Genomic DNA, 144179 nt, shown 5'->3' with positions numbered 1-144179 from the left:
TTTGAGAGGCAAATTCCATACTTAGCTCTGCCTATGATAAAAGCCCCACAGAACTCTCAGGTCCCTAACGAGTTTTCATTTTTGAAGCTGTTTTAATGCACACTTTAATTATCTTGCATGCTATTTTAAGAAGACTACTGCCCTTATCCATCATCTTTCTCTTAAAAACGCGGGAAAAAAACAGCTAAAAATAAACAAATTCTGTGCGAGAAGTTTTAATAGTATTGATTATCCAAGAAAATTAAGACAAAGGAAGTGACAAGATCTAGCAGTCGAGAAACTTGGCAGAAATGGCAAAGCAGTTGCGTTACTTCCTGTTCAAAGCAGCCCATTTCTCAATAAAGACGTGGTCGGCCCGGCATGGCCAGGTGGTTATGGCACTCAACTAGTAATCTGAGGGTCATGGGTTCGAATCCCCGTTACATTAAGCATGCTCGCTCTTTCAGCTGTGGGGGCGTTATAATGTCACGGTCAATCCCATTATTCGTTGATAAAAGAATAGCCCAAGAGTTGGCGGTGTGTTGTGATGATTAGCTGCCTTCCCTCTATATTTACACTGCAAAATTAGGGACGGCTAGCGCAGATAGCCTTCGTGTAACTTTGCGCGAAATTCAAAACAAACCAAACCAACAGACGTGGTCAAGGTTTCTAGTGTCTGAATTGGATAGAGTTAATTCATATGTTAATGATAATATTTTATAAAACTCAAAATTTAATAATAATTTTGAGTTTTGCTTCTGCCGAAAACTATATTCTACATCAAAAAGTAAGAAATATTTAAATATAAAATTATCCTCTGCTTCAGGCTTGGGCGCTTATCCTAACCTTTAATATAACCCGAAAGTTAAATGGTGTAACCAGAAGAAAAAAACGGATTAATAACTTTAAAACACTATGTATTCTGCGCGAAGTAGTTTGGATTAAATCTTACCCTTTCCAAGTCTACAAAGACCTAAAGCCCAATGCTGACCAACCATTCTCCGCGTGAGGTCTTACGTAACCTTTGATCCTTTCATATCCCAATCAGGGTCAAGATGGCATCACAACAGAATATGTTATTGCTTTACATGTTGTTTATTGTGGGAAGTAAAACAAAATGCTGAACATTTTATTTATAAACCTTGACTCGTAGAAGTTTGTTGCGTTTCGAGTTTTATCCAAATTCAGCTACTTATAATGGCAGTGCCGACAAAGGGTTTATTCGATCAAATATTTTTTCAATAATAGGAAAGTTGAATATGAAGTCGACTTGCTTTTGGTCTACTAAGTTAGTTTGTCAAGTTTGGTCTGGATTTGTTGATTCAATCTGGAGGAGATTGCGTGGGCGTAGGGACTAATCATTTTTGTGGGCCCTATATCCCATCTAATTTTACATAGAATAAAATTATCAATGGGCCTCCATTAAGACCATGGTCTCTGGGGCTGATCCCCCTCTTGCCTTAACTTATATACGCCACTGGAGATGTATCCACATAGTTAGCACGTTTTTCCTGATATTGGGTAGTTAACACACTGATATGGCTTCAATATGTGAAGAACGCCTAGGAAACCAATAAGTCCTCTGAGTAATAACAATTATTTATTAACGGTAACAATAGTCACGTGTTATCCAAACACCTAACCTATTTTAGATTTGGAGAGGACTATACATACATCTAAATCAAATAAGATAGTTCACGTCAGTGTCTTATAGTTCTCTGTTCAACACCTGTTTTGATGAGTGAAGTGAATCTATTGACTTGATGATATCCAAAACCATCTTCAAAACGGAGCCTTAAGGATTTCACCATTTTATTTGCCACGAACTATTCCTCTAATATCAATTAAAATAAAGACTGTCAGATTTACAAAAAGAAAGCCTATAGCATATTTTTCTGTATAGCATTTAATATAAGCTCTGTTTTACTGTTTCCCTCCAACTGTAAAAAACACCAACGTTAATTTAAAACTGACTTCACTAATCTTGTTAGCCACTATTAATTGTTTTATCATATTACGTCACGTACCAAAGCTCGTTCCTGCATGCTAAAGTATTAAACGAAATTTTATAGTCCGCATCCGGGTATTTTTTTCCCGCAACTGAATTTTTTTTCTTATTCTGTGGAGTTTGCGCAGTTGTATATCCTTTAACTTTCCTATAGATAGGCTTAGGCGTGTAGTGGAACATTATTTTTCGATATTCTAAACCTAACGAAAATATTCTATTGTATAACATGCGAGGCGACATATTTAAGGAATCTAAACGTTTATTTGAGGTTTTTAATGGAATCGTACGAGACAAATAGTTCTTTCGATACAGATTGGCCTTTATTACTGGAGTTTACATAGCATTCAGGTCTCGTTTAGTTGAAATGTCCTTACGTTGCTTGCTTCAGTGTATGTTTGTGTATATTCTAAATCATTAGGTTGAAAACTTTGTAAGGCTTCCAGGAATGAGCTTGTTTGTTTTGAATTTCGCGCAAAGCTACTCTGCACTAGTCGTCCCTGATTTAGCAGTGTAAGAATAGAGGGAAGGAAGCTAGTCATCACCACCCACCACCAACTCTTGGGCTACTCTTTTACCAACGAATAGCGCGATTGACCGTCATAGTATAACGCCCCCCACGAATGAAAGGACGGGCATGTTTGGTGTGACGGGGATTCGAACCCGCGACCCTCAGATTTCGAGTCGACTGCCTTAACCACCTGGCCATGCCGAGCTTAAGAATAAATCCCTAACATTTCCCACTGGACAAACGTCACAACAACTTTTATATCCCAACAATTAAATTGTTCGAACTCTGAAACAGTTGATGCACATAACACAGAAAATAAACCATTTGTTTTGTATTCGATTCCCTATATGAAGAATGTTTTGTTCTTCTTTATATTATAAATGTGTTCACAATAATGGGCCCCGCAGTTTTACCGCCTATCTTGAGTTACATGCCTGCGAAGTAGTTTCTACCACAGTACACCAGGGGTTCAGGGAGAAGGAATCTATTGTGGAAGAACAGCCAATCTTACTTGAGTCTGCCGTAACCCTTTATATTACACTTGTTTTCGAATATTTGCATAAAGCTACTCAAAGGATATATCTTCTAAGTAAGATTACAGGGAAGAACTAGTCAACAGCATCCGCCACCAACCTTACTACGTACCCAAAAATGTGGTCGTTTTTGTGTTTTGGTTTAATAATTGGAAGCAAACTTTGGACCCTCACATCCATAGTCTTGCACGCTAACCACAGAACTATGCTCAGTTACGTTATACAAACTTTTTGTTACCTTCGATTTGTTTTTCATGCGTTGCACGTGATTTATCTGTTTACTTATGTGAATAGCACAATTTTTACCCCTATAATGAATGCTAATAAAATATCTATTACACGTTTTTTTATTGTAAAAAAACAAATAAGCCGTTAAAACTTAATAAATTAATGTTTGGGTCATAATTTGTTTTAAAAAGTTACCCCCACTTTCAGGTAGGTGATTTATTTTTCTTATTAAGGTAAAATATTGTCGTAATCATTGGACGTGGAAACGTTTCCAATAATAATCCTATCACCATCATTAACATTATTTTTACAACACATTTTTTTTCCACGGATACTTTTTCTGTTTTTCTTTAAGTTATTTTTACGATTTCTTTATGGCTGTTTTTATTTCTTCCGTTGATTTTTGTTGTTGTTGTTTTTAAACGTGAATACGTCATTTCTTGTGATGTGTCTGTAGAATATTAAATAAAGCTTGTGACCTATGTCGGGTAGAGGGCGTGTTGTCACTTTCGGAGAAGAACGAAGAACTAGCTTATGAGCCTGCGTGGCGCTCCCAACAATCTCACCATGGGGCAGTTCGTTTTGGTCACGTATTTTCACTGGTAGTTACCTCGTGAATATATTGAAAACTGTTCAGGGATTTTGTCTAAAACTGTGTAATATCTTATATTTAATTACAGCTGTTGTAAATGTAGATATTTTATCCAAGCATTCCTGATTTATCTTTACTACATATATTAACGTTAGTAACAACCACAACTTAACCCCAGTAACTAGTAGTGTTTAGAATGTCACTACTTTTCAAATAATTTTTAGACCGACTATATTCAGGATATTTTATTAATACATATTTCCAACACCACTGTTGTTTATTTTGATAATTTATTTATTATTCCTTTCAAACTTTTCGCTGAAAACTATTTATGTATAGCCCTCTCTAATTTGGAACTATTGGGCTAGAGAAAAGGCACCTAACCAACAGTACCCACCGCTAGCTCTTGGACTACTCGTATTCTATCGAATAGTAGGATATGTCTCTCTCTTATAGCGCTTTCACAGACCTAAACTGCAAAACATGCTTTTTAACCAGCAGGCCGCGAACTATGAACTCTGGGGTTAACAGTACGAACACGCCAACCACTGTGCTACGTCTGGCCGCGAAACTTAACGAGCTGTGCAATGAATATTTTGCGTATTTATGGTTACAAATTTTGAAGTCTCCAAGATAGCTCAGCGGTAACTGTGAAGGATTTTGTCTCCAGTTATCAGGTTTCGATACCAGTGATGCACAGCAAAGATAGCCCATTGTTTAGCTTTGTGCTTGTCAACAAATAAAGAACCAAAACAATAAGAAGTGTTAATGGTTTATCTGCACTCTGTTCACCAGAGGGAATTCAATCAGGATTCCAGCATTGTATGTTGTAATGTTACCGCTGACTCACCAGGAGGCCTAGATGTCGAAAGCAAACATTTTAAAAATATGTATTACAGAGTAATTAGGTATTTATAAGTATCGCTTAAAATAATCGTTTTTAAACGTTTATGATGTAAAACATATTTTTACTTTCAGCGAAAATGATTTCGTTTTGAGAACTTTTAATACACACTTGGAAGATTTGTGGCACAGTTTTTACTTGTTTCGGTCAAAATACACAAGAGACTATCTGTACTAACCGTTCTTAATTTTCAATTTATTAACTGGAGGGAAGCTGACTTGTCAATAACACATCCCGCCAACTCTCGGGCTACTCCGATCGAATAAGGATATCTGACCGTCATTTTTATAGCGCCCCAAAGTGTAAATAGCGATTTTAGAACAAAAAGACTGAAACCGCAGACTCTCGGATTTACAGTTTGGCATGCTAACCACAGGGTCACGCCCGCCTCAGGTTAAATGCTGGGCAAACTCGTGGTGTGTATGTGTGTTCTTTTTCTTATAGGAAGGCCACATCGAGCCACATTCAAAATTCAAAAGAATGTAAGTTAGTATGGATATTACGAACATAGTGTGGCTGAAATACTATTAATTTTAACTTTTCTAATTCTTGAAAATCATGAGAGACTAGTTTAAGAATATAATGTTAAAAATACAATAGGCCTAACACAATGTCATACCAATGTCACTTTTTATAAAAGTATAATTAATACTTTCTATTGTCATAGGTCAGTACAGGTTTGTTTTGTTTTGCACACACAAACTTATTAGAAAACAAAATTGAACACGTTGACAAAAGACAGAAGTGCATGCGTTGCCATTTATTCGGGGTATTACTGAAAGGCATTGTAAAGGATTATGAAATTATACATAATAAAAATATTTTCACCTTTATTCTATGGAATATTATCATTTATTTATGGCGGACACGCAATGCCCAGCTTCTCTGTGTTGAACACTTGAACACTAAGCCAAAGGCTAGAAATCGCCACTGATGTCAATAGCTACCTTTTAGTTATCTAGTTTTGTTTTGTTTTTATATCTAGTTACCTTTCCTCTAGTCTTACACTGCTAAATTTTAGACGGCTAGCGCAGATAGCCCTTGTGCAGCTTTGCGCTAAATTAAAAAACAAACAAACAAACAGAAAATCCAACAACGTAACTGTACTTTTCAAAAGGGAAGCGGCCCAGCAATGGCCAAGTGTGTTAAGGCATTCGACTCGTAATCCGAGGGACGCGGGTTCGAATCTTTCAGCCGTGGGGGCGTTATAATGTGTCGGTCAATCCCACTATTCGTTGGTAAAAGAGTAGCCCAAGAGTTGGCGGTGGGTGGTGATGACTAGTTGCCTTCCTTTTAGTCTTACACTGCTAAATTAGGGACGGCGAGCACAGATAGCCCTCGAGTAGGTTTGTGCGAAATTAAAAAACAAAACAAACAAACCGGAGACTTAACTGGTTCTGGATCTTGCCAGTTCGAAGAAATTTGATATTCCAATTGAAAGCCCATTAGTATTTCATTTCTTCATTCGTTATGTCAGGAGTAATATATCAAAATAAAATGATTTATAAATAACGTAGTTAAATTAGACATTAATGGTTACAAATATGTTAACATGTGGAATTGTTATTTTTCAGATGCAACTGCAAGATTTTAATATATTTCTAGCTTTTTACTCATCACCAGGCGGCGCTACTGTGTTCGCATATACATCTAGAACACGTCTTTTTCAAAGACTCTTTTGAACTTTAAATCTATTCTTAATCAACTAAACAATAAAGCCTTAATAGCCACTTTTGATGTGATTTCTCTTTCCACAAGAGTTCCAATCACAAAGCCTGCAAGATAGCTTTAGAACTTTATATCCAAGAACCCAACTCATTAATAGATATCCCCAGCAACCAATTAGCAGCCTTTGTATAATTCACTACCACCTAAACTGACTTTATGTTCAATGACCAAAACTACCTACAAATAAATGGCCTAAGTATGGGTAATCCCGTGTCACCAGTTCTAGCCAACATTTTTATGACACAGATTGATCACAAGCGATCAATTCAACCTTACACCCATCACTATACTGGTACATGTATGTTGATCATACAGTTGCTGGATTCACATCTACAGAACATACACTTAGTGTTTGTATCCACGTTACCTCTGTACACCCAACATTAAAGTTCACCTGTGAACTGGAAAAAACGAACTAAATAGCATTTCTTAATCTCAAAATCGCAAGAACCGATGCACAATTCAAAATAGAAATCCACAGAAAAATCACCCATACTGGATAATACATTCTCTGGAACTCAGCACATAAAACAAAACAAAAACTCAACATATTACGAAAGCAAATAAACACAGCCACAAAACTATGTTCACCTGATAAAATTAACAAAATAAAACAATACTTCATCAACATCAATAAGTTTCGTCCAAAAACCGTTCAAAAAAATTATACACACAGACACCTACACTAACAAACAACAATAATAATTCTCAAGATACAATAAAACTATCAAACCTTATACTGCTGCATACCATATTTTCTCAACTTTAGCGAAAAATAACGAACATTTAGAAAAAGCTTAACAAAACAGAACATTCCAGTAAACACTACATTTATTCAAATTCCAGGTACAAAACTAAAGTCCAAACTATGTAAAAACTACACTGACAAACACAACACCATACAATGTAACAACTGCACAACTTCTATATTGGAGAAACAAGCAGAAAAATGGAAACCATATTCAAAGAACACACAAAACACCTTTACACGTTTTCGAACATTGCAAATCAAATAAACACAACAAAACAATAGAAAACACACAGGTACTAAGTAGGGAAACAAATATAAACAAACGCAAAATCAAAGAAGTCCTGCTTATACAACAACTACAACCAAAATTAAACTAATATGTAGGAGCACGTTTATACCTATACTAATTAATAACCTAACATGTAAATACAACGCCCCCTACAATCCGTACCCGTTTACACTTTCGTCGCCAAGTCGTGCCCGGGAACAATCAGATGCAAACTCTCTCTGTTAACCTGAAGATGGCATGATAAGATGGAAACGTTGTTCTGTACTTTAGTTTAATTAAAGTACTAATACTCATACCAGCCGTATTGAGAACACACAATGTAATATGTCTTATTTAATTGTTAGAAAAACGGAATTTACTTTCAAATATTTGTAAACTCGGAGCTGTTTATATAAACAGGCTCAGCATGCCCAGGTGGGTTAAGGCGTTCGACTCGTAATCTGAGGATCGCGGGTTCAAATCTCCGTCGTACCAAACATGATCGTACCAAATGATCAATCACACTATTCGTTGGTAAAAGAGTAGCCCAAGAGTTTGCGGTGGGTGGTGATAACCAGCTGACTTCCCTCTAGTCTTACACTGTTAAATTAGGGACGGCTAGCGCAGATAGCCCTCGAGTAGCTTTGCGCGAAATTCAAAACAAACAAACAAAAGCTAATATAAATAGTTTTAGTATCTGCCCGAAGAGAAAGTAGTAGAAATTTTCTTTTCTTGAATTTCGCACAAAGACTAGAGGGAAATTAGATATGTAACAACCCACCACCAACTCTTGGGCTACTCTTATCGAATAGGAGGATTACCCATCACGTTTCTGACGCCCCCACGGCTGAAGGGACAAGCGTGTTAGTTGTCCGGTTTCGATCCCACAACCTGCACTATAACTGCTTTTCCTCTAAAGGCTCAGTAAAAATAAGTTATAACGCTAGAAATCTAGTTTAGATAGCATAATGAATACAGAACAGATAAGTCCACTGTGTAGCTTTGCGCTTAACAACAACCATGTCGTATCTCGTGGTATTTGCCATTTGATTAATTATTAAGCTAGATCTTTATCGTTCAAACCTTCTGATTATTTGGAAAGTTTTTACTATTGACTTCTAATCTTCAGTCTTTGAAACGAACATTGTTCTATGTTTAGGATGAATATCGTGCGAACTAAATATTTCCTACTAACATTAAATTCACTCGACCTTTTTGCGTATTGTTTAATACTTCAAGCCTTTATTTATAGACATTTGATAATAACAATACAATCTGAGAAAATATGAAAAATAAACTTATCTTAGTTGCGAACTTATGTTTTCTTGTAGAAAATGTATTTAATGTACAGATTCTATCGCTATAGAGCGCTTAGATACAATAAAAGCATACACTGCTCTTAAAAGAAATTGGCCCAGCATGGCCAAGCGCGTTAAGGCGTGCGACCTCGTAATCTGAGGGTCGCGGGTTCGCATCCCCGTCGCGCCAAACATGCTCGCCCTTTCAGCCGTGGGGGCGTTATAATGTGACGGTCAGTCCCATTATTCGTTGGTAAAAGAGTAGCCCAAGAGTTGGCGGTGGGTGGTGATGACTAGCTGCTTTCCCTCTAGTATTACACTGCAAAATTAGGGACGGCTAGCTCAGATAGCCCTCCAGTAGCTTTGTGCGAAATTCAAAAACAAACAAACTAAAAAGAAACTATCCCTCGTATGATAAGCTACACACACACACTAGGTAACTAACGTTCCATTTAACACACCGGGATGACGTAGGGCCCAGATGTTACAAAGAGACCGTCAGTCACATATTTTTGTTAATAACAGTAGTCCAAGAGTTAGCAGTGTTCATAAGTTGTCTTCCCTCTAGTCTATCACTTCGAAAATTACAGACAGCTGATGCTAGATACCTCTCGAGTAGGTTGCGCGGAATTTAATAAACAAACAAACCCTACGACATTTCCCAAGGGTGTTCGTATGGCATCGGTCACAAACTGTAGCCAGGTAAATAGGACGACACTTCTGACTTATATTTAAGGTACGTAATGAGGAAAAGTGTTTTAATTTGGCTGTAGTGTCATATTAGTTAACAGACGTTCAAGGTTTATATCTCAACTTTAAGAAAACTTGACATACCTTGTTCTTTCATGCCAAGCGGAGACAACCATGCACCTTTTAATAAATACAAATATCTATAGCTCTTGGGCATTTAAAGAAAAACGTAATACGTTTAACAGGTACCCTTTGAAATAACACAATGAACAAAAATGTTTCAAACAATTATATTGTTTTGTGATTTTTGTTTACATTTTTGCCATTTAGTTCACAACCTGAAAATGCACATTTTCCTAAATAGTAGTTAGAGAGTGAAAACAGGATTTGAGCTAACAAAAGGTCCTTGTGAGGAAGAAGGGCTTCCAAGTTTAATAAAGAATTTTAACAGATCTGCATTGATTTATGTTTGGCCGTGTCAGATTGGATCATAACAACTAAAACAGCGTAAGTTAGGTCCGAGGCCCCTGTCATGTATGATTTATCTTCATAGACGGGTGAAGTAAAAGTGTGACATGCCTGAAACACCGGTCACGCACGTTAGGAGGTTGGGAGAAATCCGTAACACAAAGGTTCCGGTTATGTGTATGTGCGTGAATTTATATTTAAAAAAAGAAAAGAAAACTCGTAATAAATTGTAAGGCCTAAAGAAGAGGACGAAGTTAACGTCTTAACCAAATAATGAACGAAAAACTCGAGTTTGACGTTTTTAGTGAATGTTTACAGACAACGACAACAAAAACTGTCATAAATTTGAAACTGCAAGATTTTGCCCGCTTAAAATACTTGCGGAGAACCATTAAGCCTTGCAAATTTGATTTATTGTCGGCTACATAAGTTTAAACCGCAAATATAAGTTATATTAACTTTAGTTGTACTCCGATTCAAAACTGCGTTAATACGAAATGTAATTTTACTCAGTTCACAAAAGATTTACAAATGAAATGGCTCGGCATGGCCAGGTGAGTTAAAGAAGCGTTCGACTCGTAATCTGAGGGTCGCAGGTTCGAATCCCCGTCGCATCAAGCACGCTCGCCCTTTCAGCCATGGGGACGTTATAAAGTGACGGTCAATCCTACTATTCGTTGGTAAAAGAGTAGCCCAAGAGTTGGCGGTGGGTGGTGATGACTAGCTGCTTTTTCTCTAGTTTTACACTGCTAAATTAGGGGCAGCTAGCGCAGATAACCCTCGTGTAGCTTTGCGCGAAATTCAAAAACAAACAAATGAAATATAAATATGCTACTAGACACAGTTTAAGAGTTTTGTATCTCCACTGAAGCACACAGAATTTAGAGGATTTAACAGTTTATATAAACCCTTCATAACAGTTTAACAGTCTGTATAAACATTTCATCCTCTGAGTAGAATAAAGATTATTTTAAATACAAATAGGATCCATACTTGTACTGGTTTGTTTTGTTTTTATTTCACTGAATGCGGTATTAATTGCCAAACTGCTATCCGAGTTTTGAGCTGGTTTATTCAGGGCGTTATGGATACAAGTAGAATCTCTCTGTTGAAAATACTGGCTTGGTAATTAATTGTCAGTAAACTTTGCAAGCACGAGTTGTAAATACAGCGATTAGGTATTTGTATGTTTAAACCCAACGACACTTAATTTGGCACCTGGGACAAACGATCAGGTCTCTAATTTAGAATACTGGACAAGTGAAGTGCGAATACCCACCGGTTATACAACTGCTGTTATCCAAATAACACCTCTAAACTGAAAATAATGAACATGTTCAGCAAAATATCGCAGCTTGAACCTTGGACCTTTTTATCCACATCTTGTTACTCTGGCTTAAACAGAGCCACACGAAACCCATATAATGATTCAGTATATTTTACTTTTCTTTCTTTAACCAGCTTTTTAACATTCCATAATCCACTGAAGCATAATTTTAAGCATGCAACATAATTATCCAGAAGAATTGGAAGCCATTCATTTGTCGTTTCAGGTTTAGGTCTGTCACTGCTGAATTACGTACGTGAAACTACGTCTCTCGGAGTGAAATCCTGTTTGTCTCTTCAGATGTTGTTGTATGTGACAATTCATAAATTCTATCAGCAGAGTTGATAATTCTGTCAAATATTAAGACCCCATTGTAACTATCAATTATGAGACTTCAGACCTTCCTACACTCACTTGTATTAAAGCCACAAACAAGAGCGAAACCCGTTTTGACGGTTGTAATTAGGCCTGTCAAGGTTTCTTCTCATTCGCTCGTAAACTGCAGATGAGACAGTAATATTACAGCGCGATGCCAACCAACCATCGAGTTTCGTACAGTTACTTTTAAAGGACCACAATCCGGTTTTAGTCCCTCTTGGTCTTTCCACTGCAACAAGAGAGGGTGGTGGGAAAGACTAGATAATGAGAGAGACATTTTACCCAGCTGAGGTTTATCCACGATTAAAATAAAATTATCCTACAAAAGAAATTGTAGGTAAGTTTTCCAAGAATCTTATGTCGTGATGCTACCCCCCTGACACTCCTCATTAGCTCAGCGGTAAATTTGAAGTCTTATAAAGGTGTGCACAACACTGCTAACCCATTGGATAGTTCGCCTTAATATCAAACAAACCAAGAAAGTGTCATCACATGTATCAATATATTGTTAGACCAAGATGTAGAAGTCAGTTTCCCCTACCTTTATCACTTTTTTTTCCGTCGTCATGGTAACACACTCGCAGTCTATGATTCGAAATGAAATCTCTCCTAGTTTTTGGCCTGGTGATACTCGACTTGTAATCTCTGGGTCTCAGATTCGAATCCTATCGCTGAATGCGCTAGCCAGTTCAGTCATAAGAACGTTATAACCTTACGTTCGATCCTACTGTTCATTGGTAAAAAGTAACCTAAGTGACGTCAACTTTCTGTCTTTCATCTAATATATCACTTCAAATTTAGGAATGTTTAGCCCACATGGCCCTCGATTAGCTATGCGTGAAATCCAACAAAAATATTTTTTTGAACAAATATTTTCTCACGAGATGACAACATATACCTATTCCACTATTCGAAATTAAATTTCCTGCACTTTGAATCACAAAATTTCTGTCGTGATGGCAACGTATTCTTAGCTCAAGTTCCGAAATGAAATTTTCTCTGATTAAGTCGCACAGATTTATATTTTTTCTTGTGGTTACAGCATTGTTCTGTCATGAAGGTACCATACTCTCCGTCCATGATTCGAAAAGATATTTTCCCCGATTAGTCAGAACACTTTTTTTGTTTCAAGAACTACGTTCTGTCGTGATGGCAACACGAAAATGGTGAAACTTGTTCCTGAATTTTTACCTCAACAGTAATCTTCTATCGTGACGAATGCATACTTTTAGTTCACGATCCGAAATGATATTTTCCCTAATTAAGCCACTTTTGATTATACTTGTTTTTTCGGAAGCAATCACCTGTCGTTGTGGTAAAATACTACAAATGAAAAGAGAAATTCATGCCCAAACTAGGACGAGGCCTGATGCAATAGGATTGTGACTTATCAAGGCATTTATGAGGTGTGATTCATCTGAGTTACATCCATCATTTCATCAGAGGACGAGTTATCAAAGGTCATTCTTTATACGAGAACAACCGCTATGTTAGGTGTAATAACTTTTATCTGATCAAATCTACGTCGTGACGTCTGTATCAGCCTTCCTCTGTGTGGTGAGCTTTCTTCTTATTGGGATTTTTGTAGGGTTTTAAATTCGTGATGTCACTCCTAGAAATATTCCATAAATAGCGAACACCTTGCAAGTCTGTTGCTTTGCACTAAACATTAATTTATATTCCAAACGAGAAAGCGTAATATAGCATTAATTCCAACACGTTTGTCCTTTTCACGTGACCCCGTTTAAAAGTTTCGAAAACCAGACGCTAATACTAAGTTTATGATAATAAGACTTTAGTTTATTTGATAGATATAACGTCTGCAATCCCTTTTAAAAGTACGTCGTAATAAAATATATCTATTTAATACTGATTAAACTACATTAAAGAAAATCAGTTTCTGTTTACTTTACGCTTACAATGTAATGTACTCTCAGGTTCATTGACAGGTATACCTTCAGAGTGGGTCTGCTCACTTCGCTAACAATATAATGTACTTACTTTCATATTCATTGACAGGTATATCTTCAGAGTGGGTCTGCTCACTTTACGCTAACAATATAATGTACTTACTTTCATATTCATTGACAGGTATACCTTCAGAGTGGGTCTGCTCACTTTACGCTAACAATATAATGTACTTACTTTCATATTCATTGACAGGTATACCTTCAGAGTGGGTCTGCTCACTTTACGCTAACAATATAATGTACTTACTTCCATGTTCATTGACAGGTATATCTTCAGACTGGGTCTTTTCACTTTACGTTAACAATATAATGTACTTCCGGGTTCATTTCGACAGGTACATATTCAAACTCGGTTTGTTTACTTTACGCTAATAACGTTATGTACTCCCGGGTTCATTGACAGGTATATCTTTAGCCTGGCTCTGTTTACTTTAGGCCAACAATATAACGCTACTACAATATTGCCAGGTTCATTGACAGACATATCTTTAGACTGGGTTTGATTACACTGACAATATAATTGTATTACTGTTCTAAATGACAGATATATCCACAGCCTCGGGTTGATTACTTTACTATTATTTTTATTTTGTAATGACAATTAAATTGATTCTACTAGATTTAAGAGATTAAAAAAATATTAACTATGAAGTTATCCTCTTTAACGTTTGGATTAAAAGCATTCTGAATGGTTTTCAAGTCTTATAACAGATACACTGACTGTAAGATTGAGTATATTTCCGTAAAAAGTTATTACAACACATAAATAAACGAACAAAATACAAAATAACTGGACTTGTTTCATTGATTTTCTATTACGTTCGCTACGGTGAAATTTTAACTTTATGTTTCTGAAGTTCGATAAAATTATCAAGCGCTTTATGGCCTGTCTTGAGCCATTCCTTCTACTTGATCTGGGTCAATCTATTTGCAGAAATCAAGAAAATGTGGCTATTAGAAAATAGCAACTTTATACCTGAAGGATAATAAGTTTATGAAGTCCTAGTTTGTGCCTTTTGTAAGGCTTAATGTGGAACTCTTGGGGCGCGATCGAACTGGGTTGAAAATATTCGAGAGCACCCACCTACCCCGTTAAACGTCTGGTAACACCCAACTCGCTTGACAGGTCTTTCGATGTCTCGGACACCTCGTGAATGTTGATCATTTTCATTCTGTCACTAGGGGGATGACGCCATCTATCTGTCAAGTTCTGTTAGCACTCGAAAAATAAAAGGTGGACATTTGATTAAGAATTAAGTCGTTAAATGAATAAGAAACAGCGGTTTTCTCTAATCACTTACCAAGATTTCTATGATGTCACGACACTGGTAATATTTTTGTTGTTTATTTATGGCCTAAAGTTATTTCAGAAGTCTTAGAACGACTGTGAATTTGACAACGAAAAACAAATAAGCGAAATATACTGCAGTTTTGTAGACACGCTGACAAAACAGATATTTTCTTCGGTAACAGCCAAAAACAGTTTTCTATCTCTGTGTATATCTGTTGATATAATGCTCAGGTTTTAAGGCACGCTATTTTGAATGTCTGAAACATAAGACTACGTCGTAAAAAAGTGGTTCTTCTCTACCTAAATACAAAACAAGTTTCAGGTAAGAGACTTTTGTGTAAATAACTTTTGAAATATTCTTGTTTTTCTTAAGACTCGTTATGTGTGAAACCTACATTTATTCAACTCTTGTTTTTATGTATATTATGAGATATCAAAGCAATGGATCATATGTATCACAAACACACCCACACAAATAAAAAATGTGTGAAAAGGTTTTTCATTTCATTAAACCCATAGATAGTCAAATTCTGATATCCTTCTACGGCATGAAAATGAACAGATAAATATAAATTCAGAAAGTTTGTTTTTGAACATCGCACAAAGCTACACGAGTGCTATCTGCGCTAGCCGTCCCTAATTTAGCAGTGTAAGACCAGAGTGGAAAAGCACCTAATCATCACCACCCACTGCCAACTCTTGGGCTACTCTTTTACCAACGAATAGTGGGATTGACCGTCACATTATAACGCCCCTACGGTGAAAGGGCGAGCGAGTTTGATGTGATGGGGATTCGAACTCGCGACCCTCAGATTGGGAGTTGAGCGCCCTAACCACTTGGCCATACCGGACCGAGCAAATTCATAAAATCGTATAATGCTAGTTCCGAACGACATGGACAGTATTTTTTAGACCTCCCTGAAAGTGGCAGTAAAAGAGGACTCAACACGTCGATTGCTAGTAATTAGGTTATTAATCATCAATTGAACAAACAAACAAAAAATCACCTTGCAGGTTACCAGCACGACACCGGTTGCGTTCCGATCACTATAACCTTGTCGTCGGAACCAGAACTTACGTTATCAATTGTATTAAACCATGATATTTTGACGTAAACACGATACTGGAAACATTAAAATCATGTTTCATGTTAAAGTACTCACTTCTCTCAGGTATGAAACATGAACAATGTACAGTTGTCACGTATTGCGCTCGAAGATGTGTTAGTTTATTTACATATAAACTAGAAAATGTTTTCTATTTATATAATCCACTGACCGAAGTCAACTTACTCTCAATATCAGAAATAAACTACAGCAACGTTTCGAGTCGCGTTTCGTTTTCTTATGTTGTTAGTTGGTTAGGGTTGCGAGTTCGAATCTTCGTCCCGCCAAAGGTGTGATGGCCTAATAAATCACTTACAACGATTTCTGATAATGCCTCGCAATGTTCAATTGTTTCGTTAAAGCAACCCATATTTACCCCCTAATCCTTTTGTTGGTAGAAACTGCAATCGCCAAAAGAAAACAAATATACAAGTCTAGTTTTAAGTGAAATACGTTTTCTTCTACAATTTGACGCATTTATTTTTTATGGTCTCTTCCTAGGCCTCTTTAATATTTCGAAATAAAGGCAGCTTTTCAGTTTTGATAAAGATTCCTTTCTTTTCTGTGTTCTCTTAATAAGTTTAAGAATATTTACACATTTTGTTTGTTTCTGACCTAATTGTCCTTTGTTGCTTTTTTTACGATCAGAACTAGAAGTCTTTGGTTATCCAGAAATAAATGTCGAAATTTTCAAGATCACATTTAGAAGCTGAATACTGAGTAACTTATCGTTGGTTGGTTAGTTTAATTCAACGTTTCTCGCTTGCAAGGAGTATTAATTGTCTGCTGTTTCAACTCTACTCGGAGTAAGTTTCGCAATCCCCAAGACAGCATGAACAAGAAAGAATTTTGTGCAGTGGTGAGTCTACGGATTTACAACGCTACGATCAGGGGTTCGATTCCCCTCGGTGGACTCAACAGATAGCCGATGCGGCTTTGCTATAAGAAAACACATACACACACACTTCAAAGTTGGACGAAAAGCTACCGAAACTACATGGAACATCAACCAGGAATTCGGCCATGGATCTGTTACTGAACATACGGTTCAGCGTTGGTTCCAAAGGTTTCGACGTGAAGATGAAAGTCTTGAAGACCACAAAGGACATGGAAGGAAGACATCCTTAGATGATGAAAACACATCAAGGGAAGGGGTTGAGACAGTACGTGAACTTGCAGAAAAGCTAGGCACAAGCAAATCAAGCAATGCCAACCACCTGAGTGCGACTGGAAAGATAGAAGAGTTAGATAAGTGGGTTCTGCATGAGCTGACTGAAGATCAACAAAATCAGCGTCATGAGACCTGTCAAGGATGACGCTCCAAAAATTGAACGAATTGTGAATCCAGGTTCTGCCTCGTCCACCTTATTCCCCAAACCTTTCCCCTAAATATTTTCATTTTTCAAGCAGCTTGACAACTTTTTGAACAATAAATGCTTTCCAAACCAGGCAACTGCAGAAGAATCTTTCAGGGAGTTCAATGACCGGAGAAACTCTTATTTCTACAGCAGGGGCATAAACAGCATCATTACACGTTGGCAAAAGTGTGTTGAGGCAAATGGTGCTTACTTTGATTAAAGCATGTTTTATAATACTGGTTTTTATTTTTCTAAACTTCGCAGTTCAAAAACGACATTTATTTCTGGACAACCTAATATTTGATTGTTTTTACAACTTAAAAGCAACCACAAAGTGATAATTACACTGTTAAAATCATGTGAAAAGTACTGCTATATGGCAAAAAACGAAACTACACGGTATTATTACTCAGTAGAGGTCAAAGTTGGAGGTTAAAGGGTCAAGAGGTGACTAATGTACTGATTTCACAATGAGTCTACTAGTGTACAAATTTCACCTAACATGGAGGTTAAAACGTACTTTATTTTAGTTGTTGTTTTTTGCGAAAAATCCATGTGCAAACTTTGTCACAAAGGAATTAGAATTTTCAGTCTGAGTAGCTCTTTGTGTACCCAAGGGACAAGGGACAATATTAGGAGTATTAGGATACTCCTAATATTCAAGTACAGCTAATGAACTATTGACCAGAAGGAAGGCAGCCAGCCAGCATCACTTACTTTTAAAAGGGCTTTTTTTTTTCCTTCTGGTTCTTTGAAACAAGTAACGGGATTGACTGTCATTTTACAACGCGTTCTCAGTTCGAAGTGCAGCACATATTCAGCGGTATCACGTCTCTAACCCTTGACTCTCGATCTACATCCGAACACGCTAACCATTAGGCAACGCCAGGACCCCGTCGTAAAGCATAGGCTAACTCACAACATCTCGATGAAATCAAAAACAGCAATACTAAACATTTTTCTAGCTTGCAAAAATATGTCGAGAAAGTTAAAATTTAATTTTACTGAAAATGTGTCATAAAGGCTCAACACCAAAAGAAAAGTAAGGTTTAAGACATAAACTGAGTAAAGGCTTCGAACAATGATTCTTAAGAACTGTCATATTAGTATGAAAAAGTTCATAGATAAAGGCCCGGCATGGCCAGATGGTTAAGGCACTCGACTCGTAATCCGAGGGTCGCGTGTTTGAATCCCCGTCACACCAAACATGCTCGCCCTTTCAGTCGTGGGGGCATTATAATGTGACGATAAATTCCACTATTCGCTGCTAAAAGAGTAGCCCAAGAGTTGGCAGTGGGTGGTGATGACTAGCTGCCTTCCCTCTAGTCTTACATAGCAAAATTAGGGACGGCTAGCGCAGATAGCCCTCGAGTAGCTTTACGGGAAATTCAAAACAAACCAAACCGTAGTGAAAACAATAATTATAAAGCCTTACCAATAGCGCTTAAAATTCCGACACGGAATGCTGTAATTCGAACGAAAACAAACAGAAACGTTTAGAGAGACAAGGAAAACACAAACAAAGTTGTTATAAAAGTATTTGAGGCTTAAGCATGTTTTGTAAGAATTAATCAGTTCTGTCTTATCACAAGTTAAAATAATGAGCACATAAATGCCATAGCAAACCGTAGCATATGGAAATAAGTAATAAACATCGCCAATAAAAATCAAAAACTAAACATAGGTATTTCCATAAATGCAATAGGGGTAAATTTAACAAATGGGCTAGCTAATAATTCATCCCAGTCAATTTCTACCCACTCGTGTACTTAACTGGACCAGTGTGAAAATTCTCGTTAATATTGTGAGTATTCATAAACGTAGTAGCAAAGAAGAATACATTGAAGCTTGCACGTGCAATCAAATGATTCGAAATTAGTAAAGATTTTGTATTGATCGAAATAATTATTTAATGAGTCAAAATTCAAAGACCCCTAGTGGCTCAGCAGTATGTCTGCGGACTTACAACGCTAAAAACCGGGTTTCGATACCCGTGGTGGGCAGAGCACAGATAGCCCATTGTGTAGCTTTGTGCTTAATTCAAAAACACCAACAACAACATCAAAACTCAAAAGATAAAATTGGTAAACACGATAGGTTTTGGGTTTGTTTGTTTCCAATTTCGCGCAAAGCTACACAAGGGCTATCTGCGTTAACCGTCCCTAATTTAGTAGTGTAAGACTAGAGGAAAGGCAGCTAGCTAGTCATTACCATCCACCGCCAATTCTTGGGCTACACTTTTACCAACGAATAGTAGGATTGATCGTCACGTTATAATGCCCCCTACGGCTGAAAGGGCGAGCGAGTTTTCTGTGACGGGAATTCGAACTCGAGACCTTCGGATTATGAGTCGAGTGCCTTAACCACTTGGCCATGACGGGCCAAACACGATAGAAACCCCTAGAACGCCAGCGAGCTTGTGGTCACTATGACCTCATACTATCTGGTACTAATGATTGAAAATTTAACGCTGGTGGTATTCTGTGTTTTGCAAGAATCGTGGATTTCGTTTGGCTTAACATGGAACTGTTAAAAAGGCCGGAATCGAATGTTTAACATTATTGAAACTGAAAAACTGAAAAATCTCTATACAAAACCGTTTAGTGAAATATTAAATGTTGATTTGATCCCATATTTATTCGGTTTGTAACTTTGTATGTATCTATATTAAGCAAACATCTCCCACCGATCTGAAACTAGCAAGACCAAATTCTGTGGTCGTTTGGCGCAGCTCTCTTACCGCGATATACCAGCAAGGGGGATTAAAACATGCTCGGAAGGTCATCCAGGCATAATGGTTGTCTGGCATCGGATTTTATGGTCCTGGTCCCTCAGGATTTTGAGGTCGTGGTATTTGAAACTGTACTCACGAGCTAGTGAAACCATAACAGGCACTCATCCTGAGGTACCACGGGCAGATCTATTAAGTGGACTAACTTATTACCCGTGGTGCCATTGCTCATTTGGGGTGCCAGCTGTTGGTAGGGTTGACACTGCATGGTGGCTATGAGCGATTTGCAGCCTTGTCTTGTAATCTTTATTGAATTCCTTTTTTTTTCTTGTACAAAGACAAAAACATGCCTATTACAAAAGACGTTTACTTAACTATTGGTGAGCAACGAGCGAATTAATGGTAATGACGCTGTTTATCGCTTCGTAACTTCGTGAAAATCAATTAGATCCGCGTATGATGTATTCATGACGTCATATCTGCACTTCTGCATGTTTGTAAACAAATAGCACCGCTTCGAGAAAAAATTTTCCACGTTTTTCTCGATTTGTGGCCACAAATGATAGTTTTTCGCTTGTTAATTACTCAGTAGATACTTGAAAAATTGATAAAACAGAACTGTTTCTGACGCTAATCATCGCTTTATAATTTCGTAAACGTCAAATTTTCGTGTGACCTTTGACCTTTGGTTTGTTCCACTACGTGCAGCATATTCAGCTGCCCAATTTTTTCTGTCCATACGAATGGAAAAAATAAGTTTCCTTGTAAAGAAAAACGGAGGCGAAACGGGAAAGTCATGACCCCTATTGCAAATTTCTATGCACATTGGATAAAAATTTCGCAAAGTTGAGAACTGGAAATCGTGTAATAAAAAAGTTTTTCCAGTATCATGTAAGCAATATTTTCATTAATGTATGATTTATACTGGGGTCCGGATCCCTTGTGGTACCTGAAAAAATTACTAGAGATAATGAAGAAACTTGAGTCTATGTGAATTGTTGGGGGGAGGCTTTGAACGTCGCAAAGAATTGGAGGTATTTGATGCTAGTTTAGTTAAAGATTCGCGAGGAGATTAAAACCTGCGGGTAGAGAAATTTGTCTAAGTGAAGAAATAATAACAAGACATCTGATGCTTGGCTAACACCATTCAGCTTCAAAGTGAGAATAATGTAATTCTAAGAAACTGAACGAAGAAGAACGGGGTTATATAAAATGTAAGTTGTTGTTTTTTTTATATTGATATGTCATGTTTTTAAATTAAAGGTTTCTCAAGTGTACATTACAGTGTCGCTTACTGGTCTAAGACAACGATGTAATAAAATGTATTTATTTATCTCCCGATAAAAACATAACTCAATTGATTCAGTTTTCTCAGTTCAACAGTATACTGTTAATCTTTTAGTTTCTCTCTCAAGCTGTACAGCTCCTACAAAACAAAACATCGTTGACCCATCCAAATTTGAGGGTATTTTTCAAGACGAGAATACACCAGATATTAACTGTTTCGAAATATTGATTTTGAGAACTCGGTGTAAGGGTTTCGTAGCAAAAGCTTAAGGAAAATACAAGGCCGTCTACAATATTAGTTAAAAACTTCTGTTACATTTAGTAACCCCATCCGTTAAGTTTTAGTATTTTTAACGCTAAAATCTGTGAATCGAGTCTCCACAGTGAACAGGTTGTAGTTTTGCACAAAAAATAAATTGACAACAACAACAGATACGTTTAGTTAATATTTGCTTCTATTCAATTAATTTAAATAATTGAAAGATTGTGTTTGAGAAGGTAATGTTAACTTCACCATGCTACTGGAAAAACGAGTATTTCACACATTTACAAGAGGTTTTATTTGTACTAAAAATAATAAAGAACGATATTCTGCAGCTAACTTGTATGAAAAAAGTAGATAAGACGATGCGGTAAGTTAGAAACCTTATCTTTAATTAATTCACAAAAGCCTATGTGAGGTTTGGATTTTTCTGATCTCATTAATTCCAATGTATGCTGAGAAATATGCTTTAAAACGCTGAATCCAGATGTGTCTTTAGCATTTGAATTTATTTTTGTTTAAATTAAATAGCGAAATGCATTTCATATTTACGCTACACTTCCAAAATGAAGTTTTAATGGATTACATTCCCTATCGATCCGGCCCGGCATGGCCAGGTGGAAAAAGAACTCGACTCGTAATCTGAGGGTCGCGGGTTCGAATCCCCGTCACACCAAACATGCCTGTCCTTTCAGCTGTGGGGTGTTATAATGTCACAATCAATCCCACTATGCGTTGGTAAAAGAGTATCCCAAGAGTTGGCGGTGGGTGGTGATGACTAGTTACCTTCCCTCTAGTCTTACACTGCAAAATGAGGAACAGCTAACGCAGATAGCCCTCGTATAGCTTTGCGCGAAATTCAAACAAAGAAACAAAACTTTTGTCCCCTGGCGGCTAAGCGGTAAATCTACAGATTTGCATCGATATTGTCAAGTTTCGATACTCGCGGTACGCACAGCACGGATAGCCATTATGTAGCTTTGTGTTTAACTAGAACGAAATAAAAGTGTGAAAATATTTTTACTACAACCAGTATACTGCTTGATGAATAACTTTACGCGAAGTTAATAACTCCAAGTTAACATCCTTCAAAAGGTTGTTTATGATAGAAAAGCAAGTCAAGTTCCAAGTCGCGCTCATTTATTATTTAGGTGTCGTAAGTATTTCGTTTATAAATTATCTTGATTCTTATTACATTCATGGCAATGTTGGCTTGTTTTTCTTTTGAATTTTCGCGCAAAGCTACACGAGGGCTATCTGCACTAGCCGTCCCTAATTTAGCTGTGGCAAGACTAGAGCAGAGGCAACTAATCATCATCACCCACCGCCAACTGTGGGGCTACTCTTTTACTAACGAATGGTGAGACTTATCAGTCACATTATAACGTCCTCACGGCCAAAAAGACCAGCAAGTTTGGTGTAACGTGGATTCGAACCCGCGACCATCAGATTACGAGTCGAGCGCCCTAACATCCTTAGCGGCAATGAAAGTAAACCGAGAAAAACAAATTTCATCATAATGTTCAAATTTATGTAATTTGATTTTGTCCTTTTTATAATCAGTGTTTCGTATGAAATTAGTTTGGCTGAGCATATGTTTAGTTACGTGATTTTCACTTGGGTCTCTTTTTAAAGTCTAATGAACATTTCTTATCTGTAAAGACACATAAAACATGTAACACCTGTATCCACTTAGGGGCATACTTTTAAACTCGCTAAAAAGATCTAATACTTTCCTCAGTATTTAGCCATCTATAAATACCAAGGCATGATGACTTCAAGGACTTCTGTTCCAAAGCTTCTAGACAGTAACTGAACTCTCCGCTAGTGTAATGTAGGCCACAAGGCCTTGAGCTGTAAAACTACGACACACTTTGCTCACTGCATCAGTAACTGGTTAGAAGTCACGTTCTTGAGAGTAATAGTAATTACCTAGTATCATATTTGGATATCTGTGGATAAGATCACATTTGTTTAGCGCCTTCTTTGTTTTGTTTTTTTTGCATTGAGGAAACATTTGTGTATTGTCCATATCAATCGTCTTTAGAATACATTTGTATAATGTATCTTTGTATTGAGGAAACATTTGTGTGTACCGTGTCTTTGGTATTTGCAATCTGTTTGGAATATTGATTTCTAGGAAACTTGTTTGTTTGTTTTTGAATTTCGCACAAAGCTACTCGAGGGATATCTGTGCTAGCCGTCCCTAATTTAGCAGTGTAAGACTAGAGGGAAGGCAGCTAGTCATCACCACCCACCGCCAACTCTTGGGCTACTCTTTTACCAACAAATAGTGGGACTGACCGTCACATTATAACGCCCCCACGGCTGAAAGGGCGAGCATGTTTGGCGCGACGGGGATGCGAACCCGCGACCCTCGGAATACGAGACGCACGCCTTAACACGCTTGGCCATGCCGGGCCTTCTAGGAGACTTTCAGATCTCCCTTAAAACTTCCAAAGAATTCAATTTCCTAACTTTTCACAAGCATGTATGCAAGTTTTTTCACTTCCTGAAAAGGGTTTTTCATAAGTGACAAGTGGTCTTGAACCTTTGGTTTACGTACACCAGTATATATTACAATATCTCCTGATTTACTAAGCACTACAACTCATAAAGTGGCTTTCCTGAACCATTTTCAATTTATCTAACTTAGCCGCAAAAATTTGCTAACTTTTTGTTTACTTTCTTTTCTTTCTCGGCCCGTTATGGCCAGGTGGTTAAGGCACTCGACTCATAGTCCGAAGGTCGCGGGTTTGAATCTCCGTCACAGCAAACATGCTCGCCCTTCCAGCCGTAGGGACGTTATAATGTTACAGTCCATCTCACTATTCGTTGGTAAAAGAGTAGCCCAAGAGTTGGCGGTGGGTGGTGATGACTAGCTGCCTTCCCTCTAGCCTTATACTGCTAAATAATGGAAGGCTAGCACAGATAGCCCTCGTGTAACTTTGCGCGAAATTCAAAACAAATCATTCTCTTTTTTTTCTTTCTTTTCTGGCAGGCAATGCAAACAACGATTTCCTTTAATCTGGGCCCGGTATGGCCAAGCGCGTTAAGGCGTGCGTCTCGTATTCCGAGGGTCGCGGGTTCGCATCCCCGTCGCGCCAAACATGCTCGCCCTTTCAGCCGTGGTGGCGTTATAATATGACGGTCAATCCCATTATTCGTTGGTAAAAGAGTAGCCCAAGAGTTGGCGGTGGGTGATGATGACTAGCTGCCTTCTCTCTGGTCTTACACTGCAAAATTAGGGACGGCTAGCACAGATAGCCCTCGAGTAGCTTTGTGCGAAATTCAAAAAAACAAACAAACAAACAAATCCTTTAATCTGGACTTTTCTCTCCAATTAAGTGAATCATGATTGGTCATACTAACCTTTGGATGATAATTTAACGTACATGAGTTGAATATATCCTCCATACCTCTTTGTTTTCAATATTTAACGAGCGTCACCTGAATAATCTCGGTCTGGATAAATAAAATTATGGAAGACAATTTTGTATGTTATTTTTAAAGTCAAATCAATGTGTTTTTTTCTTTCTTTTTTATCTAATTAACAAGATAACTTCAAAAAAATAATAACAAAGTTCTATAATGTCGATAAGTGTATCCTTCGGTCATAAATGATTCTTGCTATAATATTTATATTCTATCCACGTAGGAAGATAGGAACTTTTTTCATTATTTAAGGGGTTTATATGACCTGGTGCTTAAGGCGTCGACTCGTAATTTGCGGGTCTCGGATTTTAATCCCGTCACCGAACATGCTCTTCTGCTTCAGCCATGGGGGCGTTATTATGTGACGGCTAATTCTATTATTCATTGGCAAAAGAGTAGTCCAAGATTTCGCGGTAGATAGTGATTACTAGCTGTTACTTCAAAATTAGGGCTAACTAGCACAGGTTATTCTTTAGGTGAATTTCGCGAAACTTAACAACCAAATCATTCCTTCAGACTTAAAAAAAATGCCTCTTTTACTTCATATCATATCTGCATTCTTAGTTTAACATTTCTCGTAGCAAAGTAAATAAATAACGAATTTACAAAATTAGAACAATATGTCTTATTAAAAACGAATCCAGATTCCCAGTCAGTTTAGTGTACAGAATTAGAACAATATGTCTTATTAAAAACGAATCCAGATTCCCAGTCAGTTTAGTGTACAGAATTAGAACAATATTCCTTATTTAAAACGAATCCACATTCCCATCAGTTTAGTGCAGTAATTTGGAATTGATTTTCACATAAAAATACGTTAATTATTACGGTTCGTAGGATGAATAAACGTAACGTAACACCTGGCAAGTTTTGATTTTCATGTCCTCTATATCTAATGACCCGAGGCCAGCGTATTTGTTAGCGACCTGGACTGTGGAGCTGAGGTTTAGTTATTGCAGTCATTTACCCTCCCCCCCCCACTCTCCACCTAAAACAACAATAAGCAAAAATGTGTTTCAGAGCAGTGGGTGTGTTATAAGGATGACTGTCAAATCCCACTTCTCGAATACAGAACTCCAAAGAGTTGTTGGTGTTGGGTAGTAATAACTAGCTGATTTCCGTTTAGTACATCACATCAAAAGTTAAGACGGTTGGTACAGGTAGCTCTCAAGTAGACCTGCGCGAAATTCAAACAAAACTATCTTACAGTGGTATCAAAGTTATATGTTTTGTTTGTGTGTATTTCTCGACACTAATCTTTAACAAACGAAACTAAATTGCATGTTAACTCTGTAGTAAAACTGAGACTTGGATCAGTATAAACCTGACTTGTTCTACTGCTTACTGTATCATTGTTAGACGTCTTATCTGTCTTCGGTGCTGTGTTTCCTCCATTATTATTCTATCAACGTTCGGACTGCTGTTTTACCTGAAGGTGGATCCCGTGCCTGCTGGTCCACTCAGTTCTGAAGGTAGACCCCGTGCCTGTGGTTCCACTCAGTTCCTTTCACGTGTTGTCACGGAATTTTAGAAATTAGGGATTCAGCAACGCCAAAAATGTTTAGAAAAAAATAAAATTTTGTAAAAGAAGAAATACCGGATATTCTCAACAAGTTTTTAAATGTTTGAGTACAAAATAAGAAGTAATTGGTTTGACCATGCCGTAATACAATACAATTAAATTATGTTGTTCAGAAACATGTAACAATGACACACGAAACTAACGACGTTTATAAAGATTGATCCTAAATGACACCACTCGTGTATCTAAATAAGATATTTTGAAAAACACTTATCAAGCATACCTTCCTAAAGGTCCAACATATTTCTCTGCTAACAAGTACAGTGAAACAATAAACACTTTATGATAAAGGTGTTCACTTACAGATGAGCGGCAAGTTTGATGGCTTATAACACTAAAATTCGGGTTTCGCTACTAAAAGTAATGAGCAAAACGCAGATAGCCTTTCTTCAGTTTTACACTTATCAACAAACGAACAAACAGTGATAAAAGTGCACCTTCCAAAATGTACAACATCGTACTGTCCTTACAATTACAGTGAAACAATGAACAGGTAGTGTACACCTTCATACCTTAAACACAAAGTCTGTTAAAATTCAAGGGTAAACACACAATACTCAAAAAACAATCGACGCAGAAACAAAAGAACGATAGTACAGACAAACAATTACAATATGTGTTAAATTTCTTCATCTACAACTTCTATTCATACACGTAATGTTCAGTTAGTAGCGAGCCCTAAACGGCAGTGTTTACTTTACTCCAAACAGCAATTGAATAAACGAAATCCAAAAAGTAAGATCTAATCGCATACAGAACTATACATTTTTAGGGTAACCCATCACTCCAAGAGATCTCCAAATACTGTATAGGTTCTATAGAGTTTTAGTGCCCTTAACAACAGGATAACAAGGGGTAAGGAGTGTCACAGTAAATAACCCCCTTCTCATGGTGTTTGTAAACCCCTCGTCACCGCACCCTGTACGAGCTTTGTCTTTACGTTTAACTCTGTCTTTGTAAGCTCAGCCCCCACCCCACCTCCCTCTTCTGCCCAGCTACTCGAACTACTCCCTACTTATCAAAGATAAAAAGGTTTTACCTCTCATCAGGCTTAGTAACGGTAATAGGTGGCTGTCATCTTTAGCTTAAAAACCATCAGCTCTGTAAATTACGGCGACCACAAAGATCTCGACTAAAATGTGTCACGCATCCCGAACTTCGTCTTCAGAGATTTACGATGGCCCTTATTTTAAAGAAAACAAAACACAAAGAAATGTAAAAGTTAGCACTGGCCTGATCAAACGCCACAACGTAAGTGGCCATAAAACTAAATTCTTTACACGTCTTCCAGAATATTGTTTGAATCTTCCAGTTGCAAAGCAACTCGTTTAAAATGCGCTAAAACGTTAACATTCGAAATCCAGAAATATCATAACAACTTTCCTTTTTTTGCGTATATTTATTACAGGTCTCTCTAGATTAGGCTTAGCTGAGAAGTATCACATATGATAACTGTTTTCGAAAAATATGTTCGCCAGTATAAACCAAATTCTTCTTTGTTTCGTTCCTAGTATATTTATATTTCCTATAATTATTACCCTGGTGGTGATGTCATTCTTAAGCTTTCATATTTATCACAAAGTTGCAAGAAGTCGACTGGAGTAATATTACTGCATTCCAATGTTCTATATTATCTGTTTTTTGTCTGTTTTGTTGCTTTTTATATTATTACTATTTCGAGCAAAAAGAACCATTAATTTCAAGTTATTTTATCTTTAACTACTTTCGTCTTCTAAGATGTAAATTTTAAAACTTCAAACAATTTATTCATTTTAATGTACGTGACAAAAATACACTTGGTAACAGTGTAGCATGATTCAAACTGGACAACGCCATAGAGCATTACTAACTCATTATAATATGCAGTAACGATAGTAATAAACAACAAATTTTAAAAGTTAAACAGCGACATTGCATGGTTATTCTGTGTTATGCAAGTCCATACAAGCAACATTCAGTATACTTATTTGTTTGAAACTCTAAGTGCCCTCAATACAAAAGTTCTTCGTCTTGTTGCAAAGCAAAGATTTATACTTTATTTTTTGTCTGATATTGAGATAAAATGTTAATTGTAATCAATCAAATCTAACTGAAGGATTAAATATTTATTCCTCTGAATATCTCAAGCGTTTTTTACATGGTGATATCACAGTGTAGCACTAAATAGTGAGGGTACTTTTTACAACACTATGTAAATGCTTTACATGGGAGAATCGTTGAATACGGTTGTAGTTCCCGATACATGTAAGGTAATGAATTTATTGACAGAACGTTTCGATGTTCGTCGCTACTGCGATAATTTCCTTTTGACGAAAATATAAGGTAAGAAAGAAACCCACACGTGAGTTAAAGGAATGGTTTGTGGAACAAAACAACACAAAGAAAACTGTTCTGATAAATAACTCTTCAAACTGAATGTTAATCTGTTATTTCTTCTAAGTGATTATACAAAAGACAACCAACGGTGGCGAGCACCTAACACCTATGCCACCTAGAGGTGGGTGGGGAAAAAAAGGAGTTTCACTCGCCTCAAGACCTTTCAGCATTCCTGGTTGTTTGAAATTCAACCACCCTTATTAGGAGTTTGTCAGTTAAGAGATGTCTCGGGCCATTTTTATGGGTGATTTAGTGTCGGCACGTAAGTCCAGAAGCGATCTTCTCTATGACTGTGCGGGTTGTGTGACTCTCCTGAGATGAGAGATTCTCGAACCACGCGCCCGTCACGACCCGTCTTGCCTGCCTACCACTGAGAATGTAAACTTAACCGTTGGTAGCGCCCGAGCTTACCTTGTTCCGCGAGAACAAACCAGCCAATCATGACCGAGCTATAAGGCACAATGCGAACGGCCACTTGAAAGGCGGCCTCTTAATCTCCTGCCTCAAAGTGTCGTGCTCGGAATTCAGGCATTAGACGAAACGATACCCAGGTACCGATTGGACAATAAGTATAACCACTGGAGGAATGTTAATTATTGTAATGTATTGCGCCAAGCTTAGAACGGGGGTGTACGCCGAAAAAGCCTCTTGAAAGACCGTATATAAAATGTGCCGTGTCTTTATTACTCTCCGCTGTTACAGTTTCGCTTAACTTAATCAACCACGTGAGGGCGAGCATTAACTCAGAAACCGGTCAAGTTTCCCGAAGTCATTCTGTCGACCTAGCTGCCCCTGTTCTAAAGGGGAGGATGCCCCTGGATTTTTGAAGATGATAAGGCGGCGGAGCGCAGGATTTACGCTTCTTCTCGCTACATTCTGGCTTCTTCAGACACATGGAAGTTTTAGGTGAGTGATACACAGTTTCAGTCTGTTTACCAATGATACCAGAAGAATTTATAGAACAAAACACACTCAATCGAATCTTTCACAATCCCATTGTGGTATAAACATAACAACATAAACGTGCAACGTGTTGAGATTCACGTCTTTACCTGAATGTTTAATAGATCTTTCATATCACAAATAAAAACGAAATTTCTTGAGGTTTCACTTGCTAACCATTTCGACCTAACATACGGTAATAGTGAACCTAAAGAGAAACGAGTAATAGTAAACGCGATTGGTTAAAATGTAAATCAAAATATCCTACTTGGAGTTTGAACGAAGTACTCGCAACGCATGCTAACGTCAAATACAGTTATTCATAAAAACAATTATATTTAGGTACATATTAGTCAGTTATTAGTGAACCTAACTATTAATGTTAACTTCACCACAAATATGAATCGAAATGATGGTAGGTTAAACCAGCTCGGTTAACAATATATTATAGATTTAGAACTTGCAAAGATGTGGACAGAATTCGGATCGTCCACTGTGTAGTTTTACACTGAGAAAACAACAATAGCAAGACAAAATAAGTGTTAGTGCTATTCGATACTCAATGGTGGTGGTGGTGGTGGCATGGGGTATAAAAGAGCTAAACAACAAATATTGCTATTTCACGTTTCAATGAAGTAAAGACTGAAAAGAATGCACTTTTTAATTAGAGCGTCAAGATGAGCTTGGTTAGAACCGTACGCACTAAAAGACGCTCCCCCAACGGTCTGTTTCTAGAAACAGTTACACTTTAAGTGAAACTCCGAGATTTGAATCTTTTTTTTATCAATCTCTTCTAAAGATTTCAAGATTAAATATAATTAATAATATAATTATTTTCTCTGCTAATAACCTTAAATTTCTATTAATTTTCAAAGTGTTGGGGAATGTAATCATTTATTTGAAAACTGGATAAATCGAACATAGTCACCGAGTTGCTTCAGAATTTACATAATATAATGCATTAAATAATGGAAATGCAAGCTTCCAGTTGTTTTAAAAACACAAACAAGAAACGTGTTTTACTGAAGACGGTTTACTAGAATCAGTTCTAAAAATATTTTAGTAAAACAAAACACTCGAGAAATAATGGTGGTTTACTAGACAGATCATGAAAATATTTGAGTAAGACTTTAGTCAAAGTATTCAAAGCCGTTCTGTGACACATGTAAACAGCACAGTAACAGTAACGCATTCCCTAACCTTGCTAGATATGAGAGGTAACTCGAAATTATTGTTTAAAAAATAAAAATTCTCCGAATGATCTATCACGGAAGACATAAGAATTGTATTATTTTTATATACGTATTGTAAACGTTTTCATCACTTCGTATCAAGATTTCTTGCCACACCTGAATATAAACCTAAGCATTTAACCATATTTTAACCGTTTACCCTTAAAACCTACAGTAGTAAGGGGTCAGCGTATTTCTGACTTGTACCGATAAAATTCGTGTGTGTGTGTGTGTGTGTATATATATATATATATATATATATATATATAAAATAGAATAAAAGAAACAAATAACTATTAAATGACGAAAACGATCGTAAAATATTATTGAGAAAGTACTGGCCTACAAAATATATATTTTTTATATAGCTGATACAGTTTTATTACCGATATTTCACGATGATATATTGCTGATTTGATTTCCTGTATAGGCCTAATTTTGATTGAGCCAAGTTCTCTACATGAAACATTTTGAATGGAATATTTTGAACTAATTGAGACAGCACATTAACATATACGATTATTTTCCAACAACCTAAAATTTATTTTATTTATTGTTTGACGATAAATGCACTCTTATAACCTAACACACCCAACGGGAAAGTAGGGCTCAAATATGGCTGCGAACATACCGTTGACTTAATAACGAAGCGAGGATGTCTCAGTCAATATTCTAATATCCAGTATGAGTGACTTTGATATTCGTACTAAATGTTTTATGTTTACGCTGATGTTTAATGGTTTTCGTCATGATGTCTAAACTAGGCTAAGTACAATGTCCTGTTTACTAAATTTCGAGCTGCATAAGAACTCGCATCGGCTACAAATTTTAATCTATCGCTGATGTATATCTTCCATCTCAATAATCAGATTCGCAGGTTAGACGATTTAGCAATTTCCGTGTTCTCCAGTCTTCGCTCGATATTTCTGATTAAAGCTAAAAACCAAAATGACATCATATTAAACATAAGAACATTCTACTGCACGCTCTATTAAATGCAGAAAGTTGCTCGGCCTTTCCGATGCTCAATATTATTAATAACAATAATACTAAAAACTTTATTGCGAGAGTAATAAAGTGATCAACCGGAGGGCAAATGTTAATGTCAATCTTCTTGTCTGCTTGTCATGTTATTCTACGTGATGGTTTATAATTGTGTTGTTTTTTTTCATGACTATAAGATCTTACTTTATTATCCATTAACAATTAATCACCTTTAAGTTTTAGAGGAAAGTAAATGCATTTATGACAAGCGAAATTTATCTCTGGGGACTTGTTGTTTCGTTAGAATCTTCTTTCAAGATGCTTCATTATCGCATTTGAAATCGAAGCTGCCTAAAAGAACATTGGAACGTTGCTCTTATTACATTTTTTTGTTTCTATACTCGCTGGCTTATCGAATACGTAACGTCCTATTACAGACAAATACGAATAGGTAAAAACACGTATCATATTATTAAAATGGCGTATACAGGATTTATTAGAAGTTTAACTATACAGAAGGAAGAAACCTGAAGGGGTTTCACGTGGAACAAATCACGAGAAAAGTCTCCATTTCTTATAGAGCAAGATATTTTTGGGTCATCCTGTATATTATCATTACATTATTAATAACTCCAACGTCTTAATCCATAGTATGTCGGGGACAATTTCTTTTAAAAACAAGACGAAATGTAAAACTTTGTTTAAAACCCATGTTATTCACGCCTCATATATAAACTTAGTTACCCCCCCCCTTCTTCTTACACAATATGACAGTCCTGTTTACAACATAATTTATTGCAGGATAAGTTCTTAGGTACACATTTCAAATGAGTCAAAAGATGAGAAACGCCCAAGTATAACGTTGAAAGAGAATGTTGGTTTTTGTTCTTCCTTGTCTAATTTTGAAGTTTGATATAACACTTGCTCGGAGTTGTTCAGTATGTGTGGCTCACCTTCGAACCATTATTCCTTTTCAATCACGGGACAAAAAGTCTCATTCGATATTGAGTCTACCCGTGAAAGATATTAATCTATAAGTATTAGTTTCTATTTTAAATGATGAGTGCATAATAATTTTACAGTTCTATAAATTTATGCAACGAAAACTAAAACATATAGAACGTTTCACACAGACCATTGTTTTAACACAATTTTAATATGTATGTATAATGTTTGTTAAGTTTAATGCAGAGGCGTTTGGAACTCGTTGTTTTAATGTATGTGGCATTAAATTAACTTTATATTTTAAAATTTGCTCAAACATTTATTTAAATAAACAACAGTTTAACTGCCAGACCCTAAGGCTATCATAACTATGTATTTTGGTTGTATGACAACAAAGTATGTTTTATCATTTAATATCTTTATTTTTAATATTTTGTGTCTTTTGCTCAGAGAAGTTAAGTTTGCATCAACCATTCTACCTTGTTTTTCACACTAATTGATTATATTCCAGTTATCTAACTATTGTCGCAAAAACGCGTTTCGCACTTTGAGGCTGTCGATTCTCCCTAAACATGACGGTCAAATCCCACTATTCAATGAGACAAGAGTACCGCAAGAATTGGCGGTGGATGCTGTTGACTAACTTCCTTCCCTCTAGTCTATCAGTTGCTAATTAGGTTATGCGTCGATAGCTTCGAGGGGAATCAAGAAAGAAACATTAACACTCAGATTACCCGAAACCTTATAAGAACCATCACCTTACACAGCGAAGTGGCTCCGTGCAACGAATCGGTGTATTTCATAATGGACGAGCCGTTGGTGTCGTCAGGCTTGGAACCAGTATATATTAAACTAATAACACAGTTCCTGGCTAAGTTCTAATTACGACAGAAATACCGAAAAGAAAATCTAGGCGACTGTTTCAATTTCCGCCACAGATTTTACACAAAATGTATGTTAACTTGTGGTCACCATTATGGTTCTTGTGACTAGAGAACCTTGTTTTCGATATCCAATAACAGTTCTATGCTTTTATAGTGAGTTCTCTTTTCTTTAATTTCTTGTTTAATAAAACTTTCTTTTATTTTATCCGTTTATTTATTCGTCCGACGTCGTCTCGTTCTATACCATACATGCAGTTTATCTGTCTACACTGTCTGTCTGTCTGTCTGTCGTCGTCGTCTCTCTCGTTACATTTCCTTTATAGCGAAAGGCGTCAAAGTTTTATTACGGATGACTGTGTTGTGATTTTCTCAATTTCCCTTTCATTCATCCTATTATAATAAGCAACGCTTACAAATTATTCAATCTTGAGTATACTAGAAAGCAACAATAGAAAATAATAGGTGAAAATGTCTTTAAGCCATTGGTGACGAAGAGGTTAAAACTTTGTAATTTGTCAATGTGATAATTGTAATGAACGAAGTATTAAATACTCTTTTAACTGAAGTGAAATAATATTCGTTAAACCTGCTGTAATAACTTGAAAATAAAGTTCTTATTAAACTTCTGTAATGTAATAAAAATTATAACTTCACATTAAATGTATACGTTGTTTCAAAACGTTGCTAAAGTTTCACTTTTCACAAAGCTAGCTCTATTTTCTTGCTGTGGGAAAATCAAACTTATTAAAAAAAACACCAAAAAAACAGTACCATCCGGTAATTAGATTATTTAGCTTCGCTTTGCATAATCGCGAACGAAATTCGAATTCAATTAACCACCTTATTTAATGTATTTAAGCCTATTTCAGTATCAAAACAATAACCGAAAAACAATTATGGATCGATAGAATATCTTGCAACATTCGTAATTCGAAATTTCCTTGTCTACTTTCGAATTCCACCTTATTTAATGTATTTAAGCCTATTTCAATATCAAAACTTTATTATCAAAATATGTAAATTCTCCCAGAGTGTACTATAAACTTTGTAAGACAACAAAAAATGTTTAATCCATGTCTAGCCATACACTGTTTGATGACCATGAATTTGGACAATACTTTTGCAGTGTAATTTCCTTTGTATAACTTTGTTGTAAGGCTTTCAGAGTCGTAGTATCTTTGTTTTGCTTTCTGTAAGCAGCGTAGCACACAACTGATTCCTAGTGCCCATTTAAAAAATGTTAACAGAATATCTTGCAACATTCGTAATTTGAAATTTCCTTGTCTAGTTTCAGCGTTTTTAACTTGTAGAACAATCACAACTACTTATAGGATTTCTCTTACTTCCCTCGGGAAAAATAAAATAAAATAATCCTTAAGTTTACTTTAGAAAAAATGATAAAATTGGTCATGAGCTGCAACGTCGGGCGAAATATTCTATTGTAGTTCACTGGAAAAACCCCTATTTTTACATAATGAACCCACCCACAAACTGTTGTCATTTACGTGATATCTACATTAGGGCAAGCAGTTATTATATGTCGGAGGGGTGTACAGAAGCCGACGCCCAATACTTTATTTGCAGTGTTCTTGTTTAAAACGCGAAAGATACTTGCAACGTTTTTCTACAGGTGAAACTTTTATGTGATTCGTTTGAAATGTTGGAGCCTAAAGCAGTTACTAGAGATTTTAAATAAATATCTAGTACATTTTCATTTGAAACTAATTTACTATTAGTTGGCTGTAACTTAGACAAGGTGGTACAATAGATACGTATATAAACGTAACTGAAGGAACAAGTGTTTATTTTAGAAGTGATTGTGAATGTATCTCCACTTTAATTCTATCTCGTGGTTTTGTTGTTTTCGGGTTAATGTCTTTGTAAGAATACAACACAGTTTATCTATATTAAGAAAACAGTAACTGATCACGACATCAGATATTTAGTTACCTTTATTGAGCTTACTATAATCACCAATTGTCTCACTTGGCGTCTTTTTTAATGGTAATAATTCATTCTCCAACATCCAATAGAAACTTATAAGACTAACTTGTAAACCTGATTGGGTAGGTGTACGATGACGTTATTTTATTTTGCTCGAGTTCAAATTATGCATATTTTGAAAACTTGTATTAATTCTACAGTTTTGAGATAATTTCATTATGTTCAGGGCCAGTCCTAGTTGCTGTAATTCAGCATAGAGGTCTAAAAATATTTTTTTTAACCACTTCATAGCAACACATAGAACGGCTCTGCTGACTTTTTTTAGTTTTTTGTTTCAAATATAAACTTTTTAGCTCATAACTCCGTCATCTCTTGACCGGTTTGGGGTCAAACTCTTTCATTACATTTTGTATAAGATCATGTATCATTTTGAGTAAGACTGGAACAAGTAAGGGATTATTTCAAAGTTTTTTTGTTGCACATTATCCCAAATCTCTGCATTGTTTCCACATTTCCTCTAATTCAACAGTGTGGTCTGGGAAGCTCTAATTATTCGTACTGTGACGAAATACCTGACTTAAGACAGAATAATTGAAAATTTTCTAGACTCGTTCATTAGTGCAGTTATTGAAGTCATGAGAAATTCATTTCACTTACAGTCCACTGAGAGTAACTTGTATAAAGTTTATCCTCTCTCATGATAATACGAACGATGAAGTACGTCCTCCTTCCAATAAAGTAACATGGAATTCCTAGAGATACTTGGTCATTTATGCATTCTATTTTTAGGCATAGTTAAACTGTGTCGGACACCTGCTAACATGGTTTTTATTATTATTTTTGTACAGGTAATCATAATTTAGAACTATATCGTTCATTGCTGACTCGTAATTTCTAATACTCAACCATAAAATCTTCAGAATATAAGGATTAAGTTACATCTATCATTCGATTCATCACGTCACCTCATCACTAACCCTGAAGACAGGGAAGTCAAGAAAAGAAGCCGAAATTGGGCTATTGACAGTTGGAATGTCTATTGTAGATGTGCGAGTCTTATAGTTTAATATTAACTTCTGGACTCATTCTCTGTGGTGGTTAAATGACATTCAGAAATGCCATACATCTAAAATGTCATTAAGCTACAGAAATCTGACTTATTTCTTTAATATCACCAAATGCTGCATTGCTTGCTTCATTTTTAACGGTACTGAAATATTAGCCCTAAATTCGTGACTTAATTCGTCCTATACTGGTGGTAAACCTGGGATACGTAACATTAGGAAAATGACTTTCAATAAGGGAAGACGATATGTATGCCTTTCACTGGAGAGTTATTCAAGAGTTTTAAAGCTTAGAAAATTATTATAGAACACTAGAGAAACGAGATGACGACCCATGCTTTCAAGTACTTGCAAGTGAAAAGTGTAATAAATAAAGTTGATATATTCGTGAGTGCGTGTGATATCGATTGAAAGAAAGCCATGTGGTAAAATAAAGCTTCCATAACATAAAAATGGAAGCGAACAGAATCGTTTGTGGTCTTCCTGTAAAAACAAAAGCTCTTGTTGTCTTGGATAATGAAGATGATGAGTCTGAGTTTAAAGACGTGTATCCATTCTAATAGTTGTCTTATCTACATTTTTATTACTGTTATTCTAATAGTTGTCTTATCTACATTTTTATTACTGTTATTCTAATAGTTGTCTTATCTACATTTTTATTACTGTTATTCTAATAGTTGTCTTATCTACATTTTTATTACTGTTATTCTAATAGTTGTCTTATCTACATTTTTATTACTGTTATTCTAATAGTTGTCTTATCTACATTTTTATTACTGTTATTCTAATAGTTGTCTTATCTACATTTTTATTACTGTTATTCTAATAGTTGTCTTATCTACATTTTTATTACTGTTATTCTAATAGTTGTCTTATCTACATTTTTATTACTGTTATTCTAATAGTTGTCTTATCTACATTTTTATTACTGTTATTCTAATAGTTGTCTTATCTACATTTTTATTACTGTTATTCTAATAGTTGTCTTATCTACATTTTTTATTACTGTTATTCTAATAGTTGTCTTATCTACATTTTTATTACTGTTATTCTAATAGTTGTCTTATCTACATTTTTATTACTGTTATTCTAATAGTTGTCTTATCTACATTTTTATTACTGTTATTCTAATAGTTGTCTTATCTACATTTTTATTACTGTTATTCTAATAGTTGTCTTATCTACATTTTTATTACTGTTATTCTAATAGTTGTCTTATCTACATTTTTATTACTGTTATTCTAATAGTTGTCTTATCTACATTTTTATTACTGTTATTCTAATAGTTGTCTTACCTACATTTTTATTACTGTTATTCTAATAGTTGTCTTACCTACATTTTTATTACTGTTATTCTAATAGTTGTCTTACCTACATTTTTATTACTGTTATTCTAATAGTTGTCTTATCTACATTTTTATTACTGTTATTCTAATAGTTGTCTTATCTACATTTTTATTACTGTTATTCTAATAGTTGTCTTATCTACATTTTTTATTACTGTTATTCTAATAGTTGTCTTATCTACATTTTTATTACTGTTATTCTAATAGTTGTCTTATCTACATTTTTATTACTGTTATTCTAATAGTTGTCTTATCTACATTTTTTATTACTGTTATTCTAATAGTTGTCTTATCTACATTTTTATTACTGTTATTCTAATAGTTGTCTTATCTACATTTTTATTACTGTTATTCTAATAGTTGTCTTATCTACATTTTTATTACTGTTATTCTAATAGTTGTCTTATCTACATTTTTTATTACTGTTATTCTAATAGTTGTCTTATCTACATTTTTTATTACTGTTATTCTAATAGTTGTCTTATCTACATTTTTATTACTGTTATTCTAATAGTTGTCTTATCTACATTTTTATTACTGTTATTCTAATAGTTGTCTTATCTACATTTTTATTACTGTTATTCTAATAGTTGTCTTATCTACATTTTTATTACTGTTATTCTAATAGTTGTCTTATCTACATTTTTATTACTGTTATTCTAATAGTTGTCTTATCTACATTTTTATTACTGTTATTCTAATAGTTGTCTTATCTACATTTTTATTACTGTTATTCTAATAGTTGTCTTATCTACATTTTTATTACTGTTATTCTAATAGTTGTCTTATCTACATTTTTATTACTGTTATTCTAATAGTTGTCTTATCTACATTTTTATTACTGTTATTCTAATAGTTGTCTTATCTACATTTTTATTACTGTTATTCTAATAGTTGTCTTATCTACATTTTTATTACTGTTATTCTAATAGTTGTCTTATCTACATTTTTATTACTGTTATTCTAATAGTTGTCTTATCTACATTTTTATTACTGTTATTCTAATAGTTGTCTTATCTACATTTTTATTACTGTTATTCTAATAGTTGTCTTATCTACATTTTTATTACTGTTATTCTAATAGTTGTCTTATCTACATTTTATTACTGTTATTCTAATAGTTGTCTTATCTACATTTTTATTACTGTTATTCTAATAGTTGTCTTATCTACATTTTTATTACTGTTATTCTAATAGTTGTCTTATCTACATTTTTATTACTGTTATTCTAATAGTTGTCTTATCTACATTTTTTATTACTGTTATTCTAATAGTTGTCTTATCTACATTTTTATTACTGTTATTCTAATAGTTGTCTTATCTACATTTTTTATTACTGTTATTCTAATAGTTGTCTTATCTACATTTTTTATTACTGTTATTCTAATAGTTGTCTTATCTACATTTTTATTACTGTTATTCTAATAGTTGTCTTATCTACATTTTTATTACTGTTATTCTAATAGTTGTCTTATCTACATTTTTATTACTGTTATTCTAATAGTTGTCTTATCTACATTTTTATTACTGTTATTCTAATAGTTGTCTTATCTACATTTTTATTACTGTTATTCTAATAGTTGTCTTATCTACATTTTTATTACTGTTATTCTAATAGTTGTCTTATCTACATTTTTATTACTGTTATTCTAATAGTTGTCTTACCTACATTTTTATTACTGTTATTCTAATAGTTGTCTTACCTACATTTTTTATTACTGTTATTCTAATAGTTGTCTTACCTACATTTTTATTACTGTTATTCTAATAGTTGTCTTACCTACATTTTTATTACTGTTATTCTAATAGTTGTCTTACCTACATTTTTATTACTGTTATTCTAATAGTTGTCTTACCTACATTTTTATTACTGTTATTCTAATAGTTGTCTTACCTACATTTTTATTACTGTTATTCTAATAGTTGTCTTATCTACATTTTTATTACTGTTATTCTAATAGTTGTCTTATCTACATTTTTATTACTGTTATTCTAATAGTTGTCTTATCTACATTTTTATTACTGTTATTCTAATAGTTGTCTTATCTACATTTTTATTACTGTTATTCTAATAGTTGTCTTATCTACATTTTTATTACTGTTATTCTAATAGTTGTCTTACCTACATTTTTATTACTGTTATTCTAAAAGTTGTCTTATCTACATTTTTATTACTGTTATTCTAATAGTTGTCTTATCTACATTTTTATTACTGTTATTCTAACATTTCTCATTATTGTTAGCCCTGAAATATCTAAAATAGCACATGAGTCTTATCAAAATAGATCACCTGTGAGAAGCGTATTAGAAATTGATTCAAAATTATTATTATTTTTGTTACTTTTTATAGTTGGGATGGGGACTACACGATAGGACAACTATCTCGGACACAGTCTTAAGCCGTCTGTATGACAGCTGCCAAGTTAACGAAATCCTACAGACTTCCGATCACATATTTTTACTAACTCTTGTATTTCACAGTAAAAATATTTTCTTTTTGTATTGAAAAGTTATTTACGTTATTAAAATTAGTGTTATTTATGTTTCTCTATACTTTAAATTGTGCATGTAGTATTACAAAGTTCTTTGCCTAATGCCTTCTTGTTTCTAAGTTGGAAATAAATTTGTACGTTGTCTTTGAAAGCGAGTTTTAGTAATATATCTGCTTGAATTACTCATTCAAGCGTAATTTTTTTATCATTTCGCTAAGGATTTAGGCGTGGCACTAATGATTAGAGCACACGACTTGCAATCTACGAGCCGAAGATTCGAACCCCATCACCAAACACTCAGCCGTGATGTCGTTACAATGTAATGATCAATCCCACTATCTGCTGGTTAAAGCGTAGCCCAAGAGTTGGTGATGGGTTATTGGCTAGCTCTCCATCAAAATTACAAAATTAGGAGCAAACAAATTTTGCCACGTTTCTATCCACACACACACACACACACACACACGCGCACGCACGCACGCATTTTCAGTTTCCATATCCAACCACAGCTTCTGTCCACAAGTAATTGAGTGTAAGTCAGTAAGAGATAATTGGTGTTTTCTTCTTGTTCATTTTATTTTCAACAAATTTATCTGACGGCTGCGGTTTCGAATTTTCATTACCGAACATGATCGCCTTTTCCGCCGTAGTCAATCCGACTATGCTTTAATCAAAGAGTAGCCCTAGAATTGATGGTGACTGGTGTTGACCCACTGCCTTTCCTACAGGCTATCATTACTAAAGTAGGGACGGCTAGTGCACATAGCCCTCGTGTAGCTTTGCGTGAAATTCTAAAACAAATAAACGAATTGATCTAAATTCTTGCTTTTTACCTAAAAGCCTCGGCATGGCCAGATGGTTAAGACACTCGACTCGTAATCCGAGAGCCGTGGGTTTGAATCCCCGCCACACCAAACATACTCGCCCTTTCAGCTGTGGGGGCATTGTAAAGTTACAGTCGATCCCACTATTCGTTGGTACAAGAGTAGCCCAAGAGTTGGCGGTGGGTGGTGCTGACTAGCTGCCTTCCCTATTGTCTTACACTGCTAAATTAGAGACGGCTAGCTTAGACAGCTCTCGTGTAGCTGCTTTGCACGAAATTAAAAACAAATCGTCTCTTTAACGAGTATTCGAATAAATCAAGATTTAGATTCAAACGATTTCTATGTAATTAGTCACGAAACGTAGTAACAATCGACTGTCATATCTGATAACACTAAAAAACCTCACTTCAACTTAAGGAAAGAAACCAGCTTACTTAAACAGTGATTTGTTTTATTTTTTATATATATACTCAATAACTACAAATCAAATTTATAATTTTCATTTTATTGGTATTGATAACAATGGATATTCCGTCCAAGATAAATTTCTCTAGTTAGGCGTATTTTCAATGTTTTAAGATTCTATCCGCACCGGCCCGGCATGACCAGCTGGGTTAAAGCATCCGACTCGTAATCCGAGGGTTGCGGGTTCGAATCCACGTCATACCAAACATGCTCGACCTTTCAGCAGTAGGCGCCCTATTGTGTATGGTCAGTCCCACTATTCGTTTGTAAGAGAGTAGCCCAAACACTGGCGGTGGGTGGTGATGACTAGATGCCTTCCCTCTAGTTTTACACTGCTAAATTAGGGGCGGCTAGCACAGATAGCCTTCGTGTGGCTTTGCGCGAAATTCAAAGCAAACTGTACCCAAAGCAGAGCCCATTTTTATCAATCAAACCCTGTTCCTTTCAATACCTTGGCTTCACAGAATAAAACCAAAATTTGGTAACCTCTGTCCACCAAAGGATAATGTCCGTTAAATGTATTTTTTTTATTTACTTGGTTCCTTTTTTTTCAATGTTTTTTGTCCTGTTTAAAAATGATGTTTTTATAACACATAAATTCGAATATTTTTATCATTTTTCTGCGATTCAACTTCAGCTGCCAACAGAACATTGGATAAGGCGGTAGAATATCTAACAAATATCTTTAGTCATTAAGTAGAGACAGAACAATTGAAGATCGTCTTTGTGGGGCTGAGCTGTTTGTACTTAAATAGTTGTGTGTTTAAACTGGACAATTCATGTTGTGAAGGCAACTTCTCCGCAGCAAATATCAGGAACAATTCCACTGCAATCCGGACGCCAAGCAGTCTGGCACCGCATACACGTGGCTGGAGCTTGGAACACACAGCATGAGAGTTGAATTTGTTATTTAGGTTTTTCATTGTTGTTGTTGTTTTCTTTTTCTTTTTCACTATAGTACAACTCATATATTTAGGCAAAGTGGGCGGCTTAAATGTCCCCGTTCACCTTCTGAACTGGATGTGTATTCCCCACCACTATGCTGCTCTGTACTGGTCAACCTAATATGATAATCGCTAATAGTATCTGATGATTATGAGGCCAGAGCCACGCCCTTAGTTTCCTGATTTCCTCGTAATTCTCAGTCACGTTTAGTCTTCTATGAAGGTACAGACACACTCTAGGGGGCCACTGCAGGGGCAAGGTGTAGGCAAGAAATCTTAGTAAGCCTACACCAGAACATATTAATTTAGTAAAGGACTGAAAGAAACATGCCATGTTTACCGAAACAAATGTTTAGAAATGCTTAACTGTATGAAACTTTCTATTAAGAACAGGAAGTTTACCAGCACCCTGTAGTGCCTCCTGCCTACGTTTTGCTGCTGCACCCACGCCACCTTCTGGAGAGGAATTAATTTATCTAGTACTTTCAGTGTTATTTGGTGGTCCGGACTGCCTCTGGCTATTATAACTGATTTAATATTTTTCGTCATGTATAGTTTATTTTGATGACGTCACATTCTCAACGCGGTCTCTAGAACTGGTACTGGATTCGCCATGACTGTCTGTGATATTTAGTACAGCTTAATCATTCAACTGGCTTTTAATATTTGACATTTCGCATTATCTACAAAACCCCTTAAAATCTTGAATGATCCCTCTCTTTTGGACAGCAATTCACCAATAAGACTTATTCGATGATACATAAATAATAAAGATAGTGAGGATAACACTTAAAAAAAGAGGAAGAAAATTTTAAGGAACCTATAATACTAAGTTAACTATTTCCAACAGATCCATTGTGTGTCACAATTGTTTAGAGGTAACAGTTATTTAATCGATTAAATACACGTGTTTCTTATTAGTCCAGTTCAAATATGAAACACGTGTATTTAATCGATTTCCTACAACATTGCTCACGTCATTAGCACTAATGATATCAGCTTTAAATCTCACGTTTTGTGTTTAGTTTTACAGAGATTTTGTTGTGAAAACATTTAAGATTACATACTGACAATAACAGTTTATATCGGATGATATTCAACAATGGTCTGGTTGCCAGTTTATGGTAACTCGCATTACAGGCAATATTTATCAACAGTGTGGTTACCAGCTCATGGTATCTAATATTACAATTAATATTCATCAACGGTCTAGTTACTAGTTTATGGAAACAACTAATATTACTAAAGCTTAAATTCACCAGCTGATCTAGATATCTACACATGTTGTTTATCTTGACGACTTCCCAAAGCTCTGTTTTACACATGCTGTTTAACATGAGGACTTCCTATAGCTACTGTCTTAATGAAATCACTAGGTTTTCTTGTATTCTTCTATTGAGTTCAGACCTCGTAATAAAATCGGTCTAACGATAACATTAAAAAAAATCAAAGATGTGTATTTTAAGTCCTTCGTTAAATAGGTATTTGGTATTTATGTCAACCTAGATAGAGATCACCATTGGTACTCCGATGTATGTGTTAGTAAGTATACGGGGAGAGTGAAAAATGAACACTTCCATCTTGGATTTAAACCACCAAAACCAAGGATTAATAATCAGTTTGGGCCCGGCCTGGCCAGGTGGTTAAGGCACTCGACTCGTAATCTGAGGGTCGCGGGTTCGAATCCCCGTCACACTAAGCAACGTTCATTAGTTAAACAGATTTATTGTTACCTTAGGAAGAAAGATCAAGTCATTATGTTGGGGATTAGTAACCAGTTAATAGTTATATAAAAATCTATTAGATTGTTATAATTAAACACTAATAAAAGCATCAGTATTGCTGTTCTGCCTAAAGGACAAATGATGCTATCAAACGCAAACAAGAGGCAACATCTCTTGTAATTTTCTGCTTGAAATACGGATATGTCATTTTAAAGTTCAAACGAATTGTTGTAAGTGTATTTTTTGGTTCATGTAGGTTAAGAGTGCTAAGTGTATCAGGTGAGACAAAATTTAACACTGTTTTCTTGATGTGTTCGAATGTTTAAGTTGGTGAATGAATTCAAAACGTTAACAGCTCTCTTTTATTATCTTACTTCAAAAGATTTTCAGAAATAAAATTTAGATCAAATTGATATATATTCTTTTAGAACCAAACCCTTTATAATTTCTGCAAGATTGAATTATCAGCCCGTTTGTATGCGGTACGACCACATATCCTCTCTTGTTTACGTACACCTGGAAGTAATTGTACTTCAATAACATTTCTTTATCCAACCTGGATCTGGGTTTGTGACAACAGTTATAGCTGAAATGGTCCTGCATGGCCAGATGGTTAAGGCACTCGACTAGTAATTTGAGAGTCGCGAATTCGAATCCCCGACGCAGCAAACATGCTTACCCTTTCAGCCGTGGGGGCGTTATAATGTTACGGTCAATCCAACTATTCGTTGGTAAAAAGAGTAACCCAAGAGTTGATGGTTGGTAGTGGTGACTAGCTGCCTTCCCTCTAGACTTACACTGCTAAATTAGGGACGGCGAGCGCAGACAACCCTCGAGTAGCTTTGCGCGAAATTCAAAACAAGCCAAAGCGCGTTACACGTAGTAAACTAGAAATATTGACAGAATACACAAATCCAAATAATGAAAATAATTTAACAGATATAATCAATAAAATAATTATGAAAAACATCGAAAAATACCTACCACAAATGTTAACATACATCATGAACTCTGTTAAATATGGATAAATTCACAGTATTGCACATCAATATCTAGAGTGCTATTGCTTCCAACACCTTTCCCTGTTAAATTGATACATCCTGATTAAAATCAAATTTAAATAATAATAATTAATAAAATAGTGCTAAATTAAAACAGCCACCTGCGTAATAGACACAAAAAAAAAGAAAAATATAAATGGACATTGCCCTGAAAAGAACCAATCTAAAGTTTATTACTCCATACTAATCAATCTCAACAATGTAATGGAAGGATGAAGAGGTCTTGGTGTACCTGACCCTCCTGGGTATAAAAATTATATATACCCAAATACCAAAGACGGACAAACAGGCGTAGTGAGCCACTATTTTCCAAACACAGTAATCGAGAAGAACGTGGTAATATTTCTATGCACATTAAAAATTCAAAATTGTTGTTACTTTCTCGATTGAACTAAAATCTGAGAACATATGACGTTGACGTTTTACGTCGATGATTTGTGATAGTGGCGCACTGGAATAAAAATATATATATATTTTTTATTTTGCAGTGTATATTTCAAATACGTTTTAAATTAACAGGAACCATAGATCTGACATTTTTCTTCACTTGTACACAAAGGATCACAGGAATCTCCCTTTAGAAAACTGAAATAATTGTTTTTTGGTACGTGAGGAATAATTTGTTGTAACTTCGGATTACACTATGTAACAAAATGTTTACTACTTGTTCCTGGGCGGAAAGTGTTATTTCCCAATTGCTTATGCCTAAAGCAAATGGAAAAGACGTATTTTTCTCTTCAAACTTTGCTTTTGTGATCTGGGAGCGTACAACGAAAATATGATGGAAGACTATATTTCGGGGCTGATAGGTGAAAGTGACTTGCATTACAGTCACAAATCTCGAAAAACTACTCACTTCTAAACATTTTTGTTTATAACTTTATAACTTTATAAACTTATAAACTTTATAGAACTTTAGTATAAATACATGTAAATCTTGATTCATATGTTGTGTTATTCAGACCTTTATGTAAATGAATATGTGCAAATTTGCCCGCTTTTACATAGAAACTAGGTTAATTAAGAAATAACACATACTATCCAGGAACAAAATTTGTGTTGCATGGTGTTATTGATCTACGTAAGGGTACGGTGACCAATAATCAATCAGTACAACAAATGTTACCAAAATTGTTAGTTTAAAGTTAGTGGAATGACTAGCTACGTTCTACCGAAACTCTCGTCAATGTTTTGATTTTCAATTCAGAGAGATGATTTTTTTCGTATTTATCTGGAACTGTTTGGTTAAGTACTTTCTAAACTAATATTAATGCATCGATTCTTAGATTTTTCAACTTTAAAACCAAATTGTAAACTTAAATATTATGTTTTAAACAAATATATTTTCTCGTATTTTTAACGTATAAAGGTACATTTCAAAGATATAGCGCCAAACATGCATTCAGGCTGTAGACGTCAGTTATATTTCTATTCTGGAAACTGGGAGTTTGAACATTTCCCTCTGTACTATATATATTCTAATAATAAACTGTGACAGTGCCTGTTATTTGCGCTAACGTTTTACCACCTTATTCTTTACTACGGGTTAATGTTAAAGAAGAAACTATGTGTAAAACCTTTACTGAGAAGTAACAAGCTACTGTTACATGAAACTGATCTTATCACATTTGTATGTTAGTCAGAAACGTTGACAATATCTTCGAGCCCCCACTTGTAAAAGCCCACATACAGTTTCGTGCCTGCGGCTAGGACCACGCTATCGATCGGGGGAAGGATAAACACTCCGACTTAGTTTCTCGTGACAAAGTCCATCTGAATCTCAAGTAGGTGCCACTAAGGTTGGTAATCTGGGAACTTATACGTGAAAGAAGTTCAAAGGATTCCAATCAACAGGAACAAGACGTTTTTACCTATTTAAATATTGGTTTTAGTAGCGGATAAACATGGCTCTTTCACAATAGGTGAAACGGCTGATGTAGTAAGTACTATATTCGCAATAAAATATTTTCGTCGCGACAATGTTGAACTTAGGATACGGACCTGCTACATGAAGTTGAAGCACTTCCTTAATTAATTGATTTGAAGTATTGGAAGACAGGGGTTCTTTGATGACAGTAATAGCTTTTATTGTATTTATCCGCACTGTTGTTAATATCAGTTTAATACTATCATTCAGTCATTAACCAACTGTTGTTTGTTTGACGTTAAGTACAAAGCTACACAATGGGCTATTTGTGCTCTGCCTACTAAAGGTACAAGTCCGCAGACATACCGCTATACCAGTGCTAAATGATTTAATCGCTGAACAGTACAAGTCTGAGGTTGGTCCTCTTTCTTATTAGAACCGTCTACTTGGTGATGACGCGAAACCCACTTGAAGTGAAAATGTATTCTCTAGACAGCTGGTATGGGTATTAAAACTTTAATTAAAATAAAGTACAGAACAACGTTTCGATCTTCTTAGGTCATCTTCAGGTTAACCTCAACTTTATTTTAATTGTCGGTTATTCTAAAGACGGCTGGTATGAGTATTACATTAGAACCGACTACTGTTGTTCACTTGATCTACAAAAAATGTTGGGGGTAGGTAATTAAAGCTTTTGTACGATTTACAACAAAAAATCGTAAAAATAACATTTTTTTTTTAAACTGCTACGATGAATGAACTTTGGTGAGCTAGAGTGAAATTTAGGGCTGTACAGCCCTCCCCCTGTAGTGCCCATCTCTTTAGAAGCGCATGTTTTCTTTGATTTCTCAGGAATATAAAACGTGTCATATACAAGTGATTTTATGGGTTAGGGATATAAAAACAAATCGAAAACATAACTGGTGTATCTGTAATCGGATATCAGCAAGAAAGTTAGCTACATTAGAAGTATTAAAACTGAATTTAAAACGAGTCATGACACGTTTTCCACATTAACCTTTGTGTGTGTGTGTGTAAGTAAAGAGGCTCATAATAACAAGTGTAAATAAACACGTTGTTACAGGTCACTCTGCTATACATAAAGCTGTGTTTATTTATGTAATGTCATTATGTTCGTGCTTAAGGTGAGATTATCGCAGGAAAATTCGTAATGTTAAAGTTCATTTTGAAAATGCTAAAGTTAGGCCTATTAATAAATGTAACAAAAATATTACGTTCTCCTCATGAGCTAAGATTATAAAGATTTTGTTCATGCTGTTTAAAAGTGAAAGAAACAACATCAACGATAATAAAAAAAAAAAAAAAAAACGAATTTTCAGCGTTGCCTAACAACGTATCTTGGCCAGTCTTGGCAGGAAAGATTATAGTTTTAAATATCCAAACCGACAGTGCAACTGCCTAATACATTAAGGGAGCAGCGTCAACGATGTTACGGAAGGACTGTACTAAATACTACTGAGCAAGAAAAAAAGTGTGATCTCATAGATGTGGAAGATACGAAAGTCGAGAATTAGAAAAATGTAGGGAGGTGACAGTCTAGAATTGCGAAAATATGGAAATGTGGCAGTTTAGTGCTAAGAAAATATGGAAATGCAGTCTGAAAGTAGCAACAAATAGAAACTGAGTGATATCGGTCTTTGTGTAGTTACTTTTCGTATATATCATAGTGTGTGCATTAACGTTTCCCTTCATTCTTTGCATGCTGCACGCGCCGGGCTGATGTGACGAAGTCTGTTTCACCTCGTTTGTCCTACCGTACTATTTTCTCATTAACTCATTTCTCGAAGAATGATTTTGTTAAATGAAACTATACCAATTTTATTACAAATTGTTTTCCAATAATTTAAAAAAAAAATTGATACTTCGATAACAAAACTTAAACGCAAAGAACGACAGTACTTATTATAAGGGGCTATTTTACCATTTACGTAATTTTGAGATGTGAAAGATAACACGTCAAATTTTACCAGCATAAAAGTACTTCGTTAATAAACAAGTAAAAAATCCTCACTATAAAACGAAGACATTTTGTTTCTTTCACACTAAAGGCAACTCGATCGATATTTCTTTGACTAATTCTTGCTTTCAGTCTGCCTTGTAAATTACAAAAATAAAAAGAAAGAGGGAAAAACGCGTTGCTGAAAGCAATACTTTAACTTTTGAGAAAAGTGCGTTTTGGCCTCGGGAAAGGCAGAGGAAGTTAATTAGCCTTGTTGTTCACTGTGGTATCAACTTTTCATGTCGACTGCACACTTGTTCATCGTATTCATTCTTAAAGAACAAGACGGATAATCGGTAAGCCTACTTAAAGAAACCGTGCCAGTTGTCCGGGTTTACAGAAACGAGTAATTCTTAGCAGAATAAGATCTAATATTTAGAAACACTTGCAAGGTAATCGATGCTTTATTACCTGGTACATGTGTACATGTACAATAACGAGCACGTGAACACGTTAAAGGTGTGTTACAAAAGGCATATTACCAAACTCATCTCAATACACTTGATGAAACGGTTAAATAATAGTTAAAGTTTGTAAGATTTCGACGTACGATAAGAAAAAAAACTCCTATAAAACAACCTAAACCATTACCTTAAGTGTTTTTTTTTTATACAAATTAGACACCTGTAGCTCCAGACAGCTTGTAGGGGTATTAAAACAAAGAACAACGTTTCGACCTGAAGATGAGCTAAGAAGATTATAACGTTTTTCTGTACTTTATTTTAATAAAAAAAATATTCATACTAGATGTCTTGAGATACATTTTTACTTTGAAGTGGGTATCTCGTCATCACGAAATTAGATATCTGGTGTCTATTGTCGCTGTGAAATGTAAATAAATGATTAGTGATGCATTGTGTTATGTCTTTGATCACTCCTCAGGCCCTATCAGCCGTGAGGGCGTTATAAAATTACGATCAATCTTACTATTCGTTGTGCGAAATTCAAAACAAAGAAGCAATCACTCCTCAGAAAAGGCTGTTTTCTTAATGTTTTTAGTGTTCGGACATACTTTGTCGAGTCTTCCACACACGCATGCGCTTCACGATGAGAGTGCATGTAGGACATTCTACTCGGCCAATCCTCCCTCCTGGAGTCAAACGTTATTGCCCATTAGGGAAGAAGTAAGGGACAGTTGCACCGATGTATGGTAGTACACAGTATCTGGGAACATAATGCCCAACGTATGATACCATTCAGCATTATATAGAGGTCGCTAATTCCACCAGTGTTGATTCTTGTTAAAGCTAAATACTTCCACGACCGCTAAATACACCATATAATTGAAAGAAACAAAAATAGTTTTAATCGATTTTCACAAACTTTAGATTTTTCCCTAAGAATTATACTCCTATCATCTCATGGTAAAGCAATTTATCTTTACAGAATGCTGATGAATTCGATAAGACCCTTCCTATCGAGTTGTTTTGTGAGTGGAACACACATGCCGAACTTTCGAAGTATGTTTCTAACGGTCCGTATGCAGACATAGTTTCTAGTTGCGGCTGCAAAAGTTAGATTTAGCCTCAAAGTAGGTACCCTACTATTACAGTGAACTAGAATCAATACATAGCGTCAACTGGTCATGATGTAAAGGGATGCTCTGCCTTACTCGCATGTCCAAACAACCATAATATTGTTTTGAAAGAGTTCTAAATTATCCTAATAACAGTTTGAAACAATTATATCCAGTTCTTAACCATTGACGTAATTGTTTGATTTCCATTCATCCGATGGTTCTACAGATGAATGAAAGATATAGAATACAGACATCTTGTGTAAAGTGCTTCAAAATTACAACTCTGACAGGACTGAATGAGAATGCTATAAAATACATACATTAGTCTCATACATGTCAGATCATATGACGAATTATTAGGTATAATAATTATGATTTGTATTATAATAAACGGTGTATTAACGAACAAAATTAGAATGGACAGTAACTTGGAGAACAACAGTAACTCAGATTAAAGATAATGATATGGATACATACACAGAAATTTACAAATCGAATAAATATGGGATCAAATCAACATTTAATATTTCACTAAACTGTTTTGTATACAGATTTTTCTGTTTTTCAGTTTCAATAATGTTAAACATTCGATTCCGGTCTTTTTAACAATTCCATGTTAAGCCAAACTTAATCCACAATTCTTGCAAAAACACAGAATACCACCAGCGTTAAATTTTCAATCATTAGCACCAGGTAGTATGGGGTCATAGTGACCACAAGCTCGCTGGCGTTCTAGGGTTTCTATTGTGTTTAGCCCGGCATGGCCAAATAGTTAAGGCACTCGACTCGTAATCCGAAGGTCGTGGGTTCGAATCCCCGTCATACCAAACATGTTCGCCCTTTCAGCCGTGGTGGCATTATATGTGACGGTCAATCCCACTATTCGTTGGTTAAAGAGTAGCCCAAGAATTGACGGTAAGTGGTAATGACTGGCTGCCTTCCCATTAGTCTTACGTTGTTAAATTAGGGCGGCTAGTGTAGATAGCCCTCGTGTAGCTTTGCACGAAATTCAAACCAAACCTTTATTTATTGGTTTAACACCAAAACAACCCGCAGGACACACGTGAGTTAATAACAGGATCGTTTAACAATATTCCACATTCTGTTGCCCTGACTGGTAATCCAAGCTATCACGTATTTTCAGTGGATGTGCTCTACTGAAATTTTACTTCATATAACAAAGTTCAAAGTAATCCATTGAGAAATACGATTTTTGGATTGATTCTCTCTTACTTTTTCTTTATAACCTACAAATAGGCATAAGATTTGGTCTAAAAATAATCCACGAGTGCAAAATTATCCAACAAAAACCGCTCAAATATAACCAAACCTTTTGTGCATGCCTAAACAAAATGTGACGTAAACTATCGGTCTGAAGTTTTAGTACATCTTCACGTAAGAGTAAAACTGGACCTTTTTTAATGTTTTTTTTTTTTTTTTTTACTCGGGATTCTGATTCAGAACAGCAAAACTATAGGGTGAAAGCACGTGTAGATACAAAAGTATTGGTTAGGTCAAACAAGCTAAATTAGCAGTTTGTAGCTCAGGTTTTCAAAAGAATCGTACGAGAGGGCGGTTATTATTCATTACCAACGTTTAAGCATAATTTTCTTAAATGATATAAAATTATTCTAATTAAAGTGAATTTAGCATCACGTAATATCAGTTTAAGCAAATTATTTTTCGTACAACTATCCAGAGTGCAAAGGGTGATAACAAGAATCTGTTTATCTAGATTCCATGTCGTTACGATAAAGGAATTTATTAATTAACACTGTTATAGAGAGTAAAAACCATCGCCATATATTTTAAATAATCTGGATGGTTATCTAAAGGTCTTTCAAATAACAGTGTTGAGATCTTAAAGCTAATGTGAGTTACTATCGAGTGTCACTTTCTTACTTGTTGTGGCTTGTTGGTGTTTATTAACAAAAAGTCACGATATCTAATCAGAAACACCTTTGGTATGAAAAATGGTGCCTCTGAAAAACGATTGAACGTGCATGTTAATTGAATGAAATCAAAATTTATGGCCAAACAGTTTTTAATGGATAAATGGTTAACTATGTTACGTATTTTGTTTTACTCACCACACTGTTCTAAGCTGAACAAAAAGCGCGGCGTGGCTGACTAATCAATGAATATTTGCAGTATAATTCTTATCAATATGTAGTTACCAGTTTAACCAACAGTGTTGATTTTATCTTTAAGTCGTACCCTCAACCCTTTTTAGCTCTCAATAAACTAAAGAAAAACGTATACATGTTGCAGCGTTGATTTATCTCTTCATCGAATATAGGCCGTATTGAATAAAAGCTTAAATAATGTTACGCCTTTTCTTGATGAGAAGAAACCCTCTTGAAATAAAAAATGCATTTCAAAACGGCTTTGCAAACTTTCTTTGTTAACCTGAAAATGACCTAGAAAGGTCGAAACTTTGTTCTCTGTTTATCAACAAGAGTTTATACCCATACCAGCCGTTCTGAGATACAATGTTAGGCCTAAAACATGTGGGTTTATATATTTCTGTATCTGCGATTAAAATTATTTTGTATTTGTATAACAATCCTGGATTTAAAGAAGTCCTGTTGTAACAAAGATACTAGTTTGATCACAAATGTTTTTCGAGTCTCTGCTAGTAAGAATAATTGAAAATTATTGTAAGACATATCAGTAGAAGAGTAAGAAATCGTGCAACGTAATTAAGAACTTGTAATTTAGGAATGGGAATAAGGATTGTGAAAACGGAACAAAAAGAAGTTGAATCAAAATGCAGATATTATATTTTCAAGCCTACAACTAGGGACTCTTTAAAAAAATAAATAAATAAATAAATAAAACAAATTAGGCTGGAAATAATGTCTATATTATTTAAAATAATAAAATATTAAAGCTATAATTCACTATTATGACTCCATGTCTATATTATTCATAAATCTTAATGGAGTTCAATAAGAAATAATCCACTTTTGAAATAGGTCAATTTTTTAGCGTTTCATATAGTATATATGTTTAGGTTCTGGCGCGAAATGAGCAGCCGATTTTGCTTTAGGCTTTTGAAACAAAAATATGAATAATAATAGTCAAACAATACCAAAATATGCACTAAAAATTTCATCGAAGTATTAATATCAGTAGATATAAAGTGGCATATTTAGGTAGGGGCTAGAGGTCAGTCAGCTCTAGGGCCTATGGTATTAATAGGGGTTCATTGATAATTTAATTTATGTAAAATTACATAGGATGTAGGGCCCACAAAAATTAGCCTCTGGTTCCACACAACCTTAAATCCGCCACTGAATGAAGGCACTTGAATTAATTTTAAAATTACTCTATGACTTACTCGGTACTTCATTCATTACTATTATCTAGGTTTTAAAGAAATATTCGTATATATTTCTTTCTTCTTTTGCAACTTCTAAGACTATAATAATAAAGATGGAAACACTATTGTATAAATATACATATTGGTTACTCTGGTATCATGCTGCTTAAATGGATTTCAAACTTCTGCAAGGCTTAAATGAATTGGAAGAACTGATGTTGGGAGCGAAGAAAAACTCACTTACACAATTTTAAATGGTGAAAATCTCGAGTTTCAAGACGTAAATAAAAATATAGCCCTAGAACCTTTGCAGGAGATTGTTTACTAGCTGTACATAGATGTTTGTGCAGTATATCTAGCCGTTTTTACTGTAGTCTTCAGTACTCGAAAGGCTCCGAAAATAAATTTGACCAGTATCGATAAAAAAAAAAAAACTAATAAAATACCTCATTTTCTTTCAGTAATGAACATAAAAATAATTTTATGACTTGCACAGGGAATTTTTGGTATATTTGTTTAGGTTTGAATACAATATTCATAGTCGTTGTTTTTTTTTTTCTGTATATTTGTAAATCAACATTAATATGAAAAACAAAGATGAATTTTGTCTAATCTAACAAAAACAATCAAAAATCAGCTTTTTTGCTATCGTCAATATTTTAACAGCTTTAATCATTAAGGTAGGTCTTAAGTGCTATTTCAAGATCAGTTTTGTTTCTTAAGATGTCTTATGCTCATTTGTAGCATAATAATTTATGTGAAATTCTTGGACGATCCCTATCATGAACCATTATTGTGGTTCGTGATCGGAGTATTAGTGAATGATTAAGTTATGCTGCAAGACTCGTCACAATATCTTCATTTCATTTGTTTAGATTATTACTTAATATTAAGCATTTTAAAGTTATTAGGTTGTTTTAAGTGGAGACCTGTTTAATGGGCTTTCTTGCTGTGCCCACCACAGGGATCGAACCCCGAATTTGAGCGTTACAAGTCCTGTGACTTGTCGAGCCATAAGAAGACAGTTATTTCAAAACTGAGTCTATTGGAAAGGTATTTATATCCAATGATAGATGTTGTTATACCCAATTATATCTGTTCATCAGTGTTATCACTAATAATTAGAAGATAAAAACATTTTGTTATATTAACCATAGTTTCCTTTTACACAGAAAATTACCTACTTTTCTTATGGAACCCCATGCCTTTTACATATGATCATTGAATCATTTTTGTATACAGTTGTGACATTTGTTTATAGGAGACAATGAGACAATTTGCGGACATGTAAAGTGATACGTGCAGTATGAGATGAAATGTTTGTGCGTATTTTTTATTTAAAAACCTTCAAATAATTTTGAGATTTTTTGTGAAAGTAACTTGGTTGGATTAGTCACTTATTTTGTTTTGCAGTCTAGAATTCCCAAGGTGGCGTGTCGATCTTATAGTAGTATCAGCTAAACATTTCAGAATTCTTAAAATAACAAACCAAATTTATAGTCTCTTCAAATTGACGCTTTGACTTTAGTTTAAACACCTTACATATTTCACTACTTGGTTTGTTTTGAATTTCGCGCAAAGCTACGCGAGGGCTATCTGCGCTAGCTGTCCCCCAATTTAGCAGTGTAAGACTAGAAAGAAGAAAGCTAGTCACCACCGCCAACTTCTGGGCTACTATTTTACCGACGAATAATGGGATTGACCGTCACATTATAACGCACCCACGACTGAAAGTGCGAGCATGTTTGGTTTGATGGGGATTCGAAACCATGACCCTCGGGTTACGAGTCGAATGTCTTAACCACCTGGCCATGCCGCGCCTTCATTACTTGTAATATACCATTTAATAAGAGATTACACGTTGTTGTGTTCTTAGCTAATTGATATTAAATAGGTTCGTGTCACAACGGAAAGAGAGAGCACGAACTTTTAAACTATTCTGAACGTGAAAAGTCGACTGAGTTTTGTGCGTAAAATGAGCAGATTGATCACATTAAACGGATAGTTAAGACTTTTATTTCAAAAAGCAGTAAACAAGTGGACGACAACCTTACCTGATCGGTGACTAAATATTCAGTTTTTCTCGTCTCTTCAGATGAATTTCTATCTTGTGACCGATTTCTCGTTCTCTCACGACATTTATCGATTTAGTATTACATCTTTCAATGAGCGAAATGACACTGAAAAATTTCTGCGGGCAGAGTGAAGGACATTTCATATGGGAGAGAGAGAGGCAAAAACACACTATATATGCAAAAACGGCTTGTTTGGGTTGAGAAAATATTTTACATAGAAGAGCGAACAACGTTTCGACCTTCTTCGGTCATCGTCAGGTTCACAAAGAAAGAAAGAGGTAACTGACCGGAAGCTGACCACATGTTTGGAAGGGGTTGTGTAACTGAGTGTCGGAATGTAGAGGTCGGTGTTAGATGTTTGAATATATAATTTTATTTTATTATATTTAATATAGGAAAAGGCGTTCCTTTATATTGGTTTATTTTGGGTTTAAGTTGTTGTATAAGTAAGGCTTCTTTAATTTTGCGTTTATTTATGTTTGTTTCTTTATTTAGTATTTGAGTGTTTACTTTGGTTATGTTGTGTTTATTTGACTTGCAGTGTTCGAAAACGTGTGAAGGTGACTTTTTATGTTCTTTGAATCTGATTTCCATTTTTCTACTTGTTTCTCCAATATAGAAGTCGAGGCAGTTATCACATTGTTTTTTATAAATAATGTTGGTGTGGTGTTTGTCAGTATAGTTTTTACATAGTATAGACCTCAGTTTTGTGCCTGGTTTTTGAATAAATTTGGTATTAACTGGAATGTCATATTTTGTTACTAGTTTTTGCCAAATGTTTGTTATTTGTCTGCTGATGTCAGGAATATATGGTATACAGCAGTATATGGTTTCGTGATTTTTTGATTCGTGAGATGTATTTACTTTTGTTGGTTGATTTTGCTTTCTGTCTAGGTGTGTGCGTATAATGTTTTCTACGGTTTGTGGATGAATCTTATTGATATTGATGAAGTATTGTTTTATTTTGTTTAATTCATCGTTAATTTTATCTGGTGAGCATAGTTTTATGGCTGTGTTTATTTGGTTTCTTAGTATGTTGAATTTTTGTTTTGTTTCATGTGCTGAGTCCCAAGGAATGTATAGTCCAGTATGGATGAAGTTTCGGTGGATTTCTGTTTTAAATTGTGTGTCGGTTCTTGTAATTTTGAGGATAAGAAATGATATTTGATTGCTTTCTTTCTGTTCACATGTGAAGTTAATGTTGAGATGTATAGCGTTAATGTGATTGAAAAAATTAAGTGTGTGTTCTGTGTATGTGAATCCCGCTATCGTGTCGTCTACATATCTGTACCAGTATAGTGGTGGATGTAATGCTGTGTTAATTGCTTGTATTTCAACTTGTGTCATAAAAATATTGGCTAGAACTGGTGATACTGGGTTGCCCATGCTTAGGCTATTTGTTTGTATATAGTTGTGGTTGTTGAACATAAAGTTTGTCTTTATCGTGGTGAATTCTATGAGGGTTGCTAATTGATTGCTGGGAATGTCTATAGTTAGGTTAGGGTCTCGGATATAGAGTTCTAAGGCTATCTTGCAGGCTTCAGTGGTTGGAACTTCTGTAAAGAGGGATATAACATCGGAACTGGCCATTAAGGCTTTATGATTAGGTTGATTTAGATTAGACTTGAAATTGAAAGAGTCTTTGATGAATGAGCTGGCTGATGTTACATATTTGGAGAATGCCCATGCTATGTATTTACCAAGGTTGTAATTAAACGATTCATATGTGGACATTATTGGTCGTAAAGGACAATCTGGTTTATGAGGTTTGGGGATGCCGTATATTTGTTGTGTGCGTGAGTCGGTTTTACGTAGGTAGGAATAAAGTGTTTGTGAAATTGTGTTGGCTTTTTTTAATTTTTAGTAGTAATTTGTTTAGTTGCGTCACACTATAATTAGGAATCTTACGCAGCTTTATTTTCTGGACAAACAAAGTGGACGAAGAATTCAATAGTTTTTATACAATCAAAAATGGTGGAAAAAATACATGAAATGCAAAACATATGCTACACTCGTACATCATGACGTCACTATGCACAGATATTCTAATACAGCGAAATCATTTTCGAGATAAGAATGGATTCAAATTTTTGATTAATTTCTCCTCCAGTTCTTGTCTGAGCTTTTCGAATCTAGCTCTCACTCTTTCTATATAGTTTGCAACAAAAACATCTCTTGAACATCCAGTAAATAAAATTCACAGATGTCTATTTCTGCAACAGAAAAGGCACCAGGAACGTTGTTTTACACAGTGGTTTTCATTTCTGTAAACTGTACTGATTTTTTACCTCCTTCAACAGAAGAGGGACCAGGATCTTTCGTAAATGGAATTGCTGTGATTCCTGTGAGCTACAATAGCCTGTATGCACTTCAACAGAAGTAGCACCAGGATCATTCGTGAGTGGAATGGCTGCGGTTCCTGTGAGGTGCACTGACTTGTACTTGCTTTTGAGTCAAAAGAAGAGGCAACAGGAATACTCATCAGGATGTCTTTCTAGTTCATTTCCATTTGAAACTGAACTGACCAATTGAATATATGTTTCATAACTTATTTTCTTACACATCTAGATTGATTAATACGATATCCCAGCTTTCTAACTCATTTGCTTTTATCTGTGGATTAAACACGTATGTAATTTATTTTCATTATCATTTCTGTTTACTTTATGACAGAGTAATTCAGTTTCTGATATTTCTAACTTTTGTATTTTCACAGACAGACTGATTAGTTACACTTGTTTTTGTCAAAGTTGTGCACGAGTTTTATCAATTATCATAAAATTCTGTCAACTAAGAAAATTTGTGGATGCATGAGTATCAGTACTGATGTATAGAATAGTAAAAATGCTCAATTACAAACACCAGTGGCCTGGCATGGCCTAGCGCGTTAAGGCGTGCGCTTCGTAATCTGAGGGTCGCGGGTTCGCGCCTGAGTCGCGTCAAACATGCTCGCCCTCCCAGCCGTGGGGGCGTTATAATGTGACGGTCAATCCCACTGTTCGTTGGTAAAAGAGTAGCCCAAGAGTTGGCGGTGGATGGTGATGACTAGCTGCCTTCCCTCTAGTCTTACACTGGTAAATTAGGGACGGCTAGCACAGATAGCCCTCGAGTTGCTTTGTGCGAAATTCCAAAAAACAAACAAACACCAGAATTCTATTGTGAGAATGCTCTACTGATAAACTCCTATCCAAATAGGTTGAACATTCTGAAGATTTACAAACGAAAGACAAGAAAATATAGCAGAAGAAAGAATGAAGACAAGAAGACAGACAATAATGAACGTCGTTCCTTTCCGTGTATAACGAAGACAATTAGAAAAGATACTGGCAAAACAAAACAAAAACAAGATTGTAGTACGGAGCTTACAAAAACATACGTACAAAACTAAAATAAAAATATCTCGGAACGGCTGGTATGGGTATTAACACTTTTACTGATACGGAGAGAACAACGTTTTGACCTTCTTAGGTCATCTTTAGGTTAACAAAGAGAGTTTGCAACTGACTGTTGCCGGGCACATGTCTCAGGAACGAGAGTATAAACGGGTATGGGATTGTAGGGGGCGTTGTAGTTGGATGTTATGTTATTAATTAGTACAGGTATAAAGGTGTTCTTTATATTGGTTTAATTTTGGTTTTAGTTGCTGTATAAATACGGCTTCTTTGATTTCGCGTTTGTTTATATTTGTTTCCCTACTTAGTATCTGGGTGTTTTTCTATGGTTCTGTTATATTTATTTGACTTGCAGTGTTCAAACACGTGTGAAGGTATTTTTTTGTTCTTTGAATCTACTTTCCATTTTTCTGCCTGTTTTTGCACTGTAAAAGTCGTGATAGTTGTTGCATTGTATTTTATAAATAATGTTGGTGTTGTGTTTGTCAGTATAGTTTTTACACAGTGTAGACTTTAGTTTTGTATCTGGTTTGTGAATACATTTGGTGTTTACTGGAATGTTGTGTTTTGTTAAGTTTTTTTTGAAATTGTTGGTTATTTTTTCACTGATATCAGGAACATATGGTATGCAGCATTATAAGGTTTTGTAGTTTGTTGTATCTTGGGATTTGTTGTTTGTTTGTTGTTGGTCTAGGGGTGTTTGTATGTAGTTTTTTCAACGGTTTCTGGACGACATTTGTTGTTGTTGATGAAGTGTTGTTTTATATTGTTGATTTTATCATTAATTTTATCAGGTGAACATAGTTTTGTGTCTGTGTTTATTTGGTTTCTTAATATGTTGTTTTCGTTTTGTTTCATGTACTGAAACACAGGGAATAATATAATCCAGTATGGGTGATTTTTCTGTGGATTTCTGTTTTGAATTGCGTATCAGTTCTTGCGATTTTTAGGGTAAGAAATACTATTTGGTTAGTTTTATTTCCTGTTCACAGGTGAACTTAATGTTGAGGTGTATCGAGTTAACGTGATTTGAAGAAACTGTGTGTTCTGTAGATGTGAATCCAGCATTTGTAACATCAACATACCTGTACCAGTATAGTGGTGGGTGTAAGGTTAAATCTGTCAATACTCATACCATCCGTTCTGAGATACATTTTGATTTGAAGTGGGTTTCTCGTCATCAAGAAAATAAATTCATAAAGCTGTATAACCTGATCATAATCTATGGATTAATTAACAGTAACAGCATGAGAAATCATGAGGATTCCATGAACGCATTTTAATTATCATCTAACGGTTTGTTGAAAACTTTCAGGGGCCGTCAGAGTAAACAGACTTTGGATTCTTTGTTTATTTTTGCAAGATAAAGCCTCATTGAACTATCTGCTGTATTCACTGTGGGGAATCGAATCCTGAATTTTATCGTTGAGTTCGTAACCTTATCGATGTCCTACCAGCAGACAATATCATTATTAGGAAAGTGGGAGGGGACAGAACAATGAATTACTGTTTGAAAAGGGGACTAATTAGAAGTATGCATGTATTCTACCTATGAACGTGAATATTCGCAAAATTATATTTGGCAGGTAAAATGTCAAAACCAGAAGTAATTTTGGATTGAGTGAACAACCAGCATTTCTTTAACCACCAGTTCCAAAGTTAAAAGGGACAATATTCGGATGTTCAGTGGATAGTGTACTTCTGCTTCCCTTTTGATCTTTCTCTCTGATGGCCAAGAAGTTGCTGAGCCCAGAACATCACCGATACTCTCGGCAGACGCTTTTCTCGTGCAACTAACACTTCTGCTTCATCTCCCATCTTTTTAGCCATCAAGACTTGGGAAGAGTGATCGTCTCTTTCCTCAGTTTGGCAGTACATCAGTCAGAACTGATGCTATTCACTAAGAGATGCTGCGCCATCTATCTCCTGTCTCTCTTGCTATTCATCTGTTTGTTTTTAACCGGATCTGGCAGGAGAATGCTTTTCCTGATGCTCGGCGGGTGTTTTTTCCCTTTTTCCAAGCCTGAGAAGTGTCCAAAGATTCCTTTTAAACTACCGTCCAATAGCTTTGACAAACTGTTTCTGTAAGAGTGGTTCCTCTACCCAAATAACTTCAATTTGTCCACTCAATATGGGATTTAAACTACCTGATTCGACTTGAAACGTCAACCAAGAAAGTCTTTCTCAAGCGACAATATCTTTTGATTCTTTTTATGGACCTTGAGAAAGCTTAGGATATTACTTGGAGGTATGACATTTTGCAAGACTTCCATTCATGTGGGTTGTGAGGCCATTTGCCAATTTTTATTAAAATACTTTAATGGATTGGTGATTCTTGTTCTTTCCTACAGAAATCTGTAGTCTCTCAAGCTGTGTCTTAAGTGTCACACGCTTTTTATTATAAAGATTAATGCCATTACTGGAGAACTACCCCCCTACAGTTGCAAACAGTCTTTGTTTGACGATTTCCACTTCTCACTTAGGTTGTCAAACATGAAGTTTATTGAGCAGCAGCTGCAGACTTCCCTCAATCGTTTACTGAAGTGGAACTACACCAAACGGCTTTATCATTTTTTTTTTCTAAAATCGTTTGCATGCTCTTTTGTCATCGATGAGGTATTCATCCATATCCCAAGCTCTGTTTCAGTGAACTTTTGCTTCTTGTGATCACTGAGGCAAAGTTTTTGGGACTATATATTTGGCCACAAGCTGACTTTCATTCCACACATCAAACAGCTACACGCCAAATATGCATGGACACTAAACATCATTGATGCCCTCTCTTCCACCTTATGGGAGCAGATCGATGTGCTATGCTAAAGATATATCGTGTCCTCATTCATTCGAAACTAGACTATGGGTCTCTGGTCTATGGCTCTGCCAGAACCTCGGCCTTGAAGATCTTGGATCCCGTTCACAATCTGAGGCTTTGGTTCTGAACGGGGGGTTTTCTGCACTTCTCCAGACCAGCATTTGTACACAGACTCGTAAACCTCCTTTACGCCTGTGTCATTTGCAATTGTCTTTACTGTATGCTTCAATACTTCGATCCTTATCACAGCATTCCACCTTGGGTTGTGTTTTCGTTCCTCAGTGGGCTACGCTTTTTCAGAATAAATGGTCTGTCATTGTTCCTTATGGCTTTCATATATAGGTGCAGCTGGCTGAATTGGATCTGTCCTAGGATGATATTGTTGTATCCACTAGTCAGCCGATCCCACCATGGTTTATTACCATCTTCAGGTGTAACGTTTCTTTGATTCATCTGAAGAAGGCGTATACTCCCGAATGAAAGTACCGTCTTTGATTTGCCAAACTTTTTTCGAACCATCCTTCCATTTCCATTTATTCAGATGGTTCGAAATCAGATGACTGTGTGTGATTTGCTATGGTTTGTTGTGGTTTGGTGGTTGCACACAGGATCCCTTCTACCGTTTCTGTGTTCACTATTGAATTTTACGCCATTTCTCTTGCCCTGGATCATGTAGAAACTATGTAATACACGAACTGTACTATTTATACCGACTTAGCTCCCTATTGGCCCTGGAATCGTTTCACGTTAGTTTTCACCCTATTCTCGCCGATATTCAAACCCGACTGGCTCATTTATTTTTAATATCTACTCTTATCCAGTTCTTCTGGATACCAGACCACGTTTGTATTCGCGCGAACGAGCTCGCTGATACCAAAACTAAGTCTGTCTGCTCTGGCGCTATCATTACTGTGTCTGTTTCATACATGGACTTTTGTTCTGTATTCAAGCCTCGGCTCAGCGCCAGTTGGCAGAGGATTTCAAGTGAGCATCGTGATAACAAGGTTTTCCAGATAAAAACCTTATATTGGACTTTGGCCATCTTGTTTTCGTAAGGATAGGAAGGAGGAAGTTGTTCTAACTAGACTACACATTGGTTGCAGTTTTAACTCATCTTTTTTCTTTTATCTGGGACTGATGCACGAATGTGTGGTCTGTGTGACATTGAAGTCACAATAGCCAACATTTTATTGTCGTGCCGTCGTTACGACTGTGAGTGATGGCAGCATTTTAAACACGTTTTAACACTGTTGACCTTTTAAAATGTTTTTTTAAATTTTAAGGGCTACTGACCTTTCTAATTCTATTTAAGTTGCTATCGAACATTGGACTTCTGTTTTTGTTTAAACTTCTTGTTACTCTTTGTAGGCCTGGCATGGCCAGCTGGGTTAAGGCATTCGATTCGTAATGTGAGGGTAACGGGTTCGAATCCCCGTCACACCAAACATGCTCGCCCTTTCAGCCATGGGGGTGTTATAATGTGACGTTCAATCTCACTATTCATTGGTAAAAGAGTAGCCCAAGAGGTGGCGGTGGGTGATGATGACTAGCTGCCTTCCCTCTAGTCTTACACTGATAAATTAGGGACGGCTAGCGCAGATAGCCCTCGAGTAGCTTTGCGCGAAATTCAAAACAAAACAAATACTATTTGTAATAATTTTAGTGTTATTACAATTTTTCCTCGGTTGTTTGCCACAGATAGCCTAATTGCTTTGCGCCATAAAATGCCAAACAAAAACAAGACGAACGTTTTCGTACTTGAGGTTTTCAAAGATTTGTGGATTTTCACCACCAAAATCCAGTATTAGACTCCTTACAGTAAAGATAACATTTTAAACCATTGTGAACTTGCTTTAAAATGCACACACATATATATTTAACACTTTTTAAAGGGAATTTATGAAAATTAACCCAGAGGGTAATAGTTTATTTCGCTCCTGGATAGCTCTTACTTATTCATAAAGGAATGCAAGTGACGAAGAAAACGCCAAACAAATACCAGGTTCAAGCGACCTACTATTATAAAACTGGTCACAATGTTAGTGATTAATGCTGTATTACTTTGAACCGTCAGGGAAGTGTTGAAGAGAAAGTTATTTATGTACGTATTTAGGCTGGGTATGGCTCGATGGTTAGTGTGTACGGATTCTAGATTCTATGGTTCGCGTCCCATACTTTGAAGTTCCCCGTGCGTTATGAAAGTATGATAAAATCCCCGTAAATGATTAGATCTGAGTAACACAACAAGGACGGCTAGCTCGAATATCCGAAAGATACCAAAGTATTTATTATGTTATGAGAGTTTCGAAGTTTCGATAAGTGGCAGGAATTTGGGTTGAAGTAAAAGATGGTTCTGTTTTCGTCAGTACCTGCCTGGTGAAGGTCGCTGCATAAAGACGTAAAACTAGGCATCTTCTCTACAAAACCGCTTATCAGGTTTCGGGATATTCAGACGATTGAAACCGAACAAATTATTAAAAACAAGTACTCTAAGCGGCTGCGCATCATACGAAGTTTTGTGTATATAGTCCATTTCTTTTCTCTAGACCGATATAATCCATATCAACCGAAACTCGGGACTATGTATATAAAACTTGTGTGTCATATTCTAGATAAGACTGTCAATTGTTTAATTCCTAACTTAATACTTTCTGCTCATCTGGGCCCGACATATCCAGGTGGTTAAGGCACTCGACTCGTAATCCGAGGGTCGAAAGTTCAAATCCCCGTTACACTAAACCTGCTCGCCCTCTTAGCCATGGAGTGTTATAATTTACGGTCAATCCCACTATTCGTTAGTAAAATACTGGTCCAAGAGTTGGCAATGGGTGGTGATGCCTAGCTGCCTTCCCTCTAGTCTTACACTACTTAACTAGGGACGGCTAGCGCAGACTGCCCTCAAGTAGCTTTGCGTGAAATTCAAATCGGACCAAACCAAACCCTTCTTCAAAATGTCTCCCTAGGATCTACATGGCTATATTTCTCCACACATTTTTCATTTCCTCTTTATCCTTCCATCTATAAATTTACCCTTGCTCGTGTTACACGGTCCCAGAAATTATCTCTGAACCAAATACAGAATTGTTAAACACGCAGTCCTTTCGTGGCGCGACCCTCCCACGTGAAAATCGCTCTTTTCAAATTCGCCCAATCCTCGACAAGGTTCTAGAAACCTGATCATATGTAGTATTTTAGAAGATAAAGTGGAGGATTTTGACTCGTTTACCAGCTAACATTTCTTATTATATTTCGTGATGTTTCAAGATCTTGTCGCTTGATACAATCCCTGCCGTAAAATCGTTTATTTCCCCTCCTTTTTTCATCAAATACTGTTTAAACTAAGATTTAGTATTAAGTAGCAGACGTTAAGTTTTGTTTCTGTTTGTTTGACACGAATATTTCACGGGTAGAAGCCGCTCGCTTAGTGTACAAGACTTGACCAGGTTGGCTTTTGATGCTGATTTCATATGAAAGGCACCGACAAAATTATCAATTCGTTATGAACTTTTAGCCCTAAAGAGGCAAAAGATGGTAATTTTACTGTCTCGTCATGTGCTCGAGGCTGCCTGTCCAATAAAAATACCAACCTTGCCGGTTTGTATGCGACTCTCGCGAGAGAATGAGACGGGTCGAAACCAGATAAACATACAGGAATGATATATCCGGTTAACAATCACTCTTTGATGTCTGGTGGGTTGCGATAAGTGTAAATACCGATGAATTAGATAAAACTTTAAATGATTCTGTTCGTTTCAGGGGATCAACAAGACGCAACTGGAGTGTGAAGGCCACATTTTAACGCTTTCTCAGTAGAAGTTGAATACGAACGACCACCAGGGATTAATTAGTTAGCTGGATGGGGACCCAGTTAAGAAAGACGAGGGCAGAAAGCCTGATGGGTTGGGTTCTTCCTCTCTTCATATTTATAGCCTTCTCCTAATACAACGTTCTTTTGTGTAATAACGATAGCAAACCTATAATTTAGTCTCTGTTAGAAATTTACTTTTGCATTTGATTAAAATTGTCGGAACAGTACGAGGTGTTACCTGAAATCATGAATATTTTGAGCGACGCTAACTTTCAGGGAACGTGGGACAAGTCTATACTTCTAAAAGTCTCGGTGGGTTAGAATGAACATTATGGGACACTAGTAGTTCATGAAGAAATACCAAGAGGCTTCCCCACCATTCCACTGGCGAATTGAAATGACTTGTATATTTATTATTTTCATAGTTTCCTGATTTCTCCTCACAAATGAATCATGACAACATATAACACATACAAGGCCCGGCATGGCCAGGTGGTTAAGGGCTTCGAATGGTAATCTTAGAGTCGCGGGTTCGACTCCCCGTCGCACCAAACATGCTCGCCCTTTCAGCCGTTGGGGCGGTATAATGTGACGGTCTATCCCACTATTCGTTAGTAAAAGAGTAGCCCATGATTTGGCGGTGGGTGGTGATGACTAGCTGCCTTCCCTCTAGTCTTACACTGCTAAATTAGAGACGGTTAGCACAGATAGCCCTCGTGTAGCTTTGCGCGAAATTCAACAACAAACAAACAAACAAACAAAATACATAATTTCAACTTCACTTAAAGCACGCAACGGTTTTTAATTAAAAAATAAAATAAATAGATGCATTAAAACAAGAGGATGACAAGGGGTCCTACGTAATGGAATCTAATTCTAGTCTTCACCAAGTAACCTTTGTGCAGGCACGTGCCCTAGTTGCCCTGTTTAAATGGAACGATGCCACGTGAACGAATAAAAGGAGTGTATTTTAAAATAATGTAGTGTTGTCACTACCGGCAACAGAATTACTTTGACAAAAATTTAGACAATCTCCGAAAACAACAATAATTATATTTTTTGATCGTTGTTTTTAGTAATCAAATAATTATCAGGGAAAAAATACATCAACAATGAAATGAAGTTGTAGTGAAATTCTAAGCAGACACGACAGGTTTGAGAACTTTAATAGACTGCAACAGCCTGTTGAATGAAAGGAGGCTTGAAGAAGGCCTCGGTATAGAAGCCGAAACGTTGTACCCTTTTTCAGTAAACAGTTCATTAAAGAAATCGACAAAACAATTGTACAAAGTGACGTGTCTGATCTGTTCAGTTATTGTTCTTTTTATGCTGATTCCAGGTAAGAATCCTCGTCGCACCAAACATACTCGTCCTTTCAGCCGTTAGGGTATTATAAAATTACGGTCAATCCCACTATTCGTTAGTAAAATACTAGCCCAAGAGTTGGCGGTAGGTAGTGATAACTAGCTGCCCTCCCTCTAGTCTTACACTGCTTAATTAGGGAGGACTAGCGCAGATAGTTCTGGTATAGCTCTGCGCGAAATTCAAATCAAACCACACCAACCTGTTCTTTGTCCACCATGGGAAATCTACCCCGCTTTCTAACTTTGCGAGTCCAAGAAATTAAGTTACACGTGTTTGTTCCATACACTCAAAAATAACATTGGAACTTTCTCAAAATTTTACCACGGCGTACGAGTTAAAAGGAACAAAACAACAATCGGTTTCCTCCAGTATCTAATGGCGTTCATGGCCACGCTCTTTGTGAAAAACTTTTCTTCAGTATATAAAAGCATTTTGCCCTTGAATTAATCGTGATTAGCATTTTCGACCCTAACGGCGTCTTATGAGCCCAGGTAAGGGGACCCACGATTCAATAGCCTCCAACGCTCACGCAACTATTTTTAATCCCATAGCGGACTTGTCTGTTACTTTTTTTTTTTCACGCCCACAACCAGAACTGGAGAGCGACTTCACTGGCATATCGCGGACTTGAAATTTGGACATCTAACTCGTAGGAGGATACATACCTGGACTACCTTGTATTTATTCCGGATTTAACCTGCTCTTATGTACTGCTGCAGCCAACAACGACATAATATTATTCACTTTGGTATTATCAAAGAAATTATGCATAATTAGATGGTTATCTAAATACCTTATCTATCAAGCCTTTAATATAAGAAAATTGTTTGTTGGGCTCGGAATGACTTAATGATTAGTATAGCGGGCAAAGTATTAGAAGGTTTAAGGTTCGAACAGCGAGTTCTCAGGAGTGTTTGTGCTTTAAATTTGTGCGACAGACGAGGAAATATCGGAGACCAAAGCGATAGTTGTTCCTTTTACTTTATTAATATTTTAAGTACACCTTCATTTTGGAAGCTAGAGAAAAATAATTCAACAGTAAGCAGATAGAAACAATTATTGGGAAAATAACTTCATTAATGGTTTTTATTTAAGGGTTATTTATATGTTAACTTTGATACCCACTGTAACAAGTATACACACACGTGTTAAAAATTATTCATATATCTAAATTAGAGAAACACTTAGCGGAGCTCATACCTCAGCCACGCGACATTCATTATATCCGGATATCAAAAAATAAGAAAATATGTCCGTCTTTCTCAACAAAAACAAATCATTTTGGCAGAACAACGATAAAAGATAGTCTATACACGTCCACCATGTTTCATCAAAATTCGATCGTTTTAGACCTAGTTATAAGATAAAAAAAATTAAAAGTTTTAATGATCGGTTCCTATGGTGACATATAGGTATTTTTGGTTTTTCGTGATCATGCTGTGACTTTGATCTCCAAAAACTAATCCCACCTAAGTTGGGTCATAGTCCAAATGTATACAAACTTTCGTCCAAGTCCATCCAGTCAATGTGATATAAACCAAACTTCAGTCAACAGAGGTGACTTACCACGTATTTGTATCCTAAGGGTTCCAAAAAATGTCTGTTTTACTGAAATCAAAGACACAAATATAAGAATCTGAAGGCATATGTTCTGATACTCAACATTTTAATCCATTTAGCTTTGCCTGGCATGGCCAGGTGATTAAGGCACGCGACTTGTAATCTGAGGGTCGCGGGTTCGAATACCACTCCCACCAAACATGTTCGTCTTTTCAGCCGTGGAGGCGTTATAATGTTACTATCAATCCCACTATTCGTTGGTAAAAGAGTAGCCCATAAGATGGCGGTGAGTGGTGATTACTAGCTGCCTTCCGTCTAGTCTCACACTGCTAAATTAGGGACGGCTAGTGCAGATAGTCCTTGTGTAGCTTTGCGCGAAATTCAAAACAAACCAAACCAAATTCATTTAGCTTTAAGGTTGTTTTTACTCTCGGTCACAGATTACTGGGAATTTACAGCATGTTTGTAATATATGCATCTTTATCGCTGTCCCACTTTCTTTAAGTATTATTAAATCATCTTTCCCTCTTGGCAATTACTACTTACCACCTCAGTTCGCTTTAGGCCTGATTCTAAAGTTTGTACTTTATACTTCATACTACCGGTTGTCATTGAGGCAGTGTATTTATGTGGTCAAACTTGAAACTTCTTAGACAGTCCCTGCACTGGTTGACGTCACATGTACATTGAGTACAGCTTCGACTTTGATGCAAAACAAACTTCACTACCCAGACTATTCCGATAATAAGGTGAAAATTGTGAACTGACTAAAGGTTAGGGAGAGTGAAATACAAGCAGGTGTGAAAAACTCATTTATTTCAGTTGGTCAGATGCATTTCCAAAGCAGTGCAAAAGTAAATCGGACAACAGTGATTGTTACTACGTTTCGTGACTAATTACATTCAAATCGTTTGAATCTGAATCTTTGATTTATTCTAATACTCGTTAAAGAGACCATTTGATTTTAGTTTGTTTTGAATTTCATGCAAAGCAGCTACACAAGAGCTATCTAAGCTAGCCGTCTCTACTTTAGCAGTGTAAAACTTGAGGGAAGGTAGCTAGTCAGCATCACCCACCGCCAACTCTTGGGCTACTCTTTTACCAACGAATAGTGGGATTCACTGTCACATTACAACGCCTCCACAGCTGAAAGGGCGAGCTAGTTTGGTGTGACGGGGTTTCGAACCTGCAACCCTCGGAGTACGAGTAGAGTGACTTATCCACCTGGCCATGCCGTGCCTTAAAAAGACTAAGATCACAGCATAACTGTTACTTGATAATAGAATTAGAAGGTTTTTAAATATTTTGATAAGCTAAGCTTATTTTAGTGTAAGTCGTTCAGTCACATGACCGGTATGGCCAGGTGGTTAGAGGGCGCATGACACGCAATCTAAGGGTCGCAGGATCGAATCCCTGTCGCACCAAACATGCTCGCTCTTTAGCCTTAGAGGCGTTATATTGTCATAGTCAGTCCCACTATTTGTTATAAATTGGCGGTGGGTGGTGATGACCAGTTGTCTTTCCTCTAGTCTTACACTGGGGACGGTCAGTGCAGATAGCCTTCGTGTGGCTTTGCGCAAAATTCAAAACAAACAGAAAAACATTCGGTCACATCCGATGATCCTCCGCTAGAACAGTGGTGCGTCTACGAATTTACAACTCTAAAATCAGGGTTTCGATTCCCCTCGGTGGACTCAGCAGTGGCTTTGCTTTTAGAAAACACGTACACACATCCGATGCAGACAAAGTGACCCTTTCTGGCTGACTTAGAAATAAATAAATTATCCCCTTCTGCGTCTTTACGAGAATTTCCGAAACAAACAAAACAGATACCGAGAAATCGTACAATTTGCATATTGATAGCAAAGAGAGAACCATTTTGCAACAGTGAATTTCTTCCTCTGTTTATCCAAACGGCTGTGAAAACGAAATCTCATCTACTTGCCTTTGAAAACATGTCAGTAATACTACAGTCGACCTTTCGATGAAGTCTTTCCAAAAAAACCTTCAGGTTTGTATATGTTTTATTGTAACAGATGAAACCAAATTAGTTCTGTACTTTAGAATTTGTTAATTTGCTTTAAACAAAGATATGTCCGTGGTTTTAGAGATATTTACTATTTACCATTCATTTAAAACGAAGACTATAAGAGCAATAATTTACTTTAACTGAAATTGATTTAAACACTGCACATCGAAATTGTTTAGTTCGTATGAACTACGAAGAGAAATGTTAAGAATATAAAGGCGCTTTCACACTTATTTCTATTGATGTATTAGTTCATCTAGGGCTTATTTTCAAAATGTTTGTTCTTCTGTTTAGTCATAATCTCTTAGACTAAGGTGCAACTGAAGAAAAAATGTTTTTTGTTTTTTTTGTAGTGTTGTTTGTCGTTGAATTCTTGATTTAATACGGTCTACCATTCTCTTATCTGGTTTATGTGTGTGCACATCTTAATAGAATAAATATTTTGTTCTTAAATATTTCACATCAAGTTATTATGAAGATAAAGATCCTCTCTTGGTTAGAGATTAAAAAACACCTGCTGTGTTATTCAAACGAGAACATAAGTACGTGTGGATTACAGTTTCTGAGATTGTAGATATTGTCTGAATAAGCCAGTTTCTTTACTTGTTTTTTGTTTTAATTTCGCGCAAAGCTAGTCGCTAGCTGTCCCTGGTTTTGAAGTGACAAAATATAAGGAATGTAGCTAGTCAACAACACCCACTGCCAACTCTTGAACTACTTTATCAACGAAAAGTGGGATTGACCACACATTATAATGCCTTCACGTCTGATAAGGCGAGACTGTTGGTAACGGGATTGCAACTCGTACATTTTGAGTTGAGCGTCCCAACCACTAAGCCTTTGACAAAACTATTTCGACTGTTTCAAAACAAAAAAATCCTAAAATTATATCAAACCTATACATCTTGTATAACACTATAGCCATATCAAACCTATACATCTTGTATAACACTATAGCCATATCAAACCTATACATCTTGTATAACACTATAGCCTTCTTTATCACGCGGGACAGATTTTTTACATGGTTGAATTTACATGTTACATATTGTTTTATATTCAGTTTATTCAATCAAATATTTCTGGGAAATATAGCAAAAGTATTAGGTTCAAAGTTAAAGTGAGTCTCAAAATTTAGGTTTCACAAGAACAGTACTTTCAAGTTTCTCAGTATAACTTATTTGTAGTTACGATGGAATTATTCGCAAGCTTAAAATGGTCATTTATGTAGATTTTCTGCTTCTTTCGGTCATATCAACCATTTGTTGCTTTACTACCTATCAAGGCTGACACACACATACTACCCCGTCACATACATTGTATTTGTTTTAATTCATTGTTGTGATAATTTTGCTATGACGGTCATCAAAATACAATTTATTTTTCCCACGTACGAAACATTGATTTTAAATACGAACTATCAGTAACAGGCATCATAGTCTTAGCGATAAATGATAAACATAAAGCTAGGTTTCAGCCTATACGAAATTTAGACTGCACTTGTAAATCACCCACAACCAGAGTCCACATGAATAACTTTTATTATTTAATGAAATCAAACGAAATAAACTATTTGTTTGTAATTCAGTACTCAAGAAAAAAAAACGTATATTTTAAATTTAGTGTTTTCTCTGAGAATGTTATTCACACTGGATTCCTTCATTAGTTCAGCAGTAAGTCTGTAGGATTACAACTCTAAAAATTGTGTTTCAATACTCATGATGATAGGTCATACATAGTATAACTTTGTGCTAAAAAAATATCAACCACTCACCTCTCACTGGAAGTAGAGAAACAGAACTTACTAATTTCATGACTCTCCGCCTGTGGAAATAATTAGAAACTATTTAAATCCACAACGGTTTTAATATCTTCAAAAACCAGGTTTGCTCAGCAAGTGGCTCGAGAATAGTCAACTTATCAAATCAATAACCGTAAGGTTGATTACGTGTTTATTAATTTTTCAGTCTCTCATTTTGGTGATAACAAGACATCTTTTGATTGAAGATTAGATCGCGGACGGACAAATGTGTCGTGTCATGAGGTATAAGTTCTGTATGCACACAATTAGAGAACATTTTAATATCTTAGTAAGACATCCTTTTTCAAATAATGTTTATATGAACATGTTTTAGTTGACAACTGAATCTTTTCTTTGAACTTCTGAAAAAAACGAAACAGAAATACATCCGAACAAGCTATAAACGTAACAGGTGACTGAAAACTAAGGGATATGTTGTAAAAGAGTTCAAACATTTTTAGTTTTACCTTTTATATATTAGATATTACATTAATTTTACTGAATTATATATAGGATAAATTTATTTTATGTATTGTTCCTAATTGTATAACTTCAAATATCCTACAAAGATTACTGTAATATTTCTAGATACTGAGCTACAGGAGTCGCTGAAAGTAAAACGCACCATCAATCAACACAAACGTTATTTATAACTCAATCACTTCTATCATATGATCGATTAAAAGGAAGGTTGAAATTTATATCAATTGTGCTAACGTTTTCTGGACGAACGTAACAAGTACAAATATACCTGTCATCACTATCGGAAAGTTTCGTATCCGCCTCGTTTTTGATTAACGTAATACGACCACATGAAAATATTAATAATAAATTTCAACAAGACAACGTACGTTTGCACCTTCCATCGTTCCCATGGCCACGTAACCTGTAGCTAATCTAAAGTTATTAGCTGCTAATATTAACACTGTTAAAAGGTCTACTATGATGCTAAATGTATTTTTTAAAATAATTTCTAATGTTATTAGCTGCTGGCACCAATACTGTTGAAAGGCCTACTACGATGATAAACGTAATTTATTTTAAAAAAAAAAAAAAAACGAAATATGTGAAAGCATTTAGCCGAATATTGCGTAGCCGATCTAGTTATCAAAACGTCACTCTCCGAACGATTTTCAAATGATTAATTAACTTCTTAAGAGCACTGACTAAAAGTAGATGTAACTTAATTCTGGTCACTTCAGAGATAAGATTCACAAAAGTGTCTTTTTAACGGAACAGTTGGCTAACTTTAATTACTTTCACAAAGTACAAGAAGTTTATATAGTATTTTTATTGTTAATTATCGATGTAACTGGCCAAACACAAGACGTTTCGGATGTCTAATAGTTTCAGATGAAGAAACGAGTAAAACTGTAAAGTACGCAATTTACATAAAACAATGGGAGCTTAAAGAAACCAATATTATTAGTTAGGCTGGACTTTCTGCGACCCGGCATGGTCAGGTTGTTAAGGAACTCGTAATCTGAGGGTCGAGGGTTCGAATCCCCGTCGCACCAAACATGCTCGCTCTTTCAGCCGTGGGTCGTTATAATGTGACAGTCAATCCCACTATTCGTTGGTAAAAGAGTAGTTCAAAAGTTTACGGTGGGTGGTGATGATTACCTGCTTTCCCTCTAGTCTTACACTGCTAAATTAGGGAGGGCTAGCGCAGATAGCCCTCGAGTAGCTTTGCGCGAAATTCAAAACAAACCAAACCGAAGTGTCCGAAGATTAATATGTTTTATAGAGTAAATTCCATTTTTAATAACACTACCTTCACTTCTATATAATACATTGGTGCATACGTTCATTATGTATTTTTCAAAAGTTTGTACTTACAATGATGCAGATTATTTTCGTATGTTAATAAAAAAAAAAAACCGCAACGAAATATTAAGCATCAAATTATATGTCGTAAACAGTTTGTCTTACAAGGAATGTTCTCTTCTTAAACACGCACTATAAATGATAAAGGAGTTTCAGCCCTTAACTGACTAATAAATCAACTGATTAGTTTGTCACATCTGATATTTTCACTAATATTGAACTAAGAAATTACTGGTGCCACGGATTAATACTATAAATAAATTCGCCATCTTAAAACATGCAATACTTTAATCGCAACGCTTTGTTTTCCTACAGAATTTGTTTTAACTTGTACTATTGAAGGCACGAGTTCATTATTCCCTAGGCATTTATGAAGAGCTTGACAGAAATAATAGGCTAAACCATTCTCCACTAGCCTACGTGAAAACAAGTTTCTTACAACGGTCCATTGAATATAATATATATATTAATAACAACATAAGATTCTGATAGCATTCAAAAGAATGTGTTCATGTCTGTTTTACTCGTGAGATTTTTATTTATCGCTTCTCTACTAATCGTCTTTGTCTCGCTGAGGTTGTTGGCGCGACTAGACCAGAAACGGATCACTATTCCTCCCAATATGGAGTTGGATTAGAATCCTATAAAAGCTGTTCACAAAAGGACAAGTCCTGCCTCGTTAGAAGACAGCTTTCCTTTATTAGCACTTTGGCAACTTCCCAATTAATCACCTATTCAAACTAGTAGGGCGTGTCCAGAGCGACTTTCTATCTGGATCTCTAGAGGCAAAATTCAATAGAAACTAGAGACCAAGAAAATATCTCCTGCCACCGATGAGTTCATGACAGGCACTTCCACGAAGGGAGAGAAAGAGAAAAAAAAACAACTAATTAAATGTTAAAGTCCGTATGAATGTAACTCTACTGGGAATAGTTGTAAAGGGGCTTTGGTGCCACCTTTTGGAGACACATTTGGGGGGGGGGGCGGTATTTGGAAAAATTCAAATTTTGTTCTCGTATGAAATTTTAATTACATAACTGAATATGAACACCTTTTCCCAGAAGTCGACTTGTATTTAAAAAAATTACCTTAACAAGAGAAAAACTGAGTATTGTAGTTCTGAAAATCATAAATCATTATTAGACTTACCGATCTTATGGATAACATTTTTTAAAACAAAAGCTAAAACTTTGCATCAGACCACCAGTTATCGCGAACTGTTCGTTAACAACCATTATAGGAACTATGTTGCAGAATAGTGTTTGTAAGGTGGCTATTAAATACACACGTGAACTTTTGAATACTTACAAATACACACTGTATATTAGTAATGTGTTTTGTTGGCTGTGTGTAAACAGACATCACGAACATATTTTTCCACTGCCATGATTGTTTGCACACAAGAAACATTTTTTGCGTAAAGTCAAATTCACCAAATTATACAAAACTAACGAGCTCGGCATAGCTCGGTGGTTAAGGCACTCGACTCGTAATCTGAGAGTCGGGGGTTCGAATCTCCTTCGCACCAAATATGTTCGCCCTTTCAACCGTGAAGGCAATATAATGTTACGGTCGATCCTACTATTCGTTGGTAAAAGAGTAGCCCAAGAGTTGGCGGTGAGTGGTGATAACGAGCTGCCTTTCCTCTAGTCTTATACTGCTAAATTAGGGAGGGCTAGCACAAATAGCCCTCTTGTAGCTTTGCCCGAAATTAAAAAACAAACGATTGTTTTGAGCTGCTAACTCTCTGTACCTTGAAGTATTTGTTCGTCCTTTTGATTAACGTGCCAGCCCGTGAATCAGAAATAAACAAATATATTAACTAAATATTCCAGTAAAAAGGGACATTCTATGGTTTGTTTATTTCTTATCTTGGTGAGAGAAAACGTAGACCGATTTCGAGATAAGTTGGTTAACTATGCACATGTGCAAGGTAAGGTAATAGTTTCAGTAGATATTTCTCCTCATAAGATCGCACTACTTTACGTTAATTTGATTTAAAGTTTTGTTGCTCAAGTTGGGCCTCATCGCGACACCGAATGTGACGGTCTTAGGCCTATTTATAATCGTGGTAGTTCCTCTAGCACGAAGCCGTCACACGGACAGAAAGACCACCAGCCACCCAAATGTTACGATTTAAACCCAGATGACGTGCGTCCTCGTGAAGAACGATCAGAAACGAGACTGTAGTCACTCAACCTTTTAAAATTAATGGTTTCCAGCAATAGCTTGCTAAAGTCATGTACAGAATCTGTCTCACTGATGAACCTACCACATGTGAGGTCCTTAGGGCACAAAGTTGAGACTGACAGCCAGACGTTTAAATCAATAACAAGCCACAGGGATAGCAAAACGTCAACACCAGACTACTACGCAACTACAATGAGCTAAATAGTTTCATGTTATTAACACTTATGTCTTTTTATGTGGGTTGTCCGCAGCGTCATTTATGTTTTTAAATTTAAATTATGACGTCCGTTAGTAAGTTTGTTTGCAAAATATTTTATAACGTTTCAGGTTAGCATAAAAACGTTTTGAATTATTTCGAATTAGCTGGTGGTTCAATCAGCGTGAGTAAATTAAACTGTTCCTTTCCTGATGGTTCAATCATAGGTTGAAGCTCAGCTATTGGCTCGTTTGATATGGCAGCCGTTGTGGGAACTTTAAAAATTACTTAGCTGGTAGTTCATCCATCGTGAGAGGCTACACAAGTGACTTACCCGTCACTCAGCTTTAAGGTGACTTACCTGATAATCAACCATTGTGAAAACCTTAAATAGTGACTTGCTGCATAGTCCCGCAACTGTTGGAGTCCTAATTACGTGACTTTTCTCATAATACCTTCACGCTGATAGCCCTAGTCTGTGACTTACATGTTGGTTCCGACGTGGTAAGAGTTCTAGTCCGTAACTTGTTTGATATCTTAAGCACGGCAAAAATATTGGCCCGATTTTTCTTGTAGTTCCGGCACGGATGAAGTCCTACTCCGTGGCACATATAGTTCCAGCATAATGAAAGTTCTAGTCAGTGAGTTGTCTAACAATTCCGGTACGATCAGAATATTAATCCGAGACATATTTTAGTTCCGGCAACGCTATAAGTCTAGCCTTTGACTTATGTCACGAGAGTTTTAGTGTATGATTTGCTTTATGAGGTTTAGTAATGGACTGCTCGAGAGATTCACATTCCATGATTAAAACATAAAAATCCAACGATATTCACAGACACATTGAAAAGTTGAACAATTAATAGGTGGATTTGATGTGGATTAATGTCTGATAAACCATCGGAAAACAAATCACCTTATAAACAGTTGATGAAGGCCTAGTATATACATAAATAAGTTAGATGTTCGTTTATTATATTCATTTTCTTTACACGATTTTTAATATAGGGGCATTTCTTCTTCGTATCTTCTCTACAGAGCTATGTCATCAGTGGTAGCCTTTAGTGCACATATCATCTGTAACAAGATTCCTGGTTTGACCACTATACAAAGGAGGATTTGTCACGTGCGTCCAGATGCTATAGTGGCCATCGGAGACGGCGCTAAGCTCGGTATTAAGGAATGTCAACGTCAGTTTCAGTCACACAGATGGAACTGTACAGCTATCGGTAGTGACAGTGTCTTCGGTCACGTGGTAGTTGTTGGTAAGTGTAGAAAAACTATATTTACTATTTGATGACATTAGATTTAACAAAGGTAAATCGACAACCTTTTCAACAGCGCCGCCAAATAGAAGACCTGATCATTATCGATTTTGTTTAAAAATAAAAAAAACCGTCATTTTGCTGATATTTGAGATTATTCCACTGTAACTTGAATAACGTTTAGGCTTAATTAAATGTAATTAAAGCTAAGACCTTGTTCACTGCTCATAAAATAAGTCGATTAATTAGAGAAGGAATTTCCATATGCTTCTTACGCAATTTACACCAGCTCTTAAGTTAAAATAATCGATTTAATCGAATAGTTTAGCCAGACGTTAGGTTGACAATGGCTGAAAATAATTTCAAAAGTTACAAACTGCGAAATTGTATCTTTGCTGTTGAAAAACGAATACTGTTGTTGACTGTTTTTCAGTTGCATGTTCATTTTAAATTTTAAACGTTGATGTCTATGTGTAATAAATAAATAAATAAATAATTTTATATTGTTATAAAAGTGAGTGATAAACCAAAGTACATCGATTAGACCCAATAAGGAACCCTAGGATGAAGAATCGAAATAATGAAATGTGTTTACATGAGCTTTATAATCATAGTTAATTCGTCTGTAAAAAAACAAAAAAGGAAAATCATAGATAATAAGGCTTAATAAATCAGTAATAAATTTTTTGTTGCATTAATTTTTGGAAAGATACTTTCAGTGCCTTATTTTGTTTTTTTTTTTTGGGGGATTTTTTTCGGTGTTTAGTTTTTTTGTTTTATTATTTTGATGGGGGGGTGCTTTCAGTATTCAGGTTTTGTTGGGTTGTTTTACGACTTAAATAATTAATTTTAAATGTTTAAATCATGGACGTGTTTTGGTAGGAATTTCAGCAATTCTATTAGACTCAGTTTAGTGTCCATGTACAATATTATAACGAAACCAAAACGTTTAGTTAATCAACGTGAACTAAGAAACTTAGTTTACTGTAAATGTTGGACTAAACTCGTCTTTTAGGATTGGAGATGTGGAAATAATATTGTAAATCACGAAGTCCGTATTTGACTTACTAACAGTATGAATGAAAGGTTTGATACGTTTTTATACAATAAATAAAACTAGAAGAAATACTAGTCATCACCACCCACCGCCAACTCTTGGGCTACTCTTTTATTAATGAATACTGGGATTGACCGCCACATTATAATGCTCCTACGGCTGAGAGAGCGAGCGTGTTTGGTGTGACGGGGATTCGAATTCGCGACCCTCAGATTGAGAGTCGAGCGCCCTAACACGACCCCGTACTGGTAGAAGGAAGCCAGCTATTCAATAGCACCTACCGCCAACCCTTGGGCTACTCTTGTCTGACTTTAACTGGATTTTATCGTTATTTTTACAACAGTAATGTATACGAGTGCGGGTAATGTTTTTGTAGTAATAGGGCGTGAAGCGTGAACTATCAGGCAAGCTAACATCCATGCCTTGTCTGGCCCTACTACAATCAAGTAACTTCTATATTCACTTAGCAGTATAATTAAGCAATGTAAATATACTGAATATTTATGTATAGTAAGAATGAAATTATTTCCGGTATTCCGTGCAATTCAATAATACACTAGTGATAGACTAGAAGAAAGGCTACTAGTCAACAGCACCGACCACCAGCTCTTAGGGTACTTTAACAGAATATTTGCATTTGACTGTCACCCTTATAACGCAGCCGCAAATTTACAACAGCAAGATGGACATCATGAATCCATAATTTGGCACGTTAATCACGAGTCTAAACGATCCCATATCGTCTCCAGGTTCTCCGAAACTACACCTGACTGCTGAACGTTGTTCGTTATGATTGTAAAGTAAGTAATTAGCTTAAGTTAATCTATATCAGTGGGTCTCAACTTTTGTGTGAAGTGCAAACGCAGGCCTAGCAGGAAAAAAAGATCAACCAATATGATTAGTAGCAAAAAATAATATTTTGAACACTTGCACATTAATGGCGAGGTTGCTATTGTTTGTCCTGGAATAATCAAATAATGTGTTAATTTTTTGTCAGTTTGTAGGGAACAAAACACTGGTGAGTCTATATAGACGGTTTGTTTTTGAATTTCGCGCAAAGCTATACGACGACTATCTGTGCTAGTTGTCCCTCATTCAGCGATGTAAGACCAGAGAGAAGGCAGCTAGTCATCGCCACCCACCACCAACCTTTGAGTTACTCGTTTTACCAATGAATAGTTAGTTGGATTGACCATCACATAATAATGTCCCTACGGCTGAAAGGGCGAACTTGTTTGGTGTGACGGGGATTCGAACCCGTGACCCTCAGGTTACTAGTCGAGCACCCTAACCACATGGCCATGCCGGGCCCAATGTAGACGGAGGAAGACTTTAGAAATAAGAAGAGTAGTGGTTATACGTAAGAAACTCGGTCTAGGGTTATTATAGATTGTATAATTTTTTACATTATTTTTTCTCGTGCCGCTGTTCTTGTTTTGGTGGTACAACAGACAAGCGTTTGTCGTTATACGTAAGCAAATTTAGGTGATTGGTGGTAGTAGACGATTGAAATTTTAATATTATTGTATTTTTGGGGAGAAGGAGAGATTTAAGGTTAAAATTCCGACACAAGGAGAAGTCTTGTATTTGTAAAGCACACATATAAACAAATTGGTCTTTTACGGCAACCATAGATATAATATTCATGTTCATATTGCAATGGAGATTAATAATAATGGACTTTGGTGACGACAGAGGTATAAAGTTGGCCTTCAGACAGTAGCAGACGTATAACATTGTTTCTCAGGTGTAACGCAGACTTCGACTTAATATCCAGGCGGTAGCAAAGGTGTACAGTTATTATTTAGGCGATGGTAGAGTTCGTGTTGAAGCAGAAAAGACGAATAATACTGGTCTCTAAACAGCGCGTTCTCGGACATAATAAATATTCTCTGTACAGTAGTCCCAAGTATTCTATGAGTGATAATGATAAAGGTAAGCCAGAGAGAAATTGATTTATCATCGGAAGCTCAGAAATATGTTGGAATAAAGGACAAAATACGACTCCTACATTTAGTCGAAAAGGATTGCCCCTGTTTTTTAACGCTTACAAGAAAATAACGTTTGCTGATTGATGTCCGACCCCGTGTTTGTGGGGCATGACGTCGAATGTTCTTACACAGGGGCAGGAAACGGGCTCCACTGGTAAGAGAAATACGTACTGAAAACAAAAACCAAAATATAATTGAGAAACTTAATTAAGCGATAACAGACGATCTACGACACCTGACATCATAATTTAGTTACGAAATAAATCGTGAGCTATAACAGCCATTAGAGGACCTTAGGGTCGTGAGTGTAGTCACGATAAACGAACCCATGCCGTCTCTTGGTTCTCCGAAACTACACCTGACTGCTGAACGTTGTGAACGTGTTCTTTACATCGAACCCGAGCTCGGTCAACAATTCTACTGCCTGACATAGGATTGTGCTTGTGTTGGTGCACGCATCTCATGATTCTAATAACAGTAGTATTTTCACTAGTTCTGATACTCTCTTATGAACTGATACATCAGATCACAAGAATTAATAGATTTGTATTGAAAAAAATACCTCGGTTTTAATAAACTTTGGTTTCTTCAGAATTTCGCGCAAAACTGCACAAGGGCAATCTGCGCTGGTTTGTTTTGAATTCCGTGCAAAGCTACACGAGGGCTATCTGCACTAGCTGTTCCTAATTTAGCAGTGTAAGACAAGAGGGAAAGCAGCTAGTCATCACTATCTACCGCCAACTCTTAGGCTACTCTTTAACCAATGAAAAATGGGATTTATCGTCACTTTATAACGCTCCCACGGCTGAAAGGACGAGCATGTCTGACGGGGATTCCGGTTTTAATAAAAACATTAACATTTATTTTTAATGATGAATATTTTCTTTACACTTGATCGTCGTAACGTACTAAACAAAAGAACGTGTTTAACAAATGGGAAATTAACTCTTACTTATAATTCAACTTTTTCATTCTTCTAGAGACTGCGTTTAGAACGGGGTTGGAGGAATTTAGAATTGATGTGAAACGAAACATTTCAGCCTGATATTTTTTTAAGATATAGCCCTATAATGGTGGGTAAATGACTTTAAAAAATCTATAAAAGGAAAACTTTAAACAAAATGTCTTCATAGCAGTTCAAGTTATTTTAAATAGTTGACAAAGTAGAAAAACCTTTTTAATCAATTGAAAATCCTTGAAAAACATTCCCGTCACCAGATGTCGTCATGATAGGTAGTTATCGAAGTGTCATCTTGCGACGTGCACCGTTTGAAATATTTAGAAGAAAGAGTAAAAAATAATCTTAAATAATAAAACAAACATACAGTTATTACCATTTAATCATGTAATTTTTTTTCAAATATTTTTCTAGCACCGAGTTCTAAAATATTTGCAAAATTCAAAGTGCTTTGTGTTTCAAGGCTTACGTATGTTTCAAACAATTACTTAATTTGTAGTAATTTCAATAATAATAAATATATTAGAACTGTAATTTTATGAAGCCCCGTCAGTACCTATTAACAACTTTTTAACGACATTTGTGACCCGTTCCTAATTTGTACAGTAAACAGTGGTTGTTGTGGTGTCTACAGTATTCTGTAACATAGCAACTCAGTTGTTTTTTTACAGCACGTCTTGGTAGAGTAAACACCAAAGTTCTGTCTACAGCAAGATTTCTTATACTTGGCTTGACAACAGCCGACATTTAATTTAAACTCTTTAAGAACTTGAAACTAATGCTGGTCAAGAGTTGTGTTGACCCTCTCTGGCTTGCAAACGCTTAGACGTCACAGGCTTCATAACTGTTGGACAACGCCCCGATACAGCCAGGTGATTGAGGCTCTCGACTGGTAGCCTGAGAGTCGCGGGCTCGAATCTCCGTCACACCAAACATGCTCACCCTTTCAGCTGTGTAGGCGTTATTAATTTACGGTCAATCCCACTATTTGTTGTTAAAAAAAAAAGTAGTCCAAGAGTTGCCGGTGGGCTTTGATGACTAGCTGCCTTCCCTCTAGTCTTACACTGCTAAATTAGGGACGGCTAGCGCAGATAGCCCTCGTGTAGCTTTGCGCAAAATTCAAAACGAACAAACTGTTTTGCGAGGAAATGCAAAAATAACCTTTAACAAGATATCCGTATATGAACACAAATTGCTTATACTCGATGTAAAATGTGTATTGAACCATTTATCTCGACTTAACAACATACACCATGACAAAAACCATATCACATTTTAACTCAGAATTCCAGTACACATGCACCCGAAAACCACTCGGTAACAACGAAAACATACTCATTAATGAAAATTCACTCACAGGACGAAAGAAAATGTAACAAAATCACCAGATGTCGTCATGATAGGTAGTTATCGAAGTGTCATCTTGCGACGTGCTCCGTTTGAAATATTTAGAAGAAAGAGTAGAAAATAATCTTAAATAATGAAACAAACATACAGTTACTACCATTTAATCACCCACCTCCTGTAAGTAGGAGTGAGTTGTTTAACAGGACATGTATATAAGAAAGGGAACCATTTCACAACGAAAATTAGAACAATACGTATTAAACCCTAAAATGTAAAATATTTACAGGGTACACAGAGATACAAAATTATACAGAATATACATATGTCAAGAATGGTGACTGTAATCTATCCATGGCAGAAATCCTAAGTGAGTACCGGTTGTAGGTGAACCTCGTATATACATATGTCAAGAATGGTGACTGTAGTCTATCCATGGCAGAAATCCTAAGTGAGTACCGGTTGTAGGTGAACCTCGTATATACATATGTCAAGAATGGTGACTGTAGTCTATCCATGGCAGAAATCCTAAGTGAGTACCGGTTGTAGGTGAACCTCGTATATACATATGTCAAGAATGGTGACTGTAGTCTATCCATGGCAGAAATCCTAAGTGAGTACCGGTTGTAGGTGAACCTCGTATATACATATGTCAAGAATGGTGACTGTAGTCTATCCATGGCAGAAATCCTAAGTGAGTACCGGTTGTAGGTGAACCTCGTATATACATATGTCAAGAATGGTGACTGTAGTCTATCCATGGCAGAAATCCTAGTACCGGTTGTAGTATATACATATGTCAAGAATGGTGACTGTAGTCTATCCATGGCAGAAATCCTAAGTGAGTACCGGTTGTAGGTGAACCTCGTATATACATATGTCAAGAATGGTGACTGTAGTCTATCCATGGCAGAAATCCTAAGTGAGTACCGGTTGTAGGTGAACCTCGTATATACATATGTCAAGAATGGTGACTGTAGTCTATCCATGGCAGAAATCCTAAGTGAGTACCGGTTGTAGGTGAACCTCGTATTTGATGTCTGACTTCTTTTTCATTGGTCGGGTTGTAGAGAAATTGACTATTAGCTGGCGCACTGGCTCTGTTTGTTTGACTGGTTGACGTTAAAGTACCAGAATCAAATCACACTTCATATGATAGCTTGTAAATCAAGGACTGCCACTTCCTTAGATTCATCAGAAGCTCGAATTACAACTTATCAAGTGTATTTATCAAAATGTCGCACATATTGAGCATTGTACTGCCCGTTTACAAATCTGATCTTTCCAGAACTGTGACCTATCTAAATAAGGAAGTGGTTCACACCTTATTTGTCTCTAAACATTGGAGGATCAATATGTTTAGCCTCACCCGTAAAGTTCTCGAAGTTGTTGGTTTCGCATATTAAAGGAATTTAGGTGCTCAACAATCGGACATGCTCCTAAATTAGAGTGGGGTGAATGCATATCTCACTTTCATTTGGAGGACACAATCCTTGTTCCTTGTGAAACCAAAGAACTGTATTTCTACTTTGACCGCAACTTAGCTGGGAGGCCTATACAGAATTATTGATTTCACAGTGACTCTCACCTTTTGTTTTTATTTCGCCAAGATCGATACCCAGGGAACAACTAAATCTATGGATCTCAGTGCTGTAGATGTCAACAGCTGTTTTCGGATCGTTGACTTCATTGAAATCGCAAACATGGGCTTCTACAACAGCAATACAAGTCCTGCAGGCAGAAGAGGACATTGCCTAAATATGACTGCTCTCCTAGAAGGCCATTTCTCCTGGCATCTGATTCTCCCTCTAGATTGTATGTTGTTTTTGTTATTAAAAATGCAATTTTGAAACAAAGAAGTCGTTTTAAGTGGTACAACTAAAAACCCTCAAGATTAAGATACCATTCAGTAATCTCTCACTAGAGTCTACAATAAACCAACATTCTGGAATGACAACACCAACATTTCTGTTCTTCATTCACTCTGCGGTATTTTTACAGGACTTGATAACACTTTGAGAACCTCCCAGTAGTACAGCGGTTTGTCTGCGGATTTATAACGTTAGAATCCAGGTTTCGATACCCGTGGTGGACAGAGAACAGATAAACCATTGTGTAGCTTTATGCTTAAATATAAACTACAACACTTCTGAGCTATATCGGATAGTTCCATAAAACAGGAGACTCGAACAAGATTTGGGTAAGATAGAAATTTGCTGAATCTATACCGGCTGAATTTAAGCCAGGGAATAACAAACTGATTGGACCCGATGTATACAACGCATTAAAAATATCTTTAATAAAACCTAAACCAAAGTTTGCCCCACTTGGTACTTTCGCTTTCATTCTGGAGTTTATCAGTTAAATGTTCGATTAAAGTCAGATCAAGAATAACTGGAGGAAAGCCAAACTTAAACATCTAGATATTACCTGTACAAACAGGATGAAACGTTGCCTCAACCTTACATAAAATTCGATTCAAGCAATGTACTCGGTGGGCGGTACCAGGTACCACCTAACTTTCAGAAAGACAAAGGTAATTTGAAACAACACTAACTTAACGACTCTTCTTGACAACTCGTTTTATGAAAACTTATATATGGAATGGAAAGTCAATATTATAACATCAAAGACAGAAAACTTATTATATGTTCGTATATCGTAGTGTTAAAAACCCTTCATTTTTTTATCTGAATTTTGTCCTGCCATGAAACAGCGGTAATTCTACAAATTCACAATGCTCAACTCAGTGGTTTGATTCTACTTGGTGGACACAGCAGATAGGTCAATGTGGCTTTGCTATAAGAAAACACTTATTGCAGGAGAAGAATTGTCAACTAAAGAAACAACTTAAAGTATGAAACTTCCGTTAATAAGCCTTGATGTTCAAAATTATATTTTCATAACATTATTAATATCTGTACTCCTTTCTATTTATTGTCATTGAGTATTGTGATTTCTTAAATAAATAAATACGTCACATTTAAATATAAAACTGATACTCCACCTCTTAAAGTAAAATTATTACACTTATTAAAACCTCCTCCGAAACAACATCAGATTCGCTTACTTTACATAAGTATCTAAATCTATTTTAATCTTATGTTACTTCCACATTCACTTCTATTTATTTCAGTATTGAATTCTTCACTAACCATCCAGTCTGATACGTCACCTTAACGGCTCTACTAACGTGTGACTGGTCCAAAATGTATCTACATTCCTTATAAGGAATAATTGAAATATAGAAGTCCCATTGATACAGACCTTCGTTAATAGAAAAGTACCAAATAAAGTTAAACAGGTCCTCCTCAATAGTCTTTACAAAATCAACAATTTCTCGTGCAAACACATTTTTATTTCAAAGAAATTGATTTTTTTATTGGCAGAGAAGAGATTTATTATTGTTTGTTTGTTTGTTTGTTTTAATTTCGCGCAAAGCTACACAAAGGCTATCTACTCTATAGTTGCCCCTAATTTTGCAATGTAATACTAGAGGGAAGGCAGCTAGTCATCGCCACCAACCGCAAACTCTTTGCTACTCTTTTACCAACGATTAGTAGGATTGACCGTCACATTATAACACCCTCAAGGCTGAAATGGCAAGCATGTTTGATGCGAATGGGATTCAAACCCGCGACCCTCATATTACGAGTCGAGTGCCTTAACCATCTAGCCAGAGATTTATAAAAATTCTAAACTGTTTATCGAAAACTCATAAATTTAGAGAAAAAACTTCTTTCAATGAGTAAAATAATTAAATGTACGTAGAAAAACACGTTAAGATTTGAAGTTAATTATTATAGTGATTTCCAGTTTATTATGCACGAGTCAATCACGGATTATGACAAATAAGACCTGGTACTCTACTCAGAATCTGAGAGCCGAAAGTTCGAACCCCGTTTTCGATCATGCTCGTACTTTCAGCCGAGGGACGTTTTTATGTGATAGTCAATTCTATTACTCGTTGGTAAAGAGCAGCCCAAGAAGTGGGATGGATTGTGTTAACTATCTGTCTTTCCATCCCTTCAAAACCTGGGACGTCTAGTACAGATAGCTTTCTAACAACTTTGCGTGAAATCCGAAATATTCAAAAATGCCCAAATCAATATTCTATAGGCGGGAGAGGTCAAATGTGACTTTCCCAGGTCTATAAAACGTAAACTCCGATAAAGATCACAGACATTATATTCTATTGAAATGTAGGCCAATATAAATTAGTCTGTTAAAATTATTTACTCAAGAGAATTTCCCAACACTGATATTATGGCAAATCGGAGTATGCATAAATTATTAACTTTTCAAACCTGCAAATTTATCTTTCTTCCCTGTTTCTTCAATTCTCTTTTACTATCATTTTTGTTTTATTCGTCCAACTCGATAAACCTAATAAACGCCATGTCGTTTAGATTTACTGCGATACGTTATGATTGATTGCTTGACACCACGTAGGAGTTGGAGTTGAAAACTGCATTGATTTATGGCCTATACCTATTCAACTACTTTATATTTCAGGTACGACTACTTTCTCTCTGTTTATCAGATACGACAGTTAATAAAGCATGAATAAATTCGTGTCATTCATATACTTAAAACAAGAACAAACTGTATCGTACAACGCTCCCTCTGTCCGCCATTTTTGTTATAATTAAACATAATAACCATTCAGTTGAAGTGAACGAAAATTTTTATGAAATGTTTGATTGTCGTAAGGAAATTAGAGAGAAAAAAGCCTAAACATCTGGTATGTTATTTACGTATCTGTCTAATTGTAATACACTATACATAAATAATAATATATTATACTTCTCTCATAGTTACAAAAAGTTATCACTACTTCCCCAAGTTGAGCGAGACCGGTGAGTCTCATATATTGCATCATAGTGAAGTGTTATGTTCGTTTTTTTAACTATCTGTATAAATATTTGGCTACAGCCAATCTATATAAATTTCATAGGGAACCCTACCAGCTATTAAGACGTTTTGATTGCGTTAGTAATGTTTTTTTGTGTGTCTTACTAGGTAATTTCTAACCACAAAAGTCATGACGAGCGAACCAACACTGGTCTGTTTGATAAGATTATCACTTTTTATCCGTATATGCTCGCCCCCCGCTAGTACAGCGATCAGTCTATGGATCTACAACGCTAAAATCAGGGGCTCGATTTCCCTCGGTGGGCTCAACAGATAGCCCGATGTGGTTTTACTAAAAGAAAACGCCCACAAACACATACACCTGTTTCTGCTATCTTTGCCAGCTTTATTCAAGAATATATTCACCGTCCAATAATCTCTGTTTTAACTCGGACATTTCTAGAAATTAGTATTATTGTTTAGCCAGGATGAAGTTTGACGTAACGTGATGGGCGTGGCCACAGTGAGAAGCTTTCTCAAAAGTTTAGAAATCAATTTCAAGCGTATAAAATATTAGTTATACGAGACTATATTGATTAAAAATTACTGTGTTAGACAGTGAACTTAGTGGATCATTGAGAGACTATCTGTTAGCCGGTGAATAAGTCGGTTACTTGTTTAAGTATTTGTGAGACAGTTTATTTAATTCAGTTTTGTAAATTTAAAGTTTGTGACATAGTAATAAAAATAAGGCAAGTGCTGTAGTACAAGAAAATTAAAAATAATTAAGTAGATCTTATCTCTTCGTGAATGTTCAATTAGTTACGAAAAATCGTGAAACTTATAAATCCTATGTATATACAGTCAAAGAAATAAAATGTTTTCGTAATCTTTAAATGGACTATTTTTCATTATTATTTTACCACATAATCCAAATTAGTGCGGTCAATAATAAAAAACATCACTGGTATCAAAAGTATGATTATTTTGGTAAAATAAAATCCCATTCAACTTTAAAATGGTGACGTGCTATAAGAAATACTGAAAATTTTACTGAAATACTAAAATAAAGGAAAGAAATCAGGGGGGGGGAAATACAAAAAAAAAGAACTAAATAGATAAACAGCCAGAAAGTTTTAAAAAAATCAAAAGAAAGAGAGAGAAAATTAGAATAAACACACAATAATGTAAGAGAGGAGTGCTCTGAATAAGACATAAATGTACAGAATTACGAAGAAAAAATCAGTTTGATTGAAGACAATATTAAAGATTGGTTATTTGTTGTGAAGTCTAGCACGAAGCTACACAATGGTCTATCTGTGCTCTGTCCACCACGGGTATTGAAATTCGGTTTGTAGCGCTGTACGTCCGCGGACATTCCGCTGTGCCACTAGAGGGAGGGCGAGCTTGAAGAAGGTATATGATATGCAAAGGCGTAGATTTTTTACACACAATGGGGATGATTGTTCAATTTGCAAATTGGTAATCTCTGATTACGTGAACCTGAAAGCTGTAAACATGCAGTCACAGAGTAATCTTGTTGCCACGATACTTGCATGTATACTTAAGCCTACTGACTGATACTTACGAACTATTGCTTAGATCGAAAAGCTTAGAAGCACGCCTATATTAAAGATGTACATTTCGGCTACTGAAAAATCCTACATCTAGGCCTAATTATGTAATTCGATTGGTAAAACCCGAGAATCACAAGAACAAACACACAATTTGTAGGCCTGTGATGCAATAAAATAATTCAACAGACCAAACTGTAGGGGGGGAGATGATTGTATGCACCATACCCCCCACCTAGAACAAAGGGGAGACGTATCCCCCATCCATCCAGGATCTACGCCCCTGATATTATGTACAAAAGGACATCAGCGAAGTATGGAGAATTATAAGACGATCGAAGAAGCCATATGACATTTACAAAAGGGCAATCAATGCCCATGATAAAATAATTAGAAACTGAAATTGCATATGCAAAAATAAATTTAACCACAACACCTTTCTGTGTCTGCTAAATAACCTCAATCATAAATACCAGTGGTAACACCGGTGTTACCACAAGTACAAAATGGAAAATAGTATATGATCCTCTACTATAACAATGAATACTGTAGATAGGCGCTTTTTGTATAAATAAAAAAAAACTATTAAGTGTTCTTTGAGGCTCGAGTAGCTTCGATCGTCATGCATTTAAACAAAAGTTTATATTCTGGGGAGATCATGCAGCACTTGGGTAGATGATGAAGTTCTGCTATCCAGAAGCCAGATGGCACTAAGAACTTCAAGAATACGACTTCAACTTCTCGTATTGCTCAGGATGAAACTATAGAAATGCTAACACATTATTAACACCTTGTGTTACCAGAAATTGTGAACACCATGAAAGGAGTGAAGCAAAAGACGTTAACAACGAGCAGCCTGAAGTTATTCAGAGAAAAAAAATCCAAGACTGGTTCTGGATTGTCAGACGTCTTGTAGAACCTACGAAGAGTCTGTAAGAAAAGTCACTTTTAAGACTATTTGTAAACCCATAGATAACAAAAAAGTATTTTTAATGATTAATCGTGTCGGTAAAAAGTGGTATTAGTAAAAAAAAAAAGTCACTGTTTATTTGTATGGCATGAAAAACTAAATGATACGGTTGACAACCCTGTGGAAACTGATGTGGTCTATCATGTTACTGAAAGATGCTTATTTATAAGACAAGAAGGTTAAACTGCTTATTCGGTGAACTCGGAACAGCGCAACCTCTTTTCTGGCAGATAGTGCCTGACTGCAGTCCAAGTATAAAAATATACATGACAAAGTGGTATTAATTATGTCTGTGCGAATACTTTTATCTCAAAAAATAGGGAGATACAATTGAACAAAAAATAATCTTATTACTGCTACAGTCTTCCGATAGCTGGATATTTGGGTGTTAAGAGGACATTGGAGAGGATAAGAAACACTCTTTTAGTAGTCTGTATGATGGAACTTTGTAGAGAAGAGTGGATATCACGAAAGATCAACGAAAGACAATGTAAGTAAATCAGTCAGTTGAAGAACTTACTGTTAGTGTCTTCAGTCCTTTTCAACAGAGTAACAACAAGAATAACTGCATCATAGTTGTGATGGAATATTTCGCTAGATGGCCAGAAGATCATGTTGTTCCTAACCAGGAATCAGAACGTCTAGCAAGGAAAGTTGTCAATGAAATTTATTTGAAGATTTGAGGTACTTGTGAAACTTTACTTGGACCAGGAATGGAACTTTGAACCAGACTTGTTTACAGTGTTGTGTGAAATTCATAGAATAAAAAAAAAGCACTGGGAAATAGTCCTGCATCCCTATTCTAACGGGACAGTGAATAGATAGACCAGCATGCTTTTAATAGTCCTGCATCCCTATTCTAACGGGACAGTGAATAGATAGACCAGCATGCTTTTAATAGTCCTGCATCCCTATTCTAACGGGACAGTGAATAGATAGACCAGCATGCTTTTAATAGTCCTGCATCCCTATTCTAACGGGACAGTGAATAGATAGACCAGCATGCTTTTAATAGTCCTGCATCCCTATTCTAACGGGACAGTGAATAGATAGACCAGCATGCTTTTAATAGTCCTGCATCCCTATTCTAACGGGACAGTGAATAGATAGACCAGCATGCTTTTAATAGTCCTGCATCCCTATTCTAACGGGACAGTGAATAGATAGACCAGCATGCTTTTAATAGTCCTGCATCCCTATTCTAACGGGACAGTGAATAGATAGACCAGCATGCTTTTAATAGTCCTGCATCCCTATTCTAACGGGACAGTGAATAGATAGACCAGCATGCTTTTAATAGTCCTGCATCCCTATTCTAACGGGACAGTGAATAGATAGACCAGCATGCTTTTAAAGCTGTTTATATGGATGAACGTGAGAGAATGTAGAATCGAAATGTCGAACCATACTTCCAAATTATCGAACAATAATACATCGATTACAAATATTAGACTAGGCTGATATCCTTTGTTTCCGTAAGTAAAACGCTTAAAAGCAAGCCATGTCTCTCCAGGATAACTTTCGCTGTGTTGTTATGATGAACAAAATAAAGTGTTCTGCTTCTACACGTTTCCGTAGGTGTCGCATTCACCTTGAGGAAGATTGACAGACAGATAATCCGACATCTTTATTGTATTTATTAATAAGAACTTTTGAGTGAAAGATTAGTTTATGATAATATGCTAATCACTCTGTATCTGCTACATCCAGTTCGCATGAGGCATTTAGCCTATCACTAGGGCTTTCTAGGTGAGTTGAGAAACAATGTTATAGTCAATAATAATTAGAACGCTATTTATGTTATCAGACTTTACTTGAATAATAGCTTTTTCGGTGTGAAGTCGATTACGTTGATGAAGTGTAACTACTATCAACACTATTTGAGTCACTACGAATTACAATTAGGATAATAATTTATTTTCCGTTTTATTGTTTATTTATTTCAATGTCATATATTATTAATTTTAATTTCTTTGAATTAACCTGTTCATTATCGGAACTGGCTATATTTATCGCACAACTGATGTCATGATAACTAGTCGAAGCAGCTGGTATTGGTATATTTGCACATCTGTCGTAAAGCGTATACTAGTATCTAAATTGCAATGTGAATATGTAAGCTCACATTAACGTTACAGTGGTTAACATAAAACATGAAGGAAACTAAAAAAAGGCACAGTTGTAGCATAGTAAGTGATACACACACTATACGGAAAGAAACACTTGTTTCTACTATGTTAACATCTCATAAAGTCAAAAGTAACTTTAAAGACTAGCAGAAACGAAAATACTGTCAGTTTCTTACTTCAAATGTTAAATGTTATCATTTTCTCAGCGCAAGGCTACAAAATGGACTATGAGCCCTTAAACTTAGCGCTACCACAATAGAGGTCGTGTTTAATGAAAAAAAACTGTTTTAGTTACACAAAAAATGTTTGGTTAACTCTTGTTCTATTTATTACTATTGTTAATTATAAAACTAGTCCAAGTATAAGTGCTATATTTGATAGGAATTTAGCCAGTTTTTTTTAATGCCATAATTACATAAGTAAAAGTGTCCGCCCCCAGTGACTGGAAAAGATAAAGTTAATGTATTAGTTTAAATTATTTTAATGGACTTCAAAAAGGTTAATGGTGTTGCACTCTTAGTTTCACTCAGAACCAAATCTCTGAACTACTTATACTGCCTACTGCAAAAGTAATCAATGAGTATTTCAGTCATGATAAGAAACATTCAACAATAACATAGGTAAATCAACAATTGTATTATTTAAGTTACGTCACATTTTGAAACGTGAATGATAGTGTAATTAAATCCGAACAGTTTACTGTAGAATATCCTGCTTGAAAAATAACGTTTGGCGTCAACATTATTCAGGCCCGTCCTCTCGTAACTTTAAAAGTGAATGTTGAGCTTTGTCTGCGTGCACAGCTTTTCAAAATTATCTCATCATGTCCAATGAAGGATTGCTTCCATCAACAGATCCATTTTTAACCATTCAGGCGTTTGTTGATAATTTAAAATTAGTATATATTTAACAATTTTTTGTTGTTATAGATTTCAACTCAACTGACCCGGCACAACTTAATGGTTAGCATTCCCGAACTACGAAGTATGCTCAGTGTGCTTTGGGCCGTGATAGCACTAAAGGAATGATGATCAAATTTTAAGGTTGTTTGTTTGCTCAATGTCAGATAATGCTAGCTACACGACTGTTATCTGTCCCTAATTTTGAAGTGATAGACTAGAGGAAAGGCGCATCGACAACACCATCCACTCTTGGGATATTCTAATCGAATATTTCGATTGGACCATAATTTCTTCAACGCATTCACGCTCCCAAAGTCGTTCAAAAGTATGGTCCAAAACTTGGCGTCTAGTCAGCTGTTGGCCAGCTGCTTATCCTCCATTTGGTTAGTTCGAAAACGAGTAGAATGAAACGCACCACAAAATGTGAGAACCCTGGTCACGAAAAAACGACAACTCTCGGCGTTGCATCGGATTTTGAAATACTGTGTCCCAGAAAGCGCTGATTCGTAGAAATAAACTATTTGACTCTACTATTCAGAATTTTCTTTTTTCAGATTTAAAATCCATAAAGTATGAAAAAAGATACAGCTGTATATAGAAGTTATGGATTTAGCGGTTTCAGCGTTTCCATATTCACCAGAATCAATATCATACAACTTGCTTTCTAATTTTATTATGACCTCTCAGGTCACTTCTTCTTACTCTTCTTTCTCCACTTTCACTACCTTTTCTTCGCTTCCAATTAATACGGCCCGGCATGGCCAGGTGAGTTAAGGCGTTCGACTCGTAATCTAAGGGTCGCAGGTTCGAATCCCCATCGCACCCAACATGCTCGCCCTAAACTAAACTAACGTGGCAGGGGTTCAGTTTAGAGAGAGAGAAATCAGAAGAGGTCTCTCCCCAACCGGGGTGTTCAGGAACGTTGTGGTTCCTCTTCGTCCCCTTTCGTGGATTGTTATTAAGATTAAGTGGTGTTTTTTTTGTTTTTTTATTTATTTAAAAATTAATTATTGTTATTATTCTTGACTTTTTGGGTGGAGGATGTCTCTCTAAATGTTGTCTTGGGTGGAGGCAAAGGCAGCAGCGGAAAGAAAGGCCGGGACCTGTCCCGAAAGGAAGAAGTTGAGCAGATGTGAACATGAATATGATTGAAATCCAGATCAAATCAAACGGCACGATTCAGGGTCTGGCAAAAGAGTTGCCTAGGCTGGGATCTAGAAATCCAATGCCTAAAGATCTTGATGTGGGGGGAAACGGGAGCGCCCCGAGAAAACTCACTTTCACAGGACAGGCGCCGAAAGTTCTGCCTGTCGTTTGCTCTGTATCTGAAAAAAAAAAAAAAAAAAGATTCACGTTAATGACATGGATTTTATTTATTTAGATTCTTTGTTGAGTAATTTGTGATTCTTGAAATATGTTGTAAGGTGATATGTATTTTGTTGGTGCGCTTGATAATTTGTGTAGTGATGCCGTTAGTTTGTTTCTATTTTCTGCTTTTAGATAATATTTGAGAGAAAGTTCTGTTATTCTATCTTATAGTTGGTAAATTGCTAATTTGGTGTAGATAATTTGTTGGCGTAAATGATGGTAGGCTGAATGCAGATTTTAATATTCTGTTTTGTTGCATTTGGATTTTTTGGAGTGTGTTGTTTGACATATTGTATGTTACTTGACATCCGTACTCTATTAGTGGACGGATGTAAGCCTTGTATATTTGTATAATGATGTTCGGTGCGCATTTCGATTGTTTACCAGTTATAGTCTTTAGATATGAAATCCTTTTTCTGATTGATGAGTGTATATTGTTTACGTGTTTTTTCCATGTTAGTTTTGTGTCGAAAGTGACGCCAAGGAATGTGATGTTTTTGCTCATGTCAATGGCTGTGTTTCCAAGTGATAGTTTTATTTTTTCTAGATTTTTTCTTTGCTTCTTTAGTTTTCTATAGAAGGTGATTGCTTGTGTTTTTGTTGGATTTAACACGACTCTCCACTTGTTGCTCCATGTTGAGACGTTGTTTAGTGATTCTTGTACGCGAGACATGGCCATTACTGGGTTTCTGGAGGTGCTCCAGATTGCGATGTCGTCTGCGTATTGTGAATTGTGTGTGTATGTTAGATTTGGAAAAGGTATGTCACTGACGAAAATTATGTATAGAAGTGGAGAGAGGACTGATCCTTGGGGCACTCCTGCCGTTATATTAAATAATTTGGATATAGTTTTATTGACTTTTACTTGTGCTGTTCTATTGGTTAAGAAATTTGAAATCCATTTAACTATCGTGGGATTTATTTGTAGGTGATTTAGTTTGTATATGATGGCGTTGTGCCATACGCTGTCGAATGCTTTTTTTGACATCTAGGAATACCCCGATGGTTACTTGATTGTTGTTGTAAGCTTTGTAGATTGATTCGGTGAGTCGTGTGAGGTGATCTGTTGTTTGTCTATTTTTTCTGGAGGCATTTTGAGTTTCTGGAAGGATGTTGTTCGATTCACAAAAATGGAGGAGACGGTTGGAGATAATTCTCTCCATCAGTTTGCCAAGGCAGCTTAATAGACTGATGGGGCGGAAATTATCTGGATTTGTTCTATTAGTTTGTTTCTTGGGGATCGTTGTTATGATGGCTTTTTTCCACATGTCAGGGTAGTACCCGGTCGCTAGTGAAATGTTCATGATGTTGTGAGGTGTTGTAGTAGGAGAGTGGAGCTTTTTTTCAGAATAATATTTGGTATTTGGTCATGTCCGGGGGAAGTGTTCTTCAAGTTTTTGATATTAATTTTTAGTTCGGTTATGGTTATTTTTCTATTGATTGAACTTGAGTATGCTTCTAGTGTCTCGCCAGGGAATCGTGGTGAGAATGAAGCTTGGTTTGTATTTATGAAGTGCTCGCCCTCTCAGCCGTGGGGGCTTTATAATGTGATGGTCAATCCCACTATTCGTTGGTAAAAGAGTAGCCCAAGAGTTGGCGGTGGGCGGTGATGACTAGTTGCTTTCCCTCTAGCCTTACGCTGCTAAATTAGGGATGAATAGTGCAGACAGTCCTCGTTTAGCTTTGCGTGAAATTCAAAAAACAAACAAACAAGCAAAACAATCCAATTAATATGATTTACTTTATTCGAACATGAATACAAAGGTAAGCAGCATCTACAAACACTACAGGCTACTGATAAGACATTTCACAGATTTTACTTATGAGTTGTTGATTTCAATCAGGAAAAGCTTTTTTAGTTTGTCTTATTAGATTACAGTTACGTAGTCTGGCTCCTCCAATCCGTTTTTCAACTCTGACGATTTCTTTCCTATATATGAGTCGGTTTTTTGCGACTTTAAGAATGTGAACGTAATTTATTTTGTAAAAATGTATTCGTCAAGACATATAAATATTTTAGGCAAGACATTAAGTGAATATTTCGTTATCTGACGAAAGCTTTGCATGCAAATCTATTGAGTTACGACACGTCAGTGTGATAGAAACATCTCGTGGAATGTCGTCTTTCAAGTATGAACGAAGTAAACTTTGAATATCAGTGACAAAATCAGTTTCAAATCGTTGTCGCGATACTTAGGAAAGCGAAAGTTATTAAGTCTTTTGAAATGTATATACTAGACAACGTTGCGTTGTCTCGTATCACTGTAGCAAAACGATATTCGTCAAACTAGATGTTTATAAAGATTAAACAATGCTGTTAATTGTAAATAGATTTAAATGCATTTAAGGAAATATCAACGTTCTTGTAATTTGTAGCCTTCCTTATTTTCATTCTTAAGTATTTAGAAGCTACAAATTCCCCGAAAATAACCAGTTACTACTTTTGGAAAAAGAGATTAGATTATAAAAGCTTGTAGACTAGTAATATTCTACAATGAGTGTATCTGTAGCGTAAAACAACCACTAGTAACATTCTACAATGAGTGTATCTGTAGCGTAAAACAACGACCAGTAACATTCTACAATGAGTGTATCTGTAGCGTAAAACAACGATAACAAAAGTCACTCGCGATGTTTAACGTGGTCTCGGTAATTTCCAATAACAGTTCTGTGATCTTCACTGCTTGTATTGCAAATAAACACACGTGCTCCGGCCCGGCATGACCGGGTTGTTAGGGCGCTCGACTCGTCATCTGAGTGTCGCAGTTTCGAATTCCCATCACACCAAACATGCTCGCCCTTTCAACCGTGGTGACGTTATTATGTGACGGTCAATGCTACTACTCGTTAGGAAAAGAGCAGTCCAAGAGTTGGCGGTTGGTGGTGATGACTAGCTGCCTTCCGTCTAGTCTTACACTGTTAAATTAGGAACGGCTAGCGTAGATAGCCCTCGTGTAGCTTTGCGGGAAATTCAAAAACAAAAATACAAATAAGCATCCTTTCTTCCCATTCGCTTATGATGTGGCAGTCTGGAAAAGTGCTAGAACACCAACAATAGCAGCCACAAATATACAACCACAATTAAACAGAATAAGGGAATACTGTCAAAAATACAGAATAAAAATAAATACAGCAAAAACACAACTTGTCGTCTTTACTAAGCTGGCAAAACACAGGTGGCAAAAAATACAGCCTGAAATATATATGAATGGAACATTTCTAGGTCTAGCCTATGACTCAGAATTAACATGGATTAACCATTTAAATGAAATTAAAAGTCTGGCGAAGAACCAACTATGCTAGGAGTCCAACTGGCAAGAATTGTGGAACATCAACAGACAACATACTAAAAATTTGCAAAACATATATCAGACCAGTGATTGACTATCCAGCTCTGGCTGGGATTACTGTAATTGGCAAAATAATCAATACCAAGCTACAAACAATACAAAACACACTCCTCACAACAGCATACAGAGTTCCCAGAACCACATCATCTAAATTCATACACAAATATTCAAACATACCAGCTATACCAGATAGACTCCTACATGGTACAATAACGTATTTCGATAAAAATGCATGGAAAAATGAATTATTATGCGAACTAGATAGGTACCTCATACATGATGAAAATAGTCCTAAACATCTCTCCCCGAACAACATATAAACAAATAAATAACTAGAATACATATATATAAGAGAGAGATAAAAAGGCCACCATCAAACTAGACTTCCTACTGATAGGGCAAATAACATCTATAAATGTATGAAACCAGTACATGGACATTGCCCTGAAAAGGGTCGGAGCAATTCAAACCACTCTGACCCTAAAGCAGCAACCACACCAACCATGATCATATTAAGTAAAGGAAGGAGGAAGAGATCAAAGCACACCTGATCCCCTAGGGTATATATGATTAGAGAGAGAGATCCTTTCCTCAGGCTACCCAACGACTTCTTATGAATGGAACACACAAAGAGTTGATTGTGGCTAATAGGTTTGAAACGCTTTGTTCCGGTAATGTGCTCACCTGTACAGAATGTACGTTACTTTTGATGCGTGACTTATAAATTACATTAAAGTGATAAATCCAGATTTTATTTTCATTCTTATCTTGACCCCAACATAAAATGGTTTATTACAGCATTCTGTATGATGATATCAGTTAAAACGACCCGAAATATTTCGGTTATCCAACTAGCAAGCAGCTGGTGTGACGTTTCCATGGTTATTAAGAAACCATAGGTTTTGACCACCTTTTATCGGGGATGGAACGTTGAGCACGTGCTGATGTAGTGAGTTTCTCGTGTTCCGAGTGTAACTGTCCTATCGGAAGACTCGTTACACCTTCTTTTCTGAGGCACGTCATTAAAGAATGAGTATGATTTGTTAATTGGATAGCTAGATGGTAGTAATGAAAGAGAAAAGAAATAAATTTTGAGTATTAACTTCCAGGGAACCAATAGAGTTTTGACTACACTCGATATAACTATTTTTCTTATTTATTTGGAAATAGACAACTGAGTTAAACTTTATATAAATATGCTCAGCAGAAGTAAAGGGGTAAGATGCGTTATTTAACCCAAATAAAAACATGACCCGTGTTAATTAACTGGAAGTAAAAGAATAAAATGCGTTCATTAAGATGTATTTTGGATAGAGAAATGGTTTTGTAAATTTAACCTGAGGTGGACTTCCGGTAGAGAAATGGTTTTATAAATTTGTTAATTAAGAACTGTAAAGAAAACAAGGGAAACAATAATAATAATAAAGACATAACCATTAATGGTTAAACATATTATATTAACTGGATTACGTAAAAATCATTCATCATTATAAACAGCTGTTACACCTCGCATGTTATTACATCTGTTACAAAATGGTTATTCCCCGCTGGTACAGCAGTAAGTCTATGGATTTACAACGCTAAAATCAGGGGTTCGATTCCCCTCGGTGGACTTAGCAGATAGCCTGATGTGGCTTTGCTATAAGAAAATGCGTACACACACACACAAAAAAAAAAAAAGTTACGCAAATACCTGATATGGCCAGGTGGTTAGGTCGGTCGACTCGTTATCTGAGGTTCGCAGGTTTAATTTTCCATCACATATGCTCGCTCTTTCAACCGTAGGGGCATTATCATTTATCGGTCAATACCACCATTCGTTAATAAAAGAGTATCCCGAAAGTTGGCGATGATGACTACCTGCCTTCCCCTTGGATTTTTACTGCGAAATTACGCACGGCTAGCGCAGATAGCCTTCATTTAGCTATGCACGAAATCCACAACACACACAAAACTGTTTTGATTTTATGTGCATACAATATTCGGCACTGTTATTACCTTGGATTTCCTTTCACTGAACTTAGCATCATCTTTAAGAAAAGTCATAACTTTCATAAAACATTAATTCGTACCTGATACCAGTAATCTGTTAATTTCGATCGTTTTATTTTATGTTTAAAAACTATCCGATGGCAAAAAACAGAAGTGCATTTTATATTGTCATTAACTCGTACTGTACAAATCTGTTTGGAAATGATTAATTTTGAAAAAATTACAGTTACTTATGTACCATGTTTGTATAAAGTAAGGTACCATTACCAGTTGCTTAGGTATATTGTACGTATAATGCAACGTACCAACACCAATTTTTTATGTACGATATTTATATAAAGAGACGTACTAGCATCAGTTATTTCTGTACGTTGTGTGTACATTTATGTACGATATTTGTGTATATATATATATAAACGTACCAAAAACGGTTACTAAAGTACCTGATGTGTAGAAAGTTAAGGTACCAACACCAACTACTAACGTACGATGTACGTATCATATAACGTACCAACATAAGTTACTATGGTTGATATTTATATAAAAACATACAATCACCAGGTACTTATATAAGATGACTGTGTTAAGTAACGTATTAATACGTGTTACTTATGTACGATATCCATATAAAAAGACGTATACCAACACGAGTTACTTATGTTCGATTTTATTTATAAAGTTACGTATCCATAACAGTTACTTATGTACGTTGTTTGTATAAAATAAAGTAATAATAACAGTTATTTATGTACTTTGTTTGTATAAAATAAAGTAATAATAACAGTTATTTATGTACTTTGTTTGTATAAAATAAAGTAATAATAACAGTTACTTATGTACGTTGTTTGTATAAAATAAGGTAATACTAACAGTTACTTATGTACGTTGTTTGTATAAAATAAGGTAATACTAACAGTTACTTATGTACGTTGTTTGTATAAAATAAGGTAATACTAACAGTTACTTGTTTGTATAAAACCTTCACACACCTGTCAAGATTATATGTATCAAGGTACTAGAACCATTAACTTGTATACAATGAGGGTATTAAGTAATGTACCAACACCAGTTACTTATATGTAGTAGTTGTATAATGTAATGTACCAACACCAGTTACTTATATGTAGTAGTTGTATAATGTAATGTACCAACACCAGTTACTTATATGTAGTAGTTGTATAATGTAAAGTACCAACACCAGATACATAACTATGAGGTGTCTAAACTACTGTATGAACACAAGTTACTTACGCAGGTTGTTTGTAAAAAGTAACATTTTAACACCAGTTATTTATGTATCATGCGTGAATAAAGTAACGTAAAAATACCAATCACTTATGTACAATGTGGGTATCAAGCAACGAACTAACAGCAGTTACTTATGTATGTAATGGTATAAAGTAATATACCAATATCAGTTACTTATGTATGTAATGGTATAAAGTAACATACCGATATCAGTTACTTATGTATGTAATGGTATAAAGTAATATACCGATATCAGTTACTTATGTATGTAATGGTATAAAGTAACATACCGATATCAGTTACTTATGTATGTAATGGTATAAAGTAACATACCAATATCAGTTACTTATGTATGTAATGGTATAAAGTAATATACCAATATCAGTTACTTGTGTATGTAATGGTATAAAGTAATATACCAATATCAGTTACTTGTGTATGTAATGGTATAAAGTAATATACCAATATCAGTTACTTATGTATGTAATGGTATAAAGTAATATACCAATATCAGTTACTTATGTATGTAATGGTATAAATTAATATACCAACATCAGTTACTTATGTATGTAATGGTATAAAGTAACATACCAATATCAGTTACTTATGTATGTAATGGTATAAAGTAATATACCAATATCAGTTACTTATGTATGTAATGGTATAAAGTAATATACCAATATCAGTTACTTATGTATGTAATGGTATAAAGTAACATACCAATACCAGTTACTTATGTTTTGTTTCTGTATAAAATAACATACCAATACCAGTTACTTATGTTTTGTTTCTGTATAAAATAACGTACATTCACCAGTTACTTATGTATGTTGTGTCTATACAGTAACGTACCCAATACAGGTATTTATGTACGATATATATAAACACTACTGGCCAAAATCTTAAGGCTAATGAACATAAAGAAAAAATATGCATTTTGTGTTGTTAGACTCAACCACTTATTTGAGTAGAGCTTGGAAAGATGAAAATAAGAAAAGGGGAAAAAATTAACATTTAATAGGGAAAATGTGAACACTATGAAATTAGCCTAAATACTAGCTGGTCAAAAGTTTAAGACCATACCAAAAAGAAGTCCTAAACAGGGTAGGAAATACCCAACAAGAGGTTTCAGTAGTGAGTTGCACGGCCGTCATTGCGAATAACTTCAAACATTCGCTTTGGCATGGTCGATATAAGTGTCTGCAGAAGACTGGCTGGAATGTTATTCCAATTGTTGAAGATGGCTTCACGAAGATCATGCACTGTTTGGAATTGACGTCCGTTTTTATAGATTTCCCTTGCCATCCACCCCCAACATTTTCAATAGGGTTCAGTTCGGATAAACACGCTGAATGGTCCAAAAGAATCACGTTATTCGCCATGAAAAAGACCTTTGTCCTGCGGGCATTGTGGATTGTAGTGTTGTCCTGCTGAAAGATCCAGTCATTTCCACCCAAGCGAGGGCCTTCAGACGATAAGGATGCTCTCTCCAACATGCCAATGTAGCCAGCTGCTGTTTGACGCCTCTGTATCATCTGAAGCTCCATTGTTCCATGGAAGGAGAAAGCACCCCAGATCATGATGGAAGTTCCTCCAATTTGTCGTGTAGAAAATATCTCCGGTGAGATATCCTTATTGTGCCAGTAACGTTGTAAGCCATTTGGACCATCCAGATTAAAATTTTTCTCATCAGAGAACAAAACTTTCTTCCACTTTTCTACGTCCCATGTTTGGTGCTTCTCAGCAAAATTTAACCGAGCTGTTTCGTGGTGTGGAAGGAGGCGTGGCCTTTGAAGACGTTTACGGTTTTTAAAGCCTTTTTCTCGTAAATGCCGTCTTATTGTTCTTGAGCTGCATTCTGCGTCCGTCAGGGCCTTAATCTGGTTCAACGATCGGCTGATGTCTTGCCGGACAACCCATCGAATCCTTCTGCTCAACGCCGGCGAAATTTTCTTGGGCCGACCACTTGAAATTCTCGTTCCGTATCCCTCGGGGTCTTTTAAGAAATTTGCAACAGCAGTTTTACTACGTCCAATCTCACCAGCGATGGCACGTTGAGAAAGACCTTGCTTTTGCAGCTCGACAATTCTGCCACGTTTAAACTCCGTCAACTTTTTAGCCTTTGGCATGTTTTTACCCAATGTAACACAGGAGATGTTGACAACGCTAATGCTTGAACACAAATAAATTTCGTTACGTGTGTTTCCCGATTAACGCTTCGTTTCAGTATGGTCTCAAAATTTTGACCAGCTGGTATTTAGGCAAATTTAGGCTAATAGTGTTCACATTTTCCCTATTAAATGCTAAAAACGTTCTTTTATTTCTATTATCCCTTTTCTTATTTTCATCTTTCGAAGCTCTACTCAAATAAGAGGTTGAGTCTAACAACGCAAAATGCATGTTTTGTCTTTATGTTCATTGGCCTCGAGATTTTGGCCAGCAGTGTATATAAAATAACGTACCAACACCAGCTAATTATGTACTATGTTTGTTTAAAATAACGTACCTATGCAATTAACTTATGCAGAATTTATGTATACAGTAATATGCCAACACAATATACTTACGTACAATATTTGTATAAAGTAATGAACCTATTACAGTTACTTATGTACGATAGGTCAATAACGTAACAAAACACATGTCGCTTATGTATATTGTATGTATAAATTAACGTACCAACACCAATTAATTATGTATTATGCGTGTATAAAGTAACGTACGAAGATCACTTACTCAGGTACACTGCGTGTTTAAAGTGACGTACCCATAACAGCTTGTTATGTACATTGTATGTATAAAGTAACGTATCAACACCAGCTACTTGTATATGTTGTGTCTATATAGTGATGTACCAATAACAGTTACTCATGTACGATGTGTATATAAAGTAAATTAGCAACACCAGTTATGCTCATAACTGTTTGGATGTAAGGTTTAGTACTGTAATAACAGTTATATAGTGATTATACTTTGATATATTATCTTATGCCTACAGGTTTTTAGATCAGGCGTGTTCTAGTGTTTAATGTCCATCGTTGTGAAAGAACATGACGTCAGAAATGCTCTCCTCACTATTCGATCAGATAAATGTTTGTTTGTTTTGAAATTTCGCGCAAAGCTACACGAGGACTATCTGAGCTAACCGCCCCTAATTTCGCAGTGTAAGATTAGAGGGAAGGCAGCTAGTCATCACCACCCACCGGCAACTCTTGGGCTACCCTTTTACCAACCAATAGTGGGATTGACCGAAACATGGTAACGCCCCCACGGCTGAAAGGGCGAGCATGTTTTGTGTGATGGGGATTCGAACTTGCGACCTTCGAATTACGGGTCGACCACACTAAACACCTGGCCATGCCTGGTCCAGATAAGTATAGTTCACGAGTTGGCGAGTGGTGTTTTCATATAGCTGCCTTTTCACTAGCCTGTCAGTATTAAAAAAGGAAGGGCTATGTGCACGTAGCCCTTTTGTAGCTATGTGTGGTAAAAAACAAGTAGCAAACTAATTGCATTATACTTGAAAAGCCGTCAAATCTACAAGATGTTTAATGTTAATGAAAAAAAAATCTTGCATACAGTACAGACGACGTGTGCTGATGTATGTGACTTAATAGTTCTGTACACCTTTCTAGTTTTCTAACTTACCAGAAGAATGTAGGCAGATGAAACTGTTCGTGACTTCGTGCACCGACGTTACTGGCTTACACATTCTTATCGGTGGTGACAGTGACAATGTAATCTGATAACATAAGTCAGTAAACCTTGCAACATGGCGACCCTGAGATCAGGGCCACCAAGAGTGTCGCTCTAATTGGCTTTTTTTTTTCTGTTTTTTATTGTGTAGAGTCTGAAATAAGTTCATTCTATTGAGCGTGTGAGTGCAGTTCTGGGCATATACGAGTAACATATTTAGGTTCTGTGTTTTATTACGTTATGTTTTGCAAGTCATAATATATTTTTTTAGTGAATGAATACATGTAAACGTATAGAATCACTCGACGTATTATTCACAATGCCAATGAGACGGATATAACAGCGATAAGTTTACGGATTTAAAACTCTAAAATCCGGGGTTCGATTCTCTGCGGCGGACACAGCGGACAGCCCAATGTAGCTTTACTCAGTAAAATAACCAACTAACCAACAAACGGACATTGCTTAATAGTTTACACGGCCGTATAGTAAATTCTATAATTCATGTCTTCTGTCCCGTTTCAAGTGAACCTCGTTTCGCACTTTGAGACTGCCAGTGCACTGTAAGAGTTATAATAAAATCCTACTTCCCGATCAGACAAAAGTAGTCAAACAATTAGCGGTGAGTACCGATGACTAGTTGCCTTTCCTCTGGTCTACTACCTCAATATTAAGAACGACTACACGTACAAAACAAGTACAATACCAACGCAATTCCCACCCATTCACTTATTACCGTTTATTTTACCAGTGAAAATCACAATTGTTTTAAAGACCAGTTCATAAGTGTTTTTGTGGGTAAATTAAACACAACACTGACAAATGACTGAACAATTTTATAAAGGTATGTAAAACAATATAATTACAACAATTAGTTAAATAATGTTACATATTGTTAAGTACGACAATTTGTATCTGAATAAAACCAGTCTGATAAGATGTTTGTTTGTTCATTTGTTTTGGAATAGGAGGATCAGGCTTTCTTTTTCTGCAATACAGGGGGGATCAGCACCCCTTCGACTTCTTCATCAATTTCGCGAGATTTATTATTTATCCCATTTGAATTGACTCCTGATCTGAAGCAATGATTCGAGTTAAACGGGTGAAAATTTCAAAACAGACTTAGGAGTTGAAAATAAAAGAGTCAAAATGATAAGAGAGAGGAAAAAAACAAACAAACAATGTCAATAGATACGGTCGTGAAATTGATTATTTTACACATTAAACACACTCGTATTTTTCCCAGCTTTGACCGCCAGTGCATCACAATAGGCCCAAATTGCTGCTGTAATTATGAAACCTTCCGAGAAGATAAGAATTGTACTTTACTTTCTTTACACCTTTCACACTAGTTTGATCCAGTTTTCACACTGACTTCAACACTTATGTTATTTCTCTTCATGCATAATTAATATGCATTTAGGCTGAATTTTAGCTTGTTATCTTTAAAGCCCCCCCCCCAGACCCAGTGGCACAGCGGAGTGTCTGCAATCTTACAACGTTAGAGATCGGGATTCGATACCGATGGTGGGCAGAGCATTGCGTAGCTTTGTGTTTGGTTTCGAACAAATAAAAACAAACGCCTCCTTGAGACTTAGTGTGAGTTCCTGACTGCTTATAGTATTGTTTCCACTATTAGTCGCTTGGGTGAAGCTGTGAAAGTCAACCCTCATCTGTGAGAACATAGCCATCTAGCTTTTATAGGGGATTTAAGAATATATATACATGTTATATGCTTAACACAGTAACGACACAGGGTACATATACTTTAAGTGATGGCGGTTATTGTTTAATCTTTTAGAAGCCCAACATATGAAAATCCTTTATAAAGTTTTCAGCTACGACTGAGATGCTTCAAAATATTCCATGTGACACTTAAAACACGTTACGCATAATATTAACTAACGAAATGGAATACGCAAAATTAGTGTAAAAAATGCAAGCTGCAGAAAACCATGGTAGTCAAGTCTGTCTGTCTGAAACTAGGGTAGAAACCAAACTATATGAAACTGGTAAAAGAGATGGAATACTTGAAAGGACACGACGCAAACGAAAAGTTGCTGACAAAAATACAATGAAAAACAACAAATATGTGACTGAATGTAATTACTTTAGTAATGTTACGGACCACAGTTCAATAACAACTGGAAGAGATGGAATACAATAAGCTAGTGAAGGGCATGATGTGTGAAATTGGTAGAGAAGGTAAAAAGTGTGAAATTATTGAAGGAAATAAAAATGTGAAATTAATGGAGATAAAAATGTGTGAAATTAGTAGAGAAAACAGACTCTATGACAAATATATATGTAAATTCATCAAAGATTCTTTTAATTTCAAGTCTAATCTTAATCAACTTAATCATAAAACCTTAATGGCGAGTTTCGATGTTATACCCCTCGTTACAGAAGTCCGAACCGCTAAAGCCTGCAAGATAGCCTTGGAACTCCATGAAATAACAACTGATATCTCTTATTCACACCTAAGATCCTAAGTATACATTTGTAGTGAACGAAAGTTGAAACCAGATCACACTTTTCTCTGGTTCTGACTTTCTCCTCCATAAAAGCCCTTGTTTCGAGATATTAGTAGAATTATCCAAAACCAGCTTGTTACCTAGAGCAGGCACTCGTCACTATTAGCAACGGATACTCTTCCTGGTGATTATTGTTGTTCAAAGTGGTTAATCGTCTATAGTACCTTAAGCTGTAACTGAATAGTACCTGTTAATCATGAGTAATACCTTAAACTGTTATCGAGACTGGATAGTACCTGTTAATCCTGAGTAGTGTCTTAAACTATAAATGAATAGTACTTGCTAATATACAACTATGAAATCGTTGAGCGCAGTATATCTAGAACAATAAATCAGCAAAGGAAAATATAATACTATCAAAACTAACCAATCATACTGATATAAATAAACACATGAACGTTCTGCACCTATTGTCCATCTCGAAAAAAGAAGTGAACTTTCTACTTACTAAACATTAACTTTATAAATATGTAACAACAGGATAAGAATACTGATGTTTTTCTGAAAATAAAAATGTATTACCGCATCCCGATCCTCTTCAACCGAAATCTGAGGTCCAGTGAATCACAGTGTCGAGCTATGGAGTGAGGTCCATGATTCGTGTCCCGTTATCGCAAAAGAATCGTTCTACACACTCTGTAGCTATGAGTGTTTTAGAAGTGTGAAGGTCAAATTCCACTATTCGATCTTTCAAAGGTAATCAAATAATTAAAGATGAAGTTCTACTATATTCGTGTAGTTTTGATCGAAATCCAAAAAACAAAAACTAACTAGAGAAGAAAATAAATGTATATCTAGCGCCATTTTTCAATTCGTACTTCCCGCTGGTCGGAAGGTATTATAATAATAAATTCACTCTCCCATGTTTAATATTATTTAAATAAATTTCACATAAAAATCATAAAAATAGTACGGGTACTTACTAGTTAAAGCAAGTTTAATAACAATTTTCTGAGCGAAGAAACGCATTTACGAATTTCATACTTCCACAAATTTTTAACGAATTATGTCGTTGTACTTAAATGGAATTTATCTGTTACTTACTCAAACTGAAGCCTAATATTAGCGAAATATTTTCACTTAACGTGAAGCAATTTAGTATGAAATGTTTTACACAAAGAACCAATACGTGGCTTATTCGTACCAAGTTATTGTAAGCTAGTGATTTTTGGACACGTTCGTTATCATGAATTATTTAACGTCGAAAATTTCTTCTATAAATCAAGTATGTAACATGAAAGGTAAATAGTTGCACTCTATTACGTGGCCTGGTGGTTAGGGCGCTCGCGGGTTCGAATTCTGTCATCGAACGTACTCACCTTTTCAGCCTTGAGGCGTTATAATTCACGGTCGATCCCATTTTTCTTTAGTAAAAAGTAGTTCAAGAGCTGGTGGTGGGTGTTGTTAACTAGCATCCTTCCCTCTCTGCTACATTAGGGACGTTTAGCGCGGGCATACGTAGAGTAGCTTTGCATGAAACTCAACAAAACAAACAAATGGATCACTGTTTTCAGACGTAAATGGAATTTTTACCTACATCCGTGGAAAGAATAACTAAGTAGTTTTTTTTTTTTTTAAGAAATACGAAGAGCTTTTTGTTCTATGTAGGTAATTATTAATGGGTTGTAGCCAGCGATGGTAAACTGTTAAAGGAGTCGTAAGTCTTAATAACTGGAACATTACAACCATAAATTTCTCAGTTTAGCTTATTATGGGAACCCTATGTTATTAATACCATTACTTTTTCAACGCTAAAGTGAATCGTGTAAATAGTTGAAAATGTATTTGACTACCAACCACTATAAAACATAATTCCCTAAATTCAGGCTACAATTTATTATTTCCCCGAAAAGAGGCCTAAGAGCTCCTGGAGGAGTCACTTGCATTATCCTTTCGCGCCACTGTACAGTAAGTAATACGTTTTATGTCTGTCAGTCAGTCATTTGACACTAAAATGACGTCACTTAAGGGACGCTTAACATTGCAACTGGTACTGTCGCGAGGCCGGTAAAACGTGCACATGCAATGAATCACGAAAAGAATTATGCATTCTGTATGCTACAACACAGCAGGATACATGAATTTCAAAAACAAGTTATAAAAATATTTGTTACTCTTAAATTTGCTTTTATTTACTCTTGAAACAAAACACTTTCGTGGACCTTGCGGAAATGCATCTGGGTTATATACTTATATAACTTATTTTTTCATCGCTTGTATATTCAACTTGCGGATGTTAAACTAAAGTCAAGTTTTAATACTCAGAAACTGTGGAAAATTAAATAAGAAAGTACATTATTTTCACTGGGAGTTATAAGAGAAACACTTTTTATCAGTCAAAGATTTAGTGAATTATATGTCGTACATAAGTTTCTTCTCGGAATATAATGATCTATAGATAAGATTAGAATATAATAATTCTTTATCTAAAAATTCAAATATAAATGTATCACAGTAATCCAGTAGTAAATCTGAGGGCTTGTAACGCAAAAAAACATGGTTTTGATCCCTGTGATTGGCGAAACTCAGATATCCTATTGTGCAGCCGTGAGCTTAACAACAAGCAAGCAAAACCAAATTCAAATTAAACGAGTCCTAACTAGCAGTAAACTGTAGTATGTCTTAGATTTTTGTGATTTTTATGCAAGTAATTACAATTCTATCTGCTTTTTTTTAAATACTCAAAGTGAATTCTGAGAACAAATCACTTTTTGTACGTTTCAATTAATTTTTTGTTGTTATATTGTGTCTAACTATTTACAAATGTAGAATCTGAGCTCTTTGTAGATACATGTACGAAACTGAGGAACAACTGTTTAATAAATATGGAAAAGGTAAAAGTCACGTTTTTCTTATCCATTTACTTATCACTTCGACTACCTGGACGACTGGTTCAGAGTATTAGGGTCGCGAGTTCGAATTCCCGTCCCACCAAAAATATTCGCTCTGTCAGCAGTGTGAGCCTTATGAAGTTACGGTCAATTCCACTCTTCGCTGGTGAAAGAGTAGCCCAAGAGTTGGCGGTGGGTGGTGATGACTAACTGCCTTCCCTCTAGTACTTCACTAATAAGTTAGGGACAGCAAGCGCAGGTAGCCCTCGTGTAGCTTTGCTTGAAATTCAAAAGACACCAAACCAATTGGGGTAACTTACACACACACACACACACACACACACACATATTAACCTAATAAAACCAAAGTAAATATTGGTAATTACCCTCATATAAGCAGCTACTATTATTTAAAAGTAGAATTTAATCTTCATCTACAAGTCAAAATTTAAGTCGCCATCAGTTTGTCATCAGATATCGCTTTAAAATGTCAGGTATTGACATTAGTTACCTATGTCAGCCCGGCATGGCCAGGTGGTTAAGGTACTCAACTCGTAATTTGAGGGTCGTGAGTACAAATCCCCGTTATACCAAACACCCTCGCCCTTTCAGCCGTGAGAGCGTTATAATGTAATGGCTAATCCTACTATTCGTTGGTATAGAGCTGGCCGTGAGTGGTGATTACTAGCTGTCTTCCCTCTAGTCTTACACTTCAAAATTAGGGACGGCTAGCCCAGATAACCCTCGTGTAGCTTTGCGCGAAATTCAAAACAAACCAAACTATTAGTTACCATTTTTTAACATATAACATTATTATCATCTTAATATCATATACCTTTTTTGTTCTTATTTGTATAATAAAAACTAATTGTAAGATTTTAGAATATGAAGCCTATAAAATATTGATGCTTAGAGTAAACATGTGCTTAATATTATTTATTCTCTTTTTTTCTGTGAGAAATAGCTAGGCTTAACTGAGAAAAGTATTGTTAATTTGATAAATGTTAAACTAAGAAAGTTATTTTTAATTTTATAAACGTAAAGCCGAGAAAAATATTGTTAATATGATAAACGTAAGGCCGACAAAAGTAGAGTTAATTTGATAAACTTTAGGCTGAGAACAGTATTAAGTTAACAAACGTAAGGTTGAGAGAAGTATTGTTAACGAGGATAAAGCCGAGAAAAGTACTGTTAATACTTTAGGCATAAGGAACAAAAAAATATTGTTAATATAAAGTATTATGAGAAACGCACTTTACAGTTTTTATGTTATTATTGGGTCACTGACAGAAGTATTGATTAGGTCTAGCGCTGGCAAGTGTGATGCCAAGTTGAAAAGTTCTTAATAGTTCATCCGTTAAATACCCGGCATGGCCAGGTGGGTTAATGCGTTCAACTCGTATATTATTTAAAGCTTTGGTACATATAAAGTCTTACTTTACTTCGATTTTAAAGTCATTTTTATGGCTAACTGAAGCACTGAGTCGTGTCAAACTTTTCCCATTACTAGACTTCTTTCCATCAAACTGTAATTACAATTTATTCCTATTACACTATAATTAGAGTCATCTAGCGACTAAAATATTGTAAAGCCCCAGAGATTCACGGATCGCAGTTGGAAAAACTAAGGCGTTATGTGCTTAAAAACTGGTAAAGCATACATTTAAAATAATTTGATTGGTTTATTAAAATTTGTGGTTTAAATAATATTAGGTCACATAAAAATTGATCAAACGACTTAGTAACTATAGATTTTAGACAAAATATACGTCACTACAGTTTTTCTGAGATTAAAATTATATATTCATACATTGATTTTACTTTATAATACGATACGTTTATTACTATCGAAATGTTTTGAGTCTTGCACTCGTGCAAGTATGACTCGAAACTTAAACTAAAGTAAATTGAAGAACAAAACGTTATAGTTAATAATCGCTCAGCTTTAAGTTGATTGAATTTATTAATTAAGAAATTAAAACATTTCATATAGAAGTATTGTTTTAACTTCTTTAATATCTAGAAAGATGTATTTTGAATCTTATGTTGTAGGTCACTTAGTTAAACAAGTCCTATAGGCTATAGTTGTCTCAGCGTAGATAATAACATTACCACTATATTCCCAAACCTCTGGGACAACATACAACGAGAGAGGGGTAATTATGTGTCATCATTTCAACAATGAGAAGGGAAACTTTTGGTGTTATCACAAGATGTACTCTTTTACTTATTTTTGCCACAGATCGTTGCTCCAAATTTGATGACTTAGACCCTCCACTTTCTTACAAACCAGTTCCCAGTGTAGTGAAATTTTGAGGCCTGCCCTTTCGGACTTCTTTTTCTGTCTATTTTTACTTGAAATTACTGGTTGTGACATTTGTTGAACTATACCCATCGACTAACCCCAACATTGGCATGTAAATTGAGAGGGTGTGTGGATCCATTATTATTTGTCCCAGTAGTTTGATTGCATAACGTACACGACATCACCTTGCTGGTTCGTCAGTTCTTCTGAATGACATTAGATTTAATACAAGTAAAATAGTAACAACAAATAAGCATATAATTTATGTAAAAAATAATAAAGTTATGTCATTAATTTTACTCTAATTCTGATTTCTAAGTGGCTCAAATAAAATTTTATAATAACTAGACTTCACTCACGTAATCTAGTGCACACCACAACAGTCGTTGATTTTGAAAGTGATTTTATAAGTAGCATCTTATGTATAATACGATTAAAGTCTCGTCGGTACGTGTTGTTGGTGAGAAAGTTCACGTACCAAAAACATAATACTGATTTATGTATATTTTGTGGCAAAGAAACTGAAACAATAAAACATTTATATTGCCTGTGTTCAATAGTTCAACCCTTACGGATATTAGTTTTCGACAATATTTTCTTTATCATTCAAAAATCAGTTCCAGAAATCAGAAACGACGAATTCTTGTACAAGGCTTCCTAGAAAGATTAAGAAAAGACGACAGCCTACAGTGTATGTTTTTGATTAAATTAGCTAAATATTGTATTATGACTGTTAGGAAAATTTGTTTAGCCAAAAATATCTATTTAAATCTGTTGTCATTTTATGAGGGTCAGTTAATAAAGAAAATTAGTTTTGATTATTCCAGGTATGTTATTCGTAATAATGTCAATTCTTTCTTCAAATTTTATTGTAAACTTGTTCATTCTTGTTCACAACGTTACATTATTGTGTGTCCTTTAATATGAGCAATTACAGATAGTATTCGGTGCATTCAATTGTGTATAACTGTGTATTTGATTGTTGTACTTGTCTTGTGAGTAATATATGTGATTATGAGGCCTCTTAAAGAGGTTTCTAAATAAAAAAAAAGAAAATACCTACATTTTCAATAGTTAATAAAACGTTTTTAGAGCTGAGTACATAAGGTCAATCTCGGATTAAGGTATGGATTTACCTGGACCGAGAACTCCAAACTATAATTATAAATGTATTGTATAAAGAGGTTCTGTCTCGATGGGAACTTTATAACTTGAAAATCATAAAGCCAATAAAACCATTAATCCAGTAACGTTTGTGTTGATAATAATTAAAACATAGGTTTGTTCGTTCAAGATATTAAAACGTGCAGGTGCTTTAGTGCACAAAATCTGTAGTGTTATTTATATTGATAAATATTTTAAGGTATTGTAAATAACATGCTTTCTAAGTATTTTTATATTCCATTAGTTGCTTCCCATAGAATTAGTGTATAGGCCTTCTTCTGTGTTTAACTACACATTTTAGCTTGCTTATTTCCTGGTTTGTACGAACTGTTTATTTCATGAGATTTAGATGGATTGAACAGTTTGCATCAAACTATTATCCAGTACCGATTGCAGAAAACTGATATTGTATATTATATACATATTATATCAGTTGTTTAACTTCTCATGGGAGAAAAAACTATTGGGTTTTGCACGGGAAATTAATATCCCTGATTGGAACAATTTGTGGTTGACGAATCTCTATCCATTTTTTTTAGCACATTTCAAATATTATCGTCAGTCCATTTCTGTCATTGCGGATACGTTTTCGTTGTCAATGGAAACTCGCCTACTATCCATTTTCTAACAAGTAATTAAAACACGCCTGTCATGCCTAACCCACGTTCGCCTCAACTTCATTCATTGTGTTGTTTTCCCCCCACTAGTCGGCGCTAACATCAGTAATTAGTGAAGATATGCAGGGCAGATAAGCCGCCTCTCAATCACGTTCTTCAAAATCCAACACCAGTGAAGGCGGAGACCTGCTTACACACGTTTTACGAGCTTCGGGAACCACGCCTTGCTATAGTATTTGAACAAGGTAAAAAAGCGGCCTAAAACATAATGTTCGTTTACAAGTACTACTAGAGCTACTGAGAATGCTAGGGTGTGAGTTGATTACAACAAAAATTAATTTACATTCATCTTCAAGAAACGCTAAATTTGCATAGATTTGCATAGATTTAATACGAATTTTGTAGGTTATCATTTCCGCCTTTTTCCTCTATAATTTTATATGTCTGATTTTTGTAAATGAGTAAAATACTATATTTTCTTGATTTCTATCTCTTTGAAACACCTCAATTTTTAAGTGAACACCATGATTTCATAAATGACGTCGATTTATATATTGTCTTATCAATATATAAATAAAAATATATATTTTTATCTCAACTAAAAGTAGGATTAATTCTATGCCGATTTTAAACTTCTGTTTTTAGATGTGGATCTCTGTTATTCAGTCCCTCCACCCCACCCTCAGTGACAGCGGAAAGTCTCGAGACTTGTGGCGCCAAGAATCGAGTTTCTATACCTGTTGTGAGAACAGCACAGATAGTATTATGTGTTGTTTTATACTTAAGAACAAACAAACAGTTTTATTCGGTCTATAGATAAAAGTGGAACTTTTCTTTCTGTCGGCTCACAGTATAACGAAATTCTTTCTAAAGTGCTTCTAAACACCGAAGTTTCCCCACATGAGAGAAAATGTATATATAGAGAGCTAACGACTTTCAAGAGCAATTGTGACCTGGCATGGTCAGGTGGTTAAGGTTCTCGACTCGTAATCTGAGGGTCGCAGGTTGGAATCCCCGTCGCACCGAACATGCTTGCCTTTTCAGCCGTTGAGATGGTCAATCCCACTGTCGTTGATAAAAGAGTAGCCCAAGATTTGGCGGTGGGTGGTGATGACTAGCTGCTTTCTCATTAGTCTTACTCTGTTAAATTAGGGACGACTAGTGTAGATAGCCCTCGTGTAGCTTTGCGCGAAATTCAAAAAAAAACAAAAAAGAACAGTTGTACAAAGAGGAGAGGAACATTCTTTTTCCTTCACTTGTCTGTAATTAGACGACTTAAAATATTAGAATTTTAAAGTTTTGAAGTTTAGTCTTATTTCTGGTATAAAATTGTAAGACGCGTTGTCGACAATATAAAGTTGTATGTGTTGTTATAACTGACATTTGTGAATGATATATATGCCATTCTGGGAATAATAATTCTCCGACTAATACAGTCTCAATTTCGACTATAACCCCATCTATTGAGCATTAGAGGTAATCAATATAAATGTGAAAAGAATAATATCCTCGGTCAAGTAAATGAGCATTTGAACTGAATGTTGGGCTACTTGGACTGACTAGAGTTATTTCAAATTTTATACAGCGCTCCCTTTCTAGAGTCTGTGCTGCTCGACGTCCCCCACCTATACGCTCGTTCATGCAAATATTATACAAGAAAAATAATGTAAAAAAAAATGTAAAATGATGAAAACACTATAATCCGAGCACTTTCGAAAGATGGACTTTTCTTCTGAAGAAGAAAGGTTCACCTTTTCGAAAGTGCTCGGGCAATAAGGTTCTCATCATTTTGTATCAAGACTTCTTTAACCTACATGTTCTTCTGATATTATCAAATAATCACTGAATATTAAAAACTATGATGTGTCACATGTTCAAAGAGACATACGTACACAGTCGCATGAATTATATGTCAGACCTAATTATCTATTAGTGAGCAAGGAGCCCTATTTCGTAGAGCAGAGCTGTTTGTTCTGGGGCTTCATAAACGACTTGCAGTACCAGGTTGATGAAGACATAGTTTGATAATATGCACGCTAAAAAACAAAACAAAAGTCACCGGTCGGATAGTCATAGCGCCATCTATAGGTTTGGCATGTCAGCAGTAAGGTTTGTTTTTTTGATTTAAAAAACAAAGAAGAGTGTGAAAATTCTTTATTTTTACGCGACTTTTTCTATACCTGCCATCCCCATAATATATTTCGAGCTGCCTACCTGTTTTGAGAGACACTAAACTAAATCACTTTAAAGTAGAATAAAACAACAGGAAAAAAAAACACTAATTTTTTTCGGGTCAACTTCTTCACATACCAAGGACACTTGCAGTTAATTAAACCATTCTTCCTACCAAACGTTTGAGAACGGCAAGGTTTCGAGTGCGGAAAAGCGAAAAATGAGAGTGTGGTTATCTGGCGCCTACAAATTATTTATATGTATATGTTCTACATATAAATGTTTAATAATTACTAGACAACGGGATGCAGACACACAAAACAGAATGCGCGAAGTTGTACCTTAGAATTTTTTAGACTCGGCCTATTCCGATTTTGGAAAGTTGTATTACTCTTGAAAAGTGTGATCAGGTTAAAGTTCTAATAACAACAACAACAACGAAACTTTATATATTTGACTTGGGCGCATATCATCATACGCGTGATTGAGTAGGGGGCATAAACCCCAGAAATGAGGGAAACAGAGGGTGGTTGATATGTTCGTGGCCAACTTTCTCCTGTGATTCCTGTTGATATGTGAGGGGATAATTATGAGTTTAAAAAAATGAAGAGGGACATGCCCCCTCGGGCTATCTGCTGAGTCCACCAAGGGGAATGAAATCCTTGATTGCAGTGTTGTAAATCCGTATACTTACCACTGTACCAGCGGGTGACCATTAGCCGTGTAAATTATGCCTATCGTGCGAAGAAGCAGGACTGAAAGCAATGTTTGTGTTGCCGAATTAATATGTGCGTGCGTGTATAAATAGAAACGAAAATAAACCCGCGAAAACAAATGTTCTCAAGAGTATGAGCAACTTTGTATAGAAATAACTGAAAATGTTTGTGTTCAAATTACACTTTACTTTTTTTTTGGTAAGTGGGGCCGCTAAAATGTTTTTTATTAAGATAGGAATGTATAGTGAACCTACTGATAGGTACTTCACAGTCTCTTTGTTTTACCTTTACAAACATGATTTATAGCTAAAACATTAACGTATTTCCCAAAATGGAGGGGTAATAGAAAGCTTTCCTCCCTATATTTCGAACCCTGGAAGTCATATAAGTTTTATTGTACACGTAAGACCGTAGTCCTGTTTCTGTATGGTTTACTGAAGAAAGAAAGACATAAATTGGAGTACTGCAGATGTAACCTTAAAGTTACGGTTAAAATTACAATTAAACTTGCTTCGTTTTCATGAGTACGAGTAGTTTTTGTTTGTTTCTGCCTTAAATAACACATTCTAGAACTTGAAGTCTGATTACCCAGGCTAGCGAATTTAAACTTCATAAAAGTTATTTTGGTTTTAATAACGAATCTTCCATATTTCAGCTACGCAGACTTCGAAAATATTCATTTTTTTTCTCTATCGCATAATGATTTGTTTTCATTTTGTTTTTTATATATCGGCAAGAAAAAAATTATTTAGATCAAATTATTATTTTGTTTACTACAATGAACATTTTTATTATGTTTGTTAACAAAAATACACAGAAACTGAAAAAAGGGAACATTATTGTCAAAGTAATATCTGTATTTATTCATCTTGATTTGGTGTGCGTGTGAAATATATGTTTTCAGTACCAAAACTGTGTGTATGTGTTTTTCTTATAGCAAAGCCACATCGGGCTATCTGCTGAGCCCACCGAGGGAAATCGAACCTCTTGTTTTAGCGTTGTAAATCCGGAGACTTACAGCTGTATTAGCGGGGGGCAGTACAAAAACTAGGTGTTGTGGTCTTTCTTTTATGTAATGGCCTGGCATGGCCAGGTGGTTAAGATACCTTGTAATCCGAGGGTCGCGGATTCGAAGCTCCATCACACTAAACATGCTCGCCCTTTCAGCCTTTAGGAAGTTATAATGTTACGGTCAATCCCACTATTCGTTGGTAAAAGAGTAGCCCAGGAGTTGGCGGTGGGTGGTGATGACTGGCTGCCTTCCCTCTAATCTTATACTGCTAAATTAGGGACGGCTAGCTTGGATAGCCCTCGTGTAGCTTTGCGCGAAATTCAAACCAAACCAAATCTTTAAAGTATTGCGTTATAGCATTTTGTGGAAAATCTACGTGATGCAGAAAAATGGATATTGTTTTCAGATTCAGCGTACAGGAATTACCGTACAACGTATAATAATTTTAAGACAAAAAAAGCCACTGCAGGCCTATGTCATTTACGATTTTTTTGAAAACATTATGTGACTGTTTCTTAGAAACGTCTTACTTGTAATCATTGTGAAATATTGTTGAAAATGTTTCAACTTAATCGTACTGTGATCTTAATTTAAGTATGTGTAGTGTTGCCACAAGAGTCGTTATGATAAGTCAGCCAAGCGTTTATGGTTGTTGTAAATAAACTGTTCTTTAATCAACGCATTAATGTTTCTATAGGTAGTCCAGAAGCGGCCTACATATACGCCATTAGTTCAGCAGGTGTAACGTACTCTGTTACACAGGCATGTAGCCGAGGAAACATCAGCCGGTGTGGCTGTGACAGGACGAAGAATGGAGTGAACCTACGGGGAAATTGGAAGTGGGGAGGGTGCAGCGCTGACGTACGCTATGGGATGAAGCTCTCCCGCAAATTCTTAGACGCTCGTGAATTCGAAGGAGACGCGCGATCTCTGATGAACCTTCACAACAACAAGGCTGGAAGAAAGGTTAGTAGTTAAGAAGAAATAACGTCACGTTTAAACGACCACTTAAACAGTAGATAGATAGATAGATAGTAGAAGAATACAAAATAGCCAGTTGTCATCGTTATGGAAAACACTTATTTATAACAATGAATGTGTTAAATTTTAAGGATAAAATCTTACGATCTCCAATAATTATCTGTTATTTCCATGCACTGATGACTTAGCTTCATGTAATCTACAGTTATCCATTAATTTAAAAGAACATATCTCAACCAGAGACTTTTGTAAACATCATCTATGGACATTTTGTTAAATAAACATTTTTGGTTGATATGGTTGGAACCATTTCTCTTCAAATTGTTAATGTGTTGTTTTTATCATCCAAGTTTTGTTTACATTGTTTATTTTATAATTACCACATGAAAGCTGAGAGAGTACGCTAATAAAGTAGTAATATATTTCTTGTAGGCTGGAGTTCTGTAGCGTGTAATATTCTAACTGAAATGAATTGTATAACTCAGACTCTTGTTACTGAATCATTACAAACATGATTCCTTTAAAACTAAGGAATACTAACTTAATCTTCACGTGTTGGTTGGTTCTTAAGTTACTCTATACGGCGTTATTGTTCATTTTAACACGTTCAGATTCGCTTTATATTCTGTAAAAGGCGCAATGTTTTGTTTTCGCTATGCTTAGAATCTATGTTAACGTACGATAAGATACAATAAATAGCACCTCAGTCACTTTTGCTCGTGATATGTTAGTAGAGAAATGAGGGTGCATCATCATCAACGTTAAACAAAATCGTTCCTTACCGTCTGTTTGTTTTATTTCACGCAGGCATACACGAGGGTTGTCTGCGCTAGTCGTCCCTTATTTAGTAGTGATAGACTAGAGGGAAGGCAGCTAGTCAACATCACCAACCCCCAACTCTTGGATTGCTCTTTACCAATGATTACTGGTATTGACCGTCACATTATAACGCTCCCACTGCTAAAAGGAAGAACATTTTCGCCTATAGGCTCCAGTCATACGGCCCACAGTAGAATGCTAGTACAGGTTTTGTTTATGAAGCGTTGTTTACCGGTTTTGTTTCATATTCATGGTTCATAATATCAATTTTTAAGAATCGTTTTTGTATTAATGACCACGGTCTGCATTACAAAGTTTGACACGTAAAACTGTGAGTTTTCAGAATACATCGAAAACTAAAACTAAAAATTTCTACCCAAACCTTAACAACCCTCCCTCTGTTGAAGAAAACAGATATTGGATCTTCTGTTCATTTTGTTGACCACCAAGCGTAAAAAGTGCTTTTATGTATTAAAAATGAAGGTGAATATTAGCTTAAAAGGCGATAACAGTGACTTTTTAATATTTTTTTCCATATAAATTCATGTATTTATCTGTATGTAATAATACGTTATTTTCTTTTTCCTTGTACGTTGGAACAATTACACTCTCGTATAGTATTAAAGTGTAACATATGTTAAGAATATCTTGGTATTACTGGTACATATTTTGCAGCCAGTATACTGATCCCCTATTAATTCATTATTCATTACTTACACTGCCTGTATTGTTAACGTGACCAGTATACTGATCCCCTATTAATTCATTATTCATTACTTATACTGCCTGTATTGTTAACGTGACCAGTATACTGATCCCCTATTAATTCATTATTCATTACTTATACTGCCTGTATTGTTAACGTGACCAGTATACTAATCCTCTATTAATTCATTATTCATTACTTTTACTGCCTGTATTGTTAACGTGACCAGTATACTGATGCCCTATTAATTCATTATTCATTACTTATACTGCCTGTATTGTTAACGTTACCAGTATACTGATCCCCTATTAATTCATTATTCATTACTTATACTGCCTGTATTGTTAACGTGACCAGTATACTGATCCCCTATTAATTCATTATTCATTACTTATACTGCCTGTATTGTTAACGTGACCAGTATACTGATCCCCTATTAATTCATTATTCATTACTTATACTGCCTGTATTGTTAACGTGACCAGTATACTGATCCCCTATTAATTCATTATTCATTAATTATACTGCCTGTATTGTTAACGTGACCAGTATACTGATCCCCTATTAATTCATTATTCATTACTTATACTGCCTGTATTGTTAACGTGACCAGTATACTGATCCCCTATTAATTCATTATTCATTACTTGTACTGCCTGTATTGTTAACGTGACCAGTATACTGATCCCCTATTAATTCATTATTCATTAGTGGGATTTATACTGCCTGTATTGTTAAAGTGACTTTATTAAGTTCGTTTTTAATGCTTAAATTTAGTTTGGGATTACCTAAACTGGTATAATGGAATATTTCCCTGGTGGAACAGACGTAAGTTTACGCACATACAATGCTAAAATCCGTAGTATGATTCCTGCTGTATCCACACAGCAGATAGCACAATGTGTCTTTGTTTTAAAACAAACATACCAGAGGATTAAGCTTGGATGAATAAAAATATATAAACGGTTTTAATTTTTAAATACTGTTCATTACTCACAAAAGCAAAAAAGTGACGGGAGGGGGATTGAAGGGGTTGGAATAGAAACGTCACTGCCAGGACCCATAGTAAAATATTTACATATTTTTATTTTGTACGCAATATTGTTATTGCAACTGAGCAAATAAACAGTGATTATGTTAAACATATGTTGATAAATTTAGCAACTAATGGAATTCGATCACGAACATTATACTTTGAAATTTCATAATGTGTTGGAGTAACTAATTAATATGCCTAATGTGGATGCGGGTTTCCATTTTCACTGCTTTCCTAATTTATCGCATATAATTCACGTTACACTGAAAATACGTAAACGCAACTCTAAGAGACTTCATTTATACATCCAAATGATTCAGAAAACCAAAGGCATGACCAGAAAATCTTCGAACGTCTATCCTAGCCAAGCCGTTTAAGTTAATCAACGGCAGGTCTCTTGCCGACAGCCTCGTTAAAGAGATCAGCCAGGGGTCTTCACCTTTAGTAAACGGCCGTTGAATAATGCAGCGAATAGCTCCCGATGAAGACCTATTCTAATTATTTCTCTGAAGTACTAATTTCGAGCGGTACCCGAGGAATGCTTTCACGGAGAGAACCCTCCCCATACACACACCGCCCCACGGGTGTTGTGACAGTGCTATTGACATGTAGCTATTTTATACATGCTAGTAAGCGGGAAATAACCAAGCTTCATCAAGCCATCAGGCTGAAAAAGAAAGAAAGAGAGTTCTGTCAACATTCCAAAAGTTAAGATACAAACATTAAGATACAAACATTAAGATACAAACATTTTCTTGTAAGTTATCTCATTAAAAACTGCTGTAAAAAACTACATGTAAATGTTTCTGAGTTCGTAAATGCTGTTTTTTTTTTCCTTCATGTTAACAACTTACAACCCTGGTGGGGTTGCTGAACTGGACAACCCCACAGGGGATCGACGAACTCGTTCGAGTTTCTAATGGTACCGAGCGGTTGTATCAAAAGGAGCTCTACCAATCAAATTGTGTTTTGCAAGGAAGAAAGAGACGCCACCTGGATGATATATTGAAAAGTCGCGGTATAGCTGTTTAAAGAGTTCACGCTGTAAATACGTTCGAACTTTTACGTTAAAACTTGTAATCAGTTTAGGTTCCATCTAATGAAACGAGGGTAAAAAAAAAAAGTGCTGTGTGACCACTGAGTTGTATTTTCAAACAGAAAAGATTGATTACCTAATTATCTTCCAAAGAAAGGACTCGAAAGCGTATTGTTTGAGAATACGATATTTTTACCATTTACAAAATGCTCTAGTATATAAATGCAAAGCATCTTGCAACTTGGGGGGTAAAAAAAATTGAGACCCGTTACTGGTAAAATTCTGACCTGTTGATAGACAAAGATATCAATCTAAGAGCATAAGTATATGTGTCAGCGGACATGTTTAATATATTAACAAATAAGGTTTTGATCGATGACAATAAGACATAACCTTTAAAATGTCTCGATATTTGTAAGAATTGGTATTCCGTTGTTTTCTTCAACTTATAATTTTACACATTCCTAAATCAAAGTGTTTTTCTCCGAATATTAATTCCCCCATCCTTTTTCTATAGTAGTAATCCGAGGGTCGCGGGTTCGAATCCCCGTCACACCAAACATGCTCACCCTTTCACCTGTGGGAGCATTATAATGTGATGGTCAATCCCACTATTCGTTGGTAAAAGAGGACCCCAAGAGTTGGCGGTGAGTGGTGATGACTATCTGTCTTCTCTTTAGTCTTACACTTCTTAATTAGGAACGACTAGCGCAGATAGTTCTCGTGCAGCTTTGCGGGAAATTTAAAACAAACCAAATCAATCTTTTATATTAATGTGATGAAGATTTGTGATGGCATTTTAAAACGTCGAGTCTAAACCATAACCAGAAGAGGCTTGTTGGTCCATTTAAAATGGATATACAGATTGTTAGATTTTGCCAGATGATAATAAGATCTGATCTGAAAATGATGAGACCCGTGTCAGTTTAAAGTGAAGTGTCATAATCAAGCAGTGAGGTGTCCAAAACATAGTAATCGCCCACAAGCTTATTAAAATGTCGTAAGTGTCTAAGTCGGGTATATTTTGGCATGATACTGAGATATGTAAAAATAAAAAGCAAAACTTCACAGCAGGGTATTTCTACCATTAGGATGAGAGACTTTTGAAGTAGCTATAATAATATTAGCAGAAATTGCAGGTGATTACATTTAACTGGTTTAAATATTAAAACGTTGTCGGTGTCGTATATGGTGCAATCTAGATGTTAAAGAGACTGTGAATATGGCATATATTGAAGTTTGATGTAAATAAATTGTGGTTATGGCATTTTCTGAAGCCTAGTTGTTAAAAGACTGTTGATGTTATATCTATTGAGGTCTAAATGTTAAAATAATGGTGATATGATATCTGTTGAAATATAAATATTAAAAGGCTGCTGATGTGATATCTGTTGAAATATAAATATTAAAAGGCTGCTGATGTGATATATGTTGAAATATAAATGTTAAGAGGCTGCTGATATGATATTTGTTGAAATCTGTATGCTAAAAGACTGCTGATATGATATCTATTGAAACTTCAGTAGATGTCTTATTCATTTTCATAACTTATCACGTTTTACTACTGTGGCTATATGGTGATAAAATCGCAAAACTAATGAATCTTACGTCACACGTTCATTTCAATGACTGTGTTAATACATAAACCTTCACAATCTGGTCGATGAAGCACTTTTACAGTGCTCGAATGTCCGCAATCTCAAACTTTAGTTATACGCGAAATATTAGCTGGAAATTTTTCTTTTCTGTTTTTACCTGATTTTATTTACTTTTGAAGTGAATTAATCTTCTTTATTTCTGTAGTAAATTGAAAATGTGCTTCTATGGTTAAGTGCATAATCAAGACTAAAGTAACAGTCAAAGATTTATTTCGTTATAACATGTTAAAGCCAGATAAAACACCCTACCCGCCTAGTCATAACTCAATTCTCATTAAAACAACTATCAACTTAAGGTAGGTTATACCATGAAAGAGTCCGGGGCCTAACGATTTCAACTTCTGATTTATTCACACAAATGAACTTAACACATCTTTCTGTATTTAATGAACCTATCACATACTTCTGTGCTACAAGAACCTAACACACTTTAATAGCTGTTACGTTCTCATTAAATGCCTTGAAAACCGAAAAGTCGTTAAGTCTCAATAGACATCGTGTGATATAAAAGTAATGTCTCAAAATTCTTACTTTTTATCCAATCAGAGAATGGTCATTGTTTTTTAACGAAGATATTCATTCTCAATGAACTTCTTTTCGTTTCCCATATTGAAACTTTGTAACAGATACATTTTGTATTGCTAAGAATACAAGGAATATTTAACCCCAAATGATATTTCAATAATATTTCAAACCTTTTTGGCAAAGCCACACAAGGGCTACACACGCTTTTCTTTTGCCAGTTTTCAATTGATACTCTAGATGGAAGGTTGCTATTTAACGGCACCTACCGATTAATGAGATTTTATTGTTGCTATTGGAACACGATAATTTCTCCGAGTACGGGTCACGTTGTTTTTTTGTTTGTTTTGCAACAACGGGACGCGAACCATTAATTATCGAGAAAGCTTACCACTAAGCTTTGTCTATTCACTTAACAGTGGAAAGTTTTGTCTGTGTAAATATATTGAATATTTGTGATGTACATATATAAAATACACAAGGAGAAAGTGAGTTTTGGTTGGTGGAATCGAAACTTGATTTTCGCGTTATAAGTTCTCTTTAACAACATACAAACTTTCAACCTACGAAGTACTAATCAGATGCACATATTACACCGTAGAGAATTGACAAAAACAAATTATTGACATCACATAGTGTGGACCCCAGCAGTGATTGGTGGGAGTATTGCAATATTTTTCGTGATTCGTTAAGACCTTGTAACCAACAATAAAAACTTCTGAATTCACTGGGGATATGTCATCTTCATGCATGAGGTGATAAAACGTGTTTTTTTTAAAAAAAGACAATAGGGAGACTTCATCGGTAATTCTATAATTATCATGCAAGTATTCCCTTATAAATAGACGATGGGAGGGATACCATCGGTAATTCTGTGGTTATTATTTAAGTATTATGTTATAGGTAGACAGTAGCAGGGATTCCATTGGTAAATTTACAGTTACCATGTGTGTATATTATTACAGGGTCGGGATCCTTCTCTAATTCTACAGTTTTAGCATATAAGTATCCAATTGTAGACAGATGATGGGGAAGTGGGGCGATGCCTTCAGTACTTCTATTGCTATCATACAAGCATCTCGTTGTAGTTAGAAGGAATGTAGTTGTCTTTAAGTACGTTTAATATTGAGATGAGAGAATATCATAATGTTTACTTCTTTACATAAGAATAAAGGTACTGAGTGGATAACGTTTACCGTATCAGTGAATGAGTTGACTCATCTTTGTATGTGTAGTTTGTAATAACAACTTCTTTTATCAGGCAGTGAAAGTGAGCATGTTAACGCAGTGCAAGTGCCACGGGGTTTCTGGATCGTGCACCATGAAGACCTGCTGGAAGACCTTGCCATCCTTCAATGAGATTGGAAACTTTCTGATGAAGAAATATTACAAAGCTAAGAAAGTTGTAGCCTTTTGGGACACATACTCGTCTTCCAAACAACCACTGTATCTACAACAACGATCGAAGCGCCGCCATCGGAAGCCACGGTCTAAAGATTTGGTGTATCTTCAAAGGTCGCCCAATTACTGTGAAATGGATTTATCGCGTGGTTCTCTTGGAACTATGGGGCGGCGCTGCAATCAAACATCCAACGACATTGATGGCTGCAACTTGCTATGCTGTGGTCGAGGCTATAATACTCACCAGTTTACACGGACCTGGCAATGCAACTGTAAGTTTCATTGGTGCTGTTTTGTCCACTGTAACACTTGCAGTGAAAGAACAGAAATCTACACGTGCAAGTAGAGACTAATAGAAGTGACCAATAGGAACCGTCCAGACTGCTTTAAAAATGTTTTATGAAATGTAAATACTTAACAGTTCCCAAGTTTTCACTAGTGGTAAAACAACTATTTCAAAAGAGTGATAAGCCCGTTTCGCTTAACAAAAAGCGCTTCCATTATGATATTTATGATGCACTGATGTTCATATTGTGATGTAATAATAATATATACATATATATATATGTATCTGTGTAAATGTCTATTTAAATGCGGTATTGTTTAATATTATTTTTGGATTCTACATAGTGTATTGCTTATAAAGGAAGCTGACTGTACAGTTAGTTACTGTATTACAGAGTTTAACGATCTTATAATTTTGAATAACAAAGTGAAACAAAACGGTTGTCACTTCCAACTGTTGTTCAACAGCTTTGTTGGAAATTCTTTACTAAAGCCAAAGATACAAATTAGCATTTTTTTTCTTCTTATTTGACGACTGAGTATCAAATACAGTCAAAGCTACAATAAAATTAAAATACTATCTTATTCGTTGGATGTTGTTATTTTTTTTTGTATAACTAGGCCTTCAACTCGTTGTCACATTTCAAAGCGAACTCTGAACTAATATTGCTTTTCATGGCTGTTACTCAAATTTTGTTTTTGTTTTTCAATTTCGCACAAACCTGCACGAGGGCTATCTGCGCTATCCGTCCGGTACTTTAGCAGTGTAAGACTAGAGAGAAGGCAGCTACTCATCACAACCTACCGCCAACTCTTGGGCTACTCTTTAAACCACGAATAGGAGGATTGACCTCACATTATAAATCTCCCATGGCTGAACGGGCAAGCATGTTTGGTGTGACGAGGATTCGAGCCTCCGACCCTCGGATAAGGAGTCGAACGCCTTAACCACCTGGCCATCCTGTTACTCAGATACATAGCGCTTCTTCCATCTAAGATTCTTCGAATATGTACATTTACAATAATATTCATTACCAATTCATAAAACATTTTTTGCAAATTCGATGTACATAAATCCTATAAAACATTCATATTTAAGGTTGTTGCTGTGATATTTTTTCGAAGCGCTTAAAAACTGTATTACTTAACAAAATACATATATCATAAAGGTACTTACTTCCAGACATTTACTGGTGTTTATGTGGCGTTAAATAAGTGTTTTTAATTTCTGACTAAAAACAAACAGTATTTTTCAATTAAATATTGTTTTACATTAAAGTGAATGTTCAGTTTTTCTAAATGTGAAACTTATCACGGTTATTAATGTTCCATTAAATCCGAAAGAAAAGTTATAAATGAACAAAGAAAAACAGTGTCTTTGTGCAGGGATGTTTTTTGTCTAGCAGGTGCGTTGGATATCAAGTTAAAGACAACAAACGGTGGATTTGTGAAGCTCCAATACAAAGAAAAACAAGAGTGGATAAGAGTACCAATAGATACCGACTTCTTGCTAAGTTTTTTATCTTTTTGTGAAGAGAGAATCAACGTGACTTGAATAGATCAAGATAAAAATACAGCAACACTTCTTTGGAATAAACTTTCAATTTCATCATGAAGTAATCAACATTTTACCAAAAAGAACCATTCGATTTGCCTATTAGATCATTTATAATATGGAGAATGTTGCCTTGTCATTGGTCCGGTAACCAAAGGGTAAAAAGGGGGTAGAGACATACAGGCTTTAATGCAATACTTTTTTTAATTAAACGTAAAGCATCTGTTTATATTTTACCCGGTTTCCGTTTGAGTTTCGAAAATAAATAAAAGAATGTATTCAACATAGCTCACAGTAAATTAATAATTGTTTCTTACGAAGGTAGTGCAGGGAGGAAAGTGTGCTGATGTACACTTTACGTTATTTGAATAGTTATTAGATAATATATAAAATTATCGAAGTAAATGCTCCCAAAATAAAGTAATTTTTATATTTTATGTATCAAAAATCAAGACCATCTAGGGAAATTTCCAATAAATATCTCCGATATGTATTGTAATTCCCATTGTTGAAATCTAAAATGGCGCTCGTGGTTACTTTTCATCTCATTCAACATTAATTCGCTACTCAGTACCACTTGCAGGTTTCTTTGTTCACTAAGCAGTTTGATTGATAACTAGAAAGCAGGGCAGATGAAGATTGTCCACCACGCGTAAAAAAGATTTCGTCCTTGAAATTACCCAATGTCGATTATTTTAAGATGAAAAAAGACCAATAGGAAAATAAAAAATTAGTTTGAGCAAAATGCCTTCCTCATAATTTTTGGTTACTTTCAATTGGAACGTCATCAGTTTTTAGGCAAATGAGCTCAAAAGTTGAAGAGGCTATTAGCTACGTAGTGCTACTTGAAATGTCAAACGTGAGGCAATATTTTATGGAATGTTGCCCACTTGTCATCAACCGTACGCTGACATAGATGTTATTTGTAACTCGTATTATGAATATATTTATAAGTTATTTTAATCAAACGCGAAAAAAGTAATTTTCAACACATTATTTTAAAAATGAACTAATCTAAATTCGAAAAAAGGACTCCGTCCAGAATATCGAAAGTTGCCGAAATAATGAAGTGCCATCTAGTGCGTTAATACTGAAACTTAAAAAAAGAAAAATATAAGAACATTGTGCATTGATAATAGTGATTACTTGATGCTCTATTTTCTTGATTCGGAGGGTATTTTCTAACATAGGATTTTAAAAAAATGTCATCTTAAGAGACATCTAACATCTCGTAACATTGATAACCTTTAAGTTATTTCATGTCACTGTTGTCAAGTGTAGTTTTATGCCCGAGTAATTCAGAAAACGTCAGCTCGAGATAACATCATTGTCATGCATGGTCAAACCGTCGCCCACCATACCCTCACTATGATTTTTCCAACGCCACGATGTGGTCGTATAGAGGCATACATAAGAAGCCACTTGAGTATAGCAGTATTCTTTACTTTATATGGTTATTAAAAACGTAAGTTTAATTGCATTCTGCTTATTATCAATAACCTAAATCAGAACAAAAGTAAAGGAAACTGTCCACACTTAACAAGTCAATCAAATGATTGTCATACGAAGCAAACGTAAAATAATTTATCTACCTTTACATAGAAATCTACCTTATTTGATTGTCAAAGATATTTGGCTTCCTATCATAAAACATGAAGTGCCTCGAGTTCACGAATGGAAACAGGTTTTACCCACACAATCCAGAAACTGGCTTATAAATCGGATTTGTCTTACCCCCCCCCCCACTAATAATTTGCGTAGATAATGAAATTGTAACATAACTCACGTTAATCTAAAGTATTTTCTGATTTAGCAGATAATCACAAGCCGGTTATACCTGCCAGCTATGTCGACATATCGGATTTTGCTTGTTGTTTTTTTTTTAATATATGTAAACATTTAAACAACACGTTGATATTTACAGCGTTCCTTCATTAGGAATGTGGCAGTGTCGTATAATTGTAAGTATATAAGTAATCAAACATAATCAAAGTTTAATTTGAATAATCAGCAGAGATGGTACACGATCAAAACAAAATTTCTATCTCTCTCTTTCGCTGAGAAAGATATTTTGTTGTTGTGAATATTCAGGTAATCCAACTTAAAATTAAAATTTTATTACGAAAGTTGTTAATAATTATGCTAAACAAGTGAGTATACAATACACAATATCTAAGCAAAATATACGAGAAATAGCACGTATCTATAAACTAAACAAACAAGTATATAATACACAGGGTTTAGGGAAAAATAATACAAAAATGGTACATGTGTACAAGTTAAACAAGCAGGTATATAGTGCACAAAATACATGCACAAATAAATATAAAAATGACATCTATGTTTTAGCTAAATTACTAGGTATACGGTATAGACAAAAATAGAAGAAATGGATGGTAGCTATAAGCTAAGATAATATACAGCACAGATCACTGGTGTAAAGTATTTAAAGAGCTTTTGTTTGTTTGTTTTTAATTTCGCGCAAAGTTACACGGGAGCTATCTGCGCTAGCTGACCCTAATTTAGCAGTGCAAGACTAGAGGGAAGGCAGCTAGTTATCACCACCCACCGCTAACTCTTGGGCTACTCTTTTACCAATAAATAGTGGGATTGACTGTCGCATTATAACGCCTCCACGGCTGAAAGGGAGAGCATTTTTGGTGTGACGGGAATTCGAACACACGACCCTCAGATTATGAGTCGAGTGCCTTTAACCACCTGGCCATGCTGGTCCCATGTAACTGATACAACTTCAGACAGAATATACATTTTAACTTTTAATACTACACTGAGGTGAACTTGGAAGTTTATCTTTACATTCAAGACAGAAAAAAAGACGAGCCTGTTTGGTGTGAGAGAGAATCGGATCCGTGACCCTCAGATTGCTACTCGAGCGCCATAACTACCGTTATCTATGAAGGAAGATATATAGTAAATATAACCCAAACAAAAACATTAATAACAAGTGGCACGTATTTACCATTAACACAAAGTTTATGCGTGAATTAGATACTTCTGAAAATAGTGCATATAGGAGAAATAAAGGTTGAGCCTCTTGGTGCATGAGCGGCAAGACTGGGGGACTTATAACACTAAAGCTCTAGGAAGGATACCCATGGTAGACACTACCATGGCGTTCTTCTAAACAAAAGAAAACCCACAAAAATACGAAGTCTGAATATGGTGTGGGCCATAGTAAACGCCCCAAAAATGTACTTATTTGTTGTCAAGCGCAAAGCCAAAGGCTCATGGCAGGTATCGAAACCAGATATTTTAGTGTTATAAACCTACAGACTTTCCGTTGAACCACCATGGAGGTTCCATAAAAAACAACAACAAAATGTAACCACGACTGCACGGTAAACACATGTTTGTTGCTCCCCGCCAATAGAACAGTGGTACGTCTGCGTACACACGCCGCTAAAATCAAGGTTTCCATACCAATGGTGAGCTGAGCACAGCTAACCCATTGACTAGCTTTGTGCTCAATTCTAAACAAATACATTCGTTTATTACATTTTGTTGTCTTTATATTAACGCTTAAAAAATGTTTAAAACGCCTGTTATTGCTATAATGGCACGTCTTTAAAGATTTCCGCCTGGAATTACTATACTTATTTTCAATATATATATTTGTTTTGAATTTCGCGCAAAGCTACACAAGGCCTTAATTTAGCAGCGTAAGATTACAGGGAAAGCAACTTCCCACCACCAACTTTTGGGCTCTTCTTTTACCAACGAATAGTGAGATTAATTTTATGACACGTCCACGACTGATAGGGTAAGCATTTTGGGGATGACGAAGATTCAAACCTGTGACCCTTGGAATACGAGTTGAGCGCCGCCCAACAACCCTGCTATGTCAAGCCCGGGATTAGTAATTCATAATAACTAATGTATTCATTATACAGTTGAATAATTTGTTTTTGTCATTTACCTCACTTAAAGTAAAGTATGTGTGTTTGGAGCATGATCGGTAATATTATTTTGTGATATGGAATATCTTCTAACAAGTACTTATAATTATTTTTACTGTTTTTTATTCGAAACACCGCATGTTGGTCTACGTTTGTTTCTGAATTTCACACAACGCTAGCCGTTCCTAATTTAGCAGTGTAAGACTAGAAGTCATCACCACCTGCCGCCAACTCTTAGGCTACTCTTTTACCAACAAATAGTGATATTGACCGTCACATTATAGTGCCCCCACGGCTGAAAGGACGAGCATGTTTGGTGTTGTTCTAAGTAATCATGTAAGCTAACTGTTAATAAGTGTTTTGGTTTATAATGTTTAACAGTTTAAGCAGGAAACATTTAACGTTAGAGTCGTTTCGTTAATCTGTTGATTCGAAGTTCAACATAGAACTTAGTATTAGCAATAGGGCTATGAATTGTTTACTTACTTGTTGGTTTCAAAACAAAAAGCTACATTATGGTTAGCCGTGCTCTGTTAACCGCGAGTATCGAAACCCGATTTTTAGTATTATAAGTTCTCAGACTTACCGCTTCGCTACTGGAAGGCCGAACACTGAAAATAGTGCAGTTGTGTGTTTTATGATTTTCCTTATAGCAAAGCCACATCGGGCTATCTGCTCTGTCCAACGAGGGAAATCGAACCTCTGATTTTAGCATTGTAAACTGAAGACTTACCGTTGCCCCAGCTGGGGACAATAGTGCAGTTAAATATGCATAAAGTATTACTAACGGGTCGAATTTGCGACATATTTTGTTGTTGTTTGGTTTTAGCACAAAGCTACCTACCTAATGAGCTATCTGAACTCGGTACACCGCGAGGAATCGAACCCCCACTACCTGTTTTTAGCGTTGTTAGCTCTTTAAGCTCGGGCTGAAAGACTAGGGAACGAATTATGACATATAAATTGAATTTTAGTGACTTGGGGTTTGGCATTGCCAGGTAGTAAGGGCGCTCGACACGTAATTTGAGGGTCGCGGTTTCTCGACTTTTTAGCCGTGGGGACGTTATAATGTTACGGTTAATCGTTGGTAAAAGTGTAACCCAAGAGTTGGCGATGGGTAGTGATGACTAGCTGCTTTAACTTTACTCTTACACTACTAAATTAGGGACGGCTAGCGCAAATAGCCCTCGTGTAGCTATGCGCGAAATTCTAAAAACAAACAAGCAAACTGGTGACATAAAGTCCCTTAATTTCCTGTTTTGGTAGTATATGTTTGAACTGGCTAAAATAAACAGACCAAAAGTGAAGAAGTCTAGAATTATGGAAATTCCATAACCGCTTTAACAAATGTAAGATATTTTACAAGAGAGAAACTCGACTGTATGTGATATGTTATATATAATACGTAACTACATAGTTCTCTCAGGTTTTATAAAAGAATAAAACCCAAACTAAAGATTCGATATGATGCATAATCAAATTTTATCGGGTGAAAATCAATTAAATCGTGACCAGTGTTTATAAGCGATCAAATAGATCAAACGTAAAATTATCACTGAAAGCCGTATCGACAACAATCCATTATACAGCGTAGAATGAAACGTTATACTGTTGGTTAGAAGAGCATACGCAAATGAATAAATGTCATTATCCTTTCTTATTACGCTTTTATTGTTTAAAATCGAGAACGAATTTTAATAGCTTGAACTTGTCTGAGAGAAATAGTCTTTGGTATGCTTAGAATAATGAAACAAACTCGAATTGAACCGTATTTGTAAAAAGGTTCGACACCATGATCTCACAATAAGATAACAGATTTTAAGTTTCATGGAAGGTGAACAAAGAAATGAAGCTGGGAGATAAAAACAGGTTCAACCAATCAGAAAATAGGAAACCCTGTTAATATACATGGAATTAGAAGTTTCAACGAATCAGAAAACGGGAAACATCATTAATATACTTTGGATTAGAAGTGTAAAGGATTTTAGCATAATCCAGTATACAAACAACTTAGCATATCAAATATCCAAATTGCACAATAAATATATTCAAGAGAGAAAGAAGACATATTTTACAAAGAAAGAAACACAAGAGGAATCTAAATAATCTATTATAGACATCTATTCACTATGACTTCTTGTGAAGGACGTATAAATGATAAAAAGGCGTAACGTTCTGTTAATTTGATTGTCTGACGCTAACAAATGACAACGTTTCGCTTTAGACAAAAATGATAGAAATTCGCTTTGGATTCCTACCTCGATATCAGAAAACTTCCTTACCAATAAAACCAATTACTCTTATGTTTCATGATACAGACATAAAGTTTTCTGTTTATCCAGTATTTTATTCTTATAAAAAAAACAGTTAATTACTATTTGTAATGTGGCCGTAACACTTTTATCATTCGCTACTCTCTTCTAACCAAAACAACAAGTAATACCCTTTGTAATGTGGCCGTAACACTTTTATCATTCGCTACTCTCTTCTAACCAAAACAACAAGTAATACCCTTTGTAATGTGGCCGTAACACTTTTATCATTCGCTACTCTCTTCCAACCAACACAACAAGTAATACCCTTTGTAATGTGGAACGTGACACTCTCATCTTTCAATACTCTCTTCTGACCAAAACAACAAGTAATACCCTTTGTAATGTGGACGTAACACTCTCATCAGTCAATACTCTCTTCCAACCAACACAACAAGTAATACCCTTTGTAATGTGAACGTAACACTCTCATCATTCAATACTCTCTTCTGACCAAAACAACAAGTAATACCCTTTGTAATGTGGACGTAACACTCTTATCAGTCAATACTCTCTTCCAACCAACACAACAAGTAATACCCTTTGTAATGTGGACGTAACACTCTCATCATTCAATACTCTCTTCTGACCAAAACAACAAGTAATACCCTTTTTAATGTGGACGTGACACTCTCATCTTTCAATACTCTCTTCTAACCAAAACAACAAGTAATACCCTTTGTAATGTGGACGTAACACTCTCATCAGTCAATACTCTCTTCCAACCAACACAACAAGTAATACCCTTTGTAATGTGGACGTAACACTCTCATCATTCAATACTCTCTTCTGACCAAAACAACAAGTAATACCCTTTGTAATGTGGCGTAACACTTTTATCATTCGCTACTCTCTTCTAACCAAAACAACAAGTAATACCCTTTGTAATGTGGACGTAACACTTTTATCATTCATACTCTCTTCTAACCAAAACAACAAGTAATACCCTTTGTAATGTGGCTGTAACACTTTTATCATTCGCTACTCTCTTCCAACCAACACAACAAGTAATACCCTTTGTAATGTGGAACGTGACACTCTCATCTTTCAATACTCTTCTGACCAAAACAGCAAGTAATACCCTTTGTAATGTGGAACGTGACACTCTCATCTTTCAATACTCTTTCTGACCAAAACAACAAGTAATACCCTTTGTAATGTGGACGTAACACTCTCATCAGTCAATACTCTCTTCCAACCAACACAACAAGTAATACCCTTTTTAATGTGGACGTGACACTCTCATCTTTCAATACTCTCTTCTAACCAAAACAACAAGTAATACCCTTTGTAATGTGGACGTAACACTCTCATCAGTCAATACTCTCTTCCAACCAACACAACAAGTAATACCCTTTGTAATGTGGACGTAACACTCTCATCATTCAATACTCTCTTCTGACCAAAACAACAAGTAATACCCTTTGTAATGTGGACGTAACACTCTCATCAGTCAATACTCTCTTCCAACCAACACAACAAGTAATACCCTTTGTAATGTGGACGTAACACTCTCATCATTCAATACTCTCTTCTGACCAAAACAACAAGTAATACCCTTTTTAATGTGGACGTAACACTCTCATCAGTCAATACTCTCTTCCAACCAACACAACAAGTAATACCGTTTGTAATGTGGACGCAATACTTTCATTATTCAATACTCTCTTCAAACCAACACAACAAGTAATACCCTTTGTAATGTGAACGTGACACTCTCATCTTTCAATACTCTCTTCTAACCAAAACAACAAGTAATACCCTTTGTAATGTGGCCGTAACACTTTTATCATTCGCTACTCTCTTCTAACCAAAACAACAAGTAATACCGTTTGTAATGTGGCCGTAACACTTTTATCATTCGCTACTCTCTTCTAACCAAAACAACAAGTAATACCCTTTGTAATGTGGCCGTAACACTTTTATCATTCGCTACTCTCTTCCAACCAACACAACAAGTAATACCGTTTGTAATGTGGACGCAATACTTTCATTATTCAATACTCTCTTCAAACCAACACAACAAGTAATACCCTTTGTAATGTGAACGTGACACTCTCATCTTTCAATACTCTCTTCTGACCAAAACAACAAGTAATACCCTTTGTAATGTGGACGTAACACTCTCATCAGTCAATACTCTCTTCCAACCAACACAACAAGTAATACCCTTTGTAATGTGAACGTAACACTCTCATCATTCAATACTCTCTTCTGACCAAAACAACAAGTAATACCCTTTGTAATGTGGACGTAACACTCTTATCAGTCAATACTCTCTTCCAACCAACACAACAAGTAATACCCTTTGTAATGTGGACGTAACACTCTCATCATTCAATACTCTCTTCCAACCAACACAACAAGTAATACCCTTTTTAATGTGAACGTGACACTCTCATCTTTCAATACTCTCTTCTAACCAAAACAACAAGTAATACCCTTTGTAATGTGGACGTAACACTCTCATCAGTCAATACTCTCTTCCAACCAACACAACAAGTAATACCCTTTGTAATGTGGACGTAACACTCTCATCATTCAATACTCTCTTCTGACCAAAACAACAAGTAATACCCTTTGTAATGTGGCCGTAACACTTTATCATTCGCTACTCTCTTCTAACCAAAACAACAAGTAATACCCTTTGTGAATGTGGCCGTAACACTTTTATCATTCGCTACTCTCTTCTAACCAAAACAACAAGTAATACCCTTTGTAATGTGGCTGTAACACTTTTTATCATTCATACTCTCTTCCAACCAACACAACAAGTAATACCCTTTGTAATGTGAACGTGACACTCTCATCTTTCAATACTCTTCTGACCAAAACAACAAGTAATACCCTTTGTAATGTGGACGTAACACTCTCATCAGTCAATACTCTCTTCCAACCAACACAACAAGTAATACCCTTTGTAATGTGAACGTAACACTCTCATCATTCAATACTCTCTTCTGACCAAAACAACAAGTAATACCCTTTGTAATGTGGACGTAACACTCTTATCAGTCAATACTCTCTTCCAACCAACACAACAAGTAATACCCTTTGTAATGTGGACGTAACACTCTCATCATTCAATACTCTCTTCTGACCAAAACAACAAGTAATACCCTTTTTAATGTGAACGTGACACTCTCATCTTTCAATACTCTCTTCTAACCAAAACAACAAGTAATACCCTTTGTAATGTGGACGTAACACTCTCATCAGTCAATACTCTCTTCCAACCAACACAACAAGTAATACCCTTTGTAATGTGGACGTAACACTCTCATCATTCAATACTCTCTTCTGACCAAAACAACAAGTAATACCCTTTGTAATGTGGCCGTAACACTTTTATCATTCGCTACTCTCTTCTAACCAAAACAACAAGTAATACCCTTTGTAATGTGGCCGTAACACTTTTATCATTCGCTACTCTCTTCTAACCAAAACAACAAGTAATACCCTTTGTAATGTGGCCGTAACACTTTTATCATTCGCTACTCTCTTCCAACCAACACAACAAGTAATACCCTTTGTAATGTGGAACGTGACACTCTCATCTTTCAATACTCTCTTCTGACCAAAACAGCAAGTAATACCCTTTGTAATGTGGAACGTGACACTCTCATCTTTCAATACTCTCTTCTGACCAAAACAACAAGTAATACCCTTTGTAATGTGGACGTAACACTCTCATCAGTCAATACTCTCTTCCAACCAACACAACAAGTAATACCCTTTTTAATGTGGACGTGACACTCTCATCTTTCAATACTCTCTTCTAACCAAAACAACAAGTAATACCCTTTGTAATGTGGACGTAACACTCTCATCAGTCAATACTCTCTTCCAACCAACACAACAAGTAATACCCTTTGTAATGTATGTAACACTCTCATCATTCAATACTCTCTTCTGACCAAAACAACAAGTAATACCCTTTGTAATGTGGACGTAACACTCTCATCAGTCAATACTCTCTCCAACCAACACAACAAGTAATACCCTTTGTAATGTGGACGTAACACTCTCATCATTCAATACTCTCTTCTGACCAAAACAACAAGTAATACCCTTTTTAATGTGGACGTAACACTCTCATCAGTCAATACTCTCTTCCAACCAACACAACAAGTAATACCGTTTGTAATGTGGACGCAATACTTTCATTATTCAATACTCTCTTCAAACCAACACAACAAGTAATACCCTTTGTAATGTGAACGTGACACTCTCATCTTTCAATACTCTCTTCTAACCAAAACAACAAGTAATACCCTTTGTAATGTGGCCGTAACACTTTTATCATTCGCTACTCTCTTCTAACCAAAACAACAAGTAATACCGTTTGTAATGTGGCCGTAACACTTTTATCATTCGCTACTCTCTTCTAACCAAAACAACAAGTAATACCCTTTGTAATGTGGCCGTAACACTTTTATCATTCGCTACTCTCTTCCAACCAACACAACAAGTAATACCGTTTGTAATGTGGACGCAATACTTTCATTATTCAATACTCTCTTCAAACCAACACAACAAGTAATACCCTTTGTAATGTGAACGTGACACTCTCATCTTTCAATACTCTCTTCTGACCAAAACAACAAGTAATACCCTTTGTAATGTGGACGTAACACTCTCATCAGTCAATACTCTCTTCCAACCAACAAAACAAGTAATACCCTTTGTAATGTGAACGTAACACTCTCATCATTCAATACTCTCTTCTGACCAAAACAACAAGTAATACCCTTTGTAATGTGGACGTAACACTCTTATCAGTCAATACTCTCTTCCAACCAACACAACAAGTAATACCCTTTGTAATGTGGACGTAACACTCTCATCATTCAATACTCTCTTCCAACCAACACAACAAGTAATACCCTTTTTAATGTGAACGTGACACTCTCATCTTTCAATACTCTCTTCTAACCAAAACAACAAGTAATACCCTTTGTAATGTGGACGTAACACTCTCATCAGTCAATACTCTCTTCCAACCAACACAACAAGTAATACCCTTTGTAATGTGGACGTAACACTCTCATCATTCAATACTCTCTTCTGACCAAAACAACAAGTAATACCCTTTGTAATGTGGCCGTAACACTTTTATCATTCGCTACTCTCTTCTAACCAAAACAACAAGTAATACCCTTTGTAATGTGGCCGTAACACTTTTATCATTCGCTACTCTTTCTAACCAAAACAACAAGTAATACCCTTTGTAATGTGGTTGTAACACTTTATCATTCAATACTCTCTTCCAACCAACACAACAAGTAATACCCTTTGTAATGTGGACGTAACACTCTCATCATTCAATACTCTTCTGACCAAAACAACAAGTAATACCCTTTGTAATGTGGCTGTAACACTTTTATCATTCGCTACTCTCTTCTAACCAAAACAACAAGTAATACCCTTTGTAATGTGGTGTAACACTTTTATCATTCATACTCTCTTCTAACCAAAACAACAAGTAATACCCTTTGTAATGTGGTTGTAACACTTTTATCATTCGCTACTCTCTTCCAACCAACACAACAAGTAATACCCTTTGTAATGTGGAACGTGACACTCTCATCTTTCAATACTCTCTTCTGACCAAAACAACAAGTAATACCCTTTGTAATGTGGACGTAACACTCTCATCAGTCAATACTCTCTTCCAACCAACACAACAAGTAATACCCTTTGTAATGTGGACGTAACACTCTCATCATTCAATACTCTCTTCTGACCAAAACAACAAGTAATACCCTTTTTAATGTGGACGTAACACTCTCATCAGTCAATACTCTCTTCCAACCAACACAACAAGTAATACCGTTTGTAATGTGGACGCAATACTTTCATTATTCAATACTCTCTTCAAACCAACACAACAAGTAATACCCTTTGTAATGTGAACGTGACACTCTCATCTTTCAATACTCTCTTCTAACCAAAACAACAAGTAATACCCTTTGTAATGTGGCCGTAACACTTTTATCATTCGCTACTCTCTTCTAACCAAAACAACAAGTAATACCGTTTGTAATGTGGCCGTAACACTTTTATCATTCGCTACTCTCTTCTAACCAAAACAACAAGTAATACCCTTTGTAATGTGGCCGTAACACTTTTATCATTCGCTACTCTCTTCCAACCAACACAACAAGTAATACCGTTTGTAATGTGGACGCAATACTTTCATTATTCAATACTCTCTTCAAACCAACACAACAAGTAATACCCTTTGTAATGTGGAACGTGACACTCTCATCTTTCAATACTCTCTTCTGACCAAAACAACAAGTAATACCCTTTGTAATGTGGACGTAACACTCTCATCAGTCAATACTCTCTTCCAACCAACAAAACAAGTAATACCCTTTGTAATGTGAACGTAACACTCTCATCATTCAATACTCTCTTCTGACCAAAACAACAAGTAATACCCTTTGTAATGTGGACGTAACACTCTTATCAGTCAATACTCTCTTCCAACCAACACAACAAGTAATACCCTTTGTAATGTGGACGTAACACTCTCATCATTCAATACTCTCTTCCAACCAACACAACAAGTAATACCCTTTTTAATGTGAACGTGACACTCTCATCTTTCAATACTCTCTTCTAACCAAAACAACAAGTAATACCCTTTGTAATGTGGACGTAACACTCTCATCAGTCAATACTCTCTTCCAACCAACACAACAAGTAATACCCTTTGTAATGTGGACGTAACACTCTCATCATTCAATACTCTCTTCTGACCAAAACAACAAGTAATACCCTTTGTAATGTGGTGCGTAACACTTTTATCATTCGCTACTCTCTAACCAAAACAACAAGTAATACCCTTTGTAATGTGGCTGTAACACTTTTATCATTCAATACTCTCTCTAACCAAAACAACAAGTAATACCCTTTGTAATGTGGCCGTAACACTTTTATCATTCGCTACTCTCTTCCAACCAACACAACAAGTAATACCCTTTGTAATGTGGACGTAACACTCTCATCATTCAATACTCTCTTCTGACCAAAACAACAAGTAATACCCTTTGTAATGTGGCGTAACACTTTTATCATTCAATACTCTCTTCTAACCAAAACAACAAGTAATACCCTTTGTAATGTGGCCGTAACACTTTTATCATTCGCTACTCTCTTCTAACCAAAACAACAAGTAATACCCTTTGTAATGTGGCCGTAACACTTTTATCATTCGCTACTCTCTTCCAACCAACACAACAAGTAATACCCTTTGTAATGTGGAACGTGACACTCTCATCTTTCAATACTCTCTTCTGACCAAAACAACAAGTAATACCCTTTTTAATGTGGACGTGACACTCTCATCTTTCAATACTCTCTTCTAACCAAAACAACAAGTAATACCCTTTGTAATGTGGACGTAACACTCTCATCAGTCAATACTCTCTTCCAACCAACACAACAAGTAATACCCTTTGTAATGTATGTAACACTCTCATCATTCAATACTCTCTTCTGATCAAAACAACAAGTAATACCCTTTGTAATGTGGACGTAACACTCTCATCAGTCAATACTCTCTTCCAACCAACACAACAAGTAATACCCTTTGTAATGTGGACGTAACACTCTCATCATTCAATACTCTCTTCTGACCAAAACAACAAGTAATACCCTTTTTAATGTGGACGTAACACTCTCATCAGTCAATACTCTCTTCCAACCAACACAACAAGTAATACCCTTTGTAATGTGGACGTAACACTCTCATCATTCAATACTCTCTTCTGACCAAAACAACAAGTAATACCCTTTTTAATGTGGACGTGACACTCTCATCTTTCAATACTCTCTTCTAACCAAAACAACAAGTAATATCTTTTGTAATGTGGACGTAACACTCTCATCAGTCAATACTCTCTTACAACCAACACAACAAGTAATACCGTTTGTAATGTGGACGCAATACTTTCATTATTCAATACTCTCTTCAAACCAACACAACAAGTAATACCCTTTGTAATGTGAACGTGACACTCTCATCTTTCAATACTCTCTTCTAACCAAAACACAAGTAATACCCTTTGTAATGTGGACGTAACATTCTCATCTTTCAATACTCTCTTCTAACGAACACAACAAGTAATACCCTTTGTAATGTGGACGTAACATTCTCATCTTTCAATACTCTCTTCTAACCAAAACAACAAGTAATA

The 144179-nt window shown here is 35.7% G+C and overlaps 1 protein-coding gene across 2 annotated transcripts; it reads left to right on the top strand.

Moving 5' to 3' along the window:
- The first annotated feature begins 29279 nt into the window (after positions 1–29279).
- LOC143239304 (protein Wnt-7b-like) lies at positions 29280–128746 on the top strand. 2 transcript variants are annotated; one of them, XM_076480234.1, is made up of 4 exons: positions 29280–29964; positions 78734–78960; positions 120442–120710; positions 127764–128746. In XM_076480234.1, the coding sequence occupies exons 1-4, from the start codon at positions 29888–29890 to the stop codon at positions 128247–128249; spliced, it is 1059 nt and encodes a 352-aa protein (XP_076336349.1). In that variant the 5' UTR covers positions 29280–29887; the 3' UTR covers positions 128250–128746. The 2 variants fall into 2 exon arrangements, 1 of the variants encoding a protein (XP_076336349.1); XR_013021109.1 differs by lacking the exons at positions 78734–78960; positions 120442–120710; positions 127764–128746 and adding an exon at positions 40750–41036.
- The last annotated feature ends 15433 nt before the right edge of the window (positions 128747–144179 follow it).

The sequence above is a fragment of the Tachypleus tridentatus genome, chromosome 13, assembly GCF_004210375.1.
Source record: "Tachypleus tridentatus isolate NWPU-2018 chromosome 13, ASM421037v1, whole genome shotgun sequence".
Classification (NCBI taxonomy): domain Eukaryota; kingdom Metazoa; phylum Arthropoda; class Merostomata; order Xiphosura; family Limulidae; genus Tachypleus; species Tachypleus tridentatus.
The sequence above is the reverse complement of the archived record's forward strand: the minus strand, read 5'-3'. Positions and strand labels throughout refer to the sequence as shown.

Excerpts from the sequence above, each read along its gene's own strand:
- LOC143239304 (XM_076480234.1), top strand. The coding sequence starts at position 29,888 with ATGATAAGGCGGCGGAGCGCAGGATTTACGCTTCTTCTCGCTACATTC. Across the intron at positions 29,965-78,733 it reads CAGACACATGGAAGTTTTAG|AGCTATGTCATCAGTGGTAG; the intron begins GTGAGTGATACA and ends TCTTCTCTACAG. Across the intron at positions 120,711-127,763 it reads ACAACAAGGCTGGAAGAAAG|GCAGTGAAAGTGAGCATGTT; the intron begins GTTAGTAGTTAA and ends TTCTTTTATCAG.